The sequence below is a fragment of the Eretmochelys imbricata genome, chromosome 5 (assembly GCF_965152235.1).
Source record: "Eretmochelys imbricata isolate rEreImb1 chromosome 5, rEreImb1.hap1, whole genome shotgun sequence".
NCBI classification, from domain to species: Eukaryota; Metazoa; Chordata; order Testudines; family Cheloniidae; genus Eretmochelys; species Eretmochelys imbricata.
Window position 1 is genome coordinate 130,268,367 of NC_135576.1, and position 144,179 is coordinate 130,412,545.

At 44.3% G+C, this 144,179-nt stretch overlaps 3 protein-coding genes across 3 annotated transcripts; 1 reads left to right on the plus strand and 2 right to left on the minus strand.

Annotated features, from left to right (window-relative positions):
- Positions 1-1,648: 1,648 nt before the first annotated feature.
- On the minus strand, positions 1,649-71,846 carry KCMF1 (potassium channel modulatory factor 1). The gene is made up of 7 exons (XM_077817920.1): positions 71,511-71,846; positions 43,437-43,604; positions 23,918-24,057; positions 15,304-15,405; positions 12,411-12,585; positions 9,072-9,354; positions 1,649-2,281 (listed from the first exon to the last, which is right to left on the minus strand). The coding sequence occupies exons 1-7, from the start codon at positions 71,524-71,526 to the stop codon at positions 2,020-2,022; spliced, it is 1,146 nt and encodes a 381-aa protein (XP_077674046.1). The 5' UTR covers positions 71,527-71,846; the 3' UTR covers positions 1,649-2,019.
- Positions 71,847-83,187: 11,341 nt separating this feature from the next.
- Positions 83,188-99,403, minus strand: FNTA (farnesyltransferase, CAAX box, subunit alpha). The gene is made up of 9 exons (XM_077817922.1): positions 99,262-99,403; positions 98,400-98,485; positions 97,273-97,387; positions 96,315-96,419; positions 92,834-92,960; positions 91,541-91,689; positions 87,831-87,893; positions 86,471-86,642; positions 83,188-83,897 (listed from the first exon to the last, which is right to left on the minus strand). Exons 1-9 carry the CDS (start codon positions 99,360-99,362, stop codon positions 83,769-83,771), a joined length of 1,047 nt encoding a protein of 348 aa, XP_077674048.1. The 5' UTR covers positions 99,363-99,403; the 3' UTR covers positions 83,188-83,768.
- A 6,140-nt stretch (positions 99,404-105,543) lies between these two features.
- On the plus strand, positions 105,544-125,250 carry POFUT3 (protein O-fucosyltransferase 3). Its single transcript, XM_077816526.1, has 7 exons — positions 105,544-105,805; positions 110,626-110,974; positions 113,050-113,341; positions 120,625-121,460; positions 123,608-124,498; positions 124,622-124,820; positions 125,175-125,250. The coding sequence occupies exons 2-5, from the start codon at positions 110,894-110,896 to the stop codon at positions 123,830-123,832; spliced, it is 1,434 nt and encodes a 477-aa protein (XP_077672652.1). The 5' UTR covers positions 105,544-105,805; positions 110,626-110,893; the 3' UTR covers positions 123,833-124,498; positions 124,622-124,820; positions 125,175-125,250.
- The last annotated feature ends 18,929 nt before the right edge of the window (positions 125,251-144,179 follow it).

The following is a 144,179-nucleotide window of genomic DNA, read 5'->3' on the forward strand; positions in this document are numbered from 1 at the left end:
AGCACTGGAATAGGTTCCCTAGGAAGGTGGTGGAATCTCCATCCTTAGAGGCTTTTAAGGCCCGGCTTGACAAAGCCCTAGCTGGGATGATTTAGTTGGGGTTGGACTAGATGACCTCCTGAGGTCTCTTCCGAATCTAAATCTTCTATGAAATCTTAGAGTCAAACTGTCAGGATAATGCACCAACACCAAAGAAAATCAACTGAACAACAGTCTTGAAAATGCTTTATTGAACGGTGTGTCTTATTGTAATGTGCAGAAGATGTGTTTGAAAAGACTACAGCTTGAAAATTGGTTCTGAAAATCCTCAACAATCAATAAAAAAAAATCCCTCCCAGGGGTAACTCCTAGTATAACCAGAGGACTGGTGTAAAATTTCCCTTAAAACATTTTCTGTTGCAGAGACTAAACAAAAACAAAGTTGTACTGTGCTGGCTGGAAATACTTGGAATCTGAGGATTAAGAAAATGAGAATGAAACTGAAACTTCAAACTGTGGGGTAGTTTTTTTTTGTTATTTTAGATTAGTATACACGTCACAGTTCTGTTGAGAACACCAGCTGGTGTTCAAGTCTGTAATTTTATTCTAAAATGCTTGTAATGCTGCAGGAATGGAAGATACAGAGCAAGAGAAAGCGGGCGAGGTTAGAGAACTGGAAAGAGACATGATTATAGTATAAGCCTATTTTAAATTTATCAGAAGCTGTGTGCACTTTTGTCTTTATAGTCTAACTTTACATTCCAAAAAAACCAAACCCCTGCTGTCTTTGCATTGGGGCTATTATGAAAGTCTATGCACAAAAAACACTGTACATTTTTTTTTACATATAGGATTAATAGTATAGGCATGTAGGTGGCATGATTCGATTAAAAGGCTCTTTACTTTTTTTTTAATGCCAGAAAAATAATCAAAGAGAAATAATAAATAAAAGGTGCTAAAGTTAGCATTAAGAATTCAGTTGTAATATATTGACAAAGTCTGGGAAGTCAAGTCCTCAAGCTCTCCTGATACTGACAAGTCTCTGCAAACTATGAAGCAAATACATAAATAACTCAGAAATATGATTGAGACTGTGAAGGCTTTTAAAACTAAGACAACATAATCCAGGTTAACTTTTTTTTTTTTCCTTTAAGACAGTGAATAAATGAATCATCTACACCTGAATAAAACATGTTTAACAGTTGAAAAATTTTAACAACCACAAAAAGGAAAAACTTTAAACAAAGATGAACAAGATTTGATTTTAGGGCACACAAAAGCCCTTTGCAGTAGATTCCAGCAGTGGCATTACTGTTGTGTCTCCTACAGATGCATAAAAGAGAAGCTGAACTCCACATGGACGCGATGACTAATATGGCAACATAATAGTCACATATAGCGAAATGCCAAACCCTGGAAACCACAATATATCCCACTGCAGAGCTTGCTTTATGTGCTGGAAGCACATAGGAAATAGGTGATTCAGTCACATATTATTCAAAAGCTACTTCATGGCTACAAACTGCTAGTGAACACAAACCTTTTTGTCATGTAACCTTTGAATAATGGGAGAAGCTTTGGGTTTTTATAGTTTTACTCCTTGTATTTAATTTTTTAAATGACAAGGTCACTAAAACTCATGCACGCTGCAAAAAACCTCATGCAGTAGTTAAGGTAAACCATCCAAGCAGTTTTTATTCATTAATATTCATAAATACACACAGCAGCTTCATTAGAGATTTTTCATTTTTTCCTCTTCAGTTTGAACGTGGAGTATTAGGAGAGCCTTTTGCATGTCAAGGTACAGAACACAGAGGTTTCTCCTCTGCACTGCAACCTACATTTACCTGCTAGAAGTAAAAATTAGTTAAGTGGAAATGATTATCATATATATCTTTTCTCTCTTCCTTTTGAATGTACACAATGTAACAAGAGTGACAGACCTGAAATTACAATCACCAAAACAAACCCAAGATAGTAGTTGTCCACTTTCATTGGCAAATACAGCACAGAGGACATTGTCTGCGAAGTGGGATGTCATCAAAGAGGAGGTGGAGGAGGCTCGTTTCCTTTATTACTCTCTTTTAAATTTAGGTTTTCTAAAGCAACATCTAAAGGCATAATATCTACACAGCCCATAGCACCAAAATCGGCAATTTCCCCCCTCTCATCCTCATCTGAGGAGGAACTTTCTTCCCGCATCAAAGTGGACAGTAGAAGCTCTTGAACAAATAGGCTACGGTCTGCCCGTTCGCTTTCCATTGACTGACGCTCTGCTTCTGACATCTTAGGATCATTCAACCTGCACAACAGTGAAGGGAGAGACAAGACAGACAGTTGATAAAAGCCCACTTTGCTGAAGCTATTACACTGCAAGAATGCTCTCATCTGCTGGACTGACACACACTGGAAGGTGTTTGTGACCACAACTTGGGAACCAGTATGTGTATTGCTATCCTGCGCTTTGGAGGCGGACAGATCTGACAATGACTGATATACCTGATCCAACTAAAACAGACATTTCAAAAACCTTCTGTTTCAAGTCACAACAGTCTGCGCAGATTGGATTGATAAAATGGAGAAATTAAATTCTGAATGCAAACAACATGAAAACTTGCACCACTAAATGTAAAATATTCTATTCTACACACTCTCTGAAAGTCTGTAACTGAAAAGTCTGTAAATACCAGCCCCTGGATTATTTCTAAAAGATTTTAATTTATGTCACATACATTTGATCTCTGGAGGTCAGATTTTTGGTAATTTAGGTAAAACTCAGCATGACAGCAATAAATTATTTGATATAAACTTCAAGTTTCTGCCATAGTTTTCCAGCAGACAGAAGCTGAGGAAATGCTGTAGAGGAGAATGTATCACTTGAAGCCAAAAGATGAAAAAAGTAACAGGAACTTTAAAATCCAGAAGGCCTGCATATTACAATGCCTCGAGCATCCCAAGAGAGCTGGAATCACAAAGATGATGGGCCTTTTTTACAGAACCACCCCGGAGTTTAATGTTTTCTAAAGCAGTAGTATTTATTAATGACATCTTTGTTTACTACATTTTTCTTCTATTCTCGCCTAAAATGTAAAAAAATATCTAATGTATATAAAAAAAAAAACCCGGTTACCTACCTTTCATAACGGCTGCTCTTTGAGACGTGTTGCTCATGTCCATTCTATTCTAGCTGTGCATTTGCCCACATGCGCGGTCGGAGGTTTTTGCCTTAGCGGCATCCCTAGGGTTGGCTGTGGCATCCCCTTGAGTGCCGCACTCATGCTGCGGTATATCCAGAGCCACTGACCCTATGCGCTCTCAGTTCCTTCTTACCAACAACTCCAACAGAGCGCCAGGAGAGCCGGTAACGGAATGGACATGAGCAACACATCTAGGAGAACAACAGTTACAAAAGGTAGGTAACTGTTTTTTCTTCAAGTGCTTGCTCATGTCAATTCCATTCTAGGAGACTCACAAGCAGTATCCCTGGTCACAGGCTCGGAATTCACAAAGCCAGCATTGTCTTGGGCTTGCTGGGTGAGCGCACAACGAGACGTAAACATGTGGACAGACGACCAGGTAGCGGCCCTGGAGATATCCTGAATCGGCACCTGGGCCAGGAAGGCTGCTGACGAAGCCTGCGCCCTAGCCAAGTGGGCATGCACGGTCGCCGGTGGAGGTATGTTTGCAGGTCATAGCAGTAACGGATGCAGGCTGTGATCCAAGACGAAATCCTCCATGCAGACACTGGGGGACCTTTCATCCTTTCTGCCACCGCAATGAACAACTGTGTTGACTTACGAAATGGCTTGGTCCTGTCAACGTAAAAGGCAAGTAAGTGTCCTCCTGATGTCCAGGGCATGCAATTTGTGCTCCTCTTCCAATTTATGAGGCTTCAGAAAGAAGACAGGGAGAAAAAGTCTTGGCCAGTAAAGAACTGTGAAACTACCTTGTGCAGGAACGCTGGCTGTGGCCACTGCTGGACCCTGTCCTTTTAGGACACCACATAGGGTGACTCTGAAGAAAGTGCCCTGATCTCAGAGACCCTACAGGCAGATGTTATTGCGACCAGGAAAGAAACTTTTCAGAGGAGGAGGAGAAGGGAGAAGGAAGCTAGAGGCTCGAAGGGAGGACCCATGAGCTGCAACAGCACAAGATTCAAGTCCCAGGGAGGGATGGGATCCCTGACATGCAGGTAGAGACACTCCAGACCTTTCAAAAACTGGACCATCATGTTGTGAGTGAAGACCAATCTGCCCTAGAGCAGAGGCTGGAAGGCCAAAATAGCGGCCAAGTGATCTTCGATCGATGACAGGAACAACCCCTGGAGCCTGAAGTGCAGAAGATGGTCCAGGATCGCCTGCAGCGAGGCCTGCTCAGCCCAGATACCCCAGTCCAAGGCCCAGCCCATGAACCTCTTCCACTTGGCCAGGTCGGTCGCTCTGGTGGAGGGCTTTCTGCTACCCACAAGACCTGTTGGACCCAGACCAAGTATTCCTGTTTTTCCGCATTTAGCCATGTGGAAGTCACGCTGTCAGGTGTAGCGCCGTCAGGTTCGGATGCAGAAGACTGCCATGGTTCTGGGACAGCAGATCTGGCCAGAGAGGCAACTGCTGTGGGGCAGCTACCGAAAGGTCCATCAGTGTGCCGAACCAGTGCTGCTGAGGCCACACGGGAGCTAACAGGATCACCTTCGTTTGTCCTGTTTGATCTTCATAAGGACCTTGTGGATTAGCATCACTGGTGGGAAGGCGTACATCAGACCCCACAACCTCAGGAGCAGAAAGGCATCTGACAGGGAGTCCTTGTTCAATCCCCAGAATGAGCAGAACACGTGGCATTTCCTGTTCTGACAAGATGTGAATAGGTTCACCTGGGGAGTCCCCCACCGCCGGAAGATCACACGTGGGTGGGTAGAATGACCGCTCGTGGTGAGATGAGAAGGTCCTGCTGAGGTGATCTGCTACCATGTTCTTGGGCCTGGGCAGATGTGCAGCCACCAGATGGACGGTATGCTGCACACAGAAGTCCCAAAGGCAGAGAGCATCTTGGCAAAGGGCCGATGACCTGGCCCTGGCCCCACCTGTTGATGCAATACATTGCTGTGGTATTGTCTGTCAGGACCTGCACAACTTTGCCCTTCACGTGGGGCAGGAAAGCCTGGAAAGCCAGGCGAAGCACTTTGAGCTCCCTGACGTTTATGTGGAGGGACAGACTGTCCCACGACCAGCAGCCTTGCATGCTGAGCTCGCCTAGGTGGGCTCCCCAACCCAGGTCTGACGCATCAGAAACCAGGGTCAGCGATGTGGACCTCCCTCCAACACAGATTTGGGGCTCAGCTGCCAATCTAGAGATGATTGGATGTGAACCGAAACCCTGATCATCCAGTCTAGATCGTGTCTGTTGGGGATGTACACCAATGCCAACCACGCTTGCAGTGGCTGGAGATGGAGCCAGGCATGCTGGTCCATGTATGTACATGCGGCCATGTGGCCTAACAACTACATGTCAGTGTGAGCAGTGGTGAGTGGGAAGTTTTTCACGTGGGAGATCAAGTCTGATATGGCTTGTAATCGCGCCTCCGGAAGGAAGACTCTGGCTCATGTGGAGTCAAGAACCGCCCCAATGAACTCTATTCGTTGCAGGGACCTTACGGTTGATTTCTTTTCATTTATCAACAGGCCCGGGTCACGACAGGTGGAACAAACAAGATCGAGGCTTCTTTGCATCTGATCCTGAGACCTGCCCTTTATGCACCAGTCGTCGAGATATGGATAGACCTGAACCCCTCGACGCCTGAGGTAAGTGGCCACTGGTGCCATACCTTTTGTAAACACCCTTAGGGAAGACGAGAGACCAAAGGACAACGCTGTGACTGGAAATGGTGCCCACCCACCACAAAACGGAAGAATTGTCTGCAACCTTCGAAGATGGAGATATGGAACGTAGTTCTAAACTAAACCCATTTTCCCAATCCAAAATGTTTATCACCTTAACCTTCTCCCTGGCTGTAGATCCTTCAGATCAAGGGCGGCGTACCAATCTCCTGGATCCAAGGAGGGGATGAATGAGGCTAGGGAGACCATGTGGAACTTCAACTTTTTGAGAGACTTGTTGCTGCAGGTCCAGAATGGGTCTTAGACCCCCCTTCACTTTCAGGATTAGGAAATAACAGGAGTAGAACCCTTTTCCCCTCATGTCCCAGCGGACCTCCTTCACTGCCCCCAGCTGCATGAGGTTCTCGACCACCTGAATGAGGAATTGCTTGTGAGAAGGGTCCCTGAAGAGGGATAGATGGGCATGCGTGCGCGTGTAGGGGTGGCCAAGATTTGCAGGGTGTAGCCCTGAGATACAATCTCTAGCACTCAACGGTCCGAGGTGACCTGTGACCAGGCAGAACAGTAGGGACAAAGACAGTTGAGGAACTGCCCCGAATTCCTGGTCCGAGTCCTAGGGCAGTGAGTCCTTGAATTTACGGAGGGAGTCCCATAAGTTGAAGTACCACGACCGAGTCTGCTCTCACCATGGGGATCTGCACCGAGGAGACAGCCGGCAGGAAGATGAACGGTGCCAGCAATACAGTGACTGGTGCCTTCCTCTAGGCAACCCACGTGGAGAGGGCAGAGACCGTGAGTGTGCTGCCGGTGATGTAGGACGTCCCACAGAAGACAGAGACCTTGGGCATGGAGACAGGGATCGTTGTCTCATCTCCAGAGACCAGCGTCGTTCACCCGCCCTTTGAGGGGTCTTTGCAGCTGGCTTGCCATCACCAGGAGCCTTTGCTGTGACCTGTGACACACGCGGTGCCGGCAGAGACCTCTGCTCTCTGGGCACCAGGACAGCCTGGGAAGGCTTCGGTACTGCCATCAGTGTGGGTCCTTTACTGCTCCCTGGAGTTGGTGGCAGATCCCTCAGGGGGCAGGAGGCCCCATCAGGTGGGGTCCCCATCTGGCTCCGGTGTGGGCTGTTGGCCTGAATCGGTCCTTTTCCCTTCTTGCTTGGTGCTGGGGAGTCACTCTTCTTCAATCTCTTCTTAGGCAGTGCTGGGGAGCAGCGACGGGCAGAGCCCAGTGCCGCGGGTGTGCTGCGCACCGAGGCTGGGGTGCTTAGGGCAGAGTCTGACCGGGAAGGCTCAGATGTCAGATAGAGAGCAGCCTCCAAGAGGAGGGTTTCCAAACGGATGTCTCGTTCTTTCTGAGTTCTGGGATGAAAGTTCTTACAGATGCAACACTTCTTCACATGTCATTCCCCCAAGCATTTGAGGCAGCTGTTATGGAGGTCACTAACAGGCACAGAGGCCTGTTATAGTCAGAGCAGGGCTTAAACCCAAAGACCGGGGCATGTCCCACTGGGGGCGTCCCGCTAGGACTCTAACTACACTACTTAACTACTTTTTAACTAATCACTATAAACAAACTATTTACGAAGCCCTAAGGCTCAAAGACTGAAGTAGAAGAACTGCTAGCCCTCACGAGGCAAGGGAAAGAGGTGCTCCAACTACCCACCCCGGGTGGTCAGAACGAACTGAGAGGGCGTAGGGCTTGCGGCGCCTAATATACCGACGCATAGGCGTGGCACTCAAGAGGGCATCACAGCCAACCCGACGGATATCGCTAAGGCAAAAATCTCCAAGGGCCACGCACATTGGCATGCACACATCTGAAATGGAATTGACATAAGCAAGCATTCGAAGAAGAAACACTATTCAACCTCCAGTTAGGATGAAATACCATTTAATGTTAACTTCCAGGTTCTCTTTCTCTATATTAGAGCTCAAACAGATAGGCTGATATAACTGGAAATGCTCTTACGTTCCTGGAAGGAGTAATGTAAACAAGCACAATCAACAGGAAATTATCTATAAAGTAAAATCCCTTTATGCCTCTCCAACTGATGTTAGAGAACTCAAGAAGCAGTGAACAGTGTTAACATGGATACAGCGAGTGGACAAACACTGGTGTTTAAAATGAGATGAAACAAAAATTTTCTGTTTGCATTTATACTGTAGGGATCCAGTCAAAAATTCCACAGCTATACTTCGAGCACTGCAGTGGCTAAGACAACTGTTAGAATCAATTCCTCTACAAAGTCAGCAGAAAATGAATTTTTAAGTGGTAAAAATGGTTGTAAATCTTGTGACTACACAAACCTTTAACTACCCCACAACTGTGTGGAAGAAAAGCAACAAGGTTATGTGAGAGACTGCCTCTCACCTATACCCAGCACGAAAGCTAACTGGATACTCTTGCTGGCAACTTCTTGGGACAGTAGCTTCCAGGAGTGGTAGGAGGGCTCTCTCCATGGCAGTCTGCAAAAGCTGGAAGCTGACTGCAAGCAACATCTGTTTGACTTTAGTTCCTAGGTTGGCTTTTCACTTTAGTCTCATCTTTACTCCTGACAACATGGATTCAGCAATAGCAGTTAAAAGCCATTCACTACAGCTTGCGTTTCTGCAATCAATGTTTTCATTTTGTACCTAAGTGATTAACTGCCATGGAAAATAGCTGATATCAGTTACAAACAATAAACTGAACTAAATTAATTACTCTTATAGCATATATATAAATGATATTTAACTTCATTCTAACTTTTTGGGCAGAACAGATGGTGTATAATGCAGTGCAGTTTTACAGGCTATATGAAAAACACTGCATTCAGACCAAGCACTTGCATGTTTAACAGAATAAATATAACTAATGCTCTACTGACGATCATCCATTACTAGCACTAAGTCAAAGTGCAAAATCATTTTGCCAAGATTTCAAGTGTCTACAATTCAGAACTCTGTGGTACCTAAAGATCTGCTGAACACTAGCGTATGCATTTTGCATGATCACCTATTGGCTAAACAAATTATGCTGGGCATTGGCGATTGGGGGGATATGGGACATTAAGCTGCAATTAAATACCCCAACTAGGCATGGCACTTAAGCATGTGCTTAACTTTAAGCATATGAGTAGTCCTATTGAACTTAATGCAACAATTTATGGGCTTAAAGTTAGCTACATGCTTAAGCACCTTGTCAAATCAGGGTCAAGAATAGGGTTAGTGCATGTAATAAAAGTAATCGGAATACATTTTTAGAATGAGTTACCTTGTAAGAAGAAACTGAGAGTTCTGGATAGCCTGCTGACTATTTTCTGTGTTAGATGTGTTGGTTGTTGCTGTAGATTGTGTAATAGTGGTGGTGACACTGCTCGTATTGGTGCGTCTGGTTGCGTTGCGTGCTGTCTCCAGCTGCTGTCGTGCTGCCTGTGCGTGTTGTCGTTCTAACTGCAGTTGCATCTGCAACTGCTGTAACTGAGAAGCGGAAGGGCCAGAGGAATTGAGCTGTCCTCCTGCAGAACGCCTCACGCCTGATAACTGAGATAAAAGCTCTGCAAAGAGGAGAAAAGTACTACAGTGAAATTTGCTTAAATTAATACTAACAAATGAGAGTACAAGTATTTCCTGTGCATCAATCTCCCCATCTCTTATTTCTTTTAAAATACTTCATCATTATCTATATCAGAGGTGGGCAAACTGTGGCCTGCGGGCCACATTCGGGCCGCGGGACCGTCCTGCCTGGCCCTTGAGCTTCCCGCCGGGGAGGCTAGTTCAGCCCCACCCCTGTTGTCCCCCTCCCCCGCAGCCACGTGGGCAGCGCTCTGGGCAGCAGGGCTGCGCGCTCCTGCAGGGCAGTGCGTCTGGCTCTGGCCAGGCGGCGCGGCTGCCAGACATGTTGCTCTGAGCGGCATAGTAAGGGGGCCAGGGGGCAGTCAGGGGACAGGGCGTGGTTGGATAGGTGTGGGAGTCCCAGGGGACCTGTCAGAGGGCAGTTGGTTGGGGCGGAGGTTCTGGGGGGGTGAGGGGGGCGCGGCGGTCAGGGGACAGGGAGCAGGGGGGATTGGATAGGCATGGGAGTCCAGAGGGGCCTGGATCGAGGGTGGTGCCGGGGGAGGTGTTAGGGGCAGGGAACAAGGAGCTGGGAGGGTTGGATGGGTCGGAGGTTCTGAGGGGGGCAGTGCCAGGCTGTTTCAGGGGCACCGCCTTCCCTATCCAGCCCTCCATACAGTTTTGCAACCCTAATGTGGCCCTCAGGCCAAAAAGTTTGCCCACCCCTGATCTAGCTCAAACTGCCAGATGGGCACATAGTGCTTTACAAAACACTTAAGACACATTCCATTCCCCAAGATCAAAGCATCATTTATACTATTCATTTCTTTACTAGGATGAAGCAATTCAGTCTGAATCATTTGAACAGTAAAAAGAAAGGGCATCTCCTAGACTGGATTGACTACAAGGTGATATCTTCAGTTGCTAGCTCCCTAAAGTGTTATCTTCTAAGCAAAATGGCTGTTGCCTCAGCAACCATTTCCATTTTGTCTTTTCATAGGTGCTCTCCTCCCGCCCCCCCGGCTCACTATCTCCATGCTATACACAAGGGAAGGTGTACTGTAGAAAAGAAAAATGACACTACTGACACTTCTGTCAATTAGTTTTGGGGAATATTCAATTCAGAACATAGATTTCCACCATACCGTACATTGTGTAATTTCTGTTGGGTTCACAAGATAGACAGTAAACTAGTTTTCCCTGAATTTGGATAAATAATATACTTACATTTGCCTGGCAGGTGTTAGTATGACTTGCCTCATACTGGCCTGATAAAGATGCCTACTGCTACAACAGCAGTAAAGATCTGCCTAGATAAAGACATGTCTGGCTTTGGACAGGGCTAATATAGAATTGTTCAGTTTTAGGGGGATCAGAGTGGGAACTGTGGTGAGTTTTGCCTGTACGAAAAAGTATTTCAAAAAATAAACAGTGTAAGAAGAAATACTGCCCATATGTTATGGTAGAACCTATCTGCATTCATAAAGCTTGTGGGAAGCGTTAATTTGTTGTGTTTTGTTTGGGGAGGGAGGAGGGGAAATTTTGTCTTTTGCATACAATTATCCCTCTGAAATATTTATACATTTGTATTAGTCCCACAAAGGTTTTGGAAGTTGGAAGCAAGTGGCATGACTGAAACAAGGGGACTCTCCAAACTCATGAGGGTGGCTCCAAGCAACTAAATCCTGGACTCGATTCACTTAATTTTAACATTGCTATTTTTAAATGTACCCATTTTGCTGTGGAAATGTGGTTACAAAAACAAAGCCCTTAATTCTTGAAACAGAATAATTGCATTTCAGGTTTTTTGTTTTTTCCCCCCAAGTAACTTCTAATGCCCTTTCATATTACAGGTCAATTTTCTTCCATCTTTCTTTACTGTATTGTCCAGGAGAGGGACATACATTTCTGGAAGGAAAATCTAAGACTGGGGGTGTGTTGGGGTTAACCCTGTAATGATAACCCAGGCTGGGAAGAGCCAGAGTGTAACCCAAGTGTAGCTGGCAGGCTGCAGTTACACACAGACACTCGGGGTGTGATTTGCATGCTGGAAGGCTGTTTGTGAGCAGCCCAGGTGGGAGCTACTTCAGCAAGGCACCCAAGGCTGCATGGCTGGGGTGACACTGCTGCTCATTAGTCTGGATTGTACCCTAGTATGTCACTATCTCATTATAGACAAGTTTTCCCCACCCCCAGAATCATACAAGTGGAAAAATAATACTTAAAGGGTATCCATATACACCCTAAAAATCCACAAATTAATATTTGGAACTTGAAAATAAGAGACTTTCCTCTCCCAAACTGTTTTGACCAGAAGCTGCCACAAATGCTTACAATTACAACAGACCATCTTTGTAAGTGCTTGGTAATCTTTTAAAATTTATATTAAAATTAGCAAGTCTGCCATTCAGTCCGCAGTCTGAATGCAAACAGAAGACATTTTATAATGTTTATCAATAATATCAAAATGTAGCTCATTTAATCTTGATGAACGCTGAAGTATAGCGTTTTTGTGTGGAGTAAAGATTCAGATACCTAATCTTCCCCATGAGTAATTCTATACATGTGACAAATACACATTAGAAGCACTGAGGTAGATAATGGATTTTGAAAACACCGTTCACTTTTAAAATATATAACAATGCATGCAGGTAGGCTGTCCGAGGGGACTGGACCAGAGACCTTTGGAATGTAAAGGACCAGAGTTTTTAGATTCAGAGATCCTCGATTCAATCCTTCTGTACAATTCAATCAATGGCTTGTTACTGAACTTTTAGTAAACTACTTTTTAAGACTGATAGATTTGGAAGTATCACCTCATATGACAATCTGTTTTTAACTTTCAACTTTACCTTGGAAGAAGGCACATTGCTATCAATAAAATCTTCTCATTTTGGGGAAGGGAGAGAATTTCTGGTCCTAGCACGTGCTCATGCATACAAGCACACACAAATACACACACAATAAATATGGACAAGCAGAGCAACCATTCTCTTGGATTTTGTCACTGAGTGTGGAGAAAAACTCTAAAGGGAAAATAAGGAATTATGACTCTTACCAGCTATAGGATCCATAGCTTCCCTATTGCTTGGAGAATATGAACTCTGCGAAGATGAAAGCCCACCAGTGGAACTGCTAGTAAAGTGCATGTTTGATCTACGTGCGCGAGGGCCTCCCAACCCCCGGCCTGGGTGAAACATTCTACGCACATGCCGAACACCGCTGGACTCATCATAACCAAACAGTTAAGAAAATACCAAACTGTGATAGAGTGTTAAATGCGAGAGCTTAACCAGTAGAATGGGCTGTGGGGATGGCACACTGTATTCTTTGTACAAGTCAAGTATAAAACAACTCAATCTTAACTATGCAACCAGAGCCTGTAGTGCCATAGTACATGGAACTCAAGACTTCTATAGTTATTTGCACCAAGCTTCACTATTATTCTCACATTCACTATCAGTTCCTCCTTGTCTGCAGGGAATCCTCCCTGAGACTTCTTATTTGCTAGATCATAAAGGTGTTTTCTAGATAATTTAAGAACCTCTGTTGATTGTTTCGCTATATTTAGTACTCAGCAGATGCATGGGAAGTTACAATCGCCAAGTTCTGGATACTGAGTACCGAACATTGATCCAAGAAACTTTCTGGCTGCAGCGGGGAGTGGGGAGCTGAGAACCTGAAGGGTGTGGGCAGTTGGGCTCCTGGCACAGAGCTGCATTTGGAGCTGAGAGCCCAGGCTCTCAGCCCCCTCCTCCTGCCCTTAAGTAGGTGGAAACGCTACTGGTGAGGATGCACACCAGTGACAGAAGGCGGGTAGTGTGGACACGAACCGCTGCAGTAATTACCTATGTTAGGTCGACTTAAGTTTCTAGCGTAGACACTCAGTGCAAGCTTGAAAGTTTGTTTCTCTCACCAATAGAAGTTGGTCCTATAAAAGATATTACCTCACCCACCTTGTCTCTCTAATAGCCTAGGACCAACACAGCTACAACACCACTACATATAAAGTCTATATTAAACACAGCCCTATGCTAAAGATCCTCCAAATGATACAGGTGTCCAATAAGGGATTCAGAGTGCAAACAGGAGCCATGGATTTCACATGCTTGCTTTTTGGTGACAAAAGGCACAAAATTTTGGGAATTAGCCTTCGATGTAAACTGATAACACTCTAAAGCTCAGATCTGTATCTTAACTCTCCCAGAGTCCACAGGTGTTAAGAGCACATGCTCAGATACAAGTGTAGCAAAGTAATATCAGGACATCACACAGCAGTGTTTTAATAGCTCCTTGAATTTGATAGCTGTCCTCCCTCTTTTTCACTGCAAACTGCTTGAAGAAATAGATGTTTCTCCTCAATGACCCTCTCTCCCAAACCCTTAGTTATTGAGCAATTAGGAAAGGGAACCCAATGGCTCCAGTAAGCCTCCATAATGCTCCCCAAGCTGTTATGGGTGTAAATGCATCATAAGGCAGTATGAGCTTCCATCTTTAATTTTCTTAATGTCTAACACCTTCCATATCAGATATGGACTATTAGTTTAGAAACCAAAATATTTATTTTGTAATGGTTAGCACTGCAACTTTATCTTAGTATCTTAAAAGCAAGCTCTGATTTTTCTGGATCTTCTTCGCTGCTAGTAAAAAATATTCTTTAATTGAACAGTTTCATCAATATGTGAGGCAGCCTCAAATACTCTTTAGATCAGCTGGGGCGGGGGGGGGAAGAGGCGAAAGAAGAATACCAAAGATGTACATTCTAATTCAATCCCTTAATCACCACAATATGAAGTTAACTTCAATGTGCAACTGGGACCATTTAAATGCTAACACTATAGGAAATCAAATAAAATCACAACGGAATTTCAAACTATTACCTCAAAACACCATCTACTCTCCTTCAGAATGAGAAACTTTTGATAGTTTTTAGAAAGAATACCTAACCTGGAAAAATGGATAAGTGACATAAATTCACTCTTTAAAAGACATTTAATAATCACGTTTTAATTGAGAGAGATAGAAACATTTTATGATAATATATTATAAATGCTTTAATCCTATTATCAGCAATTATTCTATGTGGGTTTCACTGTATAGAGTAATTATAATGAACTCTCAATATGCTGTAGGAAGTTGCCCAGCAAAAAATTTAAATTAGAACAAAATTATCACATTAATTGATGCAAAAGAAAATAAATAGAAATAATATGTTTCTACAGAGCAGTATGTATTGAGAGCCATTTCAGCTCTTCAGTCAGCAGAACAGGATAAATCCTTACAATCTATATCCAAGCTAATGAAAAATCAGCCCAAAGTTACAAGGAATCTCCTGTTAACTTCTCTAATTATCATAAAAATGCCATCAATGAAAGTATCCCATTTAAAATGGCAGTATATAGCTGAAGTAAAATTTTTAAAAGTCACTCATCAAAACCAACCCACAACAACCCCTCAAAAAATTGTTTATGGTATAAACTGATTCATCATGTTTGGTGTGTAATTATCTGCAATGTACTGGTGCATTTATATTACTGCTTTGGACCAGTGGTTTTCAACATGTGGTACGCAGACCTCTGGGGGTCCGCAGACTATGTTTAAGATTTCCAAAGCGGTCTGCACCCCCATTTGAAATTTTTTAGGGCTCCACAAATAAAGGTTGAAAACCACTGCTTTAGACAGATACTGTCAGCAGGCAACTTTATTTGCATCTATTTGTTGGTTTTCAAAAACACTAGCAACTTAGGTATTTTATTAGTAGTACAATGAATTATGACATTTGGTTCTACAGTAACTTTTTCATATACTGGTTTTCCAACAACTAAACTAAATGGCAGTTCTAATAGGCTAGTGGAATTAAAATGCCACAACCTGCTTGTAAAATTAAAACAAGCAGTTAATATTATATGTCATACAATCCTGCCTTTTTTACTTGACTTGAGAAAGGATATTAAATCTCTAGGAGCTCTGTGTTCCAGTGTAAGATGTGCTGCAAAGTCATCTGTGACATGATTAGGATCCCCTCCAGGTAACGCTGCACATATTGGACAAATCTGAAATGACAAAGTCAGAAAAACAAGTTTAACAACTTCACAAAACAACAACATGCATTCATCGTTCTGGGCTGATCTCTTAACAATTAGAGATTACTATGTTTTAATAATCAAATTCTAATGCTGCATATTTGTAGTCACAGGTAAAAAGTAGTTTAAAAAAAGTGTTCAAGAAGAACTATTAGCTTAACTAGTTTTTTTAAAAACCAATACTGTCTTCCCGTCTTACTTATGTTTTTAGTAACACCCTGGAAACCCAAAGTGAAATTTATTTTCAAATCAGATTTGTAACTCTCTGGTTTTACAATTTGTCTTAATATGCTAATTTCTATGCAGATAGAGAGGGTCTGTTTACACATGTTGCTAACAGCTCACATGCACCAAACATGGTGACATCATCTTATTCATTCTTTGCTCTTGAAAGCCAGAGGCACACTCTCACATACATTCTATATGTAGACTGAGAAGAGAACTACTCCAAAAGTGAATATTTGATAGCATCTGAACAGGCTGCCTCCCATAACAACATTTAGAGAGTCCAAGGATCTTCAAACTATCTATTCTAGACTCCCCCATCCCAATTTTTTCCCCACCATTGCAGCAACAGTGGAAATATTAGTATGTCCACACACCAGACACAAGTATTTTACTGTGATTGATTGGGTGGGGAAACCCCAGGCTGCATACCATGTCTTGTCTACATGAGTGCTCCCACCATTGCTACCAAGGGTGGTACATCAATGGTGTTAGCAACTGTGGGAAATTTTAGGTAGAAAGTAGTCAAGTGTAGACAGACTCAAAACATTCTAAGGCAGACCTGAGTTTCTCATGGAAATCATGAGAAACAAAAACCACAATGCAGGCCTCATACATACAACTGGCACAAGTCCACTTTTACGCCTTTGCAGGTCACCTTAAATCATCAGTCTCATGTTTTACACCTGCTGAATGCATACATTTAAGAGGAAAATAAGGATTTAAAAATAGACCAGATAAAATTGCTCCTAGTGCAGGGATTCTAAAAAACAATTTAAAAATAATAAATTTAAGTTGACTGTTTCCAGGGCTTTAAATCAGAGCTTTGCTTTTGGGCTACATATATCAACCAGCTTATGTCTAGACTGGATTGCTCACCTTCATGCTGTTGCATAAGTGGTTGTGCTCAGGGAAGCACAATTAATGGGGGGGGGGGGGGAGGGGAACAACACGGGAGGAGGGGAGAGAGGGGGTTTAAACAAAAACTACTTTGGAAAATACAAAACTGCTTCAATAAAAACAGCATGAAACTGCCCCAGTAGCTTGACTGTAATTATGCAGACTGACTATTTTTACAAGTAGTAAAAGGGGCGGCGGGAAGGGGGAGGGGGCAGGGTAACAGGATAGCTGAAGAGCAGGAATCCGCTGGAACTCTTCCAGCAAGGCGCAATGGAGCACGTATATCTTCAACACCAAGGGAAAGGTTTTTACTCTTCATACTTCCTAGTCCTCAAGAAGATGGGAGGTTAGAGACCTATCCTTGATCTCCACAATCTCAACCACTTTATTTGCAAAATGTGATTTTGCATTGTCACTCTTGAATAATCGCATCCCTGGAGAAAGACACATGGTTTATAGCTCTCAATATGAATCACAGGACTGGAAGGGACATTGAGAGGTCATTTAGTCTAGTCCCCTGCACTCATGGCAGGACTAAGTATTAAGTAGACCATCCCTGACAGGTGTTTGTCTAACCTGCTCTTAAAAACCGCCAATGACAGAGATTCTACAACCTCCCTAGGCAATTTATTCCAGTGCTTAGCCACCCTGACAGGAAGTTTTTCCTAATGTCTATCCTAAACATCCCTCGCTGCAATTTAAGCCCATTGCTTCTTGTCCTTCTCCCTCCTCTTTGTAACAACCTCTTATGTATTTGAAAACTGTTATGGCCCCTCTCAGTCTTCTTTTTTCCAGACTAAGCAAACCCAGTTTTTTCAATCTTTCCTCATAGGTCATGTTTTCTAGACCTTGAATCACTTTTGTTGCTCTTCTCTGGACTTCCTCCAATTTGTCCACATCCTTCCTGAAATGTGGTGCCCAAAACTGGACACAATACTCCAGTTGAGGCCTAATCAGCACAGAGTAGAGCGGAAGAATTACTTCTCGTGTCTTACCTACAACACTCCTGCTAATACATCCCAGAATGAAGTTAGCACTTTTTGTTTTTTTGCAACAGCGTTACACTGTTGACTCATACTTAGTTTGTGATCCACTATGACCCCCAGATCCCTTTCCGCAATACTCCTTCCTAGGCAGTCATTTCCCATTTTGTATGCGTGCAACTGATTCTTCCTTCCTAAATGGAGTACTCTGCATTTGTCCTTATTGAATTTCATTCTATTTACTTCAGACCATTTCTCCAGTTTGTCCAGACAATTTTGAATTTTAATTCTATCCTCCAAAGTACTCCCGAAATCATGGATGAAGATATTGAACTGAACCAGACCCAGAACTGATCCCTGCAGGACCTCACTCGTTATGTCCTTCCAGCATGACTGTGAACCACTGATAACTACTCTCTGGGAATGGTTTTCCAACTGGTTTTGCACCCATCTTATAGTAGCTCCATCTAGGTTGCATTTCCCTAGTTTATGAGAAGTTCATGTGAGACTATCAAAAGCTTTACTGAAGTCAAGATATACCACATCTACCGCTTCCCCATCCACAAGGCTTGTTACCCTGTCAAAGAAAGGTATCAAGTGGATTTGACACGATTTGTTCTTGAAAAATCCATGCTGACTGTTACTTATCACCTTATTATCTTCTAGATGTTTGCAAATTGATTGCTTAATTATTTGCTCCATTATCTTTCTGGCTACTGAAGTTAAGCTGACTGGTCTGTAATTCCCCAGGTTGTCTTTATTTCCCTTTTTATAGATGGGCACTATATTTGCCCTTTTCCAGCCTTCTGGAATCTCTCCTGTCTTCCATGACTTTTCAAAGATAATCATTAATGGCTATCTCCTCAGTCAACTCCTTGAGTATTCCAGGATGCATTTCATCAGGTCCTGGTGACTTGAAGATATCTAATTTGTCTAAGTAATTTTTAACTTGTTCTTTCCCTATTTTAGCCTCTGATCCTACCTCATTTTCACTGGCATTCACTGTTAGAGGTCCAATCACCATCAACCTTCATGATGAAAACCGAAACAAAGAAGTCATTAAGCACCTCTGCATTTCCACATTTTCTGTTACTGGTCCCCCCAGCCCCCACCCCATTGAGTAACGGGCCTACCCTGTCCTTGGGTCTTCCTCTTGCTTCTAGTGTACTCATAGAATGTTTTCTTGTTACCATTTATGTCTCTAGTTAGTTTGATCTCCTTTTGTTCCTTGGCCTTTCTAATTTTGTCCCTACGTACTTGTGTTATTTGTTTATATTCATCCATTGTAATTTGACCTAGTTTCCACTTTTTGTAGGATTTACTTTATATTCACTCCACCCAGAGGCATTTTCTCAGAGCTCTGCGATGGGCACCATCCACTTTCAATGCAGGATGCACCCATTTAGCCATGCTACTGTACCCAGAGCTTTTACCAAAGTCTTTCTGGTAGCAGCAGCTTATTTCAGATGGAATGGCTTCACTGTTTTCCCCTACTTGTTGCCAGGACACACCTGGAAGCCCACAAGCTGACCTCATCAATGCTTCAACTACTTTCTTCCCTAGGAATAAGAGTGAACTTGGAAAAGTCTGTCCTCACTCGGATACAGACAACAGACTTCTTAGGGGCCACCCTAGATTCAGTCACAGTGAGAGCTTATCTACCAAGGGACAGGTTTCGTACCACGAGCAACCTAATAAATCAGGTTATGTGCAACCCTTGAGCTCCAGTCAGAACTTGTCTTTACACATGGACCAGTCTATTTTATGAAAATCCATCAGCAACAATAATGGTTAACGTACCAGTCAGAGTCCTTTGAACTTGGAAGAGGGACCAAACAAGCCTGCCCTTTAGTATATGCACTAGCCATTCAATTCCTGACCACTGCCCTTTAATTGTCTTCATCTATTGTAGAAATTAAAATTGGCAACCACGAACAGATTTAACTTCTCACCAAAACTTTGTACAACAGATATAAAATCTGTTCCTTATTTTGGGAAGCTGTGCAGTCTAAATTTCGAAAATATATTACAAAGATACTACCATATATTTTTCAAGTACAATGAGCACATAATAAGCAGAGCAGGTCAAGAATTTTTCAACATTTTTTTTTTTGTGCGAGAAGGGTGCTCAGAAAATGCTGATTCATAAAAATGCATCAGCTTTGACAAAGGTCGTGTTGGAAAGATCGAGGATGGAATTTTTGGTGAGAGAGAGAGCACGAGCCCAGAATAGCTACTAGCCTGGTGCTTTGGGTACTCACCTTGGATGTGGGAGCTCCAGGGTAATGTCCCCACTCTGAATCGGACAGAGAAGGGGACTTGAACCTAGGTCTCTCACATCCCTGGTGAGCACTCTGACTATTGGTTATTCCAGTTGGGGTGGGGGGGGGGGGCGGTCCATGTTTGTTTGTTTTTTTCGGTGGGGAGGAGGGGGAGGGCGGGAGAGGGGAGAACTTGAAAGATGTTGATTTTGCTCCACATTGGAATGAAAACAAATTCTGAAACTCTGATCATTTTTCATGAAACAGAACTCTTGTTTTCCAGCCAGCCTCACTACTAAGTTTAAACATCAAGGGAAATACCACCAATTATTACAATACTACAAATGTCCAAGGAAATTGGGTGTGTGTTGCCCTTCTGAACTGGAAGCTTCCAACTATGCAATCGCTGCCTATAAGGAAAGGCAAAAAACTTCAGTTTTCTAGCCTGTCATACACATTAACATGGCAATGTTTGAACCGGATCAGATTTATTCCGTTGAACTGAGTTCTTTAACTTGCTGCCTAAAATAAGAATTACCAGATACAGGTAAAAACAACCCACAATTAGCCCTGCAAATCTGGCTGAAAGTCAGAAAGCTTTTAATATACACAAGCGTATTTTGATTACCATCGCTATTGTAAGTACTTGCTTGATATCAGCATCTAAGCAAGGATAATTGTTTCAAAACATGGGCTCATAAAGCGATTATAAACCTGAATGACTTTCTCCTGAGTCATGTGCTTATATTCTTTGCTCAACTGCAGCAACACCACAATATTGAAACAAAGTTTTATATGTACCTATAAGAGACTTTATAGCCAATGCTAAATTCAGCTCTTTACTAACACATCATACAAATGTGCACCGGTGCTATGAATACAGTACTATGGATGAAAATATCCTTCACCACCACAAGCTAGGAACAAAGATATGGGTATAAAAATACTGGAGACTGATCTGCAAATAAAGAACAAGAGTTCCATTTTCCAACAGGTGGAGCACCAAAACTCCCACCAAAATCAACAGAGAGGCAGCTGCTCAATACTACAAACTTTGGCCTCAAGTGCAAATGAAAAAAAAAGACATTTTTAAACATAGCTGCAGACCAAAATGTGCCAATTGGAGAAACTCAGACTCAGACAATAATCTATATCTACAAAGTTTCACTGACATCAAGTGGCATGAATCAGAATTACATTACCATACCAATGACAAAAACGCATCTAAATTTAGGGGTTTTATTGCAATCACTTTATTTAAATGTAGCAATTACAGTTAAACCTGAAATTACCTAAAAGAGACCAGCCCTTGGTGGGGGAGGGGGAAGCAGGAAAAAGAAAGTGATGTTCATCTGCCCTTGATACCAGTGTCTAGGTCTAAACAGAATCAACACCCACATTCTAACTCTTAAATCCACCAAAGGTCAAATATGTTACATTCTTCTTTGAAATATGAAAAACTAAAATAAAATAAAGGAGTCAAAAGGGAGGAGGAAATCTGAAACGATGAGAGTTATTTCTCTATCATACATTACGTCTGATATAAAAATATGAAAGCTTGAAATGAATTACATTAACCAATAGCAAACAAAGATAAAACGGAGCAACAAATACATTCACTCCATGTCCCACATATTCCTGAAGCATAAAAAGCATCCAAATCTGAAGATTTCTTGAACGGTTTGATTCCTGGGCGAACTTAACCTAGAATAGCTTAAGAACTGTGTTCCAAAAATGGTCTAGTAGGCAATTTTGTTTAAATCAGGTAGTGAAGAGCTGTGGACTTTTCTAAGACAAAAATAATTTAGAGCTCATCAGTTCCTAAATAGCTGAGGTGTATAATCATTAGTTTCAGACCAAGGTCAAGAACATAGCATTTATAAGGCATCAAAGACAGATTGCAAAGTGTTCTTGAACAGATCCAAGCCTTCCTAGACATAGTAAAGAGGGGTATTTCCCATGTTCAGAAAAAGTTTCAGAGATGGTAACATCTTCCGCCACAGGCAATAATCACACCTAGCTACGAAGGCTTGGTTATCAGTTACTTGCCAACAAACAGCAGAAGCAAAATAGGTCTTCCAGAACTCTACTGTATAATGTGCAATTGAATACCACAGGGTAGGCCTACACTAGAAATGCTAGACTGGCACTGTGGCGGCGATTAGTAGTAAATCCACCTCTCTGAGAGGTAGGTTGATCATACAATTCTTCCCTTGACTTAGCAGTGTGTATACCAGAACTTCACAGTCCTGAGCGATGTAGTTAAGCCGACCTAACTCTGTAGTACAGACCAGCCCCTACCTGCTGTGAACTGATTACTACTATTGAAATGAACAGGAACTCAAGTGATCAATGATAGAGAAAAAGCAAAACCCACCTTACAGGACCAATATACCATAGCATTTTAATTTTATGGACCATTGAACAAGTGATAGTCAAATTCAAAGTTCCTCAGCAGGATCCAGCTTCCTTGAAGGGAAGGCCGCACTGGCTACATCTACACTGGGGGGAAAAAAACAGCCCCAAACAACCTCAGCAGCAAGTCTCAGAGCCCAGGTCAACCGACTTAGGCTCACACTACAGAGCTAAAATTAGCAGTGTAGATGTTCCTGCTTGGGCTAAAGTCTGGGCTCTGAAAACCAACAAGGAGGGTGGGTCTCAGAGTCTGGGCTTGAGCCTGCACAGAAACAGCCACACTGCTATTTTCAGTCCCATAGCACGAGTCTGAGTCAGGTGACCTGGGCTTTGAGACTCTCTGCTGCACATTTGTTTTTTTAAAACAGTGTAGTGGGCTATCCATTAACCCTATCTTCGTAAGAATGAAGCACTTTAAGACACTGCGCATATATACAGTAATCTCAAGAGCAGTCATTTGGTGGTATAACCTTGTTCTGGTAATGCCTGGAATTTCAGAAAAGAAAGGATGTTGTGATAATGCCCTACATGATTCTGGAGTTAGAAATCCAAAATGTGCCATACTGACTTTACACTGGAAAAGAACAGGTTAGACAAATACCTGTCAGGAATGGTCTTGTTATTACTTTGTCCTGCCTTCAGTGCAGGGATTGGATTAGATGACCTACTGAGTTCCCTTCCATGGTTCTATGGAATTGTACTATCCATTTTAACAGCCAGAAGAATGTGTCTGATAACTTTTAATAAGTATTAACAGAAAAACTTTTTGAAGTATTTCTACAAACAATGCCAGATTCATTGAAAAGAGAAAAAGTAGTTTAAAATAGGCTGTTATAAGTTAGGTGCAAACCCTTGTCTACCTCCCAATTCCACAGAATAAAAACCATATAGTTACTCCAGTCTACAGAATATAGACAGTGTGCAGATTTGGTGGCTGGGCTCAGAGAAGTGCTGTTGGGACAATTAGCATGTGGCAGGTTCTAAATGTCCCATAATATGCATCAAAAACATCCCACCGCCCCCCCGCCCCCCCCAAATATAGTCAACATTAGGAATGAGATTTGTGGTCACAAAAAGTAAATTCCATGATATTAGGCTCCCTCCTGAGTTTTTCTGCATTGTACAATATTCAGCAATTTCTAAGCTTTCATTTAAAAAAAGTTAAGTTCATCTTTTCTATTGCGAAGATACAGGTGGCATAATGTAAACTTGATAGAAAACTCTATCCAACCAATATGACATCAGCAAAGGTGTGAACTCACTGCTCAATTCTCCTCAACTTTAGAACTTTAACTAAAATAATACAAATATTAACATTATTTTTAGAAGACTTCTTCTCTTCCCCTTTCATATTTAGAAAGAAATAAGCTATGTAGAAATTAAACACACAAAACTATGTTAATGCAACATTAAAGCTGGCTGGTTAAAATAAAGAAAGTCGGGTAATGCAACAGTTAAGGTTCCAACAGCAATGGTGACTTGATCATGTTGCATATATGTAGTTTAGTAAAATCACTTATGAGAATACTTCAATTGTTTTTAAAATATGACAAACATTCTAATCTCTCAAGTGTTTGTGTGTGTATACACCCACCCACCATTTTTAGAATACATACACAAACTAAAATGAAAGACACAGTTGAGCTTTAATTTCTCATGTTTTCACCATAATTCAAAAGCAATAATGATTCTGCTTACCACTTCTGTTGATGTTTCTGCATGCTCGGAAGTAACATGTTCTTGAAGAGATGTTTCCGTGTAACCCATTTTTCCACAGTAAGGACAAGTAAAAGACTGTGGCTGCTCTACAGAGAAAGCTTCTCCACCATAGTACAAATCTGGGAAAGAAAACCAGTGGGTAGACTTCATTCACGAAGGAGCATTACTAAATACACTGTAGTTAAAATATGTATGGTACTGTCAACTCTGTTACACTAGTCCTTTGGTCAAGTGGCATTTTAACTCAGGCACTTGGTTATATGTCTGAAAACATAAGGAGAACTTGATATTTATAAAGGTGTTCAACGAATTAAACACTCAAAGGAATAAATGGATTATGCTAATTTCATGCTATCAAATACAACAAAACATCATCCAGTAACTGCAAGTGCCTCATGTGCCACTTTCTACCCTAACTTGTCCCCCCAACTCCACTCCCAAACCATTTCCCCTGATGTAAGTTCACTATAATAGAAATGTGGGGGTAGGCAGGTCTCCGGGAGGATAGCTTGGTCACAGCAAATCTACACAAAACAGTATTTAAATGTGTCTTGTCTACAATGGCACTCTTTCTACCACTGTTGGAAATGAACCAACCTTTGCAACAATGGGAAACTGGAGAGAGAAAAAGCCTAGTGCAGACAAAGCTCAAACTTGGTCTATTTACCGAAGCAAATAACACTTGAAAACTGTTATGTTCTAGTTTCCTTTTCAAGCACCTACACCTGTAGAATTTATATAGTTCGACTCCTGAACAAACAGCTACATTAAAATGCACCCCTGCAAACCTGTCATGAAAATGTAACCACCTGTACTAAAAAAAAAAAAAAAAAATGAACTCATCCCTTCTTCACTATGATGACTATAAAACGAATAAAGCTTGTAATTTACTTGCAGGCTTAAAAGAGGTTTTTTTCCTGAGCACATAGATTCAACTCTTTTCCACCATTCTTCTTCCTTGGGCTTGTTGATAGTCAAAGAGTGATTGACATTTATATGGATAAAGAATACACAGTTCTAAATAATAAAGGATTAAAAAACTGAACAAGTTTTGGAAAAAAAATATAAATCTTCATGCTCCAGAGCATAAGCCAACCTCAAAATGATGGGGGTTATGAAGGAACTTCCCTGTGGGCACGTTATTTCATAACTGTCTTGTACAGAGTTCCTTGCACAGAGTTCCTTGCACCTTCTGAAACTTCCGCTATTGGCCTCCGTCAGACAGGATTCGGGGCTAGACAGAGCACTGGTTTAGAATAATTCAAAAGCTGTTATCAATAGGAACTCTTGTGCTCCAAATTAGCACATGCACAGAGCCTCACTGCAGGAATCACACACCTAACCCCACAGACACTGAACCATTTTTGAACAATAATTAGCAGTTATAGTGTGTTTGCATGCCCTAGAGCCCAATATTTCAAGACCTATGGCATTAAAAAGAAGCCTCCTCTACTGGTCTTTCTATTCCTGACTGTTTCATTAAGTCTTATTTGCACATAGTTACTGAGGAGAGGCAAAGAGGCTCTGTGGAAGCAACATATTGCAGAACAAGAGTTGGATTACTTCCCAAAAAGTCTCTCTCTAATTCATGACATTGTTCCCATAGGGCTCTAAGTAGGAGGCTAAGAGAAAGATATCCTTTTCAAAACATTCACTGCTAGCATACACTACAGCAGGGGTGGGCAAACTTTTTGGCCTCAGGGCTGCATCAGGTTTCGGAAATTGTATGGAGGGCCGGTTAGGGGAGGGGAGCGTGGCCCAGTCCCCACCCCCATCCACCCCCCCGCTTCGCACCCCCGATGCACCCCCGGGGGTGCCCCTGCCCCATCCAAACACCCCTGTTCCCTGATGGCCCCCCCGGGACCCCTTCCCCATCCACCCCACCCCGCCCCAGCTCCCTGTCTGCTCCCAGAACCCCCGCCACCTCATCCAACCCCTCCTCTCCTTCTGACTGCCCCGCTGGGACCCCTGCCCCTGACTACCCCCTGCTGCCCCATCCAACCCCTCCTCTCATTCCTGACTGCCCCCCTGGGACCCCTGCCCCCCATTCAGCCACCCCTTCACCCTGACCGCCCCCAGAACCCCTGCCCCTGACTGCCCCCCACCAGCCCATCCAACCCCCTTTCCTTCCTGACTGCCCCCCCCCCGGGACCCCTGCCCTCTGACCACTCCCCCGAACTCCCCTGCCCTCTATCCAACCCCACCGCTCCCTGCCCCCTTACGGTGCTGCCTGGAGGGCTGGTGGCTTGTAGCGCTACAGCCGCGCCATCCGGCTGGAGCCGGCCATGCACCGCGCAGCACAGAGCACCGGGTCAGGCCAGGCTCTGCAGCTGCGCTGCCCCAGGAGCTCACAGCCGCACCGCCCAGAGCATTGCGCCCGGGGCACAGTGAGCTGAACCTGCAGGGGAGGGGGGAACAGCAGAGGAGGGGCCAGGGGCTAGCCTCCCGGGCCAGGGGATTGGCTAGCCTCCCGGGCCAGGGGATTGTCTGATTGGCTGCTAGCCTGCAGGGGGCGGGCATTAGGGTGTCCCTTTGTTTGTGTCAGGGAAGCCTGGCTGTTTAAAAATAGCCAGAGCTTCGCGAACCAGCTGAGCGGCGGCGAACCAGCAGAGCAGCAGGGGACAGCAGAGCAGCTCACAGCAGGAGTTTGCCTGGGAGTTCGCCTGGAGTGAGCCCAGTGAGGCTTACGTCTTGCAAACTGCTCTGAGGAAGATCATAGTAGGAAGGTGATATGGAAGGGGGGGGTTCAGCTGTTGTGACCTGCACTGGATGTGCCATGTTTGTCTTTCTTCCACAGGACAGAAGCGACTTTGTCTGTACAAAGTGCAAGCTGGTCTCCATATTGGAAGAGAAGACTGAAGGTCTGGAGCAACAGATAACAACCCTGCGTTGCATACGAGAAACTGAGGATTTTCTGGACAAAACTCAGGATATGCTTCTAGAGGCACAAAGCTCTAAAGATATAGAGCAGGTTGCACAGAGGAGCCAAGAGGCCAGTGAAGAAGCTTGGCAACATGTGACCTCCAGAAGAGGTAAGCGGAATGTCCGGGTTCCAGCAACGCGGACACAGGTAACTAACCGCTTTCATGTTCTCTCCACAGGTACCGTTGCGGAGAGTGGACCAGATGATATGTCTGGGGCAAGAAAGCAGAAGGAGACTCCGCTGGTTGGAAGGCATGAGATGCGATGTCCTGAGGTTGGGGGTTCCACGACCACCACTCCCAAGAGGAGAAGGCGGGTGGTGGTGGTCGGGGACTCTCTCCTCCGGGGGACTGAGTCATCTATCTGCTGCCCTGACCGGGAAAACCGAAAAGTCTGCTGCTTGCCAGGGGCTAGGATTTGCGATGTGACGGAGAGACTGCAGAGACTCATCAAGCCCTCGGATCGCTACCCCTTCCTGCTTCTCCACGTGGGCACCAATGATACTGCCAAGAATGACCTTGAGCGGATCACTATGGACTACGTGGCTCTGGGAAGAAGGATAAAGGAGTTTGAGGCGCAGGTGGTGTTCTCGTCCATCCTTCCCGTGGAAGGAAAAGGCCTGGGTAGGGACCGTCGAATCGTGGAAGTCAACGAATGGCTACGCAGGTGGTGTCGGAGAGAAGGCTTTGGATTCTTTGACCATGGGATGGTGTTCCATGAAGGAGGAGTGCTGGGCAGAGACGGGCTCCATCTTACGAAGAGAGGGAAGAGCATCTTTGCCAGCAGGCTGGCTAACCTAGTGAGGAGGGCTTTAAACTAGGTTCACCGGGGGAAGGAGACCAAAGCCCTGAGGTAAGTGGGAAAGCGGGATACTGGGAGGAAGCACAGGCAGGAATGTCTGTGAGGGGAGGGCTCCTGCCTCATACTGGGAATGAGGGGCGATCAACAGGTTATCTCAAGTGCTTATATACGAATGCACAAAGCCTTGGAAACAAGCAGGGAGAACTGGAGGTCCTGGTGATGTCAAGGAACTATGACGTGATTGGAATAACAGAGACTTGGTGGGATAACTCACATGACTGGAGTACTGTCATGGATGGTTATAAACTGTTCAGGAAGGACAGGCAGGGCAGAAAAGGTGGGGGAGTAGCACTGTATGTAAGGGAGCAGTATGACTGCTCAGAGCTCCGGTACGAAACTGTAGAAAAACCTGAGTGTCTCTGGATTAAGTTTAGAAGTGTGTGCAACAAGAGTGATGTAGTGCTGGGAGTCTGCTATAGACCACCGGACCAGGGGGATGAGGTAGATGAGGCTTTCTTCCGGCAGCTCACGGAAGCTACTAGATCGCATGCCCTGATTCTCATGGGTGACTTTAATTTTCCTGATATCTGCTGGGAGAGCAATACAGCAGTGCATAGACAATCCAGGAAGTTTTTGGAAAGCGTAGGGGACAATTTCCTGGCGCAAGTGCTAGAGGAGCCAACTGGGGGGGCGCTTTTCTTGACCTGCTGCTCACAAACCGGGTAGAATTAGTGGGGGAAGCAAAAGTGGATGGGAATCTGGGAGGCAGTGACCATGAGTTGGTTGAGTTCAGGATCCTGATGCAGGGAAGAAAGGTAAGCAGCAGGATACGGACCCTGGACTTCAGGAAAGCAGACTTCAACTCCCACAGGGAACGGATGGCCAGGATCCCCTGGGGGACTAACATGAAGGGGAAAGGAGTCCAGGAGAGCTGGCTGTATTTCAAGGAATCCCTGTTGAGGTTACAGGGACAAACCATCCCGATGAGTTAAAGAATAGTAAATATGGCAGGCGACCAGCTTGGCTTAATGGTGAAATCCTAGTGGATCTTAAACATAAAAAAGAAGCTTACAAGAAGTGGAAGGTTGGACATATGACCAGGGAAGAGTATAAAAATATTGCTCGGGCATGTAGGAATGAAATCAGGAGGGCCAAATCGCACCTGGAGCTGCAGCTAGCGAGAGATGTCAAGAGTAACAAGAAGGGTTTCTTCAGGTATGTTGGCAACAAGAAGAAAGCCAAGGAAAGTGTAGGCCCCTTAATGAATGAGGGAGGCAACCTAGTGACAGAGGATGTGGAAAAAGCTAATGTACTCAATGCTTTTTTTGCCTCTGTCTTCACTAACAAGGTCAGCTCCCAGACTGCTGCGCTGGGCATCACAAAATGGGGAAGAAATGGCCAGCCCTCTGTGGAGATAGAGGTGGTTAGGGACTATTTAGAAAAGCTGGACGTGCACAAGTCCATGGGGCCAGACAAGTTGCATCCAAGAGTGCTGAAGGAATTGGCGGCTGTGATTGCAGAGCCATTGGCCATTATCTTTGAAAACTCGTGGCGAACGGGGGAAGTCCCGGATGACTGGAAAAAGGCTAATGTAGTGCCAATCTTTAAAAAAGGGAAGGAGGATGATCCTGGGAACTACAGGCCAGTCAGCCTCACCTCAGTCCCTGGAAAAATCATGGAGCAGGTCCTCAAAGAATCAATCCTGAAGCACTTGCATGAGAGGAAAGTGATCAGGAACAGCCAGCATGGATTCACCAAGGGAAGGTCATGCCTGACTAATCTAATCGCCTTTTATGATGAGATTACTGGTTCTGTGGATGAAGGGAAAGCAGTGGATGTATTGTTTCTTGACTTTAGCAAAGCTTTTGACACGGTCTCCCACAGTATTCTTGTCAGCAAGTTAAGGAAGTATGGGCTGGATGAATGGACTATAAGGTGGGTAGAAAGCTGGCTAGATTGTCGGGCTCAACGGGTAATGATCAATGGCTCCATGTCTAGTTGGCAGCCGGTGTCAAGTGGAGTGCCCCAGGGGTCGGTCCTGGGGCCGGTTTTGTTCTATATCTTCATAAATGATCTGGAGGATGGTGTGGATTGCACTCTCAGCAAATTTGCGGATGATACTAAACTGGGAGGAGTGGTAGATATGCTGGAGGGGAGGGATAGGATACAGAAGGACCTAGACAAATTGGAGGATTGGGCCAAAAGAAATCTGATGAGGTTCAATAAGGATAAGTGCAGGGTCCTGTACTTAGGACGGAAGAATCCAATGCATCGCTACAGACTAGGGGCCGAATGGCTAGGCAGCAGTTCTGCGGAAAAGGACCTAGAGGTGACAGTGGATGAGAAGCTGGATATGAGTCAGCAGTGTGCCCTTGTTGCCAAGAAGGCCAATGGCATTTTGGGATGTATAAGTAGGGGCATAGCGAGCAGATTGAGGGACGTGATCGTTCCCCTCTATTCGACATTGGTGAGGCCTCATCTGGAGTACTGTGTCCAGTTTTGGGCCCCACACTACAAGAAGGATGTGGATAAAATGGAGAGAGTCCAGCGAAGGGCAACAAAAATGATTAGGGGTCTAGAACACATGACTTATGAGGAGAGGCTGAGGGAGCTGGGATTGTTTAGTCTGCAGAAGAGAAGAATGAGGGGGGATTTGATAGCTGCTTTCAACTACCTGAAAGGGGGTTCCAAAGAGGATGGCTCTAGACTGTTCTCAATGGTAGCAGATGAAAGAATGAGGAGTAATAGTCTCAAGTTGCAGTGGGGGAGGTTTAGGTTGGATATTAGGAAAAACTTTTTCACTATGAGGGTGGTGAAACACTGGAATGCGTTACCTAGGGAGGTGGTAGAATCTCCTTCCTTAGAGGTTTTTAAGGTCAGGCTTGACAAAGCCCTGGCTGGGATGATTTAACTGGGAATTGGTCCTGCTTCGAGCAGGGGGTTGGACTAGATGACCTTCTGGGGTCCCTTCCAACCCTGATATTCTATGATTCTATGAGCTCAGGGGCCGGGCAGGAGGGTCCTGCAGGCCAGATGTGGCCCGCGGGTCACAGTTCGCCCACCCCTGCACTACAGGGACTTATCCTTGCTGGAGAGGAAATGCCGTCACATTCAAACTGTGACTATTTGGTTGGTCCACCAGATTCAACCATCCCAGAAAGAGTCACAAAGACACAGACTGCCATCAGGCCAAGGTATCAAATAAAACTTCACTTCTACCCTGCATCTGGCTAAACCCACTGACTAGAAGAGATCTTGGAACCGGTCTCCTAGCAACCAAGCTAGAGCCTTGTGAAATCTAATGTGACCCCTATGGAAGTTAGAATGGGGAACAAGGGGAACTATCGTAAGATCTCTCTCCACCTGCAGGCCCCGATGCTGCTGATGAGGCACAACCACAGCAAAGTACGCGGCTGCTTCTAACCCAAAAGTTAGTACTTCTGTCTGGTAGCGGTTGCTGCCTTCCATGAACCTGAGGTACGTGTGCTTTAACCTTTTTGAGGTGAGGAAGTAGGCATTCTGAAGATTAAAATTCACCATATCCATTGTGAGAGCTGAAAGCAGGGATTATGGTGCCCAGAAACAGAAATAATCTGTTCAATATTGAGAGATGCAGAACAGGCCACAAAGTTTCCTTTTGGAATAAGAAAACACTAGGAATGAAAGCCCTGAGCCTTCTTAAGGCTCTGGGCTCTCTGAGAACACGTGCAAGTTTTTATGCTCATCTGCATTGCAGAACTTTGCAGGACTAGAGAAATATCGCCACCATTTTGAGTAAAGTTCAAGGTGACCCCATAAACAGCAAAAAGTTGACAAATAGCAGAAAAATTACAAAAATTAAACTAAATGTTTTGCGTTTGTACTAAAGCTACCTCTATTATAGTTAGCTTGGCTCTATGGCTACTCCACTAGATGGCCAGAGAGGAGTTCAGGCTGCAGAGGGGGTAATTATACCCTTAGTGCTCAGAATGTGGAGCTCAAGGGATCTGGACTACTGCTTATAAATGGTTAGTGGTTTTATGGTTAGACATGCAACTCCTCCAACAACAGGACTCTGCAGGGCAGTGATGTGAAAGTGTAAACCAGAGTTCTCTTTTTGGTCCTAATAATTTTGCACGTCTAGGAAACTACATAAAGATTTTAGATATAAGAGGTAAACAAAAGGGACAGATTCCAATTTTCAAAAAAATTCAGAAAAATCCAAATGTAATCTTCTTTCCTCCTTAACTAGTCCTATTGCTTTCACTTTACTGAGTTCATGAGTTCACAGAGTACGGTGATGTCATTTAAGGTTCAGCACTTCAGCAGACGGACATCCAAAATATTGTGGAGTCCTATAGGAACTTTGAAATACCATCAAACAAGCTCAAATCAATGGCATTAACAATTGTTTCCTTACATGCTAGTTTGATTACTTCTAACTTTTGGTAGGTCTTCCCAGACAGTGGATAAATATCCATCTACTGACTGAATGACAGGGAACTCCTTCCCTTTCCTCCCTCCCACACAAACAAATTTTATGTCAGACTCATCTATAAGGGCTGCTTCCAGTTTATCAATCCAGTTCCAGAAACTTCCGAAGTAGTAACACACTGTACACAGATCTTGCTACAAATCATTAAACAAAAACATGAACAGTAAATTAATCAGAAGGGCAAAGTGTAGTGGAAAAAAAGGGAAGTCCACGCAAAACTCTTCCCACAGGTAGCAGGATGTAAGTGAAAAAATAAGGATATAAGATATGCTTGCTTGTTACAGCTGCCATCTACAAAACAAATTTCAAAATCAAAGTATTTAAAAACAAGAGGGAGGGAACTGAGTGACAATTCCCAGCTTTTCAGTTGAGCTAACTCAGACCTGGGTATCTGGACCTATCTGAGGTTAGGAAAAACCAAAATCTCCCCTACATGCCACAGCTGTGTCCACACAGTGAAAACTCCAGCAATAGTATCCCATGTCCTGACACAAACAGGGAAAGTACTGAGATAAGAGATTCAGCACGAATGCCAAGCTTCCAACCCTCATCTTTCAAGACTGTCTAATGCAGCCCAATCATGAATCTCAGCCCTCCCGTGGGAGATGGGTGGGTCCCAGAGCCCAGGCTCCAGCCCAAGCCCAGAAGTCCACACTGCAGCAAAACAGCCGCACAGCCCAAGCCCTGAATCCGAGTTGGCTGGCATGGGCCAACTGCAGATGTCTAGTTGCTATGTAGACAGACCATAGGATTGCTCAGACAAAACCAGTCTTGCTATAATGGACTAATGTAAAAAAAACAAACAAACAAACAGTGTGACATTTTCTTCCCTTTGTCTACCAGTAAGACAACATAATACTTTGTCTGGACTGACCCACAGGACATAGGGGAAATTTACATTTTATTTTCTTTTTCTTAGTTATTTTTCTATGAGTGTTGCAAAGAAACGTGCATGTAAATTAAAATTTTGCCACTGAACAGATACCAGTATGAGGTTAGTTGTCAGATTATTACATTGACATTTGACCCAAAGGATCAAAAAAGTAACTTTCTTCTCACACTTATCTTAAGGAGCTTTATTAGAATAAGGCAGTGTTATCCCTAAAGACATACTTCCTACTTCACAGCAGAGTTTTTGGCTAAAACTTTCCCCATCCTCTTGTCTGGCTTTCTCTTACAGCCCTAAAGAAGAAACGTACATGCCCTTTCATCTTTACTCGTGTGTGTGTGTGTGAGAGTGAGAGTGAGTGTGTGAGAGAGAGAGAGAGAGAGAGAGACCACTATCTGTAACAAAAATATTTAGCAATGAAGATTCACCACACCCCCAAATCTAATCTTGTGGCTGGAGAAGGACTTGTCCACTTGATTAATATAAATAATCAAATCCCAAAAGGAACAGACTCTTATTCAACTTTAGGATTGTTCTTAACAGGGTTATCGCCTCTCACTAAAGCTCTGGTGCAAGTACCACTGCTACTAGAGTCATATGCCAACAACTAGATTTAGAACCAGTTGAAGATGTTGCTACTTTCTTCTATACTCATCAGCGATCAATTTCATTCGTGTAGGAGGGTCTCTGGGTACAGCTATGTCCACTGGCAACAGCTAGTATTGTTCAGTATTTTTCTTGTTTTATCAGTTTCTGTTCTGGTTTTAGCTTGGGTAAGCTTCACGCTGAAATCCAGTCACTGAAGCCTGAGACTTCTTAGAGTTTTGTATCTCTAAGGCTTTGTCTACACTACAGCCTATGTTGGCATAATTTGAGTCTTTCAGGGGTGTGATAAAACATAAATGTACACAGTGCTATGTTGGTAGGAGACCTTCTCCCACTGACATAGCTTCTGCTGCTCCCCGAGGTGGTTTTATTATGCCAACAGCATAGTGTGTCTTCACCAGATGTGCTGCATGGGCACAGCTGTGCTGCTGAAGTGCTGCACATATAGACATGGCCTAAGCCTCACACTCTTTAAGCAGAGACACTTAGCATAAACGTTTGTCTCGAAGGTTGGCAGGATTGTTTGGATCTGTTGCCCCATACGCATCTGAGCTGAGATTACTCTGGTGATTGATGTGATAGTTACCCTACAGCTCAGCACAGTTAATGAGAGATCATCTTCTTGTAGAATTCTATTAAGAATTTATACCTCTCTCTCTGCAAGTCCATTCCCTTGGGTTTAGATGGGGTGGGAGTTGGGTGGAATTAACATGCTTGAAATCACAATGCATCCTGAAAGCTTGGAATTGAGAGCTAGTAAATGGTGGCTAAAAGGTTAGGTCAACCCAGCTCCGTCATTCAGGGGTGTGAAAAATTAACACTCCTGAGCAACATAGTTAAGCTGACCTAAACTCTGGTGTAGATTGAGCTAAATTAACAGAAGAATGCTTCCATCGACCTAGCTGCCAGCTCTCGAGGAGATGGAATACCTATGCTGACGAAGAACCCTTCCCCTGGCACAGACAGTGTCTACACTGAAACACTACAGCTTTGTAGACAAGTCCTTGATGGTTGGTGATTCTCTCTTCTGGAATGCCAAAATGAGGAAATATGTCTTGTACTACTCTATGACCTGTAAGATCTAGTAAGAAGCAGAATTTCTACAATCTAAAAAATAGCCAATAACTACTAGATATGTAAAAAGAAAAGGAGTACTTGTGGCACCTTAGAGACTAACCAATTTATTTGAGCATGAGCTTTCGTGAGCTACAGCTCACTTCATCGGATGCATACCGTGCGGTATGCATCCGATGAAGTGAGCTGTAGCTCACGAAAGCTCATGCTCAAATAAATTGGTTAGTCTCTAAGGTGCCACAAGTACTCCTTTTCTTTTTGCGAATACAGACTAACACGGCTGTTACTCTGAAACCTGTTACTAGATAGGCACATCCTCCTCCTTTACACAGGTCTAGTGTTATCTTCTGAGACCTCTCAGGAAATAAGAGATTCTTTCAGCTGTATCTTTCTGGTCTTTTTTCAAGATCTATGTGATTCCACCTTCTATTTCAAGTCCTTGCCCTATGCTGGGCCAGCACACAGATGGCTGGACTTGCTCTCAGCATTTTAAGGCTCTGGCGTCCATCAAGCTTCCTTACCAATGTCATCCTGTAAGGACTGAAGAACTACAATACAATTAGAATCATAGACTATCAGGGGTTGGAAGGGACCTCAGGAGGTCATCTAGTCCAACCCCCTGCTCAAAGCAGGACCAAGCCCCAATTTTTGCCCTAGATCCCTAAATGGCCCCCTCAAGGATTGAACTCACAACCCTGGGTTTAGCAGGCCAATGCTCAAACCACTGAGCTATCCCTCCCCCCACAATTGCCATAGGTGATCAGATCTTCAGCTTCAGAGAGTTCCCTTCTCACTGAAAAGAAGTTCCAGGTTGCCTGTGGGACCTCTGAACAGTAAAAGGGACAACCAGACTTTATAAATTTGAACATAGTGAATCAGCACTACTGTCTATCTTATTCAGTTCTGATGCCTCTCATGTGGGCTTCTAGATCATCCTGAGCCTCTGGAAAATCTGGATGATCAGTAGGGTTCCTCCATAAAGGTGTCAGGTGCATAGTCTGCAATACATTAATTTCAAATGCATAAGCAATCCCTGACATCTAAGAGCACCGTATCCAAGTCTTTATTTTTCATTAATGATATGTATGGCTTGTCTGTCAAAAGTTTGAAGTTGTGCAAGACCTTGTGAACATCTCACATGGCAGTGTGACCTAAGACTGGAGCTCTGGACAGGGACTCAGTAGACTTGGGTTTTATTTTCCAGCTCTGCCACTGGCGGTTGGGAAATCTTGGTCAAATCACTTCATTTCTGTGCTTCAGTTCCCCCATCTGTAAAACAGCTATAGTACTTTTCTCCTTTGTAAAGCACTTTCAGATCTATGGATGAAAAATGCTAAGTACCGGTGATGGACCTCCTTCAAAGTCATGCTAATTACCTTTTGAACTCCAACTTGCCAAAAGACCTGAAATTATATAAAAGATCCTTGGGTCTGATTCTGTCATCTCAGATCTGCTTCAGCTTCATCAGGGGAAGTTTGAGTCGCAAGACCTGACGTTCCAGTTATGCTGGTATGCCCTGAATAGGCTATCTGGACATTGGACTATAGCTTATGAACTATTTCTGAAAGAACTCTTTGCAACTACAGAGCTCAACATCTCTGCTCTGAATATGCACCTCAATGAATTGAGCCTATGTCTGTATGTATATTGATCTTTTAACCACACTCTCTCTGTGTTGGTTTAATAAATTTTAGTGTAGTTAATAAGAATTTGCTATAGTGTTTATTTGGGTAGATTTGAAACATTGATTAACCTGGGAGGTAATGTGTCCGATCCTTTTATTTTATATGATGAAATAAGATTTTCAGACATCGTATTTGACTTAGGTATCTGGATGGAGGTCTGAGGCTGGATCACTTTAAGGGAACTGTGTTGTTTGGACTTCTGAGTAACCAGAAGGTAATAAAGAAGCTGTTTTGTGCTGGCTTGGGGATTCTCTGCCCCATTCTTTGGGATTCACCTTAACTGAGTGACCTCAGCTGTCCCCCACTAGGACCCTGGTCACAATAAGTGACTGATTTTTTAATTTTTTAAAACAACTGTGTTCAAATGTCCCTGAAGACAGATCCCAGGAAGTAGCAGGCAGGCAGAAACGTTTCATTTGCAGGCAGAAACGTAGCAGAACTCAGTGCCCCTAAGGCTTTTTTTTTTTTTTTTTTAAATGTGGCTGAACTTTCTCCCTACAGGAGTATTTTCTTTCCTACTTTCACCGTGTTTCCACTACTTTCTTGCTGGGTGATTTTTCATGTTTAGATAATGGATAACAGCCAAGTGGAATTTCATCAAATTATACAAAATTTACGCTGAAGGTTTAGAACAAGCCTGAAAAAGTTAATCCAAAGAACATGAAAGTACCTCCTTAGCCATATCTGTAGCATTTCAAATATGGTTTGTGACTAAGTTCCTCCTCTGCCTTGGTTGGTCCTGTGCTTATTGGTGGATTTTCTCGCCTCAGGGGTTCACGGCAGCCCTCAGTTTGGCCACTTTCCTGGCTCAAAACTGCCATTCACGCAGTTAGCCTCATCACTGACCAGCATGGGGAAAGAAAAAGAACAATCCCTGCAGTCTCTGCTGATCCACCTAGTGGATCGGGGAACAGGCCAGAGACCTTCCCCTCTGGTGGAACCCACAGTCCAGTTCAACTCCTCCGGTATCAAGTAGGGAGTTGGGGGGATGGAGGGAACCCGGGCCCACCCGCTATTCCGGGTTCCAGCCCAGGGCCCTGTGGACTGCAGCTGTCTACAGTGGCTCCTGTAACAGCTGCGTGACAGCTACAACTCCCCGGGCTACTTCCCCATGGCCTCCTCCCAACACCTTCTTTATTCTCACCACAGGACCTTCCTCCTGATGTCTGATAATGCTTGTACTTCTCAGTCTTCCAGTAGTACGCCTTCTCACTCTCAGCTTCTTGCACCTCTTGCTCCCAGCTCCCCGCATGCATCACAAACTGAAAAGTGAGCTCCTTTTTAAACCCAGGTGCCCTTATTAGCCTGCCTTAATTGATTCTAGCAGCTTCTTGATTGGCTGCAGGTGTTCTAATCAGCCTGTCTGCCTTAATTGTTTCCAGAAAGTTCCTGATTGTTCTGGAACCTTCCCTGTTACCTTACTCAGGGAAAAGGACCTACTTAACCTGGGGCTAATACATCTGCCTTCTATCACTCTCCTGTAGCCATCTGGCCTGACCCTGTCACATATCCCCCCCCTCTGCTCAACACCACAGGGTTGGGCAACTTGGGACAGGCAGTGTACCCGTGACAAGCCATCTGCATCGTCATAGTGGCTTCCAGCCTGGTGTTGTATGGTGAATTGGAAAGGTTGTAGGGACAGGAACCCCATCTGGTCACCCTTGCATTCTTCTCTTTATTTCGCTACATCCACTGGAGGGGTGCATGGTTAGTCACAAGGGTAAACCATCATCCCAGAAGGTAATAACAGTGTTTCCATGGCCCATTTCACAGCTAGGCACTCTCTTTCAACCATGGTATACTTCTGCTCTCTCGGGAGGAGTTTCCTGCTGAGGTAGAGGATTGGGTGTTCTTCATCTCCGACCATCTGCGATAGGACAGCTCCCAATCCTACTTCAGATGCATCTGTCTGTAAAATGAATGATCACATCATCCAGATATGCCGCTGCATAACTGGTATGGGGCCATAGGAGCTTGTCCATAAGACGCTGGAAGGTGGCAGGTGCCCCATGCAGTCCAAAAGGAAGAAGAGTATATTGAAACATACCCTCTGGGGTAGAGAATGCAGTCTTTTCTTTTGTATCTTTGGCAAGGGGAATCTGCCAGTATCCCTTTGTTAAATCAAGGGTGGTCAAAAAAATCGGGCATTGCCCAGGTGGTCAACTAACTCATCGATTTGGGATATGGGGTATGCATTGAATCTGGATCTCTCATTCAGCTGGCGAAAGTCATTACAAAACCTAGTGGTGTCATCGGGTTTGGGCACCAACACTATCGGGCTTGATCACTGACTGTGGGACTCTTCGATGACGCTCAGCTCCATCATCCTTTTTACCTCTGCCTTGATCTCCTCCCTTTTTGCTGCTGGGACCTGATAGGGCCTTAAAGTTACCTTTGCCCCAGGGTCTGTGATAATGTGGTGATATGCTTCTGTGGTCTGACCTGGTTTGGTTGAAAACACATCCTGGTACCAGTTGATCATCTCAGTTACGTCCTTCTTCTGGTTTGGTGTCAGATCAGTGAATATCCTAATCTGCTCCTGCATGTTATTTCCCTGGATCGGGGTCTCTTGGGCCACTACACACACCTCTTGTTGGTGCCAAGGCCTTAAGAGGTTAATGTGATAAATTTGTTCTTGTTTCCGGCGTCCTGGCTGCCGCACCTTGTAGGTTACTTCCCCCACGGGTTCAACCACCTCATAGGGCCCCTGCCATTGGGCCAAAAGCTTGCTTTCTGCCGTGGGTACCAACATTATCACCCGATCCCGTGGATGGAACTGTTGGACTTTTGCCTGGCGATTGTAATGGGTTTGCTGGGCCTCATGCGCCTTTTCCAAATGTTCCCGTACAATAGGGGTGACCCGGGCTATCCGTTCTCGCATCTGCAACACATGGTCAATTATATTTCTCCCCTCATTGGGTTCCTCTTCCCAGATTTCTTTTGCGATATCTAGTATGCCACGGGGGTGGTGTCCGTATAATAACTCAAAGGGGGAAAACCCAGCTGAGATCTGAGGTATCTCCCAGATTGCAAACATAAGATAGGGTAGTATGGTGTCCCAATCGTTCCCGTCCTGACTTACCACTTTCCTTATCATTGCCTTGAGGGTTCGGTTAAACCTTTCTACCAGCCCATCGGTCTGCAGATGATAGACTGAAGTTCTCAGGGTATGGATATGGAGCAGCATACAGAGGTCCTTCATTAGCTTCGACATAAATGGGGTACTTTGGTCTATTAATATCTCCTTTGGTATCCCCACTTGGGCAAAGATCCCCACCAACTCTTTAGCTATTGTTTTAGAGGCCGTCTTCTGCAGGGGGACAGCTTCTGGGTAGCGAGTAGCATAATCCAGAACGACAAGTATATATTGGTGGCCCAGGGCTGTCTTCTCCAGGGGTTCCACTAGGTCAGTGGCTATTCGCTCGAAGGGGACCTCTGTGATGGGAAGGGGTACTAAAGGTGCCCTCAAGTGGGGACGGGAACTGTGCAGCTGGCAGTCTGGGCAGGATGCACCGTACCTCCACACTTCATTGTGAAGTAGGGTCCTGGTCCCTGGGTTTTCCCTTCCACGGGAACCCCATCTATTTCAGTCACCTCCTTCCTAATGTTGTCGTACCTTGGGTCTTCAGCCTGATTCCATCCAAAATTTCCTCTCCCAGGGGTAATTGGCCCGAGATCTAGGGGGCCAGTCTCTGTTGCCTCTACTGGTTCAGAGTCGTTAGGGTGTGGGTCAGACTTGGGTGCTTCTCCCTCCTGGGTGGCCTCCTTTTCAGCTGCTCGGGTCCACCTACCTACGAGAGCGACCCTCTGGTTTTGGGTCAGTATTCGGGTTCCCAAGGCCTTAGCTGCCCTCCTTTCCCTTTTCAACTTTCTACCCTGTCTGGGAGTGGAGAACAAATCTGGGGATATTTCAGAGAAGATTGGGGGTTGACAGTCTACTGTGGATGCCTCACTGACTTCAGGGTTTCCCCCTTTCTCTAATTCCCCTACCAGGAGTACGTCTCCAAACCCTGAGAAGTCCCTCCCTATGAGCACCAGGTATGGGAGTTTAGGGACTACACTTACTGCTACCTCAGTAGTGTTCCCCTGAATCTCGATTTTTACTGGGATCACGGGGTAATAACTAACTGTCCCATGGACACATGTTACCCCTATATGCTTAGCCCACAGCAGCTGACTACGCTTCACGTACTTCCCCGAGACAAGTGTGATAGCACTCCCCGAATCAACCAGTGGGGTCTCTACCCCATTTAGCTTCACTGGTCTGGTGTACATATGTGGGGTTAGTGAGACCCCCACAAGGTGGATTAGGTAGCATGGGTCTGCCCAGTTCCCCAGGTTACACTGCATCGGCTTCTCAGCATTGGGACACTGTGCAGCTATGTGTCCCCACTCCCCGCAAGCATAACATCTGTATGGAGACCTAGGAGTTCCCTGGTCTCTTGGTTTGGGCAGTCTAACATCACGATCCTCTTCCCCCTCAGTGCTCCGACTCTTTGTGGCTTCTGGTGGGCCTTCAGCCCCTCTCTTTTTCCACCTGGGCTCTCCTGGTGGCCCACTCACGCAAGCTCTAGGGCTTGGTGCTGCTAGTTTAACCCGGGGTGCTTCTTCCTTAACTGGTCGGGTCAGCTCCCTCGCCGTCCTTCGCCTTTCTACCAGTGCAACAACCTCGTTGTAGGTGGAGGGTTTGTTCTGGCTTACCCAGGCACGAAGGTCTGGCGGTAGTCCTCTCATGTACCGGTCAATGACCAGAACCTCTAGTATCTCCTCCAGACTCCGGGACTCAGTTCGCAACCACTTTCATGTGAAATGGATGAGGTCAAACAATTGGGACCACGGGGTTTTGTTTTCCTGGTACCTCCACTCGCGATACCGCTGGCACGCACTGCAGTTGTTACCCCAGATCGGGCCAGGATCTCTGCTTTCAGCTGGGGGTAGTCTGCTGCAGCTTCTTCAGGCAGATCATAGTAGACCTTCTGGTCTCCTTATGGAGGCGTGGGCTCGAATCCCACTTCTCACACCAGTTGTGACAAAGTTCCTCCTCTGCCTTGGTGGGTCCTGAGCTTACTGGCAGATTTTCTCGCCTCAGAGGTTCACGGCAGCCCTCAGTTTGGCCACTTTCCTGGCTCAAATCTGCCATTCACGCAGTTAGCCTTATCACTGGCCAGCATGGGGAAAAGAAAACTAACAATCCCTGCAGTCTCTGCTGATCCACCTAGTGGATCGGGGAACAGGCCAGAGACCTTCCCCTCTGGTGGAACCCACAGTCCAGTTCAACTCCTCCGGTATCAAGTAGGGAGTTGGGGGGATGGAGGGAACCCGGGCCCACCCGCTATTCCGGGTTCCAGCCCAGGGCCCTGTGGACTGCAGCTGTCTACAGTGGCTCCTGTAACAGCTGCGTGACAGCTACAACTCCCCGGGCTACTTCCCCATGGCCTCCTCCCAACACCTTCTTTATTCTCACCACAGGACCTTCCTCCTGGTGTCTGATAATGCTTGTACTTCTCAGTCTTCCAGCAGTACGCCTTCTCACTCTCAGCTTTTTGCACCTCTTGCTCCCAGCTCCCCGCACGCATCACAAACTGAAAAGTGAGCTCCTTTTTAAACCCAGGTGCCCTTATTAGCCTGCCTTAATTGATTCTAGCAGCTTCTTGATTGGCTGCAGGTGTTCTAATCAGCCCGTCTGCCTCAATTGTTTCCACAAAGTTCCTGATTGTTCTGGAACCTTCCCTGTTACCTTACCCAGGGCAAAGAGACCTACTTAACCTGGGGCTAATATATCTGCCTTCTATCACTCTTCCTGTAGCCATCTGGCCTGACCCTGTCACAGGTGCTATGGAATCACGATTGTGAAACAAAGGAACGGAAGCCAATCTTTATATTTAATGGTTCTGTACTTAATTAGAATAGTTGTACTCAAGTGTATTCCAAGCAAAAGGACTTGATGTTAATTTTCCAGTATTCAGGAGCAACCTAGCATTGCCACTGATGTGTTAACAACCCCAGAGCAACAACCAAAGATAACAGCCCTCCCCATCTCATCTTTGTCACTACATTAATTCTAGCCAGTGACACTTTACAGCCAGGGGTGGCCAACCTGTGGCTCTGAAGCCACATGCGGCTCTTTAGAAGTTAAGATGCGGCTCCTTGTCTAGGCACCGACTCCGGGGCTGGCGCTACAGGCGCCAACTTTCCAGTGTGCCAGGAGGTGCTCACTGCTCAACCTCTGGCTCTGCCCCAGGCCCTGCCCCTACTCCACCCCTTCCCGCCCCCTCCCCTGAGCCTACCATGCCCTCACTCCTTCCCCTTCCCCCTCAGAGCCTCCTGCATGCCATGAAACAGCTGATCGGGAGGTGCGGGGAGGGCGGGGGAGACGCTGATCAGCAGGGCTAATAGTTGATGGAAGGTGCTGGGAGCGGGGGACTTGGGGGAGCTGATGGCGGGGGGGGGGGGAGACGCTGATCAGCAGGGCTGATAGTGGATGGAAGGTGCTGGGAGCGGGGGACTTGGGGGAGCTGATGGCGGGGGGGGGAGACGCTGATCAGCGGGGCTGATAGTGGATGGAAGGTGCTGGGAGCGGGGGGGTTGGGGGAGCTGATGAGGGGGCTTCTGATATATTACTGTGGCTCTTTGGCAATGTACATTGATAAATTCTGGCTCCTTCTCAGGCTCAGGTTGGCCACCCCTACTTTACAGCAGAGTATTCACTTTTCCATTTAGCCTTGCTATAACTTGTCATAAAATTCAGTTTGTTTTATGCTGATAGATGTCCTTAACAGATGTATTCAAATATCTGAGCAGATAACCTAAGAGTCAAATGAAGAGAAAGCAGAAATAAAGACCTTCTAAAGAAATAAGTTTCATATGCTGCCACCAAAAAGACAAGCCTCAGTAGAATGCTTTTAAAAGAAAAAGCTAAATTCTGTAGACTTGTTTTTCAATGATGCTGCTCAAAAGCCCACATTGATAAATCAGAAAATGACAATACATACTATGCTTAGATATACTTCAAAATAACCACCACAATTTCAACGAGATGTCACTTACCAAAATCTACCCTTGTTAGTATGCACTGCATTGGATGGTCAGTTGTATGCCTTGTTGTCGTTGCACCACTTTCATAACAGGATGCACACAGATCGTAATCGTAGCAAATTAAACACTTGTATCTGCGACCTCGAAAATTTCCTTTTAAACATGCATCGCAGCTGACACCTGTAAACAAAGAAAATTGCTCATAAACAGCGGTAATTGCACTTCGTTTTGAAAGAAAGCAGGCTTGTCTCTATTTGTCCTCCACCTGAACGCAACACCAGAGAAAAACCAAGGAAGGTTTTATGCAAATAAAATATATATTATAGGACTAAGCACATTTACGCCTCAAACATAAAAAGGCACATAGGGTCCAAAATGAAAAGCCTGAATTCTGCAAGTGAAGCACAAGAACATAATCAAATCACTAGCTTACTAACTAGTTAAGACTACAGTAGAACCTCAGAGTTATGAGCTGACCAGTCAACCACACACCTCATCTGGAACTGCTAGTACACAACCAGGCAGTAGCAGAGAGAGAGAAAAAAAATTTAAAAAGCAAATACAGTACAGTACTGTGTTAAACGTAGACTACTAAAAAATAAAGGGAAAGCAGCATTTTTCTTCTGCATAGTAAAGTTTCAAAGCTGTATTAAGTCAATGTTCAGTTATAAACTTCAGCGAACCACCATAACGTTTTGTTCAGTTATGAACATTTCAGTGTTACGAACAACCTCCATTTCTGAGGTGTTTGTAACTCTGAGGTTCTACTGTACAATCTTTTGTATGTGCTTTTAAATACAGACACAATTTTAGTAATTTGATTTTTTTCAGAACACTGCCTGAAATGAAGTGTTGACTAAAACAATCTGAAGATGCTAAAAACTATAGTCAAGTGATGATGTAGCTAGTCCAGAATGCAGGTCTTTTAAAAACTGACAAAATCCTGAATTAAATCATTCTCTGTCTTTTGTGATTTTACTTCCACAATTTTCTGTTTTTTTGATGCAACAGTTTGACAAAATCATATTCACAAAACATATCTGCAATAGCCATCTGGATCTCCTATTTCAAAACACTCGGAAAGAAGAAAAAAAGCAGAATTATGTTCCATCAGCCACTTTTCAGTTTCTTCCTTATTCTGAGCTCTAACTTTGTATTTGGGATTAGTCACGCTGGCTATGTCATGGAAAGGTTTCATAGCTTCTCCTAAGCATTTTGTGATGTTATCCATGTGGTTTCAATTTTTTGTTGTTAATTAGATAAAGTCACAGGCTGCATCAGGAGTGTCATCTGCTTGTAATCTGTCAAATCTCTAAATTTCCTTCAATTGCTTTTGTAAATTACAGGAGTCTATAGAAAGGAACTAGTGTAAATGTGTGCCATATGTTGATCAAAGTCCTTCTCATGCTCAGTGCAAATTTGTATGTGCTTTTCATAGTCGGCTGCAAGTGCAGACACCCTCTTCCTGGGAGTTCCAACAAGAGCCACTGGGAAAACTGGGACAACCAATCCTATCATCCATAAGAATGATGGTGCCTGCTGACTAACGTTTGAATTTCCAGTCTGTTTTAGAGCTCTGTTAGGTGTTACTCCATGGTCAATCAGGTTTCAATAGCATACTCAACATCTATACATCAGAATTTTAGTACAACGACACTTCAGAAGCTTTTCATCGTCTAAGCAAATGGCAAAGATCTCCTTGTCAGACTTTTCTCTCAAGTGAGGTCTTCAACAACTTAAACAGCATTCTGTGCTTTTCTTTTTAGACTCAGAATCAATAGGACTAAATAGGAATGGATTTCCCCCATATGGATACTTGTAGCCATTATCTGGTCATTTGTTTGACATTGTGCATTAGTATGAATAGTGGTTCTTTTAGTTCTTCCTTTAATTTTTCCTTCATTTCTTCACTTGCCACATTCTACTAGTGGACCTGTGAATTTAAATCTGCCTGGAAGAGTATATCCATAGGAAAGAGCTTCAATCATTTCTTTAAACTGCTCGTGGCCTGGAACAGTGTTTAAGCGTTTCATCATATCTTATATTTCAATGAAGATGATGGTATCAATGTCTCAGTATCAAACTCATGAATATTTTGACTTTCTCCTTCAATAGATGAAATCCCATTCAGTGGTAGGTACATTTGATCTCGAAGGAGCTGAAGAAACTTATTTCCTACACTTTTTGAGACAAGCAAGAATCCTTTCAATATTGCTATTTAACTTTTGATAATGTTTACACAATGATTGTGAAGAATCATCTGTTTTCATTACTTTAGTTAACTCAATTTTGCTTGCTTCCTACCACTTTCTTCAACTTCAGGTACATGCAGTCAGATAAATTCACATCCTGATGTTTGATGATCAGTGAACACTAATGCCAGAGGTTGGTTACTGTCAGTACCTTTAACACTTAGTACAGTTAGAAAGATAACCACCACCTTCAGAGTTCAATACAGTGAAGAGTGAAAAATATATAAAATAGCCAGCTTTATAGAGAACCACATCAAATGCTCTGCCCACGACTCTAAATTTTAAGTCCAGTCCCCCCAACAGTTCATAATTTCATTCGCTCCTCTTCCTTCAACATTCAATGACAGTTTATTCTACCCACCAGACATGCACCTCCCTCCAATCACCAAACGATTCCACCCATTACTCTTCCCTTGTAGGCTTTTAGACAATTCTGTCACTTTCTTATGTCACAATAAGAACCCTTAAGTTATCACGGTCTTTTTAACTCTTTAGAGTACTCATTCACAGATTTAAGTGGGAAAATAAACTTTCTAGTGTTAAAAACTGTTTTCTTCACAAATATTTCAAAATGACACAGAAGAGAAAGAAAGAACTCACTGGGTATTCTTTCTGGGAAAAATACCTGGGTTTCCCTTAATTGAGAATATAAATGAAAACACAGCTTGCGGGTTATTTTTAAAGCTTTGTTAAAATATTAACTACATACACATTTATGCACTCAAAAATGTTTATACACCACTTTTGCAAATAGAAAGCTTTGGGACATGCTATGATCCATTCATAAATTTCAACTACAAAATGTATACACTAAAGCTGCAAAAAAAAAAAAAAAAAATCTAAAGACTTATATCACATCACTACTACTTGGAATTCTAGGTCCAGAACACAACATGGGCAATAGGATCACCTCTTCTGTTCATTCCCTCTGAAGCACCTGGCATTGACCACTGTCGGAAGACAGGATCTAGGCTAGGTGGACCTTTGGTGTGACCCAGTATGACCGTTCTTATGTAATCATTAAATCATCCAAAACACAGATATCTCCACAACTCTGCATGCCAGTATTTCTTCACTTCACTCCCGGTCAGTTATCACCTCACTTTTCTAACACATTGCAACCGATGGTATAACATTACTATTTTTATATCTCTTAGTTCCATACAAGGATCCTGAGCCGACATTTTTAAAATGAGAACCTAAAGTTAGACACCTAAGCCAATTTAATCACCTAAATAAGAGCTGAATAACCAGAGCTCCCATTAAAACCAGCAGAACCTGCTGGGTGCTCAGCACTTTTGATAATCAGGTTATTTAGGCTCCAAATTATTGACTTGAAGACTCATTCTATACTCCCATTTTTTAAACTCTTTACCCTGGATTTGGCTCTTCTATGATTATTCCCATTTTTGGTCAAAGCCTACCACAGAGCAACCCAAAATCTCACACTGCCAACCCACTGATATTGCTCAGATCCTCCTGCAAATGATTATCCCCCTCACAGCAACTGCATTCCCTTTCTTGGGTAGGTCTTAAGAAAAGTTTTTCAACCTTTGGAAATCAAAAACCTGGTTGTACTAGCAGCTTAATTTCTTAGATTTTTTCAATTTTTAATCCCCACAATCTATTAACAAATTTTTGCACTGCATACTGAAATCAACACTACATCCAGACTACTCTATCTAAAAAATCTTAATGATAATATGACAGGAGAGTGAGCACAGCAGGTCTGTCAGCTTATCTCCTGTGTCCAATCCTTTTCCCCATTTACTTTAAACATTGCAAACAAATTCTCAGAATACAAGTTTGACATTTACAGAGAAAATGAGCATGGGGAAGGACCACAATATAAAAGAGGATAATAAGAGGGACAATTCTGTAGACCAGAGGCTCTCAACCAGGGGTATACGCAGAGGTCTTCCCAGGGGTACGTCAACTCATCTAGATATTTGCCTAGTTTTACAAGAGGCTACGTAATAAGCACTAGTGAAGTCAGTACAAACTAAAATTTCATAGTGACTTGTTTATACTGCTCTATATACTATACACTGAAATGTAAGTACAATATTTATATTCCAGTTGATTTATAATTATATGGTAAAAATGAGAAAGTCAGCTATTTCACAGTGATAGTGTGCGGTGACACTTCTGTATTTTTATTTCTGATTTTGTAAGCAAGTAGTTTTTAAGTGAGGTGAAACTTGGGGGGTACGCAAGATGAATTGGACTCCTGAAAGGAGTATAGTAATCTGGAAAGGTTGAGAACCACTAGACCATGTATGGCAAGAATCTAGACACTCTGAAAGCAATTCTGATTACGCCGCTTTTGGCAGGTGCCTTAGTGTTAAAGGGCGTTTGATGTAAATGCAAAGCAGGCCCTCTAACATTAATGACAGTGTTTTTTAAATATACATTTATGAATCTCCATCTGAACTGAAAATTGCCCTCCAGTCTCCACCACTGTATTCCCCTAATAGTGTTACAATATGCCCCTTTCAGTGAGACAACTGAAACGTGCTCAAACGCTGATTTTAAAATTGTATTTTCAATGCATTTTATAAATTTATCTTAACAGGAAAGCATTTGTAGATGTTTTAAACTTTCTACTGGGTGGGCTGAGCAAAATGAATAACTTTTTTTTTTAAATCACTGAGTCCTACTAAATTATTACTAAAATATGAATGTGCAATGAGAGCAGGTCCAAAGAAATAGTTACATTCCAGTTTGGAATGACACCTACACTTCATGAGCACATACCTCTCCCCTCCTAGTCAATTCTCTCTGCTTAAAGGCAAAGGAAAACAATTCAACTCAATTCCCCTCTTAGTCTTACGGCTGGGATCTTTGAATCAGATTCTTTAAACTTCTGAGACCCTAGTCTCAACCCCTTGTTACTGTTTTCAGAATCAGAATTTGTTCTAGTCTATTCTTACCTCTCTTCTCTCCCTTCTGCTTTATTTCCCACCCCTGCCCTTTTGACAAGCCAATGGAAATAGGACTGTCTTTTTTTTAATACAGGATAGCTCCACTAGAGGGTAGCAGTGTGCTAAAAGCCTAAGACAGTACTTTTAATTGATTAAACAGCAGTCCTAAACCCTTTTTTGGTAATATTTTACCTCACTAGCAATCCTCTCAGTTCATAAAAGGTTAAGGTTTCTTGATATCTATTAATAATACTAACGTAAAACAAATTTTTTTTTTCAATGAGACAAATCAGAACATACATACTAGCATCTATGGACAAAATTCTCTCTCCTTCAGTATAAAGAACGCAGTATTTTCACATTAAGTTTTTGCTTATTGATGCATGAAAACACTTTACACAAGAAATTACTACACAAATATTTTAGCATAGATATTTTAGATGAAAAACTATGCTCAGGCTTAAAGTATTTTTAAAATGCCACTTTCACATTTGTGCCTGTAGATTCCTCTCCTCCAAATCAAGTGAGTCATAAGTAAAATTCCTTCTTCTTTTATGGAATTCTTTCTACTAGGAATTAACCTACAGAAGCAACACTCATAACAGGAGAGCTAAGTAGTATTTAATTGATGAGACTGAAGTGAGCATCTGATCTGATTTCAACAGAGGAAGAAAATACAGGATAAAAGTATGGCTCAAATGCCACTTGACTACCTTGCAAATTTGGGGTTTGAAAATATATATTTTTACAGAGACAAGCTGCTGAGGCTGCCACACATCTTGTAGAATGACCTGAAGTTCTCTCTGAGAATAAAGAATAACTACTCTGGATACACAGAAATAGCCACTTGGCCTGTCTCTGAATGAACAGACTCCCCCTTTGAGTTCTCTCCAAATGCAATGAACCACCAAGATGAGCTATGAAAAAAGCTTAGTCCTGCCCAGATAAATTCAGTGTATTCACATTCAGTGTATGTAGCCAAGCCTCATCCAACAAAGCATGAGATCTCAAAGTGTAAGATTGGAAGGGCAATAGTCTATGTGAGATGAAATTTGTAGACCAATTTGGCTAACAATCTCTTAGATTAAACAGGAGTGGCTTATTTTTGTGAAATACTGCAAGCAGGAGAAAAGGCGTCTGAATTTCACCTACCTGTCTGGCCAAAATAGGACTAACCAGAAAAGTCACTTTAAAAAGTAATATAGTTTACACCCAGAATGGTTCTTGAGTTTATTTAAAACCAAATTAAAATTCCATGAAGCAGTGAGATGTCTAATCTGAAGGTATACATACAAAATCCCTTTAAGTAAATGCTTCTGCAGTAAATGAGTAAAGACAAATTTTTCATTCACACAAGTGTGGTAAACCACAATTAGCTCCAAGTACACTTGAATACTGAGGATGGTTAATAGATTTTTTTTAGGGAAAGTAACAGTTTCAAAAGAGAAGGTAGATAGCATACTCAAGGTAATCCATCCCTACAAAAAAACAAATTAAAAGACGTGCCCGTTTCAATGGACATGACTCCAAAAAAACCAAAACCAAAAAGAAGCTAGCAGGATTCCAATAGCACCTTCTAGACTTCCTTGAGACAAATTATGTTATCTAAAGTTAAGAACCTAGGTAGGATTCCAAGTAGCCAGGTGCAGCAATTCTGTATCTGGGTGAAGTAGCGAAGTTTGAGGTCACAGCTAAAAAGGAAAGATCCCTCCCAGTGTGATGGTGTAAATATCATACTGGATGAGAATAAGGCAGGACTGTAAAACTCATACGAGCTACTTGTCATGTCATACACAATGTGAAATAAAGGGGAAAAAGCGTACAGCTTCACAATGGAAATGGAATGGATTCAGTAGGGCAGTGATACCCAAACTTTCCATCTCATGTGGCTCCTTACCAGTAATGGAACGTGTCCATGCTCCCTCGGGCCGGGAGCAGAGCCACAGACAGGGGGCAAAAGTGGGGGCTGGCAGCCAAGCTGCAGCCAGGAGTGAGAGCCTTCCCTTCTTTAGAATGAAGATGCTCATTTACACCAGCTTTACTTCATGAGTTACATGGGGTGCTGGAAAAATTTACCTGACATCTACTAACCTAACAACTAAGACTGAGTGCTTCAAAAGGCAAGTTGGGCAGCCAAATCCCTTTGAATTCAATGGGAGCTGGTCACCTACTTCCCTCAGGCCCCTTTGACTATCACAGCGTCAGCCTACAAACCAGAGTTTTTAAAAAAAAAATAGCTGTTCTGGGCTTGCTCCCTCAAAGCCACAACCCTGCAACATAAAAGGAAAAACACAGTCTGTACTGCATTTAAATGTTAAATTCTGAAGAATATTGTAGGCCTGGCTGGTAGCACCTATTACCCTGATAGGGCCTTTTAAAGAGAAGTGTTTTTATTTGCTTATAACATCACCAAATGTTAACCACTGGGCTGAAATTTCCCATGCTAGATAATATCTGCCTCAGGCCCAAGGGTGGTTTTTTTTTTTTTTTTTTTTGGAAAATTGTAGCCAAAACAATTCAGCCACGTCAGAGAACTAGACTAGAGAAAAACAGGCAGGTTTACAGTGTTAAAAACAATTCTGGTAACCTTTTCTTTGAAAAGCTCTAGCAAAATCAAGCACTCCAAAGTTAGAAAATGCCAGAATTAAGGTTGTCCATGCAATCTTAATTCGGCCCCCTTATGCATATGTGATAGAATGGGACCATGTAATTAAAGTCTATTTTTTACAAAGGACTCTCCCTGCAACACAGGATGGACCCACTCTGAGGATGAATCAGGGTTGTGTAGTAAAGGAGAACATAAGAACAGACCATTGGTCTGACACAGTATTGTCATCTAGCCCAGTATGCTGTCTTTCGACAATGGCCAATGCCAGACAGTTTAGGGGGAATAAACAGAACAGGGCAATTATCAAGTGATCCATTTCCTGTCATACAGCCCCAGCATCTGACAGTAAGAGGCTTAGGAACAACCAGAGCATGGGGTTGCATCCTTGACTATCTTGGTTAATAGCCATTAATGAATCTATCCTCCAAGAACTTTAATTCTTTTTTGAACCCAGTTATACTTTTGCCCTTCAAAACATCCCCTAGTAACAAGTTCCACAGAGCTAACTGTGTGTTGTGTGAAGAAGTACTTCCTTTTGTTTGTTTCAAACCTGCTACCTATTAATTTCAAAAGGGTGACCCCTAGTTCTTGTGGTATGTGAAGAGGTAATGAACATTTCCCCATTCACTTTCTCCATATCATTCATGATTTTATAGACGTCTATCATATCCCCCCTTAGCTGTCTCTTTTCCAAGCAGAAAAGTCCCAGTCTTTTTAATCTCTCCTCACATGGAAGCTCTTCTAGACCCCTAATCATTTGTGGAGCCCTTCTCTGTATCTTTTCCTATTCTAATATCTCTTTTTTGAGCATGCAGTATTCAATACCATGGATTTACACAGTGGCATTTACTGTCTTATCATCTCTCTCTTTCCTAATGGTTCCTAACTTTCTGTTAGCTTTTTTTGACTGCCACTGCATATTGAGAAGATACTTTCAGAAAACAGGAGAGTGTGGTTTGGAGAACCCATGCTTCATTTGTTGCAGAAGTTGGAAGATGTGAAGTGAATGAGGCATGGAACTGCAGGAAGACAAAGGAGGCTCTTGGATTTTATCAGTGTCAGAGTTGCCAGGTCACTTAAAACCAAACTTTTCTCAATGGTCATTCATGTTCCTCATTTTCTGGGTGCCTGCCTTGCTACCCTGGGGTCTGACTTGCAGAAGTGCTGAGCACTCTTAGCTGCAAATGGAGTCAATGGGAGCCGTGATTTGAACATATAACGAAGTGCTGTATGATGCTAAATACTCAGAAAAATCAGCTCCTGGTTGTCTCAAATTGAGCATTCAAAATTAGTGGATACTTTTGGCCATAATCTCTCTGTGCCCCAGTTACCCATCTGTAAAATGAGGCTATCATCCCGCTCAGCTCACAGGAGTGTTACAAAAATAAATGCATTATTGTTGTGAAGCAATCAAATACTATAGTGATGAGCATCACAGAAAAGCCCATGAGGAAATTCATAATTCTTTCTTCAGAGCAGGTTTTGAATAGTGCGCTGTGGCCTGGGGCCACACACTGAACAATGAGAAAACAAAAATATTGAATAGCTGCTCACTAAGTGAGCACTATCCATCCTGTGCGCTAAATGAAGCATGGGTCCTATGGAAAAATTATCTGTGATCATGTAATTAAAGACAGTATCATAATGCATACACTGAAGGAAAACAAAGTAAGCTTGTACAGGCAACCTTAATGCTGGCATTTCCTAATTTTGGAGTGCTTGGCTCTGCAACCTTAATGTTTTTAACAGCGTTTTTGTGTGTAATTAAATGGAAGCCGTCTGACAGTGTACCTACTAGGGCTGCCCAAACAGCAGAAAAACATTAAAATACATTAGATTAATTACATATGTATTTTATCCAACAATGTGTTTGCCAAAGGCCACGACTGGCTCTATAGTTGGTTAAATAATACAAAAAACAGTATTTCTCAAATAAAATCAAGTAACGCATTCACTGTGTACTTTTTACCAATTCTACTTATGACGGCTCTCATTTTTGTACCTTCCCAGCTTAACTCTGATTTTCTTTCCTAATGCAGATCATGGGGTCTCTTTTCTTCAGTTGTTTTCAGTCTGTTTCTTCTTTTCTCTCTTCCCCCCCCCAAAGCACAGCCTGAAGACATTCATCTAATTTACTCCTGTAGCAGGCCTCAACACTGCCAAAGCAATGGTAGCTGCTCTCCCTAGAACCACCTGAGAGAGTAATGCAACATAACAGGGGAACCTCTTTAACGGCTCACTTGAATCTTACATATTCTTCTAACTCAAGACTTTCTACTGGGGCAGCAGAAGTGAGAAGAGTTGGATAGCCTGGCCCAACCATTCTTCTCTGGAGCACCAATGAACTCAATCCAGTAACAACAAAAACAATCCTAAAAACATAGTAACTCTGCACTTCTACAGCAGTTTTCATCCAAAGATCTTCAAAGCAGCTATGTTTCAGAGACTTAGCCAGTGTAACATGCAGAACCTATGCCTAATATAGCACCTGCCAGACTGGCTAGCAAGGGGCATGACATCACAAACACAAAGTCCACCTCTAAAACATGCTAAAGCACACTCTGGGCCTCTCCACAACCATTAATGAAAATCACCAAGATTTTATACTTTTTTAAAAAACGTTCTTAGAAACACGACACTGTTTCACTAGCTCCCTAATCACGAATGGTTTGTCAGCTGAGGAAGATGGCATTTTATTGGTACTATGCAGCTGAATGATATACTGCAGTGGTTCTCAAACTTCTGTACTGGTGACTGACCCCTTTCACATAAAAAGGCTCTGAGTGAGACCCCCCTTATAAATTAAAAACACGTTTTTATGTATTTAACACCATTAGAAATGCTGGAGACAAAGCAGAGGTTGGGATGGAGGCTGACAGCTTGCGACCCCCACTGTAATAACCTTGTGACTCCCTGAGGGGTCCTGACCCCCAGTTTGAGAACCCCTGATATATTGTGTCCACTTGTAATCTATAGGAAATACAGTTCTTATTTTGTGACAAAGCAGGTGACATTTAAAAGAAAAAAACCCAAAAACCAAGGCTCGTTTCAGTTCAATTGAGCCCGATCCAAAGATCTAGGTGCTAAACTGCTGATGTTGTGCTGTTCATCATAAGAACCAAACCATAAGTCACCATATTACTTAACTGTCACCTACAGAAGTATTTAACATTTTATCTGTTTACTCCCAAGTGAATTCAGAAGAAAGTACGTTCTACATTCACACACTACATGAGTCTAATTCTGATTAGTATTTATCAGCATTTAATTTTCCTATGGTGTGCCAGGAAGGGGAAGCACAATCATTTCTTTATTATTGATTTACAGCCAAATCTTCAGAAATGTTCAGCTCCTTAACTGTAGTTGTGGGTCTGTAGCTGAAAATCAGGCAGAGGATCCTCCAGTTGGGCTCTCAAAAAATGAGGCACACAAAATTAATGTCCACTTCTGATAGTTTTGGCCTTATTCAGTTATCTCAGTCAGGAAGCTTCCAGTTTCTAAAATGCTTCCTAGACAGTTAATAAGCCAAAAAGTACTGACAGTCTCTTTTTACTGAAATAAACCTCTGCGTTTGATCATGGATCGTTATATGGCCTATAATCCTACATAACTACATTTCCTGACAAATCAGATTGAGAATCCCAGATTCAACTCTATTGAAAAAAATAAAAGAAAAAATACTACCTCCATTCTGAAGAGAAGAGCTATCAGATAAAATATCACACCCTCATTGGCAAATCCAGAAAGTTCAACGAGCAAGTTTGTAGGAGCTGAGGGAAGAAAGGTAAGCAGCAGGATACGGACCCTGGACTTCAGGAAAGCAGACTTCGACTCCCTCAGGGAACGGATGGGTAGGATCCCCTGGGGGACTAACATGAACGGGAAAGGAGTCCAGGAGAGCTGGCTGTATTTCAAGGAATCCCTGTTGAGGTTACAGGGACAAACCATCCCGATGTGTCGAAAGAATAGTAAATATGGCAGGCGACCAGCTTGGCTTAATGGTGAAATCCTAGCGGATCTTAAACATAAAAAAGAAGCTTACAAGAAGTGGAAGGTTGGACATATGACCAGGGAAGAGTATAAAAATATTGCTTGGGCATGTAGGAATGAAATCAGGAGGGCCAAATCGCACCTGGAGCTGCAGCTAGCGAGAGATGTCAAGAGTAACAAGAAGGGTTTCTTCAGGTATGCTGGCAACAAGAAGAAAGCCAAGGAAAGTGTGGGCCCCTTAATGAATGAGGGAGGCAACCTACTGACAGAGGATGTGGAAAAAGCTAATGTACTCAATGCTTTTTTTGCCTCTGTCTTCACGAACAAGGTCAGCTCCCAGACTGCTGCGCTGGGCATCACAGCATGGGGAGTAGATGGCCAGCCCTCTGTGCAGAAAGAGGTGGTTAGGGACTATTTAGAAAAGCTGGACGTGCACAAGTCCATGGGGCCAGACGCCTTGCATCCAAGAGTGCTAAAGGAATTGGCGGCTGTGATTGCAGAGCCATTGGCCATTATCTCTGAAAACTCGTGGCGAACGGGGGAAGTCCCGGATGACTGGAAAAAAGTTAATGTAGTGCCAATCTTTAAAAAAGGGAAGAAGGAGAATCCTGGGAACTACAGGCCAGTCAGCCTCACCTCAGTCCCCGGAAAAATCATGGAGCAGGTCCTCAAAGAATCAATCCTGAAGCACTTAGAGGAGAGGAAAGTGATCAGGAACAGTCAGCATGGATTCACCAAGGGAAGGTCATGCCTGACTAATCTAATTGCCTTCTATGATGAGATTACTGGTTCTGTGGATGAAAGGAAAGCAGTGGATGTATTGTTTCTTGACTTTAGCAAAGCTTTTGACACAGTCTCCCACAGTATTCTTGTCAGCAAGTTAAAGAAGTATGGGCTGGATGAATGGACTATAAGGTGGGTAGAAAGTTGGCTAGATTGTCGGGCTCAACGGGTAGTGATCAATGGCTCCATGTCTAGTTGGCAGCCGGTGTCAAGTGGAGTGCCCCAGGGGTCGGTCCTGGGGCCGGTTTTGTTCAATATCTTCATAAATGATCTGGAGGATGGTGTGGATTGCACTCTCAGCAAATTTGTGGATGATACTAAACTAGGAGGAGTGGTAGATACGCTGGAGGGCAGGGATAGGATACAGAGGGACCTAGACAAATTGGAGGATTGGGCCAAAAGAAATCTGATGAGGTTCAATAAGGATAAGTGCAGGGTCCTGCACTTAGGACGGAAGAACCCAATGCACAGCTACAGACTAGGGACCGAATGGCTAGGCAACAGTTCTGCGGAATAGGACCTAGGGGTGACAGTGGACGAGAAGCTGGATATGAGTCAGCAGTGTGCCCTTGTTGCCAAGAAGGCCAATGGCATTTTGGGATGTATAAGTAGGGGCATTGCCAGCAGATCGAGGGACGTGATCGTTCCCCTCTATTCGACATTGGTGAGGCCTCATCTGGAGTACTGTGTCCAGTTTTGGGCCCCACACTACAAGAAGGATGTGGATAAATTGGAGAGTCCAGCAAAGGGCAACAAAAATGATTAGGGGTCTGGAACACATGAGTTATGAGGAGAGGCTGAGGGAACTGGGATTGTTTAGTCTGCAGAAGAGAAGAATGAGGGGGGAATCTGATAACTGCTTTCAACTACCTGAGAGGTAGTTCCAGAGAGGATGGTTCTAGACTATTCTCAGTGGTAGAAGAGGACAGGACAAGGAGTAATGGTCTCAAGTTGCAGTGGGGGAGGTTAGGTTGGATATTAGGAAAAACTTTTTCACTAGGAGGATGGTGAAACACTGGAATGCGTTACCTAGGGAGGTGGTAGAATCTCCTTCCTTAGAAGTTTTTAAGGTCAGGCTTGACAAAGCCCTGGCTGGGATGATTTAATTGGGGATTGGTCCTGCTTTGAGCAGGGGGTTGGACTAGATGACCTCCTGAGGTCCCTTCCAACCCTGATATTCTATGATTTTAGCAGCACACCTGAAGGAGTCTTGGACAATATCATTCAAAACTACTAATCTGAATAAAATGAAGGAACAGCTGTGGAAATTAGCATGGCACTCAGAATACATTTCCTAACAGGACTCCCCTTTTTCTACTGATAGGATCCTTTAATCTGAATTTTTTTCTTCTTATTGAGAAAGATATTAACTGTAATTCACATTAGGGGAAAAGAGCCATTTACTCCCAAAGCTCTCTGGAACATATATAGCAACGGTCCCCAAACTGTTCCTCCACACACCTGCAGGGGGTGCACCCCACAGTCAGAGGGGGGTCACGACAGGGCTCATGCTAGGCCCACAGAGGGTGGGAAGGGAGCACCACACTTCCAGCCCTGCTCCACCCCCAGCCTCGCTCTTCTCTCATCCCCATTCAGCCCCCACTCCTGCTCCACCCCCAGCCCAGCCCTCATTCCCTCTCCCCGTAGCCCAGTCCAGCTCCACCTCTAGCCCCAGCTCTTCCTCATCCTCAATTCCATCCCCAGCTCTGCCTTCAACCCAACCTCTGCTGCTGAGGAAGCCGTGACTTTGCAGTAAGGGGGGGAGAGAAGAGACAGATTGCTTTGGGGGGGGGGGCGCACCAACTGGGAAAGTTTGTGTACCACTTGTACACAGAAATACTACCATAGCTATACACTTTACAAGCAAGCTGTGACAGTCCTCACTTGGGGTGGTTGTTAAGGGAGCATAGCCTAATGGTCAGGGCTTAGGCCCCTGACTTGCAAGGGGGGTTGTTGGTATGGGAGCCCAGGCTCCTTCACTCCACCTGGCTCTGACCCAGGGCCCTTTGAGAGCTATCAGTGCTCTGACAGCCGGGACTGCCCGCTCTCCCCGCGCCATTTCCTACCACCTCCCTGCAATTGTCCGAAAGTCACCGTCTGGGTTTAGGCAGCGTACGGGATGTCTGCTCACCAAAAGGCACCTTCTGGCACCTGAGTGTAGCGAGGTCGCTCTCTTTTCTCGTGGGCAGCAATTGCCTCCTCTAGCAGTATGGCCCAGCCTCCTGGGCCAGCTTAGGCCAAGGGCTTTCCCCTGCTGGGGTAATCTGAACAAAAATAAAGGGGGATTAACTAAATCCAGAGTTTGTATGAAAGGGAGAGGGGAATGCTTCCCTCTCAGGCTGTCTCTGCAGCAGGTCCTCCCTTCACCTCAGGGAGGGACTACTGGGCAGCTGTTTAGGGAGGGATTCTGTCTTTCCTCAGCTTTTTGCTCCTGGAGCTGCAGGTCGCAGGTCTGCTCTCTTCTCTGAGCAGACACCAAATGACCTGCTCCCCTGCCTTTTAACTCCTCCTCCTCATGTTGGTGCACTTGCTACAGGTGTGGTGGGGCTGCCTGGACGCAGAGCAGTTCCTTAACCCCTTAGTATCCAGTGTGGGGTTTGTACAACCCATCACACAAGCAAAGAATGCAAAGGAGAAGACTGCCCATGTTGCTCCGAATAACATTAGCAAAGAAATATACATTGACAACACTAACTGACTGAGGGCCCAAAATAAAATTTTGGGTTAGTTTAATTAAGTAATGCTTGATAATGGGGCTGATCTTGGTGCAAAGCAAGCAAGACACTGACTTGTTTAAAGATAAAAAAAGAGGGGCAACAATCATTAAGTACTTCTACCAACACTGCATGGGCTCATTATACTCATATTAACAGGTACAGTTTCTTTTCTGAGAAAAAAGTCAACATCCACACAGATGGTTTGACAATACATTTAGCTACGTTTATAGAATAAGCAGTACTGGTTTATGGGATCAGATTCTGTCAGACAAAACAGCCTTTCTAACAGAACAATAATCATCGGTGGACAATGTGCCCACATTTGATCAGCCTATACCGCCCACCTGCATATGCCAGCAGACATTCCAAATAGTCGGTGTCTGCAGGAAATGGTACACCCAAATTCTTCTCTTCCCAGGATCCTCCACGCATGTGCCAGCGTGGCCTGTCACCTTACTGTGCTGCTAGTATTTCTTCACAGAGCAATGCAACAGTCAACAGCCCAGCAGCTCATACCAGCACCCTAACTGCGTCAATGGTTTACTCCAACAGTTGCAGTCCTGCCTTAAATGGTCAAGAAAAATGGGATACAAATGTGACATAGCACTAAAACTGCTGCACCGTGACCTATCTACATACAGCACAACAAAAGGTTTTCGAACACCATTTCTCATATCTGGCTCTTCTAGCCTCCCATGGTTTTAACTTCTGCTTTGGCACAGAATATATATATTTGGCCCTTCTAGGGTGCTGCTTCTGCACATTCACACTCACCTTCCCCACTTCCTCACATTCCTGGCACTTCTCGTAAAGCTCCTGGGTTTGCTGGAAGAAATTGAGGCAGTTGTGAGGGTCCACACCTCCCTTTTAGCCATAGTCTCTAAATATGAAGTGACTTAGGTTAACTCAAGTGGTATCCAACAGGTTTGAAAATCTTTTAGAAAGATCTGGTGGCGCTGTGGCACCATCCTATACAGCTCCTTTGTTAAGGAGACATTCAGTTTTCTCCAAAAGCTGTCTTGTGAGGAGGATCCATGAAGAGGAATGAAGAAGTGGGTTCTGAAGGAGATTTGGTGTGAAATTGAATGTAACCACTGAAAACAATATTCAACACTCATTGACCTTAAGTAATTGCATGCCAGAAACCCTAATGCTGAGAAACGAAACTTGAAAAGGGAAGGGACACAGTAGTAGAAGAGGTGCAATATTAACAAGACTCTGGCACAGGATTCTCAATAATCCTATCAGATCTGAGCTCTAGAAGCTGATGAGCTCCTGAGCTAAATCTCCAGTGGTCCTGCTTGGATTATCCCTGCTTCTTGGTGGGATATGGATGACAAGGCTGGGTCTGAGGTCCATAGTAGAAGGAGAACCTCTGATGTATTTGGTAACTACCTCTAATACCTAAAAGCAGGACAGGCGAACTCTCTTGTGTTGTAGCAGACTCTGTAAGTCCCCAGGAGCAAACAGTGGCATTGGTAATTTTCAGTTTCACTCAGTCTTCAAGAGAAGAGGCATCTCCTCAAAAGGTAAATCCTCTATTTCTGACTGAGCTTCAGAGGACAGTCGAGAATGTAGGAATAGTATTTTATAACAATACCTATCCTTACTGGCCTGGCCCGGCCCATGAATCAGAAGCATAAGATGCTCTAAGGGCACCCTTTGCTACAAACAATCCTCTATATAACCAAGTCCTGAGCAGCCTTTTCCTGCTCCTCATGCAAGGCATCTAGGATGGGGGAAAACAGCACCCTACAGGCCATATTGATACTGTACCATAACAATTTGGTAATTTGGTACCTGCATCTCAAGAGACCTGGAAGAGTATACTTTGCAGCCCAGAGCACTCATTCTTCTGCTTTCTCTATCCACTGGCGCAGACCAAGAAGCGTTTTCACTCGGATTGTTCTAAAGCTGCAGATACCAAAGAATTGAGAGCAGGGTGCTGGAAAATATACTTAAAGTCCTGGTGAGTGACCTATACCAGGGACCAGTCAGCTTGCAATTCAACTACATACATCATGCAACTTCAATCCACAATGGAACTAACTGAAGATGTTTACAAATACAAACTTCTTAAAACAGAGGAAGAGATGGTTAGTCAATAGCAGCTGCGATAGATTGTGACCAAAATCACCCAGATATATAGTGTTGAGATATCAACTTAGCATAGGTATTTTCATCTTACACAATGCCCACAATAGCAGTGGACAGTGGCCAAGTTAGCATTGTTTGAGGTATCATAATTGCATTTCCACACTTTTCAAAAATTTTAAGATGTAACAGAGAATTTCATGGCTTTCTAAAGCTGTGGCTCTCAACCAGGGGTATGCAGAGATCTACCAGGGGGTACATCAACTAATCTAGATATTTGCCTAGTTTTACAACAGGCTACATAAAAAGCACTAGCAAAGTCAGTACAAACTAAAATGTCATACTGTGACTTGTTTCAGAGTAACAGCCGTGTTAGTCTGTATTGGCAAAAAGAAAAGGAGTGCTTGTGGCACCTTAGAGACTAACCAATTTGTTTGAGAACAAGCTTTCATGAGCTACAGCTCACTTCATCGGATGCATACTGTGGAAAATACAGAAGATGTTCTTATACATACAAACCATGAAAAAATGGGTGTTTACCACTACAAAAGGTTTTCTCTCCCCCCATCCCACTCTCCTGCAGATAATACCTTATCTAAAGTGATCACTCTCCTTACAATGTGTATGATAATCAAGGTGGGCCATTTCCAGCACAAATCCAGGATTTCTCCCCCCCCCACACTTTTTTTTTCCCCACACACACAAACCCACTCTTCTGTTGGTAATAGCTTATCTAAAGTGTGACTTGTTTATACTGCTCTATATACTATACACTAAAATATAAGTACAATATTTATATTCCAATTGATTTATTTTATAATTACATGGTAAAAATGAGAAAGTCAGCTATTTTTCAGTAATAGTGTGACTGACATTTTTGTATTTTTAGGTCTGATTTTTAAGCAAGTAGTTTTAAGTGAGGTGAAACTTGGGGTACACAAGACAAATCAGACTCCCGCAAAGGATACAGTAGTCTGGAAGGTTGATCACTACTGCTCTAACGTTTTCTTTTATAAAGCTTCACTGTCCTTAAGTCATCAATACTTATTTACATCTTAAAAATTTATTTTTGGTCTTGAATTATACCCTCTAACAATTCCTTTAAAATTTCTTTCCATATTTCTCTGCATACTGAATCCCGTACCTACCGTAATCAATCCATGAGTACATTTAGGGAGGTATGGGAAACAGTACACTGGGGGTATGGGAAAAAACAACAAATGCTCACTGACCCTGTCTATAAGTATGTGGGAGAAGGGGGAGAGAGGGTTTTACATCATGACAATAACACACCTGTGCCCTGTTTACATAGATTCCACCACAGGTATCACTGGAACAACTTTACTGGTGAATTATAGACCTGATTTCTGCCAGCCTCCAATAAGCCAGAAGTCTGTCCCCACTCTCATTAAGATCTTGCATACAATAGATATATTTACAACTCCTCTAAAAAAAACCTGTTACTCCAACATGCTGGTAAAACACCACATGCATCCACATACAAGTACTTAAAAAAATGTAGACATGTGCCAAATAGTGTTTGGATTAGCCTGGCTGGTCTACGCTGGGAAAGTTTACTAAAGAGTCTCAACAATTCTAATACCAGCTTTGTTGAGCTGGAGATAAAACTGCTGGAAACCCTAGTGTAGACAGGTTCAAGCAGCAAGACCAGTTTTTAACCACAGCTGTCATTAGAATTGCTTTCCAGAAGATTTCACTAAAAAGGTGACAAAAACAGATCCAACCACTGATGCCTTGTCTACGCTAGGGCTCCCAGCAGTTTTAATACCAATTCAGATGAACAGGTGTTAAAACCAGCCAGAGGATTTGGGTTTTTTTTTTTTTTTTTTTTTTCAATTTCTCAAAAATAGCCAGCAAATCTGAATACTGTTTCCATCACAGCCATTTCTTTGCCAGTGTAGACAGAAGTTACTGGCATAATAGCACAAACAGTTCACCAGTCCTTCCATTAGTATCTCTCAATACATCTATGGACTTTGAAATCTCCAAGATCCCATTGCTTCTGGAAGCTGTACTGGTAAATATGGGATAGGCACCCACAGAAGGTTACAAATGAAACTCTTTAGAAGAGCACTAGTATAGATGTAGGACAAAACTAAAATGGTTCAGGACGCTAATCAGGCAAACTGAACTTTTTGTGCCTAGACCGCTTCTATCCCACCCGTTCCATTTCTGAACAGAGACAAAGTCTAAGATAGTTGGCCAACGGAGGCTTAGCCAAGAATGTTATTTGTGTTACTCTCATTAGGCTAACGTTGGTGAGGCCCCAGGAGCCTTGTCTATGCTAGGAATTATATCTATTGCAGAAAATGGTTTTCATCAAAATAATTCCCACAAACTAGTATTTAAGATTGTTTCAGTGGTCGTGCAGAATGGACAAGACAGTTTTCAACCCTAACACCATTTTCTCTAGGCCACACTAGTATTTAAACCATTTTATAAACAAAGGGGCAAGGGAACCTTAGGAAAATTTTGTGCAACATTTCCTAATATTCACCAGGTTTAGTTGTGCTTCCAGCAGAGCTATTCAAAGGGGCCTAGTTGAATTTCAATGGGACTTAGGTGCCTAAAACCCTTAGGCTCCTTTGAAAACCCCACCTTAGAAGACCTTGTGGGGATGAAGGAGAAGGAGGGGAAGCACAGCAAAGGAGAGGAAGGAAAAAAGAAATAGTGGCAAAGAGAATTTGGGGAAAACAAGAGGCGAGAGAAAATATCAGAGAAAGATGACAGTTTATCATACCAGAGACAGCACCTCTCGTCACTCAAGACAAGAAACACTGCCTCCCAAAAAGACAATTCAGGCACCAGGAAATGGTGAAAGTGATGGGAGAGGACCAAATCTGACCTGAGGTAAGAAAAAAAATGAAATTACAACCCAGACCAAGTGTCGTCATCTACTCTGTTACTGGTAGGATGCACTCACTCTGACAAATTTCTGAAATTACGTGTCCGCCCTCATTTTTATTTATTTATGATCGTGAGTACGGTGATCAAAACCGAATGCAGTCACATAACACTATTTTCACCAAAATTTGAAGCTCAAGTTATTACTAAAAGTAGATTCCAAATCTAAAATACTAAATAGTAATGTAGATTTGCATGACATAACTGAAATTAGAAAAAAGGAGATTGGAAGCATGGGCTTGTGATTATAAGGCACTGTACTGCGATTTGACAGATCTGGGTTCAATTCCTAGCTCTGTCACCAATTCCCTTGTGTGACCTCAGTCAAGTGACTTAATTTCTCTGTGCCTCAATTCTCCATCCGTTAAAACAAAAATAAAAGGGTATGGGAATAATAATGCTTCCTTTCTCCAATCCTCAGTCTGTCTTGTCTGGTTACACAGCAAGCTGTTTGGGACAGGGAATGAGTCTTACTATGCATATGTACAGTGATTACCGTAACGGTAGCCCAAATGTCTGTTACAACCTCTAGGCACTACCACAATGCAAATAATAAAAATAATAAAAGATTTACCCTGCTGTCCACCAGAGCTCAAGAAGTAGGAGAAAGTTTTATGGAGAAGAGGAAGAAGTCCAAAGTCTCCTGGAAGTTCTAAACAAAGCAGTTTTGAGGGAAACAGTTCAGACATACACATAAAAACCATCCCAATAAGATGAATAAGGAAGTAAAAACCACCACATTGAGATGAATAAGGCAGTAAAAACTACTATATTGAGACGAATGAGAGTTTATACAACATGCCTAGCCAAGATACAGTCTAGGCACAATTTAATTTTTAAAATATACAAACTAAAGAATTTAACTGGAAGACATATCAACATAACCCCCTTGCCCCCCAAAAGCCCAATGTGAACCTCCTCCCCAGAGCAACTTTACCTACGTCCCTCAGAGAAAGCCTGGGAAACTAGGTGAGCTTTGCAGAGTACCCTGAAGGGCCCAACAGATTTGGGTTCCCTACTGAGCATAAACAAAATGAACACACACTCTGGGCCTCAGCTTCTCATCTATCCAATGAGGACAATAATGTGTACTCACCCTTAAAAAGGTATTTTGAGATCTATAGATATATTATATAAATGATATAAAATATTACTGGACTCAAAGGCACTTCACTTGCCATCTGAACTAGGAGGCTGTCAGCCTGAACATCACAACTAGGTGAAGTCAACTGACGAAGTAGCTAGAAACCAAGTCATTTAAAGCTTTATATAGCAGGTCAAAACCAAAACCTTGATTTGCACCTCCACATTAGGCAGAGGCAGGATAGTCTGCTGCCAATTAGGACTCATCCTGGTCCATATAAAATGCCCAATCCCTTTATGAATCTTGCTAAATTCTTGGCATCAGTGACCACTGGGGGCAATGAGTTCCATAGTTTAAGTACATGTTGTGTGAATAAAGTATTTCCTTTTATCAGTTTTGAAACGGCCACTTTTTAATTTCATTGAATGTTTCCCTTGTTCTTACGTTATGAGAGAGGAAAAACAGAAGCTCCTAATCTACCTTCTCTATTCCATTCTAACATACTGTTTCATGCCCCCTCTTATTTATTTCACTGCTAAGATAAACAATCCCAATCTTTTCACTGCTCTTCACATAAGAACTTTTGGCCTTAATTTCTCTGTGCCTCAGACACTATCTGTAAAATGGGGATAATACCACCACCTTGTCTCATATGGGTGCTGTGAAAATAAATTCATTAATGTTCGTAAAGCACCAAGATACTTTAGTAATGAGTGCCACAGAGAAAGCCAATGAGGAAATGAATCTGTAGTCAGAGCAGGGTTTGGATGGGGTGCACTAAATAGAGTATGATTTCACACACTGAACGAGGATAAAATACTCGATAGCTGCTCATTCAGTGAGTACCATCTATCCAGTGCATTCAATGAGGCAGGGGTCCTGGGGAAAAAGTAGAATGTCATCATGTAATTAAAGACTATCTTAATTAATTTACACAAAGAAGATGACAAGCTTGCACAGTTAACTTAAAATCTGGCAGTTCCTAACTTCTGAGTGCTGACTTTGCTACTTTAATGATTTCTCTGTATTTGTGTGTAATATTTTCCATATTATTCTCCATCCCATTCCTTGTGCATCACTTGCTTTTTTGACCATAGCCACACAGCAAACATCTTCACTGAGCTATCTACAATGAAAGCCAGGTCCCTTTCTTGAGTTGATACAACTAATTTAGAACCTTGGAAAGTGTGTTAGTAGCTTAACTTTTCCCCTTCATTGTGCATTCTTTTCATTTATTGGTAATGAACTTCATTTGCCTGAATGCACAGCATTATATCAGCTTCTTTAGGTCTCAATGAAGTTCTTCTGGGACAGCTCCATTCTTAACTCATCTAAATAATGTCTCATCTGAAAATTTTGCCACCTCAGTACCTATTCCCCTTCCCTGATCATTCATAAGCATATTAAACAACACTGGACCTAGTACCGAACATTGAGGCATTCTGCTGTTAACCTTTTGCCTGCATGAAAATTGACCATTTAATCCACGGGTCTTAAACTGGGGGGTCTGGACCCTTCAGGGGGTCACGAGGTTATTACATGGGGGGTCACGAGCTGTCAGCCTCCACCCCAAACCCCACTTTGCCTCCAGCATTTATAATGGTGTTAAATATATAAAAAAGTGTTTTTAATTTATAAGAGGGGGTTGCTGATTTAATCCTATTCTTTGTTTTCTGTCTCCTTGCCAGTTTTTGATCCATAACACCACTTTGTTTCTCATCCCAGATCTGAAAGAAAGTCTTCTCACAGCCTTCTGTTATTTTAAGTCCCTTTCTGCAGACTCAGGAAGACCACACTGCACTGGTTCACATTCAGAAGTTTTCTGTGACAGCCAAAGGGCCAAAAATGTAGATTTAAAAAAAAAAAATTCTGCTAACCTAATAGGTAAGGCCCACTTGCCAATGAAAATATTATTGGCAAGTGCATTTGTCAAATGTATATTCCCAAAGCGGATTCAGTTTTCCACTGAACGCAAACATTTTTATTATACAGAAGCTTATTCTGTTTCCCATATTTCTAATCAGTTTTGTAGTTATTTAGGTTTAGCACTACATTGCCTCTGCCCCAACCATAATTCTCATTACCTGAACTACAACGGTGACCCATTTTCAGATACTGCACTTAACTTTGATTATAGGCCTAAACATGTTCTCACTGAGTAATATGAACCCACCAATATCAAGTATTTTGAGATATACAAATCAAAGCACTACCATTAAATTCAGAAAAGTCACTGTGCTAATACAGTAGGCTGTATAACTACTACCCTCATCTCTTAAATTTTCCTACAAAAGGGTTTTAAGAAATTTGCAGGCTATATGGCTAATTTTGGGAAGACGTACTTCTGGAGTAACAATCTTATATTTGAGGAAGAGGTACATGAAGAATTGAAAATGTGCACCACAAAGTACAGATTTTACAATTGGTTTCATGCATACATGTTTCTGTTAGTAAATTGATGCTTCAACACACTAGCTTTGCCTTATTCATATAAACTGCTATAGATTCCTTATCTGGGTCTCAGAGATTTGCATACAAAGGTACACTAATTCTGTGTTTAATGAGATTTGTATAATTGATGGCACATGAAATCTTAATACAGAGCAGAGAACGACTGCCTCCAATGTGCTATTTGTCTAGTCAGGAATTGTAAAGTCTTTTTGTGGATTGTGTATGGCACAGCCATTGTACACGTAAGGGGAAACCATTCCAGTTCTTGTTATCTCCAACAGAAGAGATCAAATCTATTTATGCTTTTATATCATTCTCACCTAATTGTCTCAATGTTTCTGGTTGTCCCAGATCAGTTAAGGTTGTTCTGGTGATGATTTACCTATGCCTTATGAGATTTTCAAATGTATGTTTAATCTTAACATTTCCTCAATTTCTAAGTGTTTATATATATATATATATATATACACACACACACACACAAAAAGCTACATAGTGCCTTTTTTTCAATGTATTTGTTTACCTTTAAGTTATTGGTATGTCCTTAACCTTAACAAAGTTGGTGTGTCTTGGATTTATGTATTTACATTGTTTATAAATGCACTGGGAACCATTCTAAGTTCTACAGCAGCTAGTTCCCAAACATGCCCTTCCCCATTTCAGAATTAGCCCAGTGTTCTAGATTTCACCAAGATCTCTCAAATAAATCTCATTTGAAATTTCTAGTACAAAATGATTCTGAAGAGAAAACAGCAAAGATATAATTTTCTAAACATGATTAAAGCCTGGGTTGTTGTTTTTTCCTGAGTCTTATAACTCAAAAACAGCTTCTTTCAATCAACGCACATTTGGGCCAAAAATTGTTTGCTGACCACAGACCACACATGGAAGATCTGAAGTGGGAATGACATATTTTGAGGATTTTAGAGGGGGTGGTACTGTCACATCAGGCTTATAATGGAAACCAAGTCTCAGTCTGTAATACAGTGAAAAGAAATCCACTATTTTCAATCCTACAACTAATTTCGAATTTGGACTATCAATATAATAAAACAATTTGAATACATGGTGCAAAGTCCTGGATAAAGAGACAACCAATAGAAAGACTAACCAGGTTCCTATAAAATGTATCATACCAAGTTGCAGCAGCAGCATTTTCTATCTCAAGCTGGTTCTCAACCAGGGTTCCGGGGTCCTTTAGGGGGCCGCAAGCAGGTTTTGGGGGGGCGCAAAGCAGGGCCAGTGTTAGACTTGCTGGGGCTCAGGGCAAGAAAGCTGAAGCCTCGCAGTGTAGGGCTGAAGCCCAGGGCTCCCAGCCCTGCCACCGGGGGCTGAAGCTGAAGCCTGAGCAACTTAGCTTTGTGGGGACCCCTGTGGCATGGGGCTCTGGGCAATTGCCTTGTCTGCTACCCCCTAATGCTGGCCCTGGCTTTTATATGCAGAAAAACAGTTGTGACACTGGTGGGCTGTGAAGTTTTTAAAGCATGTTGGGGGGGGGGGGGGGGGCTCAGAAAGAAAAAGGTTGAGAACCCCTGTTCTATCTTGTTGTTTTTACTTTGGAAAGAATACATCCATAATGTGAAGTTACCAAACCTCACATCACCCTGCAACCTAACAGGAAAAGGTGAATTTCCATTTTCAAAACTAACCCATTATAACTTGAAAGAAGGAACATTTTCTTAAAATCTGACAACCCAAATATTAACCTTGTTTAGTTAAAATAATTCTCCCTACTCATCACCAAAATCCCACATTGAAAAAAACATGTTCTTCCATACATGTTCTTTCCAGCTTAGGAATTTCACAATATACACCACGAGAGACATGCTTATAAAAATTCAGTTTCTAAGATTCCTGTCTCCCAGTAAAATACTAACTTCAAGAGTGAAATACCTTTTTTATCAAATATTACAAACATTTACAATATTTCTCACTTTAAGACTTAGTGTGTAACAAATAGATTTCAAAAGCAGTTGGCATACCACCTTTGCAATGTTAATCAGTGCAGTTATGAGTTCTTACCCTGATACTATAGTTTAAACCCGCATACCGTCATGTGGTACGTGCACCACAGTTTGAGAACCAATTTACAGAATATATCCTCCAACAAATACAATACACAAAGCAACTGTGAGATTAACCCTCATTTTGCTGTTTGCTTAATTACTTCTATACAAACCCACCCAAATCTAGAGAAAGATAAGAAGAATTTATTGTATCACATGAGGAGACTGAGCTAGGATCTGGTGTGACAGACTAAAAGTTTGGCAACAGTCATAGAATCATAGAAGTGTAGGATTGGAAGGGACCTTGAGAGGTCATCTAGTCCTGCCTGCACCCAATGCAGGACCACATAATAACTAGACTATTCCTGACAGGTGTCTGACTTGTTCTTAAAAACCTCCAAAGACAGAGATTCCACAACCTCCCTAGGAAACTTGTTCCAGTGTTTAACAATCCGTCCTCTTACTCAAAATAAAAAAAATCTCAATACTAATGGACTCCTATAAGACAACTCAGCTAAATTAGCAAACCTTAAGGCAGAGTGAGGAGTGTGGACACCAGTCTCCATCCCACATACTCTAGTCCTGCATCAAAGTTACCTACCCTCTGGCTGGAAGCCTGTAACATTACTCCCCAAATTCTGAACTTTCCTACTGTGTTGTCTGTGTCTGTCAAGACTGGATGTAGACACCTCTATTCCAGTATATCTTCAGAGATCTGCCTAATTTAAAAAGATTACTTCTATATCACTGGGACAACAAAGATCATCCCTCTTTAAGCAAAGGGAGATAGAAGATAACTTTTTGCCAGGTTAGGTGCTGAGGTTATCCCCTCAAGAAACAATAACCTGGATGAAATCTCTTATTACAAGGAGCTTCTTCAAGATCTTACATTCTAAACCAACTATTCACTTGCCAAAGTGAGAAAAAACCTCTCCATACAGACATACACGCTATTACATTTTTCTTTTCTTCCCAGATACATTCCGTTTTGCCTGTGTTCTTGTCTCCTTCCTTCTCATTGCCGTTTTTGATTAATCCTTAACTATCCACTTACCTCCCTTACAACAATAAAAAATACAGAATGACAAGAGTACATATCTAAAGCATTTTCTCTACTTACGTACGTAACTTTTCTTAACCTTTCAAAATGTTTGCAGTGATTTGTTAATACAGCTGCATTCATTTCCTTTTCTACACTAAAGATTAAAATATTAAAAGTTCATAACCTGCCAAAGTTGCCAAAACGTCAGCTCTTCCCGAAGCAAGACCACAGCTACTAACCATATCCCCAAACACTAGTCCCAATGCAGAAAAAGACATGAAGACCTCTCCCTGAACCAAACATTCGCTTGAACCTGTTCTTCATCTTCCACCCCTCACAGTCACAAGAAACCACTCTCCAAACATCTCCAAAACACACCTGCATCCTCCTCACAGAAGCCTGCCACCCTCCTGCCGCCACACAGTCCGGGCCCTGACACATTGCTCCCCTCCTCTGAGCCACCTACAACACACCCCCTCTCCTCTGCCTGGACCCTTCCCACTGTGACACAGGCACGAACAGCTCTGTCTCCCCGCCACACGCCATGTGTGACTCTCCTTCCCCGCCTTTACCTACAACCCCCCCCTCCCATCCACACCCAGTCCCACCAGCCCTCTGACATCCACACCCCCACATTCACCTCCCCCACCGGGACCTACCGACCCCAACACGCCGCCCCCCCAAGCTCCACCCGCGCCCTCCCAGCCCTCCATCCCCACGGACACGCCTGGCCCCCGTCCCCAGCCCCGGATGCCCCCGCCCCTACGTCCCCTCTCCCTGCCCGGCCTGGGCCCCCCGCCGCCAGGCGGCTGCAGCCCCCGCCCCGTCCCGGCACAGCGAGGAAGGAGGCCGGGATCAAACCCCAGCCAGGGAGTTTTCGCCCCATCAGGCCCCAGGCCGCTGCGCTCAGCAGCGGGGTAACCAGCCCCAGCCCCGTTCCTGGCGGCCGGGCCGGGCAGGGCCGGGCGGCGCTAGGCCGCGGCAGGCCCCTCCGCCTGCCCTGTGCGGGGCCGGGAGCCGCCGGCGGCCGGGGCCTGCCCGTAACGGACACGGCCCCCTCCCCCATGACACTGCAAAGCTGCCCGGCCGCCGCCCTGGCCCCGGCCGCCCCGGGGCCTCCGCCGCCGCCGGCCCCGCCGCTCTCGGCGGCGCCGCCATGACGATCCCGCTGGCCGGCGGGTGCCCGCAGCCGGCAGGCCCCGGCCCTCACCTTCATGTCGGGACATCCTAGTTCAGAGGCGGCGGCCCAGGCCCGTCCCGGGCTCCCCTGGCTGCTCGGCGCCGCTCGGCCTGGGCCCCGCGCGCTAAGCCCGGCGCGGGCAGGGGGCGGCGGGCGCGGGGGGTCGGTTGCGGCGGCCCCGGCCTCTCCAGGGGGCGGATCCAGCAGCTTCCCGGGCGCCGTGACACGGTGACTCTCGTCGGGCCCCGCCGGCTCCTAGCGCCGCCCCCCGCCTCCTTCCCCTGGCCCCCGCTTCCGCTGCGCCGCGGCCGCTCGCGTCCCCGGGCTGGCTCTGGGCGCCTCCCGCTCCCGGCCACAGCTCCGCCGCCGCCGCCTCCGCCCAGCCCCCTCCCTCCCCCCGCCCGGCGGCCGCCGCGGCTGCTGCATGCAGGGAGGAAGAGGAAATGCACGGCAGCGAGGGGGGCCGGGAGCGCCGGCACCGCCCCGCGCAGCCCGAGCTCCCCGCCCGCGGCCAGCTTCCGCCCCTGCCCCAGGGCGGCGGCCGGGATGCGGCAGCCTCGGCGGCCGGGAGCCCAGCCTGGGGTCCACTGACTCCCCCGCCGGGGCCGGGACACAGTCACCTTGCGCGGCGGGAGCAACGGGGCTGGGCCTGGCCGCAAGCAGGGGGGGCCCGGGCTGGAGAAGGGCCCAGCCAGAGCCCGCGCTGCAGAGCCCCCCCCCGCCAGGCGGCCAGGGCTCGAGGGGGGCTGGGATGAAAGCCCCTTAAAGCAACGTGCGAAACCCGGCGGCAGCCAGGCTTTGGGGAAGGAAGAAAAGCGGGGAGGGGGAGGGGGTCTTGTACTTTCCATGGTTGTTGGGCCCAGCCATGTGATACACCAGCCTGCGGGAAGCCTGAGAAGCCCGGGTGCACCTCCGGAAGTGCAGGTGGAGCGGAGAACACGGAGGCCCCCCCCCGACCCACATGGCTCCCTGCCTGAAACTTTCCTTTTTCTTATAACCCAGCGACTGGGCTGATGCAATGTAACGTTAACCTTTAACAAGCCAGAAAGGGGGAAGTTAAGGCTCCTGGTCCCTGTGCTATGATGCACATAGCAAAAGCCCCTTACTGTGGTGTTTCTCAGCTAGGGAGCTCAGTATTGCTGGTTGTTAGGTGTACGTTGTCAACTACACAGGCTGATGCCGCAGCAACCTTAACTGGGGCATGTTCTGATATTTAAAAAGAAAAATAAACGCTGCTGAGTAGCTTTAGTGTTACATTAACGTAGCTTTTGCCTTTAACTTTGCATTTTTCAGAGGAAAGAAAACGCCTCTGATTAATAGTAGCATCAATCATTCATTGTGATTAAAAGTGACCTTTTGTTAATGGGAGGGTGGGTTCAGATTTGGACTTGCAGTTTTCTGCAAAGCAGAGTTAACAGGGCAACAACACATCCCTTTACACTGAGGTAGTTTCCAATCGTGGGAACTGAAAACAAGGCTTTTTTTTTTTAAATAAAAAAAATTTAGAATTTGCAGAATGCTGGAAAAGTTAAAAATAAACCCCCAAAGTGTTAGACGCACAGTTTTTTTCACATCTGTGACATCCTTCTTTCCCTGCTAGTAAGGCATTATGTTTGGATGATTGTACATCTCAGCGATACACCCAAAACAGCCTGATAGTAGCTGTGTCCTTGTGCCTAGTCTGCCACTCTTCTTTCTTGGCTCTTGAGCAGTGAAATATACAGTGATGTCATAAAGAGGGTGGGGAATCATTAATCTCAGTTTAAAAAAAAGCCTAGCAAATACTACTGAGCATGCTCAAAACTGATTTTTTTAATCAGTTATTAATTTTATTATTCATTCCAACCAATTTTTAATCACACTTGGTCAAGGACACAGGGCCAGCCATAGTGGTAGGGGGAGAAGTGAGCAAAATCTTTCTGTCAGCCATCTCCAAAAACAAAACCATTAACTGTTTCTTGTCCTCCATGGTCATGTACCACTATGCATTAAGCTGAATATCCCAAATATTTATAAAATTAAATATATATTGCCAACCCCAAACATTAAGTCATGAGTCAGATGCCCAAAATAATTGGCTTGCAAAGAATTACATTTATTATAATGATCACTTTGTCTTTAGAAGGAGGTACCTACACTTAATTTGCATGATCATCTCATTTCCAAACTTTGACATACAATTAACCTTTTAAAAATACAACCAGAAATGCAAGCCTCCCCATTGAGTATTTTAGCACGGTCCTGTCTCTCTGTTCTGGCCCATCCCTGAATATCTCCCACCCACTATACCTATAGCCATCTCACCCAAAATGTTCCCTCAAAGTCTCCTTTGCTCCTTTCCCCTCATACTTTTGAGTCAGTCTCCCTCCTGTACCCCACATTCTCTGGCACCCCAGTCAACCTCACATTCTCCTGTTCCTTCTGTTTACTCCCTGCCCTAAATACCCCTACACTCCCCTCAGTTTTACCCCTACACCCCACATTGTCCAGCAATGCCTATCAATATGCCTTACATCCCCTTTCCTCCCCCATTTATTCTCCTGCACTCCCTCCTGTATTCTCCATCACCCTACTGACCATCCTCCCTAAATGTAGCTTAGCTTCAGTCTCACTGAAAACAATGGGGGGGGGGAGGAGAGAGAGAAGATAAGGACAGAATGGTGCCCATCGGGCATCCTCAGTCACATGCAGAAGCTCAAGGGAAATGGTGGCCATTTTGACTGAGGGCAGCCTCAGGCTTCAGTGCTCTTTGAAATGATGGGAGGTGGTGGTCCCTGTCAAAGGCAAAAGTCTGCCAGGACCATGAAGAAAGTTATGAACTTCTCTCTCTCTCTCTCTCACACACACACACACACACACACACGACAAAAAACCACAAACACAAAAGATGAGCCAAATGAGAGTTGATGGCTCGGGGTAACCAGATGTCCCTTAAAACCAGGATTCCAGGACCCATTTCTGTCAATTTTACATCAAATGGTGTTTTGTCCTACATTTTGTCAACACATCGGCCACCTGAAGGAGCTGCTCTCTGTGTATATCTAACATAGTCTTGTGGCCAAGACATCGCACTGGGCCTCAGGAGATTTGGGTTCAGTTCTTGACTCTGCCACAGGTTCACTAGGTGACCTTAGGAAAGGTCATTTAATCTCTCTATGCCTCAATTCCTCATCTGTAAAATGGAGATTAATAATCCTTCCAGTTTCTTTGAATACTAATCATGTGGATCCCATTCATGGTATATACACACACACCCCTCATATGTGGGTCCAGAAACTTTTTGGCCAGCAATGTCCAGTGGAGCTGTCCTCACACCCCACCCAGGGGGGTAAGGAAAGTGCAGCCCCACCCAATATTCAGTTCCCTCTCACCACCTGCATCAGAACTCAGGGCTCATCTATGCTTAAAACGCTACAGCAACACCTAGCACTTTATATGCAGGGATTTAGGTCAGTTTAACTACTCTGCTCAAGGGTGTGGATTTTTCACACCCCTAACCAATGTATTTAAGCAAAGTTAATTTTCTAGCATAAACCAGGTCTCAGTGATGTCCACCCCACTCCCTGTAGAAGATTCTGAAATTAAAACTAATTCCAGTAGTTAGTTCAGTTTAGTATTGTTAGATACTGTTAAAACACTTTCCTGCCCTCATGGCAGTATCTTTGCTATTTTAGGCAGAGTGCTAAATATTTCATTTATATTGCAAATCAATTGAAATAAAAATATTGTATGTTGCTAGTTCATTAGTTTCTTAAATTGCTAAAGGGGCTGTTTTGTACTTGTCTCTTCACTTTTCTAATTGTATAACTATTAAGAACAAATCAAGAGGCATGCCTGCACAAGGCTCAAGAGGCCCCTGCCATAAATTATGAAGACAAAATTAAGTTGTTCACAGAACTCCACGTTTCCTTCTGACCTGCACCTCTAATACCACTCAAAGCACTCCCTGCAGCAAATCACATAGAAAAGTGTATCTTGTTCTGATGGTCAATAGACTTGAACAATTTTGAACCAGGAGGGGAAGACTGTTCCAGAGCAGAGGGCCCCACACAGAATGCTCTGCTACAACCTCCTCTCCTAAAGGAGAGGGGAACCAGCTCTAACGGTCAGTAGAATGTCAGCTCTTACACAGAGACTTTCTGTACTAAGAGGTTTCACATTTAGAGCATTAGATCCCCAAAGACAGGTTCAGGAGTTCATTAACATCCTTGCTATGAGAACGCCACAAAAATCAGGAATTAGCCTGCGCTATATTTGCGGCCAACACCACTGTTAGCTATATTGAACATCCACAAGTCAAGAAAGCCAAAATGCTTCCACTAGGCTATACTATTCAATTTGGGTTTGCAGTGCTCCTAAGTCACCAAGGCCTGCTCTAGGCTACAAAGTTAGGTAGAGTCTTGTGCCAATCTGTGTGTTTATCTGCACTCATTTGTCTCCAGCCGACATAAGTGCTTGGTTTCACCTCCCCGAACGGTGTAGATTCACAGCCAACCTACCAAGGTCAATGCAGTATGAGCGTAGACAAGGCATTATCTGTGTCAACCCTAACAGTTTTCCAGATGCTGTCCTACAATGCCGCATTCCCTGCAACAGTGACCGCTCTGGTCACAATTTTAAACTTCACACTGCCCACAGGTCACAGAAGCCCTCCCCCTTAAGCCCTCTGCATGTTTTTCAAATATCTTTCTCATTAGCGAGCACACCTAGCAGCTCTCCCTTGTTGTGTGCAACTTCCCAATGAAACATGGTGGCTCCACACACACACACCATGCGCTCTGGCCTGGAGTAGACAGGAGGTATTGATCTCCTGGGCCTGTGTGGGAGAAGAGACTGGGTAATCAGTTACAGACCATGTGTAGAAACGAGGGCATCTATAAACAGTTTACACAGGGGCCATAGGCAAAGTGGTACAACAGGGATCACCCGCAGTGACACATGAAAGCAAAGGAACTTTGCCAGGGATACCACAAGGCCAGGGAGCACAATAGATCTGGTGCTGTCCTGCAAACATGCCACTTCTACAAGAAACTGCATGCCATACTTGTCAGAACCTCACAGATCACTGTGTATACCTTGGAGGAGTCCACGACAGATCCCTGCCATGAACAATGAGGAGTAAGTGGAGGAGAAGAAGTAGGGAGACATGGCGGGGAGGACACGACTCCAGTTATGCTGAGAACCAGGATCTGTTTGAGACTCTGCCAGTCGGGCATGGATAAACCTGATGAAGGGGAAAGGAACTCTGGTAAATGTGTAAATGCATTTTTCCTTACAATGTTTAAATATAAAGATAGCGCCCAGCCCCGCCCCAAGCTAACAAGACAAAGGTATCAACTTCTCATTGTTTTACTCATTCAATAAGAGGTAGAGGTACAAACACAGGCAGAGCTGGCATCTGCTTTTCATTCCCCTGTTGGGTTAGGTGGGAAGTGGGGCATGCACAGCAGTTTATGTCCAGAGGGCTGTACCTTATACCCTCCTGAGAGATCTCAGGACATTCACGGAGATCCTCGGAAATCCTCTCCCGAAGGTTTCTAGGGATGGCTGCCTTATTTCTTCCTCCATGGTAGGGCATTTTCCCACACTACTCTGCTGTGAGTTCAGCAGGAGCCATTTCAGTAGATAGGCTAGCGGTATAGAGGCCAGGGCAGCTTTCGGATGCCAGTAGCAACTGACTTCTTTAGGCCTTTACCCTCAGGAGTGAGATATCAGCTCAAACCACCATCACCTGTGGAAAATAGCACCAGTACTGCATTGCCCTACACACATACACACAGCATAGGGACTGAAAGCCCCTCCTTGGCCCTGGCAGGCCATACTCACCATGGTTGGGGCTGGAGAGCAGTGCTGTGCCAAGGGACTCCCTCCAACATAAGCATAGTTGGACTTCTATACTGGTGGTGGGAAGAAGAGAGAGGGAGTTTGATATTATTAATCATAGGTACAAATCTTACTTCTTTCCCAAAAATCCTAATACCCTCCAATTTTCATTATTTTTGGAGGTTCCTGGGTTTTTGGGGTTTCAGGATTTTTAGAGGTACTAGGGCTTTTGGGGTATCAGGTATTTCCTAGAAAGTGTTCTGTGGCTTTTGGGGCTTCAGATTTTTAGATATGCTGGGGTCTACTCACCACAGTGGTGCCTCCTGCAGGCCATCCTGGGGATTAGCTCTGCCAGCCTGTGCACCCTCCCTAGCTGGTGCCTCTCCTACCATCCTCTCCACCTGCAGACCCACCTCAGTCTAGGAACCACACTGTCCTCTTCATGACTCCAACCTCTGGTTTTGTCATTGTCCATATTTCCCTGCTTCTGGGGTTCAGTCCATTATTCTGGCCAGTTTCCCAGTGGTGAATGAGGCAAGGGGGTGTCCCAGGCCTGCTCACTACTCTGGATCCTAACGAAAGGACTCTGTAGACAGCAGGCTCCTACTGTGTCTCTTTAAACTCAATGTGGCATCAATTCTCTAGGCCACTTTCCTGAGGCCCCAGCACCTTCTTTTCAGGGTATTCAGCCAGTGAGTCCTAACAGCCAGCCAGAAGCTCCCTCTTGCTCCTTGCCAGTAACTGCACAGTCCAAGGTGCTACCCTTTCTGCAACCTGCTAAGAACAAAGTCCTCACTTTTATCAGCTCCCCCACAACTACTAACCCTGCTCTGCCCTGCAGCTCCTTTTGTATTAGCCTGCTGGGCCCTGATTGGCTGCTCCGTGCAGCCTCTCGGCCAGTTGGCTGCATGCCGCACAGACTCTCTAGGCCACTTGGAGAATCACCTCCACTCCACTGCTCCTTTCTGTAATGAGGTGTAGCGGGCCCACGAGGCCTTCATTAGTCCCTTCTACTCTTGTGTGGGGTGAACACCCCATCACATGAGGCTTTTGGGATTTCCTGAGGTGCCTGGCCTTTTGGGGATTTTCAGGATTTGCTCAGATTCTGAGGCTTTCAGGTTTTTTGGAGGTGTGGGACTTTGGTGGTTTTTTTGGATATACAGGGGCTTTTGAAGTTTCCAGAGCTGCTGGGGTTTGTGCTTTTCAGAAATGACAGGGTTTGGGTTTTTTTTGGAAGTGCTGGTGCTTTAGGGGTTTTTTTTAAGTGTTAGGGTTTAGGGTGTTTTTGGAGGTTCCAGAGTTTTGGGGATGTGCCTGGGATTTGGGGATTTTCAGATGCGTTGGAGATTTGGTGGTTTTTGGAGACATTGGGTCTTTTGGAATTTTTAAGGATTTTTGAAAGTGCTGGGTTTTTGGTTTTTTTTTGATTTTCAGAATTTTCACAGGTGTCAGGGATTTTTGTGTTTTGGGATTTCCAGAGGTGCTTGGGATTGGGGATTTTCAGAGGTGCCAGGGCTTTAGGGGTTTTCAGAGGTTTCGTGCCTTTTGAGGGTTTTGGATTTTGGGAGGTGCTGGAGCTTTGGGGATTTTCAGAGTACCTGGGCTTTTGGGATTTTTGGAATTGCCAGGACTTTTGGGATTTTCAGGATTTTGGGAAGAGTGAGGGTTTTTTTTTTATTTTTCAGAGGTGCTGGTGCTTTTGTGGTTTGGGGATTTTTGGAGGTGCTGGGGTTTTGGGGGCGTTGAGGATTTTCAGAGGTGCCATGGCTTTTGAGGTTTCAGGATTTTTGAAGGTGCTGTGACTTTTGGCTTTTTCAGAAATACAGAGGCTTTGGGGGTTCTGACAGGTGCTGGGGCTTTTGGGATTTTTGGAGGTACTTGAAGTTTTGGAAGTGCCGATGCTTCTGGGTTTTCAGAGGTGGGCTCACAATTTTTCAGAGGAGCCAAGCCTTTTTTTTGTTTTTGGAGGCGCCAGATATATCAGTATTTTTGGAGATGCTGGGACTTATGCGATTTTCAGAAGTGCCAGGGCTTTGGGGATCTTCTGAGGTGTCAGGGACTTGTGGTTTTGGAATTTTTGGAGGTGCTGGGGCTTTTGGGATTTTCAGAAGTGCCAGGATATGCATCAAAGTTTTAATCCATTAGGTAAAAACTGCGCTTCTGCTTACCATTGTTAGTTTCCAACTAAGATTACTCCGCATAAAGACTCTGCCAGGGACTTTGCATATAGGTTATGTTGAGGTATGCACTGACTCACAGGCAGCTGCTCTTTGTAATTTAGCTAGCAAGTGTGAAACCAGCTGGTTAGAATGGGGACCAGATGAACTAATGCCTTTTGTATATTGTATTTGCCCAGGCATGAATGAAGGAATGGTGATTTTCAGACTGCTAACTAGTGTTTTTGTAATATATGGCAGGGAACTTTAAACAATGAATCCCTGCCTGCTCCCCCCCCACACTTATATACACTAGTTTCCATTAATGCAGAGATGATACAAAAAATTTTTCAGCAAGGAAAATTGCAATTAAACACTATGGGCCAGATTTTAAAATCTGCTGCAGTCATAGTTGAAACTTTGGAGCCTAATCTCATTGTCAGAAGGGATTTAAGCACTTGGGAGTCTAAATCCTATAATTGATGAAATTTAAACTCCTAAATCCCTTTTAAAAGTGCAATGTGGCTCCTAAATCAGTCAGGTGTTGCAATGCTGAGTGCAACACCTAATCACCTTTACAGATCTGGGATTGAGGCAAAGATTCAAGAATGGGAGTTTAACAGCATTGTTTTGATTTGCATTATAGTAGCAGCTGGAGGCCCCAATCAGGGAGGCAAGAAGAGGACAGTCCCTGCCCCAAAGAGCCTACATCTAAACATATGACAAGAGACCTTAAGATCTTGTTAAGTTCCTAAATAAGTGACCTGATTTTCACATGTGGCCACCAGCGCCTGTTGACTTTAAATTGATGGGTGCTCAGAACTCCTATTAATCTATGCTGAAAAGCAGCATTTCCATGGCAAATGTTTCAGTTCATTCCCTCCCCCTTCTTTCCCTGTCCCCCCCCTACACCCCAACTATCCAGGATAACATTTTGGGGGTTTACCTCAGGCTGATAACAGACTTTTATATGTAGACTAAAATAACAGTTGCAGCTGCTCCCCTGTCTATTTTGAATCTGACCAGTTCATTAACCATGGACGACTGATTCGCTAATCCACCTTATCACCACTGTCAGAACCTAGAAAGAATAAATTCTACATCTCTTTAACCCCATTTTTTCTGCACATTGCTGCAAAGCACCTAACTTGGCTCGGCACTCATCCTCATCTATATGTAGTCACCACTGCACCTGTGCACTCCCATGGGAAAAACAAGTCTAGTAAATGAAGATGTTATATTGATTTTTCCCGCTCAGACACTGGTTGCTTGTCTATAGGGGAAATTTACCAGTAAAATTATACCTCTGTAGTTTATACTGGTATAACTCCCTGTATAGACACTTATTCTAGAAAGAGTATCTTTTTCCAGTTTAGTTTATACAAGAATCAGAATGACCATATGGGAAGTTATACCAGTATAATTAGGCTCACAGTAAATTTCTCTCTGTAGTAAAGCCCTGAGTGGCTGATCAGTTTCCTGTTTCATTTGATTATAGGCAGAGGGGGTAGCAACACATATAGCAAAGGTTACCCCATGCATGGTAAGACCCTATTTTAGTTGCTTATCACTTTGTCAAGCTAATTGTTGGGGTTGAAATTACCTAGGGCAGGTATCTGTTTCAGGCTGATTTTTTAAGTTTCAGTTAAAATTAAGCAGTTTATGAGAACAAGATTAGGGAAAAATACATTGTTTTGCCCATGTTAAAAGAAGTAACGAGTTCAAGATGTGTTAGCCTCAGTCCCTTGAACAAGTGCAGAGCTTTGTTTATTGCTGTCTATAGGTCTATCTTATGAAATTCAAAGGAGTCAGTCATCCAGGAAGGGAAAGACTGACTGACTCCCAGCTGTCTCAGGTAGGGTACCCTCACTGAGAGCACCTTCCTGAACACGGGAGGGTTTCAACAGGCCACATAGGAGCACTCTGTATGGATAGTGTTCTTGGCTGATCCAGTCACCTCTTAGCTTCTCCTTGATAGGCAGTTCAGTCTATTTAGCTTAAGGCAAGTTTTCCAGACCTTTAATCATTCTTGTATCTCTTTTCTGAACTCCCTCCAGTTTTTCAACACACCCTGTGAAGTGTAAACCTCAAAACTGGACACAATAGTCCGGGAGAGTGCTCATCAGTACCATACAGAAATAATATCACTTCTGTGCTCACATGTGCTATGCAGCTGTTCATACAGCCAAGGATTGCATTAGACAATAGCTCATGTATGTGTACACAAGTATTTGTTTTCCTGAATTGATAGAGACAAATACATGACTTGCCTTGAAGAGCCTGGACTTACTCATGTCCTGGTAATTTTCCGCATTTATTCTGTAGTTTAATTATGGTTGGAAATTGTTTAACTGCCAGTAGAAGGTAAAAGTTTTAAATCTGTGATGGAACATCAAGCTCAATGGAAATACTTGCATATAAAGTCTCTCTGATGATACTGTAGTTTTTCAGAATAAATTTGATTTCAGGGACCCTCTCAGATTCCTATTAAACTTATTTTTCAACAGAGGGGAAAAATACATTAAAAAGCATTTATTAAAATAAAATTTAAATACAAGTTTATTGCCCCCTAAAAAGCTCTCAAATTTGGAGACTATAAATTTAATAAAATCATAGAACAAATTTTGTCTTGCATGCTAAAAATTGTTTAAGTTATAGGAGAAATACCAATAGTTATTTGGATACTTGTGCCTATCTGTAAAGTACAGTAGGGGTTTCACTGATTTCATGGCACACAAGGCCTCCATCTGATATACATCTGGTGTTAACTCCATTGTTTTACTATTGCAAACAACAGAACAATTATTGAAAGGTAAGACAGATTTTAGATTCCTCTAAACTACTACACAAATCTTTAGCTGTTCTGCACTTCAGTTGCATTGTATTTTTTCAGCTGGTAGGGGAATGGTTGTTTTGTAGGGCTGAATCGTAAGTGTGGAGGAAGGGTAAAGGACAAACAGGTCTGGGTATTTTTCTGCAGGAAGGCCACCAACAAGAACATTTCTTCAGCCCATCCAGATCTAGTTAAGGTAAGAGCTACACTATGTTGACTACACTTGTTTTGATCTATCTGATGCAAAATTGCTTCTCCATTTGCCACAAAGCTGAGGTTGGGTGAAGCTGGAGGAAAAAACCCCAGACATTTTGAAATGAAGATGGGTCTGGATGTTCCACTGAGAGGTTGGCTCTCTGAGTTCAAGGTACTCACCACTGTTGCTGTCCCATACAAATAACTCAAGGCTGCTCTTTACGTCAAGTATGATGAAAGCTCCCCACTGCTGTCTGGATCAGAATGCTCCAAGGCACAAGATGCATTAAAGCAATATGGGAGTTTAAAACTCCTAACCCAGGGACTGACACCTAAAAAGCACCTTAAAGACTAACAGATTTATTTGGGCATAAGCTTTCGTGGGTAAAAAACCCACTTCTTCAGATGCCTGGAGTGAAAATTACAGATGCATCTGAAGAAGTGGGGTTTTTTTTACCCACGAAAGCTTATGCCCAAATAAATGTTAGTCTTTAAGGTGCCACCAGCCTCCTGGTTGCTTTTGTGGACAGACTAACACGGCTATCCCAATACTAGAAAGCATGTGTGTGCTGGAGCGTGTACCTGTCTGAGGCACATCTTTTAATTTATGGTAAGAGATGTTAATGACAGGAAGCATTGTCTTGGTGCTACAAGACATTGTGAAAAGAAGAGAGAAACGTGCTAAAACACATACAACCACTTGAAATATATCTACGCTTTTATTACAAAACCAGGTTGTTGGCATTAGTTGGGTACAATAATAGCAGTTTTGTTGCTGCTGCAGAGCTGTTCTGGCCTATGGCAACAATTACATTCCCTGCTTAAAGTAACTAAAATTAAGTTGCTTTATAACCATTACATACAAGTGATCTGCAATGAATCTTATAAGTACTGCATTAGGAAAAGGGGGGGGGCGTGGAGTGGATTAGGCTAGAGTGTGAGAAATTGATTCAGTGCCTTAAATAGCAGAGCATTATGTATTTCCTATTAAGAAATAAGTCCTTTATTTTGGCATACTTCAAGTAATTAAGTCTTAAATTCATTTTGGATCTACCTATAGCTATTGTCAGTAGCAGCAGTGACCCAAGGGGATTGTGTTATATTGAACACTTCGCACTTGGTTCCTGTTAAAAGCAACACCTGTGCAGTGCACATAAAGTTACATCACACTCAGGCAGAGGGGAATAGTACATCTAAGCTTATACTGCTGGCTTGTGCCCCTCGACTTGGAGTTCCTTTATAAGTATCTTAGAGCTTGACACCATCTTCTGCCACTTGCAGTTACTGCTGCTGATCTGTCCGCAAGTCTCGTTCAGTGCCTGTGCTGTGCTTGTTCTGAAGGGACCTTCCAATATACTTCCAGTATTCCTTTCGGATTGTGTCTTTTTCATTAGCCAGAATGTCACATAACTAAGAAGGAAAAATTACAAAGTTGTCATATATTAAACCAAAAGCTTAACAGTCCTTAAAAAACACACATTAAGCACGGCCTTCTCTTCAGCAAGCAAAGCATGGTTTTTCATGCACAAGTTTTGCACTAGTATCCAGACTTCTGGTAAATGCATCTTCCTAAAAGCAAATCAATTATCTCTATAGTTTATGCCAACAGGGCCGGATTAACTCTCCTGTGGGCCCGGGGCTATTAGATTTTGTGGGGTGCCTGGGGGTTTGGAGTACAGGAAGGGCCTCAGAGCTGGGGCAGGGGTTTGGGGTGTGAGAGGGGGTGCAGCTTTAGCTGGGGGGTGGGGCCAGAGATGGGACAGGGGGTTCGGGGTGCAGGCTCTGGGTGGGAGTTTGGGTGTGGGGTGTTGGGGTGCAGGCTCCAGCCCGGAGGCGCTTACCTTGGGCGGCTCCTGGTCAGCGGTGCAGCGGAGCTAAGGCAGGATCTTCTCTGCTCTGCTCCCCAGCATGTCCAGCCCCTAGATGGAGGGGCCAGGCTGCTCTGTGCAGTGCCTGCAGGCGCTGCCCCCACAGCTCCCAGCCAATGGGAGCTGCACAGCCGGCCCTGGGGGCAGTGCGCAGAGATTCCTTGAACACCCATCGCCTAGGGGCCGCAGCGGCATGCCGGTGACCCGGTGCTCGTGGCTCCAGCCTCACCGGGGGCACGGGGGAAGCGCGCAAGGTTCAGGGGCCAGATGAAAAGCAGCGGGCTGCACCTGGCCTGCGGGGCCCCCCTTAGCCCGAGGCCCTGGGCTGCAGCCCCTAAAGCCCCTGCATTAGTCCTGCCCCTGGATGCCAAACAGAAGTTTGTCTCCTGTGACTCTCCAGTCCTAGGTTAAATCTTCCCCTGACCACCTTACAGGATATCTGGATATTTTGCTCCATCCCCTGGGTATAAATATTGCCCTTCAAATGTTCCATTCAGTTCTTTTTGTTAAGCAGAACACTGCGTCTTGTTTGATGAGCCAGAGCTCGGTACCACCAACTTCAAGCCCCACGTATATTAAAGAACCAATGCTTAGCAGAACAGTGCTGACACTTAAGAGGCATGAAATTTTAAGGCAACAAGGCAAATTTTGGTGCTGGTGGACTGTGAAGGATGAATGGTATAAAGCTATGGTATGCCCACATCTTGAATACTACATGCAGATCTGGTTGCCCCATCTCAAAAAAAGTACATTAGAATTGGAAAAAGGCTTAGAAAAGGGCAACAAAAAGGATTAGGGGTATGGAACAGCTTCCATATGAGGAGAGAGTAATAAGACTGGGACTTTTCAACTTGGAAAAGAGACTACTAAGGGGGGATATGACAGAGGTCTATAAAATCATGACTGGTGTGGAGAAAGTAAATAAGGAAGTGTTATTTACTCCTCCTCCTAACACAAGAACAAGGGGGGGGAGGGATAGCTCAGTGGTTTGAACATTGGCCTGCTAAACCCAGAGTTGTTGTGAGTTCAATCATTGAGGGGGCCATTTAGGGATCTGGGCCAAAAATTGGGGATTGGCCCTGCTTTGAGCAGGGGGTTGGACTAGATGACCTACTGAGGTCCCTTCCAACCCTGATATTCTATGATTCTATTCTATGATTCTATGAAGAACAAGCGGTCACCAAATGAAAATAGGCAGCAAGTTTAAAACCAATAAAAGGAAGGATTTCTTCACACAATGCACAGTCAACCTTTGGAACTCATTGCCAGAGGATGCTGTGAAGGCCAAGACTATAACGGTTCAAAAAAGAACCGGATAAATTCATGCACGACAGGTCCCTCAATCTACCTCATGCTAAATTCCATTACTGTTACCCTCAGAGGTTTTAAAAAAGCTCTTTAAGAACCATGTTGAGTTCTGCTCTACCAGTCTTGTGGACCACGAAGCTAAAGGATTCTCCCTATACATATCAGTTATTTTGAGGACAAGAGCCCTCTGCTAAACTAGTTAGAGGGAAGTAAGAGCATGTTAGGAACTTACACAAAGGTGTTTTTAAAAAACAAAAAAATCTGTTCTTTCAGCAATTTGAAAGCTCATTTATTTTCTTTACTTATTGGCATTTCCTCCTTTTCTTGTGTGTAATGTTTGGGATCTTTCTGCTTTTTGCTTCTGTCAAGTGAAGCAGAGGTGGCCTCTGTTGTTGGCAAGCTACTATGGAAATTCTTGCATACAGACTGATTGACACTAAGAGGCCAAGGATTCACATACTGTACGATTATTAAGAACAGGACACTGCTAATGGAAGTCAAATGCCTTCTGAGTGCAGGGAAAAAACAACTCATCAACATCCCTGAACTTCTGAGTGGCTCAGAGGATTTCTCTTCAGTATAATGAGAAGTAGTAGATGGATAGTGCACACTAACAATTTATTAACCACAGTGCACAGTAACGGAAACAACTACTTAATGCCGTCATCTCCAATAACTGTGCAATTAATGTACAACTCTATTTTACAAGAGAGCTTTTCCATTAAAATAATCCAGTCTTTGCTCTGTGTGGCAACAGATTCAGATAGACAAACTCCCTGAGGTAGAGAAAGTGAGTTCTCAACTCACCTCTAATGCTTTGTTTAGTGTTTCTTCCTTGTCCTCACACTGGTTTTCTAGCATGTCTTCATATATATCCACAAGGAAGGCAATCAGATAGGGAGAACTGTGGCTTGGCTGTAAATCCAGCAGTTGCTCTAATAGATTTTGATATTTGGAAAGACCATGATCCTGCAGAATCCTAAAACAGAGATTAGTAAGTACTGCTGGCAGCTTTGACAAAGAATTAAGCAAGTTTTGGCTTTGATAGATTGATCTGAAGATTTTAATCTAACAGGAGCTATAAATATAAAAGAGGCAGAGGGTAATAGATGTAGTTCAATATAGCAACAAGTCAGCATTGCTGTAGCAGTGGTTTTCAACCTTTTTTCATTTGCAGACTCCTAGAATAGAGATGCAGACCCCTTTGGAAATCTTAGGCAGTCTGCAGACCCCCGGAGCCCACAAGTTGAAAACCACTGCTGTAGTAAGCTATTGATGAACATCTCAAGTGCACAGTGAGACATGAGGCAGGGTGCATTTAACCAACAACCTCCTAATGCATAGCTGGTGTAGCCTAATACATTTATTCCCCCCCCCCCTTTTTTTAAAGTCAACTTTTGGTGGTTTTATGCCACATATCCTTCCATTATTAAGTATGGCTCATAGCGAGATGAGCAAGATCAAGCAAAAAGGTTATAAACTGCTTTCCTCTACTACTATGAAAATATTTTAAGTTGTTGGGACTCTGAACTCAGTTTCTTAAACTGAATGTTTCAGCACAGCTAGGAAGGAGAGGTGGAAAGTGTGTGAGAGAGATGATAGGAGCAGGGTGGCACTATATAATGCAGAACTCTTAACCCTTCAAGGTCAGGGGAAAGTCCTTTTCTCTTTACTGCATCTTGACTCCAGTCAATGAACTAATGGGGCTTTCATTTCTCTTCCCGAGTTCTGTACTATCAAAGACTTTTCATTTCTGTACAAAGCACCATCTTGTGTTTTGCAGAGGGGCTAGCACACTGTCAGGACTCCATGAATAAAAATAATGTATATGGTATTTTAAATACTTAAGACTTTTTTTTTTGATCCAGTAAATAGAAGCAACCTGCTGTGCATTTTCAAATGTGACCAGTATTGATGATCCCCTGCCAAAGCTCCCAATCAGTAATTATACGGAAAGTGGGCCAGGAGATTAGGTTACTATATTAGCCCTTAAAGTGGGTATAACCTCAGGCTTATCTGGATCATTGCTTTTCAGTTGTTCCCTCAGAGCTGTAAACACGTCTAGGCATGAAACATTCAATGTGAAATGGCCTGCAAGTAACACCAACCTGCAACAATCCCCCTTACCAGAAGCCCTCACCCCACAGATATGAAATACAAGTCTCACCCTTTTAGATAGTTCCATGCACTTTCATTATGTGGCACTGTCTTGATCATTTCTAGAGTGTACCTGTGAGGGAAAACACGGGTTACACTTCTGTCAGAGGTCAACGAGCCAAAAAGAGAAACATGTTTTCTTTACCCAGACTCAGATCTCCTTTGCAGCCTCCTCCCCATCTCACTGGTCTCAGCCCTCCTCTGCATAAGCTTTTTAAAATACAGACTAAAGCAGACATTTTGCTGATCATCTCAGATGGTGGCATAAAATACAACTGCCATGCAACTTAACTGCAGTTGTCATGACAGGACAAGCCACTGCAGGATAGCGGTTATGTGCCCGGAGGCACTTACCTTCAATTTACAATATATGAATTCCTACAATTATTTTGTAGTTTATTTCAGGAGAGGGTAACTCTCCCACACAGTATGACATAATAAACCTATAACAGAATATGCAACTTGATGGTATGTTGAAGAGGGGCACATGCTAGGACTGCAGAATCCACAGATGCTGGATTCCATTTCTTTGTGCGCATCCACAGCACTGTTTGCAAAACTCCACTTACAAGGTCAATCAGTTGCACCTGTGCAAACTCACTGGAGGCATATAGCACCGGTGCCAATGAGGACATGGGCTGTTCCTTCCTAGTTCAGTGGCAGAGTTAAAGTGAAGAGAAGGAGCAGAGAAGCAGCTTCTTCAAGCGCACGGTCAGGAGGGTCATCCACCAAGCAGAGTATTAAAGAAAATGTCATGTTTCCAGCTCTACCAAAAAAGCCTTCACGTTCCTCTCCCTCCACTAAATCCCCAAGCACTGAGACTCATTTCCAGAAACGGGTGAGAGCAATGAGCAGTTTTGCAACCAGTTTTCAATCTCAAAATATTTGAACCTTCTCGCCCTTCTGGAGCAGCCTTTTTACAGTCACTAGCAGAGGAACAGAGCTTACCACCGCCATAAGAAATCTTGGCAACAGCGGGTAGGCTAAGGTCTATGCTGAAATCTAGAAAGATTAACCCTTCAAATCTGGTTCTGGAGTAGGAGTCAGATTAAATTTATGTCAATTTGAGTTCTGAACACAGGGTCATCCTTCACAAATAAATCTAAGGTGTCCAATCCCTAGCTCTGGAGAATTAATCTGGAAATGCCTAGTCTCACAGGCATAGAAGTGGTACAGATTCAGTAACATTCAAGAAAGAGGTATCTGTGAGAAAACAAAAATGAATGTTTTTTTCTTATTGCTTTCATTTAAAGTCTTTCAACCCTCTTGATGAACACCCAGTTGGACTGCTTCAAGGGCTTAGGATGTGCTCTGAAGAGGCACTGGGTCATTCCACGCAGAGTGAACGGATTGAAATCAACATTATTTCTATCACCAATTTTAATTATGAATTAAATCAGAAAGAAGGAAACCTTCATTTTAATTTTGTTTTGCATTTGTACTTTTTACTTATTTCCTTAAAGAGGGGTTGATTCTCATTGGTTAGTAACCATTAAAAAATATTGGATTTGCAGCTAACTATAGCCTTTGCACTAGATTTGATATTTGTTTTTGCTAACCAGGAGGATACACTATCTATACACACTTAATTACACAACTTAACATACATTTATTCATATGGGTAATTTTTATTTTTTTATGTTAGAACATGGTGAACGACTAACTTCTTATCTACTAATTTTTTACTCATGGTGTGTGTCAAGCTCTATTTGGATGGCAGTAGGAATTCTTTTAGAATTGTTTTTCCACTAATTAAATATAATTACTTTAAATGTGCTAGATACATAATAAAAAAGTTAAGTTTATCAAAACTTGTTTTGTATTTAAAAATGAACTAATTTATTAACCAAAGGAAGTATTCTCTATAGTTAGTCAATCGAACTGATTGTTTCTGGTCAACCTGTCCTTCAAGATTTTAGAACTAGTACATCTCCTCCTCTCACCCCTAGTTTTTGTTCATAGACCAGAAGAGCTTTCCTGCTTTTTCAACGCCCAGTCGCTTTTCTAAATGAGCTAGTCATTGAGCTGAACTAGTTGAAAAAAGTGAAGAGACAATATTCCCTGTGCACTTGCAGAAGTAGCTATTTCTACCAAAGGCTGCTTTAGGCCTCAAACGCCGGTTTCAGGTGCTCAGTCAGCGACTTCTCTCAGTTCAGTGGTCTGACTTTCTTTAAAACTTCAGCAGCAAACATTCTACTTGAATTTTTTGTTTAATCGATGTAAATGATTTTAATAGATTATACTAAGTCTAGACCTTAGTGTAGGATGTCAATTTCAAATATTTTTTCTTTTAAAAAATAAACCTATTTAAAATAAAAATCTGGGATCTTTTTGTTTTTAAAAACACCCAGATTTTTATCCAAAATATTTCCTTATTGTAATGTGCTTAGTTTAGGCAGAAAGAACTTTTTTTTTTTTTTTTTAAATAACTGTTAGCCCAGTCTTCTCCCTTGGGATCTGAAAGTCAAGCTGTTGCTTTCCTTCTTGCATCATCTTCAGTAATAAGCATTTCTGAAAACCAAAGCAGGCCCTCAGTTACACCAGGGCTATTTCTGAAGAGATTCCAAAGTTGGGGGGCCCTCATATCCAGAAACTCACTGCTTTATACTGGGGGCTCCAGCCCCAAGCATCCATGCTGATCAATCTCACGGCAGTACTGCATGGAGAGAGATGTGTTTTCTCAAGGAGATGGGGCCCTAGCTAATAATGTGCTTTATAGGTCAGTACCAAAACCTTAAATTCTACCCAGAAATCAATAGGCAGCCAGCGCAGATCATGGAGTACTGTCAGAATATGCTCGCAGCAGGATATTTAGCTTAAACTAGCAGGCTGCCAAATATTGTACCAACTTCTGTTTCCAGATGGGTTCAATACATAGTTCCAATACATAGTTCCATATAAACTGCCCGGCAGTAAGGTAACCTGGAGGTGACAAAAGCATGGAAAGCAGTAGTAAGGTCTGCATCAAGAAACAGGTTCTACCTGTTGGACTCCCTCAAAAGCCATCCTGGCTATTGCTGATCTCTGATCAGCCAGTGGCAGCTGAGAATCTAATAAGTCCCCTGAGTTGCAAACTTGAACAAACAAAACCCAAAAGGACAGATATCACCATCCATTTTTCTGCTTTTTTCTCATGACCAACCTCACCTCGCCTGAGCCTTAGCCACCTAGTTCTCATTCATGCCCCAATCTCAACCAAGCACTAGGTGCATCCATTGACCGCTTTACTCTAGTCAGAGGAAATGGAGGCAAAGCTGAGTGTCATCCACATACTTAGGATACTGCAATCCATATCTCTACACTAACCCTCCCAATAGATCCAGATATACATTCAACAAGAGGGGACACAAGATAGAACCCTTCATAAGTGCTCTGGGGGAGGAAAAGAAGTTACCCACTATCAACCTTTCAGAATGCTCAGCAAGTAAGAGAGCTACTCAAGAGCAAACAAACAAAACTCAAACGTAGCTTGCAGACAAGTCATCACCTCATTATCAATGGTATCAAAAGGCATCTGATAGATCTAACATGAGCATGGATGTTTGATCTCCTGATTATTGTTCAAAATCTTCTACCAATGCCAGCAGTGTAGCTTTTATTCTGTACCCAGGGAAAGGTCAAGGGGAGCTGAAGCCTCTGAAGCATTCAAGAGCATGCCTCACTTCTTTTGCCTATGAGAAATGGAGGACACCAAATGTAATTGTGCACAGCATTACTAACTGGACTTCTCTCTCTAGAACAGCAGGATCGTTGTAGCCTGTGGTGTTGGAAATTACAAAGTATCTTTGGTTCCAGACAGAGTTGTTTCTCACATCCTCTTTCAGAAGCTGGTCTACATACTCCAGTTCATTATCCCACAGTTTGAACTCCTACAATGGTGAGAAGAAAAAAACAAAATAAAAAACCTCACATTTAAACACGTTTTAACAAATTCTAGTTACTTCCTTCTTCATTTGAAGAATTCCAACCTAACTTCTCTCACACTGGACCCCAAGATTAGACCTAGTTGAAGAAATCAATGTAGTAAATTGTGAAATTAGTTAATTTTGGGGAAGAACAGGAGGTATAATGGCAAGTGTTAGGCAACCCTCATTATATAGAAGGGGTTCTCAGGACAAACTTTTTGGTGGCCTCAAAGTGAAGCCATGAACTCTTGCTGGTGGTCACTCTCACACTTTTTCCTAAAATACTTAGCTAGCTTTAGGAAAAACAAATAAATATGCACCTATACAGATTCAGATCATTGTAATTTATTTATTGCTAGCTACCAAGTCGCCGCTGAATTGCTGCCACGGCCAGCAGGAAAGAGAGAAGCTGCTGCCAAATTGCCGCCGCGGCTGGAGGAATGGAGAAGCTGCCGCCGAATTGCCACTGCCATGGAAACTCTTCTGCCCTTTCTGACTGCTGCCCCAAGCATTTGCTTGGAACACTGGTGCCTGGAGCCAGCCCTGGGGGCAGGACAGGCAGTAGGAGCCGGGGCAATTGGGGGCAGTCCAGGGGGAGACAATGGGGGGCCAGAGCCCGAAGCCTCATAGCCAGAGCCCGAAGCCTCGTGGCTGGGAGATGGGGATGGAGCCTGAAGCTGTGTGACCACAGCCTGCTGCTCCACCGCCCCAGGGAAGCTGGGAAACTCACTGGCTGCCTGCTCCTCCAGCTTTGTGCCCCAGCTGTGTCCAGAGGGGCAGCAGACAACACCACGGTGGTGCATCCAGGAGCAACACGTAGGGGGAGGGGCCACTGCTTTTACCCCATCCCCCCAATCACAGCCCAGGAGGCTGTGGCCCAGCTGGTGGCCGCATTTGAGAAACGCTGATATAGAGGGTGCTACTAGAGCTTCCTGTAACAAAAGGCACAAAGGCAAATTTTGAACTGGTTAATTCTGAGTTCACACCCACTTAATTGTTTTCACTCCATCTACACAAGTCAATGTGTAAAGTTCCATTTAAGAAACAAACCTCTACAATTTTGGGAGGATTCTCCTTACAGAGAAAGCAGCAGACCTGGATACAATACCTGAATAACCCACTGTCTGTGCTGCCAAGCATGGTAATTTTTGGCATCCTGGTTAAGAATTTCAGCTATAAACTCAAGCTCTTGAGATGGATCCTTCAGCCACTCTACCAACACCCGTCTGTGGTGCCTAAAGATAAAGTACAAGAATTTAAAAAATTTTCCTTCCAATATTTGTTTGACCATTAGACTTTATTAAAATACCACCTGATTACAATACTTATCAGGACAAACAAAAAACACCAAGACACCAACCCATCACCAGAGTAGTACTTTTTAAAAGAACCATGAAACATTTCACCTAGCTTTTCTAGGGATTGCTATAGTATAAACTTGCAACAAGAAAATGCCAGAAATGTATTAGTACATAACCTCTTAAAGAAGGATCATTGCTATGTTTGACATGCTTGAGAAGTGGGTGAGAAAAGCCAAACAGAATGAGGGTATAATCATTTAAATAGAACTGAGTTTGAGTACACAAGATGGGTCATGCTTGAGACAGTATCACACTTAGAAACTTGCCAGATCGCCAACAAGTGATTTTCACGGTTAGACCCATCGTTCGAATAGAAACCCCCCTAAAAACCTAACAATTTTTCCCCTATGAACACTGAAGTTCTCTATCACTTATTTTTTTCAAAATATTTTCCCCATCTATTTTACATTGTCATTTGTCACTGAATTTAGAATGCCTTCCTAAGCTTTCAGATTCAGTGTGTTCCAGTACACATGAAAACCTGCCCATAGTCACTCCCAACTTCTAAAGTAAGTGTTGTAAACATTCTATTAATGCCTTATTTGTCCCACCACTTCATTTCTAGGAAACTGGAGCAAGGACACAAGTACTAATTTCAAATCAAAGTTTCTCAAATGTCAGAAAGCAGAGCCAGTCAGAACCTTTGCAACGATCTGCAGCATAAATTCTTCAGTTCAATTCTTTGGCCTCTGTCAGGCAGCGAACAACATTTCAGATACTCCTATTACTCTGTAGCTCTAATATGGCTTTTCCTTTTCTTGGGAGCCAGCGTTTAGATTTCAGAGGCCTCTTCATGGCAACATTTACTACCCTTTGGGTCAGGGTTGGCAGAGGTGACACCCAATTAGTTTCTTGCTGCTTGCTCAGGCATTCATATTGTTGGTCTGTCTCCAGCTAAAGATGAGAGCACAAAAGCTTGCAAACGTTCTGCTTGCTCCTGCAACCTGTCCTCCTCTGTATCTGAGGACAGAGGTGCCAGTGAGACCCTAATTTATCCAATCCTTGTCAGCTGTCAGTTTCAGAGGCTAAAAAGAATGGGCAGATGGACTTCCTCCATAACAAATATGCTATTCGAGCAGCATACAAGCTTCTCCTTCCCACACCACTCAAATGGAGGGAAGCAGCATGTGCAGACTACCAGAAAATCTCAGGAAAAGAGTGGACAAATAAAACGACCATGGGTTTCAACTCCTGTTTCCAAGGGACTGGCTAGCTGTCTTCCTTATACATCTCTCCAGCTATTCTTGGCTCTTTTTCCAGTCAGCTCAGACACTTCCACCCAACGTCTTCCTGGGCTGAGGAGCAGGATTCATTAATTACCTTTGCTCTTTTCCAGAGGCCACTCCTCAGTCAGAGAAACATCTTCTAGTCATACCAGACAACTCCTTGACCACAGCACATCTGAAAAGGGAGGCACCAGAAACTCGTCTCCACAAACATGACCTGTTTCCTTTTCAGTAGGCTCAGCTGCATCTTCTTTCACTTACTTGAGGAGGTTCACATCAAAGTATCACTAAACCTGGACAACCTTACTAGGTGGTGTAGGATCTCAAACATGTGCTCACATGTTAGTAGTCCTATGGGGAGTCCCAAAGTTTGATTCATTTGCATTAAAGCTCAATGCAAAGACTCATGGTTAATTTTCCAAGATGCAAGCACAAAAAACTAAGAGCAGTGGGTTCCTTGTCTTAACACTGGCCAAGGCACCTCACCTGTATTTTCCCTCTTCTTTCCTTTGTGGCTAAGGCTCGCCACAAAGTCTCTCTCTTTGGGCAGGTCTATGCTACAGCCTAAGTTGATATAACTTACATCACTCAAGGGTGTGAATATATAGCACTGTAGCGTAGACTTGCCCTCAATCAAAATATCCCTAAGCTGGTCAAGATACAGAGGTCCAGGAAGCACTCTACCGTGCCACAAAGTCCTAGGTTCTGGGGAAGATCTGCACAGTTCTACACTGAAAATTTGGTCACCCTGTATAAAGCTGGAATACATCACAGATACTCCCTATAAATAAAACCAAGGCTATAGGTCTGGCTCAGCCCTTAGAAACTCATCCTACAGCAATAAGAAGTGTCCTCAGTTCCCTGAACACAATAGGTTTCACTCATGTTCATATCAATAATTCTCAAAGCAGTTGGCCAGCCCACCCAAATGTATGAAATACCCAAGAAGAAAACTCAGTTTGGTCTTTTGTGAGCTAAAGAGTAATCCCTTCAGGCCTGTGGATTCCTTGTATTTCCTCTATTAAAGTATCCATTTTAGTAATCACTCTGTCCAGGAAGGTATTGAGTGCTGGAAGCCCTTTCTATTGTATTTTTCCACAGAGTTTTGCAGATTTTGCCCAAATGAGCCTCTAGTATAAAATCTAGGGGCTAACCTGACATTTTTTGTTCTAATCCAAAATTTCCACTAAGAATAAAGTTACAAGTTAAATTCAAGGCCCTATGAACATGAATAAAACATATTGCTAATCTCCTGCCCTGTTTGGTGCTTTTCACCTTGGATGAAGTCTCATGAGACTAGAATAGCTGAAGGCCAGCATATCTGAAGCATTCAAAGCCTCTGGGAGGGTCAGCCAGCTTGTCCCCTGGTTTGTTCTGCAACGTGCTGACAATGGCTCTGCCCTAGACTGGAAGATCTGCAGACCAGCAACATAACTGTTCTGTAGGTTCTCTCTCCAGGCTTCCAGATAGTGGAAAACTGAGACACTTTTTAGATGAGACACTTTTGTATATTTATTTTACATGGTTGGAAACTGCTGTGATATGTAATTTATCTTTGGCAGACATATTTCTGTATACACTACTACCAGATACATCCACTCCCTGTTAGAATTCATAGCCAGAGTCTTTAGAGAACACAGTCATCCCTCTCCATTATTTCATTTGGGAGGATTTCTACAACAAAAAAAGCAACATCCAAGAGCTGCTGAAAGCTAAAAATTCTTCAGTTATATTTTCTTTATTTTTGTTGCGTCAGAATAAGTCTGGTAGTTTTAAAACTTTTCAAATGCCTAACTACATTACTCAGTGCTCCTAGCATTGGAGTAGAGAGTTATGGAGAACTCTGCCTGGGGGCAGTCCTGTTTAACACCTCTGAAACTGGCTCCATCCAAGGAGTAAGGGTGAATCCTTACCGTCCCACTTTTAGAACTGGCAGCCATGTCCATTTCTGAGGTGGTAAAAGGTAAGACAGTTTGTCTCTAGAAATCAAAAAGATTTTTACCAGACTTGGTAATTCTTTGGCTGGTCTTCAATGATAGCTGTAATATAGTTAATTTCCTCATGTAGGTCCTTTTTCAATGAATGCAGGAGGACTCTCCGGAAATGCCTAAAGAAAAATAAAAAACACACACACCATTTAGGAGGTTGTTTTTTTTTTTTAAAAAAAGCTGGAGTAAATTCAGTTAAAAATACTTTAAGAATTAAACCAATTTTTAAGAACACAACTAATTCTGAAGACATATTCATTATTGGGTAGCTGGTAGTAACCAAAATAGGTAAGGTTACAAACATATTGCTATCCAAGATCTTAGCAACTTTAAGTTTCTACTGAAGACTTGTATACCCCACATCTGTTGCAATTTCACTGAACATAGTCTTCCTGATATGAAAATAACTGGTATAAATCAATGCAATCATATTAATAGGAAAAATACACAGGGAAGTATTTGACAGTACCTATTGGTTGAGAAATCTAATTCTGTGAATTCAGAAGGCCTTACAAGTTTAGTATTTACTTGAAAATTAAACTGGCGGGTATTGCAAAGGGGATTATAGAATTACTTCAGTAATATTTACTACAAAAAAACTAGCAGCTAATATATTTAGCTATGATAAGAACTTCCTTTGAAACAAGCAGGAAATAGTTCCAGTCTTTTCACTAGGAATGTGTCTCATCAGAGAGACACTTTCAATATGATTTGTCATGTCATCTTAATCAGTGGTGGTTTTTAATGGCTAGGCCTAATCTTGTTGGAAAGTTTAGACTATCAGATAGCATTTCCCAGAAATTAGCGATACTGCATTAAAATCTTAATTTATGAGCCTGCTGCAGCTTTCCAATAATCCCCAGCCTCCCAGAAAGCAAGCAAGGCCAGTCATATTTTGAATAATACACTGCCAGAATAGTTGAAAGAGAAACCAGGTAATCTAATCAGCTAATTTTAATTACCATTACTTACCACACTGTGTAATTTGCAGCATTCAGTTCAATGGCATCCCCGGTTAACTGAAAAGCTCTTTCACTCCTTTCATCCCGCTGCAGAACAGCCCGAAAGTAATCGTAGACATCTCTGACTGGATAGATGACAGTGTGTTACTCAAAACAACTAGAAGAAATCCCGAATAGAGGATTTAAGACTGGCAACCCATGGATGCTACTTTGTGTGTGTAAAATACTGTTCCCTAAAACCCTGTTTGAAGGTGTTTGGGCCTAACAGTCTGCATACTGATACAACAGCACTGTTTACTAGAATCATTGTGGTGGGATGCTTTACATTTCTCATACTAGAAAACTCCCAAAACATCTTTCAACACATCATCTAGATAATGTCCAAAATAGTTATGAGAGCACTAGGAGTCATGCTATTTCTCTACAATCTTGACATCCATTATTGCATTTTTCTCTAGGCCTAGCCACACCATCCTAATTGCTTGCATTACCTGGAATGTGGCCGTCTACCAAGGAGTTTTAATACTTGCTTTATTTATTTAACAGACTTAATTCTATAATTTTTAAAAGATCATTTCTAAAAATCTGAAAAGAAACAGGAGGGTTTTGTTTTTGTTTTTAAAAGCGTGGGCACTCCAGGATGTGAAGGTTGTAAAGCAGGCAAACGTTATCCTTGGAACTTTGAGAAACTCAAGATTCTCCAGTCTCTAGAAAAATGCAAGTTTATGGAATTGTTCCTTTAAAAACAGGGACAGTATTAAGGCCATTTCCATGCTTCAGTTTTTTTAGTTTCAATAATACCCAGTAATTTTGACAAAGTGAAATACTTAAGCTTTGTTCTAGGCTCAAGTTGGTTTACAAATAAATTCTCAAAAAACAAATGTGTATGGTAATTTTACCTGGTGTATTTACCATTTTAATATTAAATTCTCAACATTTAAAATTCACTTCTAGAAGACTACAGGAACCTTAAAACATGTTTTTATATAGTTACTAGCAGTGACACCCAACACAAAAGCGTATATTATTGAAAACTAAACTCTAGCTTCAGTGGTGCCACTGACATATTACACAGATGTTTTCACCTTACCAAGGTTTAATTATACTTAAAATCTTTTTTTTTTTTTTTAAACTTACATTTTTCACTATAGATGATCTGAACCACAGGATTTGGCCCGTCATTTTGAGGTACTGGTTCAATGTCAGCCCATTCTTTTCTGTGCCTGTAAAATTTACATTTTCTTTTCAGTGTTTTATTAGGAAAAACGACCCAAGCCACCCCCGAAAAAAAAAACACATGTATTCAGTTGTACCATTCTTCATGGTGGTCATGATCTTTGCCACAGAGTTGCATGATACAGACATAAGTCACAGGGTAAGCCATATCCGCGGGTCATGTTCTAGCCTAGGACTATGTTCCTTGATCTTGGAGGAACAAGGTGGGTGAGGTAATAGGAGGAACAAGGTGGGTGAGGTAATACCGCCTATTGACCAACTTCTATGGGTGAGAGAGAGAGAAACTTTTTCGGCCACAAGCTGCGCCAACTCAAAGGCCGAGCTCTCAACGCAGCTCAGCGTTTGGGCCAAGGCGGGTGGCTCGGCCGGCCACCCCGAACCCCGACGCCCGGCCAGGTGCGTTGGCAGCAGCCGCCGCCGCGAACGGCTCTTGCGGCGCGCCGTCAGCGCCCAGCCGCGGAGCGCCCTGTGCCTCCCTCCCCGCCTGAGGCTCTCCCCTTCCCCCTAGGGTCTCTCCCCGGCTGGGCCGCCCCTGCTGAGCGCTCTCCCCTGACTCCCAGCGCCGAGAGCCGGCCAGGCCCAGCGGGCCCCTTGCCCCGTCCCGCTGGGCGCGCTGCGCTGCGGCGGGAGGCCCCCGGCCCTGGCGGGCGGCCCGGGGACCCGCGGAGCTGCTCCGATCTCCGGGACGGCCCGGGCCCCCGCGGAGCTGCTCCGATCTCCGGGGGAAGGCAGCGGGGCGACCCGGCCGGAGGGGGACCGCTACCTGTACAGGAGGTAGCCGCCCGGCTCCAGGGGCTCCCCGTCCTCCGGCTCCGGCTCCTGGGGCTCCCCGTCCCGCGCCTCCGGGCCCTCCACCTCCGCCATCGCCGCAGCAGCCGGGAGAGGGCAGGGACGCTTCCGGGGACAGCTCCGCACACCATAGAGAGGAGACCGGGGCCAGCTAGAGAGTCTCCTCCAGGCGGTGCCCCGAGACTCGGCCCTTCCGGTGCCCCCCCCGCGTCACAGAGCGGAGAGCGGGGGGCGGGGCCGGTGCCCGGGCGGCGCGGGGCCGCTGGGCTCCTGGGCGCGGGAAGAGCCCGGCTCGGGGCGGCCACCGCTGCTATACGGGTATAAAACATGGGCTCTCGCAAGCAACCACAAGGAAATGGAGGCCTCAGTGCAGAAAAGGCGATAAAATCGTGTTAAAGACACGCGGAACAGCCTTCCAGTGGAGCCTCAGAGAAGCTATTCCCAGTGCCCCAATGGGAGGGGAGCCCCAACCACCTAGGGAGGAAGGATGCTGGTCTTGTGATAAATGTGGAGACGCAAGTTCAATGTCTGTGTGATTTTAGGAAAGTTGCATAGTCTGCCTGCGCCCCTGTTCCCCATCTGTAACATGGGGAGAAGAGCAGTGCCCTGCCTCACAGGGGTGTGATGATGCCAAACTTCCGTCGCGGTTGCCGGACGCTTCAGCGATGGGGGCCGTGTCAGCTGATAGATCACGGCTTTCCCCGAGGAGCAAGTGGTTTTTAAATCCCTCCCACTACCCAGAAGCCTGGGCAGGGAAGTAAGGACAGCAGCATTTCAGTGGCCCCAGGAAGACAGGGATGAGGTAGCAAGTGACCCCCAACAAACAGCAAAACCCCAGTGGCAGCCAATATAGCACACAGATACCCCCTGTAGTCTATCACTTCCCGGGGCGGAGCCAGGCCTTAGGAGCTCCCCAGCAGCAGCAGCCCCATGTCCCTCCTTACAAGGCTCCATAGCAGCTTGGCAGTGATGTTGATAGTGGGGGTGGAGCCAGGCATCTGGATTGGGGGTTCTAGGTGGCAGATGATGGTGCCTGGTGGGGTGGAGTTCTGGGGTAGCTGGATGTGTAGGGCATTAGATGTAGTCCAGGCAGGGGTGGGCTGTGATGTCTGGGGGTTGTTGTTCACTGGTGGTGTTCACTGGCTAGCGTGTGTGGATCGCTGGGGTGCGTAGCATGCCAAGGGTTGGGTGTGTCTGTGCTGCGTCACCAGTGGAGTGGGACACTGTTCATTCAGAAGGGGTTCAAAGGGTTAATTCTAATGTTTGTAAAGCGTTTTGAGGTCCCTCAGTGAAAAGTGTTACAGAAATGCCAAATATTATTTTATAGTGAATTCAACCTACAGAAGGGAGATAAATGCTTGAGCACTGGGGAGAAGAGGCATTTAAGTATATTCCATATGAAGGCCGAAGCATAGTGTAGGGTACCCAACTGGGAACCAGGGACAGCAGGGCCTGATTCTCCATTGCCATGCACCTTGTGTGCTCATTTACACCAGTGCAAAGTGAGGTGGCTGTAAAATGCTACTTCACTTTGCACTGATATAAATGACAATACAAGGCGTAGCGCAATGGAGACTCTGGGCCCTTGGTTCCATTCCAAGCTCTGCCACTGAACTAATGCACATCCTTGGTCAGATTACTTGTGCCTTTGTTTCCCCTCCCATTCTTCATCTGTCTTGTCTATTTAGGCTGCAAGTGCTCTGGCCATAGATTCTCTCTCACACTGGGTTTGTACAGCTCATAGAACAATGGAGTGCTCATCTCAGTAGGTGCCTATAGGCATGACTGTAATACAAATAATATAATGTAGTAAGGGACTAACCAGTGTAATGTAAAGAAAGGCTGTTCTGAACTATAGGATTATGAATAGACACACAAAGAAAACAGAACAGTATACAAAATGGGAGAGCGGATAACCTGAAATAGCTAAAATAATTGTTACAAAATGCAGCATATAAAATAATAAAACATGAACTCCAGAAAAACAAGAGATAAAAGTTATAGACAGCACTGAGAAAATGTAACATACGCTGGAAGATGTAACATACAAGGGATGGAGAAAAATTTCCATCATGCAACTGACATGACACAGTCAAGAGAAATGGAACATAACCAGGGGGAAGCATACAAAAGCACATAGAAATGCAGAAGGGGAAAAATGAGCACAAACAAAATAATTCTTGGTTTTTAGACAAAACTTAACCAGAGAAATATAAAGAAAATATAAAGCAAAATAGAAGTAGAGATATTGTATCATGCAATGATGTTATTGGGCCAGATCCTGAGCTATGCTGCTTTACACCAGCTGAGGATCTGGCTCATTACACTTTGGGATAACGAAAGATGACACATTCAATGACATTTCAAGATCAAAAATGAATGACGTGAAGAAGATAAAGGTAATAGATCCTACACTGAGGGAAAGGCAGCGGAAAATATAAGGAGGATATGGATATGGAACCATAGAAATTAAATTAGAATATTACTACATCATCCAGTTTTTCTCTGCCAATACCATTGCTTCCTACAGTATGTTTCCTATTTTAGAAGTCCTAAGCAAAAGGGTTTCCACCACTTCCCTGGGAAGACTATTCTACAGCCTCATGTACCACTTTGACAGGCTTTTCAGGATGCTTGGACCACATTTTCTTTTTCTTAATTGCACCCCTCTGTTAGGGAGCTTATTTCTTCACCTGCTTACTTCCCTGGTCCTTCTCGCATGAACAGAGAGCAACAATCCCCGAAGTCCGAAGGTGCAAACAATTCAGTGTTTATTGGGGTGAACTTTCAGCAAGCGATGATTCCAATTTCCTTCCTTAGTGTCCCCCTTCCCAGCTCTGACACCACAGAGCCTTACCTGTGTCCCTGTTCCCATTCCCCATTCCCATTCCCCCCTTTAGCAAAACATAATTCCAATTCCCCCACCCCCATTCCCTGTTCCCATTCCCCCTCTTACTTCCTGATTGACTGCAGACTGTATAGTAAAACTTGAGTTCTGCTTAGCTATACCTTAACCAATCATTTTCCTGAAATTTAACTAACCAATCCTAACATATTGTACCATGATTATTTAACCAATTATATCCCACCACCTTAATTGGTTTACACCCAACAAAATTAATTATACAGCAGACAGAAACAATCACAGAACCAGACAGAGATTATACAGACAAACAATAGGGAAGTGGAGACTACAATGATAGAACAACAAAGAAATGAGGATTTCACATCCCAGCTATTGATAAGTGAGTTCTTGCCAGACGGGATGCTATCAAACCAAGTTTTCTTTAAATCTTCTAGGCTCTTCCCTTTCTCTTGAGGTGATAGGAATACAATCCTGTCCTGATAATGCCTAACAGCCCAATAGCACCTTATTTCAATGTGACTAGTTTGGAATGTAAGGATGTGACCCTCCACTTCCCAGTTTATGGCTGTCCCTGCTGCTTAGCCAAAGGTCTTAACCTAAGAACACAGCCTTAGACTATCACAGTGAGAGAAGGCCTATAAACAAGCAGACTGTGATTTTGATTCTTGTTTTGTACCTCTATAACTATCTAAGTGATAAGAATACACCTAAATTCTTAAAGTATAGACCTTTGCAGACAGGCCTGAATATCTATATCCTAACACCCTCACACTCAGTTATACCCTCATCTCTCACATTAGTTTGAATCTACCACTGCAGGTTTTTACTGGGAATTGAGGGATATAGTGTCTAACCATGATGTTTATTCTTTCTTGATCATTCTGCTTCCAGCAGAATTAACCCCCCCGATGCTGAGCGTGTTGTATATAATGCATACTTTGCTCATGTCTATACAATCATTGCTAAATGTTTTATTTTGTGCAAACTGGTCAGCTGACAGGCTGCAGTAGCAGCTTAATTCCTCTGGATGGCACAGCTGGACTACCCACATACCCACTTTCTTTTTCCAGACTCTATAATGGTGTGATACCATATCACTATCAGCATTAACTACAAGGGATACTCTGTCCAGAATGAATGTTGTCATAGAATATCAGGGTTGGAAGGGACCTCAGGAGGTCATCTCGTCCAACCCCCTGCTCAAAGCAGGACCAATCCCCAATTTTTGCCCCAGATCCCTAAATGGCCCCCTCAGTGATTGAACTCACAACAACCCTGGGTTTAGCAGGCCAATGCTCAAACCACTGAGCTATCCCTCCCCGTTGTCAGACTAGAAAATATGGGGAGGTGTTATTTAAGAAGCAAAACACTGACAGTCTCATGACCATCTAGCTGCATAATGAGGGCCTAATCTAAAGCCCTTGAAATCAATGTGACCTTCATTGACTTCAGTGGACTTTGAATCCGCCCCTAAATTCTAATTCTGTCTGCTGCACCCTGGACTACTCATCGTATTCAAAAATCACGAGAGACTTAAAAATCATGAGATTTAAAACAAATTTTGAGTTCATTTTATTTGTCTTCTGTTCCTGAGCATTTAGGGTGCACTCGGATCATATTTTCAGTCTCCGCAACCATGAAGGCTAGAAACTTACTGAAAAAAACCATGAAAGCTGAGATTTCCAGCCAATAACAGGACTCCGGGAGCAGGGCCCTTAAGAAAAACACCAAGTATTTCAGACACGTGATAAATTTGTGAAAGGTAGCACCATAGACTGGGAACAAACAATGGAGAGGTGCGCTGATGTTATTCAGACTCTTAAAATATGTCCTAATAGTCCGGTGGCAATTATGGTGTGCATAATAGTGGCACCCAGAAGCCCCAAGAGAAGACAGAGCTCCATTGTGGTAGGAACTATCCATACACGTAGCAAGACAAGCCCTGACCCAGAGAGCTTACAGTCAAAACAGATAAGACAAAGGGTAGAAGGGGAAAAAGAGGCAGAGAGAGAGGAAGTGAATTTTTGAAGGCCACATAGCTGGTCAGAGGCAGAGCTGGGAATAGACTATAGGCTTCCTGGTTCCTAGTCCAGTGCTATAGCCACTAGACCCCATCTGAGAATCTACATATATCTTGTGGTTATTGCATGCTCTATGCCATGCAGTAGATGTCTGACAGGAACATTATAAATGATGCTGGCACTGTTTGCTACACCATATCGCCACAAGCTCTATCTAAAACCAGGTGGGGTCAGGAGCATGCACCATCCAATTAACATTAGATTTCATAAGTTAATGCTCTGCCCTACAACAATGTCCATGTCTATTCATACAGTTCTATAGCCAGTCCTTAAAAATGCCTCTGCTGGGGTAAGCTGTCATTTATACCCTTCCATTCTCCTCTTATAGTGATCCTGTCTCCCTCCCTGTTTCCATCCCCACCTTCCTTTCCCAAACCATCCATGTTCCCCTACTATCCCTCCCACCTCCCCAACACCACCAGCCCCCCCCAAGTCCCACCCAAACTCTTCTGCACACTTTTAAACTGCTCTGCCATTCCAGTCTCCTCCGCCATAGCCCATGAATCTTCCCTTCCACTACTACCCGTTTCTCCATTCTCCTCCATCATTGACCCCCTCTCCCCCACATTAATTACATCGCACGCAGGCTGGGCTCATCTTGGGCCATCAGTTGCAGAACAAGACACCTATATTCTGGGGGAGCAGAGAATTCTAATTTCCCCCCAAACACAATCCACTTGCCCCTTTGATGTTCCAGGCATAAAACATGAGATTTTTCTAATTTATACAAAAGAAACCTGACTCGGGCCAAAGTAACCTGCTTTCAAAAACAAGCACATCTTTAATCCAAATAATGGAAGCAGCTTCCATAAGCTTCTTCGACCCAGAGGGCCTGAGTCCACTTTGCCTGTGTGTGGCACTTCCACCTACACAGAGTGCTAGCCGCTTGGAATGGTCCTGCTTTACATTCACTTTGCACAGGAGTAGAGAGATGCCCACGCAGAGTGATGCAGCAGGCAAGAGAGAATCAGCCTCGCCATTTTTATACTCCACATGTCAACTTTATTTCCAAGTGACACATCTGATCACAGACTTCGCCAAGTGGATGCATTTTAGCCGGCCCTTGGCTGGAGAAGCACAGAGCTCACTGCACACTCCAAACTTTTATGACGCATTTCTTTTTACAACTGAACAGCCCTCCTCTGCCAGAACACAGTGAATCTAAGTCCCGTTAGGAGAGCAGGACTGGCTACAATAACTGCACTGTTATCAAAAAAAAGAAGTCAGCACAGAGAACAGATTTTTGCTGAGATCTCCTTGTCAGGGACTTCCAGGAAGCGCAATCTTCACAAAAATGATAGCACAATTAATGTAGTTAGTTTTCCTTTGCAGAACATTCAGGACCTAGGAAAGATTGGATTCCAATCCTGGCTGAAGCTCTGCTTGGCAATAGGACTCGTGAAACTATGGATACTGGATTCCCAGGAACTCAGAGGGATTCTCTGCATATTTATTTTGCTAAGAGAAATATTCTGAGCTCCAGGTTTTTATCCTGATCTCGAACAGCTGCACAAACTGAAAGTAAAAAGAGCATAGCAACAATGGCCTAAGAGCCCTGCAGTTTTCCTGAGGTAAGGGGAAAAATCATCACTGGTGTGGATTTCTTGGTTATCTAACAGCATAGGATGCAGTGATGCTGAGAAAGATGCAAAGAGCTGTCTGCAACCCGTAAAGGGCTGAGATGGAGAACGGGATCAGCAAACCCTAGAGCCTTTGATTGCTGTTATGAACTGTTTAAGCAGATGTAGTTCGATGTTGGAAAACAAATAATCTGTGTGTTGCTGGGCTGTACAATCTGGCATTTTGAATAGACGAGGTTTCCAAAATGCATTTGTGTGAATTTAAATGAGGTTGTTTCGCTCCATAAGAGACTAAAAGTTTGTAATGTATTCCAATCATTGCTCAAATCCCAAACATCTCCACCCATTTTGAAATTCATGGACAGTCCTGATAGTCATAGGTGGCCAGCTAAGCTTTCAAAATAACTAGGGGTGCTACCATAAAACAAATATTTACTGTTACCACTATTTGAAAGTTCTGAACTTACTTTGGGCATTGCAAATTCAGTATGCTGGCAGTGCATCAGCACATGATCCTGTAATATCATCACCGACGGCAGACACAACATGCCAATATGTGAAGAAAGTAAATGTCACCCCCCCATCCTCCAAAATTAGCAACTCTAGTCTAATTTCTGGCTGGAAATTTTTACTCAGTCAGATTCTTAGTTTTGATCTAAGCAGGAAAAGAAATGGTCCATTGTATTAAAGGCACTGAACTGAGTTCTGTTGTGCTCTGAATGTAGATATTCTGGGTTTACACCAGTCTAACAGAAGGTAGAATTTGGTCCACTATATATGTGCACTATGTTTCCTGTGCACTTCAAGCACTGCAGTGAACCACCAGAACACGTGGCTTGATTTCCAAAAGTGCTGAGCACCTAGGCCGTATTGCCAACCCCAAAGCATTCAAAACTCATGAGACAGGCCTAAAAAAAATACATTTTGTGTTCTTTGTCTTCTGGTTTCTCAGCTTTCAGAGTGGACTCATGTTTTCAAAATCTTCTCCGCAGTGATAAAGATTATTTGAAACCTAAGTTTTTAAAAACAGAAGCTGAGATTGGCATGTATTCATGTGACGTCGGGAGCTGCGGCTTTAATAAAAATGTCAAATCCACGAGGCATGTAATAAAAATCCAGTGTTGCCAACTCTCGCCACCCATTTTTAAAAAGTCATGGCATAGCATATTTAACTGCTTTCCCCTCCCTTCTCAAGGGAACACAGTGCCAGATTTCCAAGAGCGCTCAGCAGCCAGCAGCTCATACAGAATAACAGGAGCTGTTGAGGCACTGAGCACATTTGAAAAAGGCTGGTTCATTTAGGTACCTAAATGGGAGCTTAGCTCTTCTGACAATCTGGCCCTTACTATTGTGAGATGAAGCACAGAGCTGTGAATGCCCCAAAGGAGTTAGACATCCAGGTCCCAGTTTCGGGCACCACTGACATGCAAACAACTCCAGCTAAAATGCTATAGGTGCCTAACCTCCCTCAGCTCCTCAGTTCCTTAGGCACTTATGTTTCTGCCTCTGAGCATGTGCGTTGCTGCCTCCTTGTGGGTGTCTGGGTGCTTAGCTCCCATCTAACCCTCCGAGAGATTCACAAACCAGGGCCGCCTACTGGATCAGGTCTCTGAGGCAAGTTCACAGTGATGACAAATCCTTATAACATTTAACCCCGTGGTTAGGGTACTCACCTGGCAGTCTTACCATGCCACCCTTACTGCTCCACTGTGGCTAGGCGGCGCTGCCTTCAGAGCTGGGTGCGCAGCCAGCAGCTGCTTCTCTCTGCTCTTCCTTCAGAGCTCACCCCACCCCAAATACATTCTGTGCCCCCCAGTCTGAGAACTGAAAACAGCAGTGTGAGCAGCATGGCAGGGGACAGCGAGCAGCGCCTGTGGGAACATGAGCAGCCTGGTGGCGGGAGCCCTTCCTGATTGGGGAAGGGTGGCTATAGGGGGGCTAAGGCAAATTTTGGGGTGACTATAGCCCCACAAGCCCCCCCCAGTACTGCCCCTGTTGGTTTGGACCCTGAGTCGCTGTAGATTCAATAGGCCCCCATCCAACCCGAACTAGATGCGTACACCTTCATCAAAGTCCTGCATGGGCTGGAGCCATTACACCTCCTTGCTTGGTGCTGTTGGTGAGAGCGAAGGCTTCTGATGAGTCAACACACTCCATCACCCTGGCCACCGTGGAATAAGTGGATAACAGCAATCATCTTCTCCAGGCCACTAAATGTATGAAGGAGTTTCCATAGGCCCTAGCGATTCATTGTGTCAGAGGCCTTGGTCAGGTAGTTAAAGTCCCCCGACTCAGGAGGAAATTTTGTATTCAGTGCTGGGTTTGAATGGTGTGTGGTAAATAAGGGCTAAGGCCACATATTGAATGACGATAATAGAGTTATTGAATAACTACCTATTCACTGAAGGCGGCCGGGTCCCATGGAAAAATAGCATGTGATCATGTAATTAAAGACTGTTTCATAAAATACATGCAAGTAAGGGGGCTGCATTAAGTTTGCACAGGCAGCCTTAATTCTGGCATTTCCTAACTTTAGAGTGCTGAACTTTGTAATGTTAATATGCTTTGAATGTAGTGTTTTTGGATGTTTTATATTAATATTAACTGTTGTGCACAATGAAAATATTAATGAGGAATTCATTTGAATGTGTTTTGTTAACAGAAAGGTACAAAAAGTCTAACGCACTCAAGAGTAAGTAGGTATGGTACCCTTGTAAGCAGATATGGTTGAAGACATTTTGCTTTCCGTCTCATATCTTAAATATAAAATTATTGGACCACTTAAATATTAATCTTAGTATATGAAATACGTAAGGCTTGATCTACACTACAGACTTATGTTGATAGGGTCTACCAGCGGAACTCCTGGTGTAATTTGCCTCCAACAGCTTTGAAACCTTCTAGTTTCCCATTCATCACAATGCGGAGATGTGTGTCCTCTGACTCAGTCTGGTACCATGCAGGAGATCCAGCATTAGCAAAATGGCATCTCTCACTGCCATTGAAACAGGGACAGGGATGACTTAACTGTTTCCATAGTTCATTTCTTAAAGACGCATCGGCCAAATCCTGGTCCTGTGTCATGTGGTAATAAGAGGCCATGGCCCAATATAGCCTTGGGACCCAGATGTGTATTATTTGGACTGGGGCAATGCATTGTAAGTGAAAGGGGACTTCTCTGTTCAATTTAAACAAATGTTTAAGTCTGGACAGTGGGGTTATTTCTGTGCATGCTTCGTAGCTACTTTCCATATATCTTCCATAATTCATTCCAGGCCAGACTTGCAGACATGCTGGATCCAGGCAAAGCAACTGGGACTGAACTGTTAGTTTGGCCCTGTATTTCAGATCTTATTGGGAGTTACAAAATATAGGCCTTACACCTCCTGCCTTGCACCTTGTGTAGCTAGTGGCGCTGGAAAGTTTTTAGTAATTGGGGTGCTGAAAGCCAGCCCCCTTACACCTTTCTGCCCCCCTCCCCCCCCGGTCTCCCTGAGCTGAGGCTGGGAGCAGGGCTGTGTCTCTGGGAGTGGGGGACCCGGACAAGGGGTAAGGGGGCCAAGGCCACAGCTGGGGGTGGGCGTGGGGCCAGGAGCAGAGCCTCGGGCAGGGGCCAGCAGCCAGGACACCACGTGCGGGACCAAGAGCTGAGCCCCAGCTGTGGGCCCAGCCGTGGGGCTCTGGGAGTGGAGCCCTGGGAGCAGGGGACCAGGTGCAGGGCGGGCCTCGGGAGAGGAGACCTGGGAGTGGGGGGTGGGGCGGGGCCAGGCACAGGGCCAGCAGCCAGGGAGTGGGGCTGCAGGAACAGAGCCCTGGGCGCGGGGCCAGGAGTGGGGCTGGCAGCCAGGACCCAAGTCCCAGATGAGGGGTTGAGGGGTGGAGTGCGGGCGGAGAGCCGGGAGCAGGGCATAGGCATGGGAAGCACCCCCAGTTTTATACATGGAGCCAGTGGCTGGGGAGCGGGGCATGGGGATAGCCCCCGGGACCGGAGCCAGGGAGTGGATCCCTGGGTGTGGGGTCAGTGGCCCCGCATACAACCTGGGAGTGCTACAGCACCCCCCGCACCCCTGCTTCCCATGCTGATGTGTGCAGCCCATTATACCATGCAAAGGGCATGTAAAACACGCCAACATCAGCAGGCTAATATTTCAGCCCTATGCTGCACAGATGTAGAACGTGGTGGCAAACTCATTGGGCAACATTTGCTGCTGCTGCAACTAGCTTCTGTGGGGCACAGTTGAGAGGGGGAATCACAAAGGAGCCGGTCGCAGTTCCACGGTTCTAAGGCCAGTTTGAGGCCAGCCAGGCATAAATTAGAGCAACCTAGTGGGTGCTCTAATCCTCTCCAGCTGGTGATGTCCACAAGGGGGTCTCTAGGCACTGTCTTGATAGCAAGGACGAGTAATAATAAATGGTTTCTGATGGGACGGATAGAGGTATTTCTCACTCTTGTTATTAGACTGAGTTCTCAGACTCATAAGTGTTAGGTAAATTGTCAGGCTCTGATCATTTACACCTGTGTACAGTGAGTGCAAATCAGAATCCTCCGCTCAGAGACACAGGTGTTTTTACAGGTATTTTACACCCATTTTTCACAAGGGTCAATGCCCAGGAGGTTCATGTCAGTGGAGAATGAGGCCCTGTCTAGGTTGTTAGTGTGCTTAGCAGGCCTGGCTTCTATCTGGAACGTATGTAGTAACGGTATCAGCTAAGTGCATCTCAGTGTTCCACTTGGTACTAATTTTAACTGCACTTTTGTTGACAGCACATATGTTTCTAATATTTGCCCCTTCACTCTGTGTTTGATTTAGTCAGTCCATCCACCTCCAAGGTATCTTTGGTTCAGAACGCTGCTCTGATGTCTACAGAAGAACACAGTCCTGTCTAGACATTGAACCAAACACTGAGCTTGGAATACAGTCCTTGATGGAGCCTCCTTCTGAGCAGCTGTGGCCATTGAGAAAAACAATGACAGAATGGGAAAGCACAGCAGGAATGACTGAAGCTGTAGGAGGAGCTGGTATCCCTGATAACAGGCCTTGACCACCACTTGGCACTCTGTGGGCCTGGCAGCACAGCATGATTAGAATTGGAAGGAAGAAACTTTGGGCATCTTTATTCTGCTTTACGGCCTTCTTTTTTCTTCTTGTTACACTCCAGGTACAGTTAATCCTCGGATTGGGTAGCTGAAGAGTTCTAGTCGTGGAAGGGAGGGAAAAGAGATCATGTGGTTGCACTCCAACTGTTACACAATTCCGGCAGGACAAAGATGTCATTAAAGGCCCTAAATATTTTCATTAATAAATAACACTTTAAGAAGAATCTTTGTAAAGAATTTCTACTAGTTGTGTACTTCACTGAGAGCACAGGGCTAGAGGGGAAAGGTAAATGAATTAATAACTTCCTTACAAAATAAGGAGAAAAGACAAAACCCAAAGGCAAAAAGTCAATGTGGGTAATAAGGGCTTAGAAAACTTTTAGTAATACTAATCATATATAAAAAATGAAAACAAAAGTCCACAATTACTTCAAAGTCTGATCTTTCTCCTTTTTTTGAATTATTATTTATAGGCATTCATCAGTAGCCCTTCTCCTCCAGACAAATGAAATTTTGATGCATGTTTAAAGATGTCTAAAATCATTAATAATTTTGGACTGAGCTACTGACTGCAAACTGTGGCCAGGAAGCCCTGAGACAATTGACAGAGTTGAGAAAGTGTTCTCAGAGCTGGGTGTCTCCTGGAGCATTGTCTCCAACGCATTGTCCTTTGATCATAATATCACAAAACTCCTAAATCCCAGCTGTTTGGACCTGCAGCCATTCCATAGTAGCCCGGGACTTGTCTGGCCACCTGTTCAATACTTGGGAAAGTATAGACCACCAGGGAAACCTAGGTGCTGCCACGAATGGTGATGGTGACTCAGTAAGTGGCATTCTTCCTTCCAAGTCTGTACTGACACAATGGCCATTTATGGTGGTAGGAAGCACAGCGTCAGGCCAGCAAAAAAGTCTGATATGAAAGATAAATATGTTCATCTTTTTCCATAATATATAAATAAGCATACCCATTGCAGAGTATATTTAATTAGCATATCTTTGGGCAGAAGAAAACAGGCCCATTCCTCCTGCGGTATCTTCAGGGCAGTTTCTCCTCTTCCCCTGGAGGAGGCTGGGGCTTCATTTCCCCTTTCCCACCCCAGAATTGTCCTTTGTCCTGCATTTTGCTGATCTTCTTCTCCTGAAGTCTGAGCCCCTCCTCCCCAGCCCCCAGGGTCTCTCTCTGTCTGCTGTGTGCCCACTTACTTCCACCCAGAGCAGCTGGGAGGAAAGCAGTGGGACTTGGCTCTGCCCCACAGCATGCCAGCCAGCACAGCTGAACCAGTTTGGAGGTATCTTAATTTGCTGCTGTTTTAGACCAGACTGGCCTTTATTAATAGATAGCAACCATGGCTCATGTAAGTCAGTCTTGGCTTGCTGACAGACTCCTCTAGACTGCAATCTCAATAGCTCTTACAAGCTAAGCGGGTTCATTTGGTCCGGCCAAGAGTTGGATGATATAATCATAGATATCAGAGTGTAACCCTCCCCCTTGCCCCCAACTATTAAGCACTCATCCTTCGCCCTGCACACAAAGAACCATTTATAGTGTGCAACGTAACAAGAAGGTTTTAGTGATCCTACAAAACCCGGGGCAATTTTGTGTATTCTTGAGCACCTCTTCTCTTGTATTTTCACTGTTTACTGACACCTCCCTTTTCTAGAGCATGCCTGTAACAGGCAGGGCTTGGATGACCAGATGTCCTGTTTTTAAAGGGACAGTCCCGTTTTTTGGGACTTTTTCTTATATAGGTGCCAATTACCCCCCATCCCCCGCCCCGTTTTTTCACAGTTGCTATCTGGTAACCCTAGGCAGGGCTAATTTTAAAAATGGGCCTTCCTCCATTTTGTAAGTCTTTATGAGACAGACAGCAGAAGGTATATTATAAACTACCAGTTTCAAGGTGAATAAATTACTTTGTCTACTTAAATTCCCTTTACAGTTTCAAATGGGTATAGTATTTTTCACTTCTATACTAAAACAGCCATGAAGTGCTGCTTAATGCTACTAAACAGCTGCCAAAGTCTCCCAAGAGATGGCTGCATTTCACTGACAAACACAAGGAAATTAGCATCTGCTAGCCAAACTGTATGTCCCTGGCCATGCAAGTTATGATGTATGTGTTTTTCTCCAAAGGTGGTTCTTGAACTGGGCAAGTCTGAAAGGAAGATAAAAGTCTCCAGTTTACAAGATGGTTCATTAAAACTGGAGGAGCAGCGGAAACATGCATATCAGTTTTTTAATAAACAGGAACTCTACAGCTATACCAGGAGAGTTTTAGATGCGGACAGATACCCTATCCTGCTCTGGTGGTCCCCGCTGACTGGCGAGACTGGGAGGTTAGGTCAGTGTGGACAGAATGTCTGTTTCTTTACTATCAAGAGGACCTACCAGCATAATCACATGACAAAAGCCTTTCTCTTCTATGGTAAGGAACTAAGTCATTTTAAATGAGTGAGTTCCCTCCCCTCTGCTATTTCTCTGTTATAGATCAAGTACAGAGCAACTGTAACCCTCCACAGCAGAAGTTGTTAAAGTCTGTCTGGTGACAAAGTGCACCAGCAAGTATCTCTACTTGCACATAAAGTGTAGTTCTACTCTGAAAAGTGATCCTGGGAAATGGCATTGTGGAATTACTTGTGCATTGTCTCTGGCTGACTTCTAGATCAAATGTGCTTGGTTTACATGTGACATGGACATTCTTCTCCCTGCCCACCCTGAAAAGCCAGCCTCAGATCTGAGAGTCAAGCTTGTTTCTTTCCTAGCCTCACCAATTTGCCTTATGTGATAACAGCCCCATTCCCTTCCATGCCAAAGGGGTAACTAGTTGACTGTGAGTGGAACTCAGTAAACAGTTGCCATTGACGATGCCCAAAGAGTAGAATCTACCTCTCTCTCTGAGCAGTGTTGGCTTTGCAGGGTAGCAGAAGTCAAAAGCAGAAACAACATTTTTGTCACTAAAGTAAGCAGATATAACTTGAAGTGCATCAGTTAAGAAGCTGCAATTTTTACAGAGTTTCTTTTTAGAGAAAAACTGCATTTTATGCATTCAGTGCGAGGAAGATTTTTTTATTCTCTGACTGTAAGCGGCCATCAACTAAAATGTCTGATATTAGAAGATTATTTCTGGGTTCAGCACCTTGATTCATTAGCTCAGAGGGGCACATGTGGTTTATTTTTTTTTTAAACAAAATGTGAACCACAGGAAACAAATGGCTTTTGATAATCAGTGAGCTTTATTTAACACTGAACTGCAAACTTCCCACCTCTTCCATTCTGAGAGCTCTAAATTACACCCAATTCCAAAGGGTAAGTAGGTCAGTTTAGTTTATTGGTGAGCCTGTGCTGAAGCATGAATGGGAAGAAAAAATAGCAAAGGGATCAAAAGCTGACCCATTTTAAATGAAAGGAAACCAAAGCTTACATCACATGGATACTATAAAGTCTGTGATATTTCTGGCCTATGACAGTGCTTCTGTTTGCCACCCCCAGCTCTAGCAGAAGTACAATTTGGTCATTGTACCAAGCTTGAGGAAATGATTAAATATACTTAATTAAACTGGAATGCATATATTAGCAAAAAGACCCTCCAAGTACTTTTTTTTAATCACAATGATTTTGAAACCTTTTGAAAGGCAAATTCAAAAATGTTAGTTTTTACAATAGCAGGGAATGATCTATCACTGCCAGTAAAGGCAGACTCAAAGCTCGTATATTATATTAAATGCGAAAAAGAAACCCTGTATTAATGCAAGGCTGTTACATATTTAAACACAGCAAAGTTAAGGAATGCATAAAGCAAGCTCTCATATTAGCATTAACTTGCCTTTATTGTACATTATGGATAAGCTTTTCAGAAGGTCAGCCATCTCCTGGAGGGTGCAGTTTGCTCCTGTGAAGTTTGCACCTGCCATTGTCTTATGGGTGGAGATCTGGGTGTTTGCATCTCAAGATCTCAACCTGTGGGCCGCTTGCGGCCCAATCAGCACAGAGCTGCGGCCCACGTGACATCCTCAGGGCCATACGGGTAGTATTGGATGCGGCCCACAATGGTAAATAGGTTGAGAACCACTGCCCTAGATACCTGCCAGGGAATTGCATCCCCAAGGGAGAAGCTTCCCTGCTCTGCCTCTGAAATTTTTGCCTATGGATATTCAGAAGGTTTCGTGCCTTAAAGTAAAAGAAGAAGGTGCTTTTCGGTGGAATTGTTTTACTAGCAATACTTGCTTTTGTTTATGGTGAATCATCCTTGTTTACTCTCCCAGGCATCCTGTGTGGGTGATGTCTCTACAGAGGCACTGCTGACCTGTCATTTTTCTTCTTTGAAAAGTATCACACAGAGGGCCCATCCTCTCCTCAGAGTTCAGGGTTCTGTTCAAAGGTGAAGTGTTGCCTCCAACAGTGGATTTTACTCCTGCCCTTGGGAAGGTTTCCAGGCAGTTCCTTTTTAAAAACTGGGATCACAGCGTTTACATTTGCAGGGAGAGCTCCTGCTTCCTCTGGATTTAGGAGCCAACTAAGAGTATATCTCCACTGCAGTCAGAGATGTGATTGAAGCTAGGGTAGCCATTCTGCCTAGCTTTAATCTAGCTAGAATGACAAAAATAACGGTATAGATGTGGGGGCACGGACCCCAGCATGGGCTAGTAATGTGACTATGTACCTAGGGTCCCATGTGTGCTGAAACCCGTGCTGTTGCATTTACATTGCTATTTTTAGCCACACTAGAAAGCTAGCTCAGGTATATCTCTCTTAGCTTCCATCACACCCCGGATTGCAGTGGAGACAAACCCTCAGAAGGTTCTGCCAGGAGCCAAGGCAGCAGCTGCTAGAAGTGAACCTCTTGGCAGGGGATGGTGTCCCAACTATCAAAGCTGCAGACATGAGAATTTGAAGGGTACGTCTACACGGCAGTCATGGAGTGTGATTGCAGCTGATGCAAAGCCCGGCTTGACAAAACCCTGGCTGGGATGATTTAGCTGGTGTTGGTTCTGCTTTAAGCAGGGGGTTGGACTAGATGACCTCCTGAGGTCTCTTCCAACCCTGATCTTCTATGATTCTATGATGTGGACATGCCCAAACCAGCTTTAATCCAGCTGGCTTGAACACTGGAGCAGAGAAACCAGGCAGTGCATGCTCAGTATAGGCTGGCCATGCAGCTTCACTGCTCTAGTAGCTGAGCTAGGCAGATGAAATCTAGCTCGGGTATGTCTGCACAAGCTGAAATCGCACCCTGTGATTGCAGTGTACACATACCTTAAGAGCCAGGGGAGTTCTACCCTCTCTACCCCTGGGAGATGAGACCCTGCGTGCAAGGTGCTTTCAAAGGAGCAGAGCCTTTTCACATCCCCCATTCCCCTCTGTACTTTGCCACGTATCACAGGTTTCCTAATTAATACTTTGGAGACTATAATTATGAGTGCTTTCCATCAAAAAGTTGGAGTGTGCTAATAAAGTTTGCAGATGATACAAAGCTGGGAGGTATTGCCAATTTAGAGAAGGACCGGGATATCATACAGGAGGATTTGGATGACCTTGTAAACTGGAGTAATAGTAATAAGATGAAATTTAATAGTGAGAAGTGTAAGGTCATGCATGTAGGGATTAATAACAAGAATTTTAGTTATAAGCTGGGGACGCATCAATTAGAAGTAACGGAGGAGGAGAAGGACTTTGGAGTATTGGTGCATCACAGGTTGACTATGAGCCACCAATGTGATATGGCCGTGAAAAAAGCAAATGCGATCTTGGGATGCATCAGGTGAGGTATTTCCAGTAGAGATAAGGAGGTGTTAGTACCGTTATACAAGGCACTGGTGAGACCTCATCTGGAACACTGTGTGCACTTCTGGTCTCCCATGTTTAAGAAGGATGAATTCAAACTGGAACAGGTACAGAGAAGGGCTATTAGGATGATCCGAGGAATGAAAAACCTGTCTTATGAAAGGAGACTCAAGGAGCCTGGCTTGTTTAGCCTAACCAAAAGAAGGCTGAGGGGAGATATGATTGCTCTCTATAAATATATCAGAGGGATAAATACCGGAGAGGGAGAGGAATTATTTAAGCTCAGTACCAATGTGGACACAAGAACAAATGGATATAAACTGGCCATCAGGAAGTTTGATTTGAAATTAGATGAAGGTTTCTAACCACTCGAGGAGTGAAGTTCTGGAACAGCCTTCCAAGGGAAACAGTGGGGGCAAAAGACCTATCTGGCTTCAAGATTAAACTCGATAAATTTATGGAGGAGAAGGTATGATGGGATAACACAATTTTGGCAATTAATTGATCTTTAACTATTCATGGTAAATAGGCCCAATGGCCTGTGATGGAATGTTAAATGGGGTGGGATCTGAGTTATTACAGAGAATTCTTTCCTGGGTATCTGGCCAAATTTGGGGTCAGGAAGGAATTTTCCTCCAGGGCAGATTGGAAGAGGCCCTGGGGGTTTTTCACCTTCCTCTGCAGCATGGGGCACGGGTCACTTGCTGGAGGATTCTCTGCACCTTGAAGTCTTTAAACCATGGTTTGAGGACTTCAATAGCTCAGACATAGGTGAGAGGTTTATTGCAGGAGTGGGTGGGTGAGATTCGGTGGCCTGCATTGTGTGGGAGGTCAGACTAGATGATCATAATGGTCCCTTCTGACCTTAATATCTATGAATCTATGAATCTTGTTCCACCTTCTTTATCTCATCATAATCTTATTAATTCCCCTTTGTTCCACAGTGGCAGGTACTGTCATCATCTCAAGATTAATTGTGTGGTATTGGAATCATTTTAGGGCTTTTACCTCGACTGCGTATTTCTACAGGCTTCCCTTTGCCCAATCTTCCTCTTCTCAGTTAGTCAGTTTTACACTCCCATTTACAGTCCCTCATCTCACTCTGCTTTCTTGCATCCTCTCTGTAGTCTCGTTTTTCTTGACACCTCCAAGAGGAAGTGTACATGTAAAAGTCAGGGAAGTCAAGGTTACTCTGAAGTCTATGGTATTTCACTATCCTTACTCTTCATCTCTTCCTAACACCACTTAAAAGCATGTTTTAAAAAGAAAATAGCCCTCATGAGCTACTGTTCTAATAATTCACCTCCACTGCTAGCAGCTCACATTGCAATAACACAGCGAAAACAGAAAAAACAAGGGTCATTTTCCTATATGCGGTATGATGCCTCATCATGGGAACATACAGTCACCACACAGAATCACATGTAAAAAGAAGAGGATACAGAATGCTTTAACTCCCCCAAATACCATCCATTGTCCTTTATGACTCTTGCACTAGTGGTATTAGGATTTTATACCTCCACCCATCATTGTAGGAGCTGGTTGGATTGAAGGGAGTGTCATTCTTATGCTGGGAAGTCTTTTCCAAAGAATTAGGTCTTGCTGCATTTCCTAAAGATGGTCAGACTTTGGCTTCGCATGATGACCTCTGAAAGTTTGTTTCATGGCCAGATCCCCTTGATTGAGAATAATGATTAAAATATCACATCCAAAGTACTGTACTAGTACTTAAACTACAATCAAATAATACATACCGTAGTCCCCAGCCAATAAATTGTCCTGATGTAATTTTTTTAAGCACTTTGCAAGACACCCAAGACACAAATCACAGACTAATCAAATGAACTTCACGCAAAAAGTACTGGAGATACAGCAGTGGTTCTCAAACTAGGGCCGCCGCTTGTTCAGGGAAAGCCCCTCGCCGGCTGGGCCGGTTTGTTTACCTGCCGCGTCTGCAGGTTCGTAGAATCATAGAATATCAGGGTTGGAAGGGACCTCAGGAGGTCATCTAGTCCAACCCCCTGCTCAAAGCAGGACCAACCCCCCAATTTTTGCCCCAGATCCCTAAATGGCCCCCTCAAGGATTGAACTCACAACCCTGGGTTTAGCAGGCCAATGCTCAAACCACTGAGCTATCCCTCCCCCCAGTTATCCCTCCCTCGCCGATCCAGGCCAATGGGGGCTGTGGGAAGTGGCGTGGGCCGAGGGATGTGCTGGCCGCCCTTCCTGCAGCCCCCATTGGCCTGGAGCGGTGAACCGCGGCCAGGGGGAGCCACGATCAGCTGAACCTACGGACACAGCAGGTAAACAAACCAGCCCGGCCCGCTGGGGGCTTTCCCTGAACAAGTGGTGGCCCTAGTTTGAGAACCACTGAGCTACAGTGTATGATTTACCACCACGCTCTGGCTGCTTTGGGCCATTCTAGTGATGCAAAGCAGCCAAAAACCCAGTCTAAGGGGACAGTTGAATGGCCAAGTTTATGGCCACTTTGCATTGCTGGAGTGGTCTGAGTGAATCCGTCCCAAATATCCATTTGTCTGGTTTAATTCTCTTACCTGTTATAACACCTTGATATTTGGTTACTAAAGCTTTTTGGAATAATGTCTTTCTTTTTCTTATCCGGGGGAGGGGAGTGGAAGTAAGGTTACTTTAAAGGTAAATGGGCCCAAGCTCCGATAAGCATGTGTAATTATTGGGGTTACTGTGTACCCCAAACCTCTAGGGGTGCCACTAGCATGCCTAATGTACCCCATTTTGAAGGCAGGCACAGCAGGTAGGTCTTGTAGGCGCTAGCCCTGGTGGGTCCCAATAGCCAATCAGACACATGGCTAAGGAAAGGGCTACTAGGGCTGGCAGGAAAGGAGAAAGGTCGCCGATACCCTGGATACAGAAGCTTAGTTACAGTTCGAAGTGAGCAATAGTGGTTCTCGTTTGGGCCCCTGGGGCAGTCCAATCGAGAGGCAGGGCACTTCAGGCCTAGTGCCTGGGGTGCCCTCTCCAGTCCAATCTGTACTCAAGCAAATAAGCATCTGCAGGCTTCCAAGCCAGGCTCAGTTAGTGTCTCTCATTGGGGGTCCCCTTTGCACAGGCTCCCTGCCCAGCTGCTGCTGCTTGCCCAAAAGCCCCACAGAGACCTGCACCCAGCTATGATGTCCAGCAGTCACAGCCTGTCCATTTGCAGCACAGTTCCCAAGGCTTCTCTCCAGCTTCCTGCTGCTAAGTGGCTCCCACTCCTAAGTCCCAAACAGGGCCCTGGCACATCCTCGTTCAGGACCTTACCTGGCCAGGGGAAGGGGATGCACAGTGAGGAGGAGGCTCATGGGAGTTGAAGTCCCTAGCTTTGCAGATCCATCACACATGATTCATCTTAATAGTAACTCATATTCTCCAAGGCCCATAATCTGAGAATTTGGTTACACGAGAACGTGTGGTACAGATCCCCACATCCCCACACTGGTGTTTATTGTTGTGCGGTAATTATTGGTTTCATAATTATGACTATTGTATCTGGAATTTTATTTTGACTCTGTGGCCCTTCGTTCCAGAGAAGGAAGCAATCCTGTTATTTCGAAGTGTCTTACAACAATTAAAAATAATAATGAGTCAACTAAAACGCAAAATTAACACAACCCTTTTTGGCCTAACTGTAAGCTAAAACACTGCTATTCCATTACAGAGTTTACTGGAAATATTAAGAGGCCAGTTGTGCCACCTTTACTTATGGTGAGTAGTACCTTACTACAGAACTAGTCCTTTTGCAGTCAACAGAACCTTACTACACATACAATCGTATTCATTGTGAGTAAGAGTGGCACAGGTAGGCCCGAAGTAAATAACAAGGGCCTTTTACAGTGATTTAAATATATATATTTTTCCTAGTTCAATATATTAAGGATTTGGCTAGTAACATTATTTGTGTTTGTCTAGGTACTGACTTTAATATAGATAGCTTACCCCTCCCTCGTAAACGCCATCACGACTGGGCCCTTTTCCATGAAGAGTCGCCCAAAAACAACTACAAGCTCTTCCACAAACCTACCATCACTTTGTTCAACCATACAGCTACCTTCAGTCGCCACTCCCATCTGCCGCTAACTACTCAGTATCTGGAGGGCATAGAGGTCATAAAGTCTCTGAGATACATGGTTCCGCTGCAAAAGAAGAATAGCTTGAGAAAAGGACTTGCACCGCTTGTGTATGTGCAGTCCGATTGCGACCCTCCTTCAGACCGGGACAGCTACGTGCGTGAGCTGATGAGCTACATCCAGGTGGACTCCTATGGTGAATGCTTGCATAACAGAGACCTTCCTCAGCACCTCAAAAACCCAGCCTCCATGGATGATGGTAACTTCTATAGAATACTTGCTCAGTACAAATTCATTCTTGCTTTTGAAAACGCAGTCTGCGAGGATTACATCACTGAAAAACTCTGGAGGCCCCTCAAGTTGGGAGTGGTACCAGTGTACTATGGGTCCCCCAGCATTATGGACTGGCTTCCTAGCAATAAGAGTGCAATCCTTGTAACAAGATTTTCACATCCCAGAGAGCTGGCGCACTACATCAAGGCACTGGACACAAATGACCAAGAGTATGAGGCCTACCTAGAATGGAAACTGAAAGGAGCCATCTCCAATCAACGACTGCTCACTGCTATCCGAGAACGCAAATGGGGAGTCCAGGATATCACGCAGGACAATTATATTGATGTGTTTGAGTGCATGGTGTGTAATAGGGTGTGGGAAAACATCAGAAGGCAGGAAAAGGTACTCATAACTCTAATTGTGTTTGGGGTTGTTTTCTTTTTAATATAGCTAGCTTTGGTGAACAGAATCTGACTGATCTTCCAACAGGGCTAAAACTCCCATGCCATGCTGACATATACAGACTGATGTACACTTTATTTAGAGAACACTGCCTCGTAAGTTCATCAGTTATGATCATGAGGGGCCACTTGTTAGGGTCAGAGAGTAGTTCTATCTTCTTGGCCTCTCTCCTGGGATTACTAGTTGTGGTGGATTTTTCTGATAGGGACACAGTACACCTGGAATTAGACTGAAACCACAAACTCATGTCATGACTCCCTCAATCATCATGCAGTAAAGATGGGCAGCCACCTTTTCAAAAGTGCCCACTGATTGTAAATTCCACAGAAGTTTAGGTGCCCAATTTCAAGCACCAAGAATGGAGGTACCCAAAATCTATTTTCAATTTTTTCCCCCTTGGTCCTTTATCAATATGAATTGAATTATTTTTACATCTGCTTATCCAAATCAGGAACTGTGCTCACATTTACATTATCACACAAGCTGGCTTGGGACATCTCCTCTACTCTTTTCTACTGTGGCAGTCTGAACTGTAGCGCTTTCTCATCAACCAGCAAGGGGAGACAGAAAACTCTTAGGAAGATGAACTGTACTCATATGCAAAATGGCACTAAGAATACTCAAGTTGTTTTCAGCTACTTGTCTGTTGCTCATTAGTTAAAGGGGATTAAAAATTTTGCCATGCAAATTATTGAGCATTCAGCTTATCTAGGATCCTCAATTCAATGGAGCCTTTAACTGATTGCAAATTTCGGATCAAACAACTTCTTTTTTGCTTAACCATGCAAGTGGAGGAAGCAGGTGTAGGAGAGAGTAACTATAGAACTGAAAGCTGAGATTCTCCTCATTCCCACATTGCTGGGTCTCCCTAATCAAGGAGGCTTCCAGGACCAAAAGGCCCGCTGAGTTCACCAGTGCCCGCTTCATAGCTCCTACCACACAATGCTTATATATTGAAATGATAACAAGTAATTGCTAAACTCTTAGAGTCAGAATCTCAGCTGGTATACATCAGCGCTGCTCTGTCGAAGTCAAGAGAACATCACCAATTTATACGAGCTGAGGCTTTGGCTATTATTCTCTAGGAATCTGATCCTGATCCATTGAAATCAGTGGGAGCTTTGCTAATGACTTCAATGAGCATAGGATCAGACCCCAGAGCAGGGATTAGAATATTTTGCTGAAATGACTCCGTGGATTGGTAGCTACATAGAACCTTTCGCAGTTAGGTTATCAGTTCAGTGCAGCCCAGTTCTGTCTCATCTGGGAGCTTTTACCATCTGGTTTCTTTTTTCGGTGGCCTATATGAAAACTAATTTGGTTTCAGTCCAGTTCCCCGTGAAGAGATGTCTCCCTTCTGAAAATCAGTGCCATGATTACCACTCTCGTGGGTGTGAGAGAGACAAGGAGGTAATATCTTTTACTGGACCAACTTCTGTTGGTGGAAGAGACAAGCGTTTGAGCTTACACAGTGTCCTGAAGAAGAGCTCTGGGAAGCTCGAAAGCCTCTCTCTTCCACCAACAGAAGCTGGTCCAATAAAAGGACCAACCAGCTTGTGTCTCTCATATCCCAACACGGCTACAACGACACTGCAAACAACTCATGTGGATGGGCAGAGAAACCAATCTACGCTTTCACTCTCCAGGGCATGGTTAAGGTACATTATGCAGGGCAGGGTAGGGAAGCTTTCAGTTTCACTGCATGTGCGGTGCCCATTCTATCAAAGCAGGCAGGCAGGTTACAGTCCAGAATGTGAACTTCACAAAGAGGTGTTCCTATGGTGCAAGAAACAGTGAAATATGCTTTCACTGAGAAAGAGAATTTGGGAGGAGAAGAATTCGGGAGGGATAGCTCAGTGGTTTGAGCATTGGCCTGCTAAAACCCAGGGTTGTGAGTTCAATCCTTGAGGGGCCCATTTAGGGATCTGGGGCAAAAATTGGGGATTGGTCCTGCTTTGAGCAGGGGGTTGGACTAGGTGACCTCCTGAGGTCCCTTCCAACCCTGATATTCTATGATTCTAATCAGTGCAGTTATCCATGACCTAGAGTCTAATTAAACCCTTCCTGTGTTTCTCCTCCATTGCCAGGGATTGTCACCCAGGAGATGGAATGCACAAGTTAACCACCTGAGCTGCCCGAAACCTGAGGCTTTCTTGTTCTCCTCTCCAAACATACGCTGGACATCTCTGCGAGAAATGTGGATACCAAGCTTTGAACAATCCAAGAAAGAGGCCCGAGCACTGAGACAGCTGGTGGAAAGGAATATGAATTTTACAGCTCAGGAATTTTGGACACTTGTATTCAAAGAATAAACACGACAGGCTATCGCACAGACTGAGCTCCCCAAAGGAGTGCGCTTTGTAATATTCTTTTGCACACTGCCTTAACATCTGTAGGTCAATAAGTACAGGAAGGAGTTAAACTGTCCTGTAAGATAGAATGCAGTAGGTACAGTACTCAGTAAGTACTGATAAACTACAGAATTACCCGAGCGGTTTTTTAAAAACTATATTTTTATACTAATTGTCATTAGCTTGCACATTTGAGCATTAAGACCTCTACTAAGGAAGGTGCTTAACGCACGTGCCTGATTTTAAGCCTATGAGTAGTCCCAGTGAAGCTAATGGGACCACAGTCACTTGCTTAGTAACAGGCCCTTCCTTGCAGAATCAGGCCCTTCGCCTTCTCTGATCCAAGCGCCCACATCCCGGGGTTGACATCCACAGGCTATGGAATAGTTTATACAATCACATTGGTGTGACCTCTGTGGCAGCGTGCCTTTGAGACAGGTGTAGCGATCAGGCTTGCTGCTGAGTATGTCTGTTTATCATCAGTCCCCTTGGCATTCACAGGTTTAGTTGAGACTTGGCAAGCTAAGACGTCCTGAGGCTGAGAAGGAATGTAAAATGCATCAGTATTTAGCACTGGGAAATTCCAGCTGCTGCTTCCCGGGGACGGAAAGAATGAAAATGTGCTGGGTAAGATTTAACAACCATCTCCTTTTGAAAACATAGAACCCTATGAATTTTTGCCCTCCAGGAGGGTCACTCCAGATTAAATAATTCTGTTTATTCTGTAGTAATCTATTTTCTTTCACGTAGACAATAATAGCCGCACAAAGGTGAAAGGATGCGATTGGCTGAAGCAGGGATTAAATGAAGGACCTGATCCTGCTGCAAAGCCGTCCCTGTGTTGACACTGGAAATGCTACAGTGGCACAGCTGGAACAGAGCTGTCACAGAGTCAAAGTGCCTAGCCCGCTATCGGAGCCAGCCCATGAGGCATATCTGATACCCAGGGGTATGTCTACACTGCAGAAATAACCCCCCCAAACCAAAACTGTGCAACGAGTCTCAGAGCCTGAGTCAACTGCGGGACTTGCACTACCGGGCTCAAAATAGCGGGCAAGGCGTTCCCGCTCAGTCTGCAGCCAGTCTGGGAGACCAGCCCAAGTGGGAACATCCACACTACTATTTTTAGCCCTGTTGCATGAGCCCAAGTCAGTTGACTCAGGCTCAGACTGGCTGCCTTGTTTTTGGTTTGCAGTGTAGACGTACCCTGACATGCAGTCTTCAAAAAAATTGCCTGTTTTACCTTTTAACGTAACACCAAGAGCTGTAAAATATTGCGCTCTCTCTCTCTCTCTCTTTTAAGAAGCTGTGAAGAGGGTTGATGCTGGAATGATCGGGCCATCTGAGACCGATGAACTAAGCATAAAGTAGGAGAACAATGGAGCGACTAACTTAGAAATCTTACACTGAATCAATGACTAAGGAAGTAATTAAAGACATACAATATAAGAATTACTGTGTTCATTTCAGTGCAGCATGGGCCCTGGTCACACTGCTGGTGCATGACTGGGCTCTCTCCTGCACACAGGATGCTGAGATGGGGTGGCACCCGTTGGAAATTCAGCCAAATACGTACTCAGGCGAGGCATTAGAGAAAGTTGCAGAGGGATCTTGAAAGCTGTAGGTGCTGCATACTTGCCATGTGTGTGATGCCTTTTACCAGTCATCTGCCCTGTGTATGCCTTCCAAGAAATATGGTAATACAATGCGTGGTCTCCCAGCTGCCTTTCTGACAGTGGATTGGGAAGAACAGCACATGGGGCATCTCTGCTTGGGCCTTAAGACATCGATTGTCCACCCCAACACACTCCTTTCATCTGCTGTCCTGAGCAATCAAGTATAGCATGTGGATTCAGCTACTTCTCCACAGAAGTGCAAAGCAAATGGTCATGCCTAGAGAGTAGCCCTGTATAATGCATCTTCAGATCTGGCTGCATGCTTTACTCTATGTAATTATTATACTTCATATATCAAACTAAACAGTGTAAAATAAATATTTTCCAAATTAAAAAAAAAGTCCCCAAAAGTAACCCCCCATCTCTTATTGGGCCAAATTATATAATATTTTTAGCAGTTTATCTAACAGCCATCTTTGTAGGAGACCAAACATTACAAAAATAGTGTAGCATCACTAAAGCTTAGACATATACAGAAGGAGTAGGAGGAAGAGCAATGTTATGATAAAGTTCTAACTGCCCTACATTTTCTGCTGAATGGTTTTTAAAACTACTGATCTCTCGCTTCCCGGCATCTGTGTAAATATGTCTACTAAACACAGTTTTAAATGTCTGTAATGTAGTTGGTTTGCTCATCTCTTAATATGCTCCTTTAAAAAAAAAAGGCATTATTTACATTTGGCATCTGGAATATCTGGGAAGTTTTTTCATCTAGCATGTGTACGTATTACATACAAAACACTTTATTAAAAGAATATTAAAGTTGCAAAGTCAAGCATGACCATATTACAGGGGTGGGCAAACTTTTTGGCCTGAGGGCCACATCTGGGTGGGGAAATTGTATGCTGGGGTAGGGGGTTGGTGTGTGGGAGGGAGTGTGGGGTGCAGGAGGGGTGTGGGTGCTGGGGTGCCTCAGGGCAGGGGGTTAGGGGCTCTGGGCAGGATGTTGGGGTGCAGAAGGCGTGTGGCAGGGGGCTCAGGGAAGGGGGTTGGGAACTCAGAGTAGGGGATTGGGGTGCAGGAGGGGTGCGGCAGGGGGCTCAAGGGAGGGGGTTGGGGACTCTGGGCTGAGGGTTAGGGGCTCAGGGCAGCGGGTTGGGGTGCAGGAGGGGTATGGCAGGGGGCTCAAGGCAGAGGGTTGGGGTGCAAGAGGGGTTCAGGGTGCGGGCTCTGGCCCAGCACCGCTTACCTCGAGCGGCTCCAGGGTGGCAGCGGTGCGCAGCAGGGCTAAGGCAGGCTTCCTGCCTAACCTGGCCCCGCGCTGCTCCCAGAAGGGGCTGGCATGTCCGGCAGTGGCTCCTGGGGGTGGGGTGGGGCAGGCGGCTCTGCTGTGCACTGCCCTCGCCTGCATGTACCACCCCCAAAGCTCCCATTGGCTGCGGTTTCCCCGTTCCTGGCCAATGGGAGCGGTGGGGGGTGGTGCCTGCAGGCGAGGGCAACACATGGAGCCCTCTGCCCTGCCCCAGAGGGGCCGTAGGGACATGGTGCCATCCGCTTCCAGGAGCTGTGTGGGGGCCAGGGCAGGCAAGCAGCCTGCCTTAGCCCCACTGCGCCATGGGGCTGGCAATCCCACAGGCCGGATTGAAAGCCCTGACAGGCCATAGTTTGCCCTCCCCTGCCATATTATTTAAGAAGTCTGCCAGGAGTAGAATGCACTAGGGTTTCGGTCTAGTACCATATCCAGAAGAGACGAGAACATCCTCTCCTTTCTTGCAACCATCTACCTCATTCGCTGTCTATCCTGTGAATGAGGCAGGGCTGCTGTAGAACAAGAAGTATGTGATCAAGTAATTAAAGACGGGATCATACTGCATATGCATTAGGGGGTTGAATTAAGCTTGCACAGGCATCCTTAATTCTGGCATTTCCTAACTTTTAAGTGCTTGACTTTGCAACCTTTATGATCTTTACAAACAAAAATTTGTTAAATTGCCTAGGTTTTTTAAAAAGAGAACTAGGAAAGCAGAAATTCCATCATGTGGAACCATATTAACAGCTGGGGAAGGGGCTGGGACTGACAGCCGAAGCCCTGAAGTCACAGAGGTCACAAAAAATCATGGAATCCACGACCTCCATGACAGACTCGTAGCCCCATTTGTTTGCAATCTCAGCAAAGAGGCCAGGACTTGGCCTGGAAAATAATTAATATTTATTAGTTCACACAACATATGCTGCAGAATGCCTAGTGGTACTGAAAGCACCCACTTACTTGTTATTGTACAGTGTGACAGAACTCATAGGATCAGTAACACACTGTGTTATATTCATACATGTACAGTGAGCATCATGTAATTCCTAAAAGGCCCCAAAACTTCAGGCGCAGGTCGAGCACAGGGCACCACATCCACGTTACTGTGGCTCACTGTTAAAATGCTCTTTCGAGGCCTCCCTCAGCTGTATAGCCCCATGCCAAGCTCTTCTAATGGCCCGCACCACCAGCGGCAACCTTTCCCCCCTTTGCCTCACAGATCTTCCATAGGACACAGGAGGCAGCTGGAACTACAGGGATAGTTTTCCTCAGAGAGATCCAATCTTGGGAGTAACCAACACCAGCGTCCTTTCAATCTACCAAAAGCACATTCAGCTGACATTCTACACTAGGGGCATAGCCACAGGTTGGCTTGGGTGGGCCCCCCACCCAAATATGGTGTTAAAAATGCAAAGTTCAACCAGGATTTTTTTTAAGGGTGCATCCTATTGGGCAAAGAGACAATTTTTGAAAATACTTGAACCAATCAAAAACAAAGCCACTTCTGTAAGGAAATGTGTGGGTGGGATCTTTGCTTATACAATGAACTATAAGCAAGAAATATTCGATTGCCAGTGATGTATGAGACCGGAATTTTTCTGCCGGAAGTCCTTCAAAGAAAATGTTTTAATATTCAGCTCTATTACACTGTATAGCTACATGTGATGCTTGAACCAGAGATTCAAAATGTCAAAACAAACTAGTCTCTTTAGTTTCTTAAAAAGACAACGGACCGAAAGCAAATCCACAAAACCAACCGACGTATCATCGTTTTCCACTAAATCTGCAAATTCTCCATCTTCATCTGATTCAGCAAAGGAAACGGTAATATGTAAAACTAAAAATGACCCTGGGGCCAGTACAGCTGCAATGAATACTATTTCTACTAAAGCTACAAAGTGGCCTTCCGATTTGTCAAATATCAACAAACCACCGACTCAGCCGAAACATCAGTCTTTTCCCACTTCTGTTATCAGCGGTAAAAACTGAAGCGTTGCAACCCCCAAACTCAGGTCCAGGAAACATCAGTGGGTGGAATATAGTATGTCTAAAAATGCAGTGTTTGTAAAACGTGTACACATTTTGGTGACTTGTTCTGAAGACAGGTTCAGTCACAGTGATTGGAAGCATATACACCAGGCCTACTCCAAACATGAGACAGTAAAGTACATGCAATGGCATTCACTAACTATGTCAGCTACAAACAGTGTCAGTTATCAGGCCGTGGAAATATTCTGAACCAGTTAAATAAAGAAGGAATGAACACGCGCTTAATAGGTACAGATGGGGAGCATATTAAAGGGATGCTTGATATTGTACTGTTCTGTGCTAAACAGCAAATAGCTTTACATGGGCACAGAGAGGATCAGGAAGCTTTAAACAAAGGAAACTTTCTGGAGCTTTTCAAACTACTCAGTAAATATGATGAAGAAATTCAAAGTTTACTTGAAATGTTTCCGAAAAATGCTACTATGGTGAGCCCTGACATACAAAATGAACTTTTAGAAGCTGCAGCTTCATTACTTCTGTGCAAAATCAGAAAGGAGTTACATGAGGCACCGAACACTTACTATGCAATTCCTGCGGATGAATGCAAAGACTTTTCAAAACACGAGCTCACTGCAGTGTGTGTCAGATACTTGCACACTGTAAGTTTAAGAAATTTAAGAAAGAGCGGTAGGATTTGTGCATACAATGGACACGTCTGCAAATGGAATTTCAGAAAAAATACTTCAAGTTTAGGAAACACTTGAACTTGATCTGATTTGTGTGTTGGCTTCAGTTGGCTTCAGTTTTGATGGGGCGTCTGTCATGTCTGGGAACAAAGGAGGAGTACATATGATTTTGAAACACAAATTCTAGCGAGCAATTTATGTCCATTGTAACTTAAACTGTCTTACCCTGATTCTTTCTGCAGTGTCGAAAATGTCTGCAGATGTTGCCACGGAGTTTGAGACCACAACTCCTTGAACACCTTTATAAGTGGGACTTACAGGTATGCTTGGTTGCTGGAGATTTAAAAAGAACCATGTCCCGAGTGGCAGTGCCTGGAGCATGAACAGGCAGTCGATACTCTCTGGAGTTGAAAGTCTGGTGCGGTGGGCAAAGTACTAATACTTTATGATGTAATTCTTGAAGCAGTAGCAGAATTTGAAGATTGTGGTGGACAAACAAAAATGGAGTTTCAGTCTCTTCTCCAACAAATTCAAACGAAAAAGTTCTTGTTTTTATTAGTAACTTTGGGGAAATTGTTTGAAATGAGTGACTTACTGCTAAAGGATTGCAGAGTGCAACTCTGTCCATTACTGACTGCATTGATCTGATAGCAGGGTTGAAAGAGAGTTTCTCTGATTTAAGAAGCAATGAAATGAACAGCTTCAGTCAGGTGCTGAAGTTAATGGATGAACTAATGGAGAAATGTGGCCTTGAGAACTGGGATGTAGCCTTTTCTCAAAACAGAAAATGACCAAGCCGTCTGGAAGATTCAGTTGTGAATTCGTCTTTGGGAAAATCAATCCGGGCATGTTCTGATGAAGATTTGAGAGCAATGTGAAATCAAATTCTAGATTGTCAACTTCATGAATTGAACTGCTGCTTTCAAAATGGCACATATGGTATCATGAAAGCTGCAGCTGCATGCTTGCCGAAATCGGATACCTTCGGCGATAGAGGAAGCCTCAACACAGCTTATATTTTGTGCAGTGTTAATGTAGATGAAGCCTCCGTGTCCTGACCCCACTCCCCAGCAGGAGCACCAGGCGGGCAGAGCGGGTCGGGGTGTGGGGGCGCTCATTTTTACGGGGCCCCTAATTGGCCAAGGCCACTGAGCAGGGCTTCCCCAGCCATCAGCCTTTGGGACTGGTGGTAATTCACCGGGTCTGGGGCTGCGTAGGAACCTGGAAACACTGGGGGGACGGGGGAGAGGATGCCCAATCACTGCCTGTGCTCACCCCACAGCTCTGCCAGCAGGTCTCAGGATCAGACTCAGCACAGGGCCCCTGGCCCCTGTACAGAGCACAGCTGGAGAGGAAGCAGCCGGGGGCCCCTACCCCCAGCCCCTACTGCTGAGGGCACCCCATACACTGCCCCAGCCAGCAAAGACTGTAAGTACTGTTCTTTACTGACTAGCCTCTATAAAATTCAATATTACTGTGTGCCGGTTTGGTGTTGCGTGATTTATTTTAAGAACATTTACTGCCAATTAATGAATTTTATGTGTGTTTAAATGTATTTAATATATGCGATAGAATGACTCTGGATTTTAATTGATTTATTTTAGTGATCTTTTTTCAATATCAAAGCAAACCATTTATGTCATACCTATTAGACATTGCCCCTCCAGAATAGTCTGTGGCCCACCCACACTTACAGTCCTGTCTGCGCCGCTGTTCTGCACCTGCTGAGCAGCGGAATCTTTCCTTGGTGCTGTCGAGGTGGCCGGTGTGTGGCTTTGTGAGCAAGGGGAGCCAGGGCTTGGCCGGGTCCCCCAGGATCATTACTGGCGTTTCAACATCACCAATAGTAACATGCCAGTTGGGAAGGAAAGTTGCAGCTTTCTGAATACTCCTGTGTGCTGAAACATCAGAGCATCGTGCGCCTCCCCGCCAAGCTGTAATGATGTGAGGACGAGAACCCAGCTCTGAAGGCTGGGTCAGCTGATGTTCTTACAGTGCCACCTGGAGGCCGGGCACGGGCACAGCCAGGGAGCACTGTGGCGAGTAGGCACCGCAGGAAATACTGCCCCAGAGACCCACAGTGACACTACCCTGCAGCCCTCTGATTGGCCAAATGCCCTATTCAACCCCAAGAAGTTGTCTGGGGAACCACACAGACTTTGGCCTGCTGCAATGCCAGACTGTGCCTTGTCTCTTGGTCTCTGGTCTCTGACTCCAGCCTGACTCTTGCTTACGGGACCGGGCTCTTGCGATTCCTCCAACTCCTGCTCAGCGACTACCGTCCCTGGTGGGCAGATCTCAGCCCAGCTGTTACTGCTAGGCCAGATTACCTACACCCCACTCCCTTATATAAGCCAACACTGACGTCCCTGAAGCATCCCCAATGATCCACCAGTACTTGCATAACCATAGAAAAGTAGCTCTTCCTGTTGATATACTGTGGGTCAAGATGGGCAGGTGCCAAAATAGGGATCTGCGAACTATCGCACCACTGCTGTTCGGGAACCTTATTGCTGCAAATCCATCCACTGTGTCCTGCATGTTGTCGAGATTCACAGTCCTGCATAACAGGAGACAATTAATGGCTCTGCACACTTACATGACAACAGCCTGCACAGTAGATCTTCCAACTGCAAATGATTTCTCAGTTACTGGTAGCAATCTGGTTTTGCAAGTTTCCAGAGTGTGATCACCACACACTTCTCCACTGTCAGTGCAGATCTCATTTTGGTGTCCCTCTGCTAGAGGGCTGGGGCGAGCTTGGACCACAAATCCAGGAATGAGAGCTTTTGCATCCAAAAGTTCTGCAGCCTCTGCTCATCATCCCAAACCTGCATTACGGTGGGATCTCACCAGTCAACGTTCATTTCTCAGGGCCAGAAGTCTCGCTCCACTGTCTGCAGCTGCTCCGTGAATGCCACCAAGAACTCTGAACTGATTTTTGATATGTCCCACAGCAGTCTGTCCTCCATGAAATTGTCATGTTCCCCACTGATGTGGGTCTTCTTATGGCTCTGCAAATACTGGAGGATCATGTGTCTTTTGCTTGCAACACCCATGATAATACATAAGAACAACCACACTGGGTTAGACCAAAGGTCCATGTAGTCCAGTATCCTGTCTTCTGACAGTGGCCAATGCCAGGTGCTTCAGAGGGAGTGAACAGGACAGGTAATCATCAAGTGATCCATCCCCTGTCGCCCATTCCCAGCATCTGGCAAAACAGAGGCTAGGGACACTTCAGTGCATGGTTTTGCATCCCTGCCCATCCTGGCTAATAGCCATTGTTGGACCTATCCTCCACGAATTTATTTAGTTCTTTTTTGAACCCTGTTATAGTTTTGGTCTTCACAACATCCTCTGGCAAAGAGTTCCACAGGTTGACTGTGCATTGTGTGAAGAAATACTTCCTTTGTTTGTTTTAAACCTGATGCCTATTAATTTCATTTGGTGACCCCTAGTTCTTGTGTTATGAGAAGGAGTAAATAACACACATTTCCTTTCTCCACGCCAGTCATGATTTTATAGACCTCTATCATATCCCCCCTTAGCCATCTCTTTTCCAAACTGAAAAGTTCCAGTCTTATTAATCTCTCCCCATACGGAAGCTTTTCCATTGCCACTAATCTTTTTTGTTGCCCTTTTCTCTACCTTTTCTCTATACCAACATATCTTTTTTGAGATGGGGCAACCACATCTGCATGCAGTATTCAAGATGTGGGTGTACCATGGATTAAGATAGAGGCAATATGATATTTTCTGTCTTATTATCTGTCCCTTTTCTAATGATTCCCAACATTCTGTTTGCTTTTTTGACTGCCGCTGCACATAGAGTGGATGTTTTCAGAGAACTATCCACAATGACTCCAAGATCTCCTTCTTGAGTGGTAACATGCTAATTTAGACCCCAGCATTTTGTAAGTCTAGCTGGGATTATGTTTTCCAATGTGCATTACTTTGTATTTATCAACATTGAATTTCATCTGCCATTTTGTTGCCCAGTCACCCAGTGTTGTGAGATCCCTCTGTAACTCTTCACAGTCTGCTTTGGACTTAAGAATCTTGAGTAGTTTTGCATGATCTGGAAATTTTGCCACCTCGCTGTTGATCTTTTTTTCCAGATCATTTATGAATACGTTGAACAGCCCAGTGCAGAGCTGTGCCGGTTCCATGCTCCTGTCTGAGATGGCGGAAACCAAGGAGGGCTGTGCGGGTTCATGGAATTTTTTTAAAAAAAGGCAGCCAGATCCCAAGATATATAACACAGTGCTACTTTCCAGGAACAGACCATTTGCTTAGCACTTCTGTGGCCAAGTAGCTGAATCCATATCCTACACTTCATTGCTCAGGACAGAAGATGGAAGGAGTGAGCTGTCTTGGGGGAGGTCAGACTAGTCAGCATTACTATTTCAGGCTGCCTGCAGACTCAGGCAAAATGAGCTCACATTCAGAAGGCTTCCTTGACAACCATAAGAATTAAAGACATTATTTCAGAAAAATATGAAAGCTTAGGCCACATTTTTCATCAGTGTCAGTGGGAGTAGTGCAGTGCTCAGCACCTTGGAAAGCCAGGACACTTATTTAGTTGCCTAGCTACTGATTTAGAGGCCTGATTTAGCAAAGTGCTTAAGTCTTTTGTTCAGTTCAAATGGCCTAATTCCCACTTTGACCCTAGTTTATGAGGGTCCTGGCTGTTTACCCCAAGTTTCTCCAGAGCAAGTTATTCAGCAAGCAGCAATGAAAACAGCAAAGTCTCACCTGTATAAAAATTACTTCTCATTGATCTCTGTCAAGCAGGACTCTTTGCTGACAGTGACTCGGACTGTCACAGTGCAACGTAACCTAGCGCACCGTGTCCACTTCTAAATCCAGATGCATGAAGGTAAATGTCAGGATGCAGCAGGCCTGCTGCAGGGCCAGCGATGGAACCAGAATGAACAAGCAGCAGACTCCTAATGGAGAGGAAATGTCAGGGTGAAGAGGAGCACTGCATTTCCACAGCCAGAAATGCATTCACGATCCTGAACCTTTGTGTCCAGGCCAACATCTTCTCTTTGTAAAGCAGGATGGGCCTGATTCAATGCTACCAAAGTCAGTGTTGAGCCTTCCACTGATTTTTTTGGGGCCTACATGGACATGACGGAGTGGTGGTAGGGAGAATGCATTAGTTAATAGTCTCTGCACTCTGGTGAGGAAGGGTGGGCCAATGGTTAGAGCACTAGCCTGGGACTTGAGAGGTCTGGTTCAATTCCTTACTCTGCCACACATGGCCTGTGTGACCTTGAGACACTGGGGTATGTCTACACTGCAGTCAGAGGTATGACTGCAGCCTATGTAGACCTACTTAAGCCACCTTTGATCTAGCTGGCTGGGGTAATAATAGTAGTGAAGCTGCAGTGGCATGGGTGGCAGCCTCTCAAGTATGCACCCAGAGTCCAGGGTCAGTGGGCAAGCTTGGGTGTGTTCACAGTTCGCTACCACCTACACCTCCTGATTGCAGTGTAGTCCCTCTGTGATTTTTGCTTTTCCCTACCTCACAGGGGTTCTGTACAGTGCTCAGATGCTTAGTAATGGGGTTATAAGTAATGGAGGTAGAATCTGCTCGGTACTTTGGGATGCATTGTCTTGCCTAAATATTAAAATCGGATTGGTTTTTACACCACATTATTTTTGCACGATAAAACTTCCAACCACATCCTGAAAATGAATGGCAACTTTAACTGAAATGAATTTACCAGGGCTTTTTCTTTCTGAGTGGCATCCAAACAGGTGCCTTTCACGGGATATTATACAGGATGATGCTCTTGAAACAAGTAATCTTCACTTTGACCACAAGATGTCACTGTGGTGCAGGGTACCGCCACACGATTAAAGGCAGACCCAAGTCCTTTGTCAGCCACTTTGGAATTGTTTTAATTGTTTCCAGTTAGGTTACACACTTCTCGGTAAACAGACAGCCATAACAACAACGATTTTACATTCCTTTGCCTAAGTAGGCTACGGACACCCATGCTCATTTATTTGCTATCAGTGATTTCATGTCCGTTCTTGACACAAAAAGTAATTGGCTCTCATTTGTTTGCAAGCTCAGCGAAAAGGCCAGGACTTCACCGTGGAGACTAAGAATCCTCGCACCAGAGATATGGCCCCACAATGGCAGAGCAGCGTAAGGAAGCTTGTAACACTGCTACCTGGATTACACCAGCCTTGTGAATAAACAGAGAATTTAAGGCTCCTGATCCATCAATCCAGGAGCACCCTCACAAACACCAAGGCCAAGACTCTCCCGAAAGTATTTAGTTGCCTAACTCCCACTGAAGATCTGGACCTAAGGTCAAGGGCCAATATTTTAAAATATGGGGGCCCTGGCTGAGGTCCCTGAACCCATATTAGGCACCTAAATAAATGTTTCAGCTTTCATAAATGCTGAGACCTGTCAGCTCCCACTGAATTTCCTTGTGTAGCTTGATCTGTCAATCGAGTATCACCAACCTGAATATACAGGGGCCTAAATATGGACTTTAAATACCCACACCCAAATAAATGGGGAGAAAATTTTCAAGAGTGCCCAAGTGTCCTATGAGCCTAAGTCCCATTAACTTCCAATGGCTCCTAAATCTCAGAGCCACTTTTGAAAATGTTATCCTTGGGCTAAAATAACCTGTAGTTTGCACACTGACTACCTTCTCCTCAAGGGCCAACTTCTATAGCTAAGAAGCCAATGGAAGTTCTGCTATTGACTGCATGGAGTGCAGAATTAGGCCTAAAAGCCAGATTCTCAGTGTTATTTAAGGTGCCTAACTTCCACTGGAAAGTAGGCATCTAAATGTCTTTGAGAATCTGGACCAAAATGTCTACACTAAGACACATATTTAGACGGTTATATAATCAAGTAAGTAAATCTGATTTATTTGAAATTCCATCAACTATTCATTATTACAATATTAATGCGCATTAAAAGCTGACCCGTTAGTGCTATTACATAACTAGGAAGAGGACACGATAGAATACCGCACAAAAATGACACATTTTTTAGTCCTTTCTCAGTTTTAGAGGACACTGGTATAAATCTACCAAATGCAGAATAATGACATTATTGCCGCTGATGATATGAATGCACAGAAGTAAATTAATGAGTTCCTAGAGCAATGTTAACTTGGCCATATTCAACATGCCTTATATACTAAGGCAGGGGTTGGCAACCTTTCAGAAGTGGTGTGCCGAGTCTTCATTTATTCACTTTAATTTTAGGTTTCGCGTGCCAATAATATATTTTAACGTTTTTTAGACGGTCTCTCTCTATAAGCCTATATATTATATAACTAAACTATTGTCGTATGTAAAGTAAACAAGGTTTTCAAAATGTTTAAGAAGCCTCATTTAAAATTAAATTAAAATGCTGATCCTATGCCACCGGCCCGCTCAGCCCACTGCCAGCCTGGGATTCAGTTCACCTACGCCGGCAGTGGGATGAGTGGGGCCTGTGGCCGGGACCCCGGCTGGCAAGGGGCTGGCAGCCAGAACCCCAGACCGGCAGCGGGCTAAGCGGCTCAGCTTAACCAGGGAGTATAATAAACAGTAGGAGGGAGGAGAAAATGCAGTCTTTATTTGCATTTATCTATTTTGAAGGGGGGGGGAGAAAAAAAGGGGACAAAAGCAAAGCAGGGAAGAATGAAGAACTGTGCAGTTCAAGTACAATGTATGCCAGCAGGCAGGATTGTGCAGTTAAACCGGTAAAGAAATGGCAAGTTTTTCCCTTCCCAGTTTCAGTGGGGTTCCACTTTGGCACAACAGCCAATCTGCTGGCATAGGTTGTTGTTCTGACTGCCAACGCTAGTCTAACTACCTATGGTGGCAGATATAATGCCCTGCCAAGTTCCCACAACAGGCCAGTGGCAGAGCTGAGACCAGACCCAGCTCTCCTAAGACAGGGCCCTGTCCACTGACCATGCTGCCTCCCCTCTTCAATACAGGGTTTAAAAAAGTTAAAGTGTTGTGGTTTCTTGTGTGTTGCACAAACTGTTCTGGATGAAATTTTCTGTGGAATGTGCCTGTCTACAGAATTGTACCCTCACGTCTGTGTCTATGCTGTATGCACCTGTCAGATTATAATATGATTTCTCTTTTGCTGTTTTCTATAAATACATTATTTTTTACTTAGAAAATCTCAGCCCAGGACAACTGGTCTTTTATTCCAAGAGCCATCACCTCCAGCACCTCCCCTCAACCATGTGGAGGTAGTGTAACCTAGTTGATAGAGCACTGGACTGTGATTCAGAAGAGCTGGTTTTTAGTCCCAGTTCTGTTACTGGCCTGCTGGGTCACCTTGGCCAAGTCACTTCACCTTTCTGTGCCTCAGTTTCCCCATGTGTAAATGGGGATAATGTAAAAGCACTTTGAGAGCTATGGAAGAACAGCATGAGATAACTGTGATGGGTTAGATCACAGAAACACCCTTGGGGCTGCGAACTGATGTGCCAAAACTACTTCTGCCCCTGCCTTCCCTGCCAGCTTGGGTCTCCAGAACCCTACCTGGTTGTGCCAGACCCACTTGTCAGTCACAAACACAGACCCAGGTCTGAATCACGTCCTATAAACTGCAAGCTTAACTGAAAGCAGCTTAAGAAGTGTTCCTGTCTTTAACACTCAGTTGCCCAACTCCCAATGGGGTCCAAACCCCAAATAAATCCGTTTTACCCTGTATAAAGCTCATACAGGGTAAACTCATAAATTGTTTGCCCTCTGTAACACTGATAGAGAGATATGCACAGCTGTTTGCCTCCTTCCCCCCCCCCCCCCGCCCAAGCAATATATACTCTGGGTTAAATAATAAGTAAAAAGTGATTTTATTAAATACAGAAAGTAGGATTTAAGTGGTTTCAAGTAGTAACAGGCAGAACAAAGTGAATTACCAAGCAAAATAAAATAAAACACGCAAGTCTATGCCTAATACCGTAATAAAACTGAATACAGATAAAACTTCACCCTCAGAGGTGTTCCAGTAAGCTTCCTTTTACAGACTAGTCTCCTTCTAGTCTGGGTCCAGCAATCACTAACACCCCCTGTAGTTACTGTCCTTTGTTCCAGTTTCTTTCAGGTATCCTTGGGGGTGGATTTTGAGCCAGCTGAAGACAAAATGGAGGGGTCTCCCAGGGGTTTAAATAGACTTTCTTTTGTGGGTGAACACCCCTCCCTCCCCCTGTGTAGAATCCCAGCTACAGGATGGAGTTTTGGAGTCACATGGGCAAGTCACATGTCCATGCATGACCCAGAACTTACAGGTAGCAGACATGGTTCACATGCTACCTTGAATGTCCTCAAGTAGACTTCTTATGTGGATTGGAGCCTTCCAAGATCCATTGCCCATTAAGTGTTTCTTGATTGGGCACTTAACTTGCAAATTCCTTTCTGAAGAAGCTGCCCAAATGCCTTACTAAGGCTATTTAAAATCAAAGCAGTACACAGCCAATATTCATAATTTTGAATACAAAAATGATACATGCATACAAATAGGATGAATGGATTCAGTAGATCATAACCTTTACAGAGGTATGTTACATGGCATATGTAGCATAAAACATATTCCAGTTATGTCATATATACATTCATAAGCGTATTTCCATAAAGCCTTATGGGGTGCAACGTCACACTAACAGTTAGCTATATTACAAAGCAATAAAACTCCAGTTGAAATACAGAATGTACCAAAATTTTACAGTGTGCAAAAATATTGTAAAGAACTGAGAAACCTATGAGTCAGAGCACTGTGAAAACACCCAAGTCTATGGGAGGTGCCTCTGAAAAAAACCTAGTGCCACAGCAGAAAAATTGAGTTGTCCTATAGTATATTAAGAATTGGTTACACATGATCTTATATATTTATATTTATAAATAGATTATTGACCCTTTATCAGTTAATAGCTGTTGTAATAATTGATTAGTAAACTGTGAAGCCAATAGGCTGGTTATAGCCACTGGACACCTTCCCCGATGTGCCTCTAACACATATTACTCATGGCTGTTACATGCTTAAAACTTTTATTAATCATTTATTACCCCATTATAATTGTTTACCTTAGATGAATATGACACTGCCATAGCATCACATATTAGCCAAAAGTGCCCAGTGATATTGGGTGCATCCATTTCTGGGAGTCCAATGGGAGATACCCTGAAGAAGTCTGATTAGATGCTCTGCACTTTTTGGACATCAGGGCCCTTACTGTTATCCCAAGTTGGGCACCCAAAAATCATTAGACACTTCTGAAAATCTTGAGTCCTTAGTCTCAGACCAATGCTTTAACCAAAAGCTCAACCTTCCACACTGCCAGAGATCTGTAATCATCAAGGTCAAAGCTGACGGAGGAGGTTGCCATCAGCTTATTTTGGAAAGTCACCCCAGTGTCCACATCAGTAAAGCCCTGCGTGGATACAAAATTTGTAGCCACATCTGACCCGCAAACATGGTCTGTGGATACCTGCATCCACAGATACCCGCAGATTTGCAAGGCTATAAACATCAGCACGAGCTCTACCTGTCAGATGTGGACTCACAGGGAGCAGGCTTTATTAACGTGAATGTTAGGCAGACAGCACTACATCAGCTACACAGTTTCTTTGCAACCATGAAAGCCAGAAACACATACTTTTAGAAAAGAAAAGTTAGATTCTGTTGCCACCACATGACTGAAAGTCAAGTCCCTAAGCCCAGGCCTATTGTGTCTATGCCTTAGCTTGGTCCTGGTTGTTTTGGTGCTGAGCTGCCTTCTAGCCCTAAATCAGATTTAAAGAGTAGAGATAAATTTTGCTGTTGAAGTTGCTGAGAAAGCTGTTCCCCCATCACCCTTCCACCCCATTACCAGCAGAGCTTGTGCTAAAAAGAGAGCAAGGATGTTCCGATGGTTAGAACAATAGCCCAGACCTGGGAGACCAAGGTTCTGGTGGTCCCTGCTCTGCCACAGAGTTTAGTTCTCTGTTCTCCACCTGTACAATGGGGATAATAGCACTGCCCTACCTCACTGGGGTGTTATGAGGATAACTACATTAAAGACTGTGAGGTGCTCAGATGCTACCATGATGCAAGGGATGAGGTAAGTACTAAGAAAGATAGTTGCAGAAGTTATGCTGAACAGCATGCAGGCTTATGAGGAGCTTCTTTAAAAGCCAATGGGGAAAAAACTCAAAGAATGGTGAAAATGAGTTTGCAAGTGAATCTTCATAAACAAGCTTAGTAAAGAATTGAACTCTCAGACATCTTACAGTGTCGTGATTTGCACCTGAAATTGAAACCACCAAGGAGAAAAGTACAATTGAATTGGGGGGGGGGAAGGGAAGGGAGGAATTAAAATTAATCCAGAACAGGATGTCAACTGCATCAGCCTGCCTGACAATCCATCATAGACATGTAGGGCTGGAAGGGACCTCAAAAAATCAAGTCCAGCCCCCTGCACTGAAGCAGGACTAACTAAACCTAGTGCATCCCTGACAAGTGTTTGTCCAACCTGATCTTTAAAACCTCCTATCTTGGGGGACCCACAATCTCCCTTGGAAGCCTAGTCCACTGCTTAACTTCTCTTGTACTGAGAACATTTTCCCTAACATCTAACCTAAATCTCCCTTGCTGCGCGTTAAACCCATTACTTCTTGTCTTGCCTCCAGCGGATATGGAGAACAGTTGATCACCATCCTCTTTCTAACAGTTTTTAACATATCTGAAGACTATCAAGTCCCCCCCTTGTCTTTTCTCAAGACTAAACAAGCCCAATTTTTTAAACTTTTCCTCATAGGTCAGGTTTTTCTAAACCATTTATTATTTTTGTTGTTCTCCTCTGGGCTCCCTACACTTTGTCCACATCTTTCCTAAAGGGTGGCACCCAGAATTAGACACAGTACTCCATCTATGGCTTCACCAGTGCAGAGTCGAGCAGGACAATTACCTGCTACGTCTCACATCCAACACTCCTGTTAACACACCCTGGAATGATATTAGTCTTTTTTGCAACTGCATCACATTGTTGACTCATATTCCATTTGTGATCCACTAAAACCCCCTGGATCCTTTTGAACCGTACTATCACCTCGCCTTCCCTATTTTGTAGTTGTGAATTTGATTTTTTCCTTCCTAAGTGAAACACTTTGCACTTATCTTGATTGAATTTCTTCTTGTTGAATTCAAACAAATTCTCCAATTTGTCAAGGCCATTTTGAATTCTAATCCTGTCCTCCATGGTGCTTGTGTAACCTACTGTGACACAGCAGGGAGTGGGGAGTGTTGACCTGGGAATGTGGCAGGGGAGTTTCACTGGGGATGGGAGACCTGAGAGCCTGTAACCTGAGCCGGGAGGGGGAGGTAGCACCTCTGCCCAGGAAACTGGACAAAGGCTGCAGGAGAGAGCATGCTGGGGGGGCTTTGGTTTTCAGTTTGGTGCTGGGTGGTGGAACGCAAGGAACCCCAGGGCTGGGGTCTAAGTTCCCTGCCCCCCAGAAGGACTTGACTGAGGGGTCCTGGTTGTACCCACAAGCTCTGTTTTAGACTGTGTTCCTATTGTCCAATAAACCTTCCATTTTACTGGCTGGCTGAGAGTCACAGTGAATCCCAGGAAGAGAGGTGCAGGCCTCGGACTCCCCCACACGCCGTGACAACTGGTGGCAGAGGTGGGATCTACTGCACCCCGTGAACGGCGCTTCCTGCAGTAAGTGACTGGGGAACAGTAAAACGAAGGGGGATTGACGGGGACTAGGCATACTGAAGATTCAGAGAGAGATGGTTTCCGGGGGTGGTTAACCCCTGGGAGTGTGTGACCAGAGAGAAGGACTTTTGCAGTAGCAGGGTCCCCCGGAGGATTGCAGCGAGCGGTCCCAAGGGCAGAGGAGTCTGCAGCTCGACCCTGGCAAAGAGGTGGTGACCTCAAGAAGGACTGCACCCTAGGGGTTCTTCCTGGAAACCGTGGAAAGCTGCACAGGCCTGCGAGTGGCCAGCAGGGAGATGTACACTAAACGCCTTAAGAGTGACCTGGTGGAGCTGTGCAGGCAGAGGGGGCTGAGCATTGGGAGGTCCACCAAGGAACAGCTGATTGCCCAGTTGGAGGAGAAGGATCGCTTGGATGACCCGATCCCTGTCCCTGAGGGAAGCCGCCCGGTGGACGCAGCGTGGGCCCTGGGGCCTGACCAGGCTGGGAGGGGTCAGACTGCTGCTGAGGCTATCCCGAGACCCTTCCTACCTATGCCTAGGGGAGGGGTTGGGGGAAGCCCAGCGAATGCTGAGGGCACCCTGACCCTGGCAGCCAGCAGGGGTTCCTCCGGGCAGAGCTCCCCATCCCCGGAGCAGAGGTGGCTGGAATGGGAGAGGGAAATGAAAATGAGGGAGCTGGAGGATTATGAAAAGCAGCGTCAGCATGAGTGGGAGGAGGAGAGGCAACGTCAGCATGAGCAGGAGGAGAAGGAGAAACAGAGGCAGCATGAACTAGAGCTGGTCAGGCTGAGGAGCAGTGGGGCCCTGGCGGTGGTGAGTGAGGGGGGACCCAAGACTGCAAGGAGCTTTGATAAGTGCTTCCTGGCCCAGCGTAAGGAGGGGGAGGACATAGATAGCTTTTGAGAATGCCTGCGAGATGCACAGGGTTGACACTGCAGATAGGCTCCCGTTTCTCACCCCCTTACTGGACCCCAAAGCCGTGGAGGTGTACAGGCGAATGACAGGGGCAGAGGCAGGGGACTACGAACTGTTCAAAAAGGCCCTGCTCCGTGAGTTTGGGCTGACCCCCGAGATGTACCGGAAAAGGTTCCAGAATCAGCGTAAAATGCCTGAGGTCACATACCTACAATTGGTCAACCGAATGCAGGGATATGCCCGCAAGTGGACAGCTGGGGCCCAAGCTAAAGAGGACCTGCTTGACCTAATTGTGCTGGAGCAACTGTATGAATAGTGCCCTTCCGACCTGAGGCTATGGTTGGTGGACAGAAAACTAGAGAACCCACAGCATGCAGGGCAGCTGGCTGACGAGTTTGTGAACAGTCAGTCAGGGGGTAGCAGGGAGGAGTCCCAAAAGAACAGACCCCCCATGATGCAGAGAGAGAGAGAGTAACCATGGGACCTCCCAGCGGGGAAATATGGAGAACCCCCTCCCAAGGGGAATGCTTGGCGTCAGGACCATCTGACCCGCTCGAGGGGACCAACGTGACCTGAGCTGCTATCACTGTGGCCAAGTACAGACCCAGTGCCCCAGGCTCAGGGACAGACTGAGCAGACCAACCTACCCAGGGTTAACCAACCTACCCAGGGTAGGGACCCAGCTGGACAAGGGGCAGACGGCCCAGGCAAGGGGGGCTGCCAGCTTATCACCTGCTCAGGAGGGAAGAGTACCCCAGGCCAGCTCCACCAGAGGGGTGGACGCTCTGGACTCAGGGTTCTTGGTTTACAGGGTGGGCGCGGGTCTGTCCCTCCACAGAGAGTGCCTTGTTCCCCTCGAGGTGGATGGGAGGAAGGTCAATGGATACTGGGATATGAGCGCAGAGGTGACGCTGGCCCGGCCCGAGATGGTGGCCCCAGATCGGGTGGTGCCCGACAACTAGCTGACCCTGATGGGGGGGGGGGCGGGACCCTATTCAAAGTGCCCGTGGCAAGGGTACACCTGAAATGGGAGGCCAAGGAGGGCCCGAAGGACGTGGGGGTGCACCACCATTTGTCCACTGAGGTTTTGATGGGGGGGGAC

Bases quoted from the DNA above. Each gene is read 5' to 3' on its own strand.
- KCMF1 (XM_077817920.1), bottom strand. The intron at 9,355-12,410 runs GTAAGAGTCATA...TCCTCTTTGCAG, and splicing joins AGCTATGGATCCTATAGCTG to AGCTTTTATCTCAGTTATCA. The intron at 2,282-9,071 runs GTAACTCATTCT...ACTGTTGTGCAG, and splicing joins TCTCAGTTTCTTCTTACAAG to GTTGAATGATCCTAAGATGT.
- FNTA (XM_077817922.1), bottom strand. From the start codon at position 99,362: ATGGCGGAGGTGGAGGGCCCGGAGGCGCGGGACGGGGAGCCCCAGGAG. The intron at 97,388-98,399 runs GTAAGTTTAAAA...TCATCTATCCAG, and splicing joins GATCATCTATAGTGAAAAAT to TCAGAGATGTCTACGATTAC. The intron at 87,894-91,540 runs GTTAGTAATGCT...TTTCCCTCACAG, and splicing joins GTTCTAGAGAGAGAAGTCCA to GTACACTCTAGAAATGATCA.
- POFUT3 (XM_077816526.1), top strand. From the start codon at position 110,894: ATGATTAGAATTGGAAGGAAGAAACTTTGGGCATCTTTATTCTGCTTT. The intron at 113,342-120,624 runs GTAAGGAACTAA...GTGTTTGTCTAG, and splicing joins AAAAGCCTTTCTCTTCTATG to GTACTGACTTTAATATAGAT. The intron at 121,461-123,607 runs GTACTCATAACT...CTCCATTGCCAG, and splicing joins ACATCAGAAGGCAGGAAAAG to GGATTGTCACCCAGGAGATG.